This window comes from Aythya marila, assembly GCF_965140915.1.
Source record: "Aythya marila genome assembly, chromosome: 2".
In the NCBI taxonomy this organism is placed as follows: domain Eukaryota; kingdom Metazoa; phylum Chordata; class Aves; order Anseriformes; family Anatidae; genus Aythya; species Aythya marila.
The window spans coordinates 2126852-2270322 of record NC_139043.1 but is presented as its reverse complement, the minus strand read 5'-3'; the positions used below and the strand labels follow the sequence as shown (position 1 = coordinate 2270322).

Sequence of the window (143471 nt, the reverse complement as noted above, 5' to 3'; positions counted from 1 at the left end):
GGGTAAGGACATGGCTCTTCATAGCAGCCTTGCTTGTGTGCAAACGGAAGGTAGCCCTGGCACAGAGATACTGCTGGCTTTTCATCATCACTCATTACGGCCCAGGGGAGAGGCAGTGACGTGGAAGCGCCCCTTGGGCTGAGGAGGGAGAGGGGAAATTGGAGTAAAGCACTCAGAAAAGCACACAGCTTGTCAGCTTATCCAATGACCCTGAAAAGCCAGATAAATGTTGCTCTTCTGTGGGTCTCAGGCTTTCTACCGCTTGCACTTTTACTGGGAATAGTGTTTCTCTCTGTAGCTGATCTCAGCTCAGATGCGGCCCCTCCTGGCTGCATGGATGGAATATGTGGCATGACAAAAGGTGCAAGGTGGGCTTAGGGTGTCCCTGCTCCACCCAGAGGACACCTTACTGCATCCACTCAGGATTTTCATTCCCAGCCTGCATATCCAGTCCGTGCTGAGACAGGGGTTCGGATCCCCAGGGTTTGGCCTCAGTCACGTCTTGAGAAGCAGAATTCATCCTTTGGCTCCATCAGGACAAACACCTTCCTTCCTGTAAGCTAGGCCAATGCCCAGGTTAGCCAGCACATTTCAAACTAGAATCCTGCAAGGACTGATGAGATTTCAGTAAGGAAAAACAGACAAAAAAAAAAAAAAAAAAAAAAACACTAATAATAGTTTTCATAATAGTGGAAGTGGCATGAAGGAAGAATGGAAGGGAGGAAGGAAAAAAATATCGTATCAAGTTTCACTGTCATTTTTTCAGTTGCTTTGGAGTTTTTCAAGTAGAAGTTTTATCTGGGTCAAAAATGTCCCTACAAAAATAAAATAAAAAATAATTTTATTTTTTTTTTTTTAAAAAAAAGGGAAAACAATCAAGTAGTGCCCACCTTAGTTGTGATTTTCTGGAAATTTGTTGAAGAGACCAAATTAATCGAATAATAATAATAATAATAATAGGCTAAAAGTATCCACATAATGTACTTGCACTGGATTTACTAAATTATTTTTCCAGTTGGAGTGACCTCTACAGTGTGGACTTGCCCCTTCAAACAGCTCTGACAGTTGCTGATCTGCTTCCTATGACCATGAGCTTTCATCACATCCAACTTTTTGAAATGGAGAAGTCAAAACTTGCCCTTGCTTTGAGCTGCCTTAATTGTAGCCCTGGTCCTGCCTCAGCAGGGGAGCTGAGACCTCCTTCAGGACCTCTGAAACCAAAGGAAAAGCATCCCTGAGAGCCGGATGGAGTCCTCGATCAATCACACCACACAGGTACATTGAACTGTTGAAAAAAGCTTTTACGAGGTAGAGATAAGCTCCTCTCTTGCTTCCTTTTTGCAGAGTGCTTACATTTTCCATGCATGGCCCAGTGGGAAAAATGACAAGCTGCGGGAGCTACCTGCATGCACCTAGGAAAAACAAACAGGGCCTGGAGATAAGAGAAAGTGGGAGACTAGAGAGATAAGAAAAAGAACTGAACACTCCTCCCTCCTCTTTTCTCCCTCTCCATTTCCTCCCGGGAGCAGCAGGGTTCACAGTGCTCTGCTCTCCAGCCTAGACTTCAAATGTTGGTGATAGGCATGAGTTTTCCTACAAATCTCTGTTAAAGTGAGGTTTTCCATGTCTCCTAAACACATCAGCCTTGGGAGCCTGAATACACATGCTCTTATCCAGTGCTGAAGCTGAGGGCTCACAGGTCTGTAGGCTTCTTGCACAGAAGATGCCACGGGAATTTTGAGCATCGAGAACAGATTTGTGTCTGCCCCGGCTGAGAAAAAAAAAAAAATAAAAAAAATTAGTTGGATATCAGCTTTGGCCCCACTGTCGAGCTGAAGGATGAGGATGCAAAGGGGTGAGTGGATACACCTAGAAAGAGATGAGCATGTGCTACAAGAGGTTGCAAAGGACCTACTACTAGCCACAGCTGCCACAGCTGGGCTTGGAGCCTGGAAGTCTGCCCCAAGCGGCAGTATGCAGCATCCATACTGCTTTGCCTACTTGAAATGTCATCCTGTGCCATTTTCTGTTTTTTTTTTTTTGTTTTTTTTTTTTTGTTTGTTTTTTTTTCTGGTTCCTTCATTTTAAAATTTTAAAATAAAGAAACCCTGTAAGGAAAAGAAGCACAGGAGGTACAGGGGGAGACTTGGCCACCCCCCTTTATAACGGATAGTGTCAGGAGGGCTGGGTTCCAGCTCACACAACAAAATACATAAATCTAGGTGCCTCCATGAAGGCATCTGTGAGTGTTGGGTGTCTGAGCTCCCAGCCAAGACAACGTAGACATCCCTGGTACAACTCAGCCAGGAAATCATGGGTGTGCAGAGCCACTGCAGATGCTCTTAGATATCCAGCTGGCCTCCAGCTCTCTTTTCAGAGGAACACAGAGATGTGCCCCCTCACCCCTCTGTCTTGGTGAGGTATCTGGTGAGACCAGTCTCTGGGGCAGATGTGGACCAAGAGGTGGATGCTGCTGTGGTGATGCAGCCCCATCCCACCCCTCTCTGCAAGGCTGACCATTCTTCCTGGCCCTCAAAGGTGGGTAAGAATTGGTAGGGAGATGACCCAGCCACTTCTACACCTCCAGAAATATTCCATCTGGCTGACTCCAGGCCGGAGTGACGAGTTGTCTTGGCTTTTCCATCATCCAGATCTGCTCGCCCGCCCCTGTTTGAAAACCATGACCTTTGGGACCAGAAAGCGCAATGACAGCAAAATTGGCAAGTCCAGCTGTCTACAGAAGGGAGTGAACTTGGCATCCTTGCATGTCTGGAAACAGAGCTGTTTGTACAGGGGGAGGGGAAGGGAGAGCTTCCATCCATAAGGTCTAAAATCAATCACTCACATTAACGTAGCATGCTACAGAATAATGAGGGTCCTGTTAACAAAGGTGACATAAATAAAACCACGTTAGCTGCTTCACTTCAGAACAATGTATTTTCCCCTAGGACAGAGTTTATGGTCATAGGAATTACTGAAAAGCATTTTCACCTCTGTAAAAGTGTGATTTACTCAGGTTACTAAATATACAGTGGTAAAAATCTGTCAGAATTAGACGTGAATAAAAGGGAAGATGCTTTTATGATCAAAGTGCTGGGGTGAGAATATGGAGATTAGGAAATGTTGCTCTAATACAGATTTTTTTGCTGGATATCAGACTTATATCACTTACTATTTATACTGCCTCATTCCAGATCATGAAGATCCACAAACACAATGATAAAAACATTCTCTTCGCCCCGTCTATAAAACAGGCTTACCAGTTCTACCTTCTTTATGAAGACTGCTTTTTCTGTGGGTCAGGGAACACCTTTATAAGCCACATATCCCAATTCCGTTGTGTGCTGACTGAAAAGATCATTTTAATTCTGGTGATCTTGTTCTAGTTTTCAGAAAAATAAAATAAAAATTATTTCAGTGAAACAAAACATTTGCCTTGAACTGAGTTGCTTCATATAGCTGGTGGTGCAGCCATGGATGCAAAAGGTTTTTCTTAGACATTGAACTACAACTTAGGCTCCGTGGGCTAAGTGCAGTTACCAACAGCACATCTCAGGATCTCGTGATGCTCTGGGATATCTGGGAGGTAGGTGATCTCAAGGCAGAGATGACTTGGGAGAGTACAGTGGTCTCCTGGAACAGCAGCTCCACAGGGTTTCTGCAATGACCCCAAAGCATAAGAAAATGAATTGAGAGCCTGGGTGTGCAACCCTAACGAAGCAGAAGAGGGATTGCCAGCATGAAGCCTCTTATAGCTGGGTGGCTGAAATATTTGCTTTGGCTGTGGAGAACTCCTTTGATTAATCTAAAATCCTGTTATTTTGCTACCAAGGAACAACATCTTATCTCCTGAGTGTGGGTTCTCCCTTATAAAAACTAATACGCTTTGTGTCATGTTTAAATATCCACTGGGAGAGAGAAAGAAAGTTCAACTCAGTCAAAAGATGAAGAATTCAAGCACGTACTGGGGTAGATCCTCTGCAACATGAACCTCTGCCTCCAGTATACCCTCTCCCCTGCCCTGAAGGATGGACAAACTGACATATGTAGTGCTGCTGCATCTCAGCCGAGTGACCTGATGATTTGGGGTGTAGATAAGGTAATTTGGGGCTTGTTTTTGCATATACCGTGCAAGTTTCTTCCTGTCTCCAGCCTCTTAGTCAAAACATTTCACTTTGTAAATGTTCAAATTTTTTTTTTCAACACTTGCTCTTTTTTCTTCTTTCATTTGTTATTTTTTTCCATTTCACACCAAAAAGGTCTGTTGGTTTTGACCCAAGCTGATGTCATGATGTGTTCTGAGCTGTACAAAAATTGTAATCTGGGAAAGGAAAGGGTCAGGAGGAGGGCAAATGAAGCACTCTAAGAAAGCAAATCCAAGACAACTTCTGGACACATAGTGCTGCTCCCAGCCATGCAGGTCTCAGCTTAGGGCCTACAGGAAATATATTACCCCCAGAGAGTAATGTGGGCATGCATTATTTGAGGCCACAGTAAGACACCACTGCAGTTACCAAAACTAGAGCAAAACTGATACCTCTCACAGCATATAATTTGCTTAGAAAGCATTATAAGCCATGGAAGAGTAATGAAGGGATACAGCATTTGACCATTGGTTTTCATGTTTCGCTTCTCAGTGGGACCAAACCTAATCATTCAAGGGGCTTTTGTTTGGACCAGCAGTTTGTTTGGTACCCACTGAGCACTGAGAGCACTCCTGTTTGAGCAGTGCGCTGGTTCCGCTTGTTCCAAGCAATCTTCTCAGTCGTGTCTGTCCCTCATTTCCCTCTCCTGCCCCCGCCACGAAGACATAAGCGCAGCTTTGCAGCATCCAGCACGGTACACAATCAGAGGAGGGTGTTAATAGCTAACAGGCACCATGGAATTAACATTCCCCCTTGCAGATGTATCCCCGCGAAGTTGGCACGGCCGCTGCAGTCTGGAGGAGAGCTGACTAGTGAAGAAGCACATTTTTTTCTCTGCTAATAAGACCCCAAGCCACAATTGAGCAATGGAGCAATTATGTTCTTTAAGATGAAATTCTGACTCATGCAAAGGACTCTTAAAAAATCAGTTATTTTTTTTCTTCCTGAGCTCTGCCAAAAATCCCATGGTGACCTTCTTTATTCTTTCCTGAACATAGTTAAGCGGAATGACAGCTCAAGGTCAAGAACAGAAAACGAAGTGATTTAAAGCTATGTAGAATGAAGTGGTAAGTTTCAAAAGACCACAGATGAATGAAATGGAAGGGAATTTCCTTGTTAAATATGAAACCACAGCCGATCTCTGTTATCAGTGTAGCAGATAAGGGTCACCAAAAGAAAAGAAAAAAAAAAATCCAAATATTTCATCTTTTCCTTAGTAACCTTAACAGATAGGGAGACTGGGAGTAGTATCAAAATTCTGCCTTTAAGCAGTGCTAAATGTTAGTGACATATTGGATTTGGTCCTGAACTTTGAATCTCAACCTTTAAAACTTTTTTCAAACTGCATTGCACAGCCTGATGGACTTGGGACTGGCCAGCTTGGGTCAGAATAGCCATCTGCCTAGCCCAGAGTCCCCTGGAGTGGTTGGGACTAGCATACTGTAGAAGAAAGGGCAAAATGAGCATGTGAGGAGCTAATCAAAGGTCTAGATGACCACACAGATTTTTATTTTGTCAGTCAATTAGCTGAAGATTTACAAGGGATAAATAGGAGCTTCCAGTCCTACCCATTTTATGGTGTTCGAATAAAATTCAGATGCATGGTGGCCCTTCCATCATACTCTGTGGCAACCAAGCCAGGAATACACTCAAGCAACTCAAGTTGCTTGAGTAGGGAAGTGGTCATGGCACCAAGGGATGTGGGCACTTCTACACCAGAGTTCAAGAAGCATTTGGACAACACTGTCAGACATAGGATTGATTTTGGGGTGTTGGACTTGATGATCCTTATGGGTCCCTTCCAGCTTCGGGTATTCTGTGATTCTGTGAACTCCTCTGTCTGCTACTGTACAGAGGAAGCCAGTGTGACTATAGCCAGTGGTACAGGGTACTGGAAAAAAACAAATGTACCACAGCCACAACTCTCTAGTGATTGAATCAAAGAGACAGCAATGCACAGCAAAGCTATTTACTGATATGTCAATGCAGTGGAACAGCCCGTGTGTCATTTTCCCCAACAGCATCTCCTGGATATCCTATTTCTTGAAAGAAACTACAGTCATTGCAGCCTGATGTGAAGTTTGCCAAAGAGATCCAGAATTAATTCATTAGAATTAGGCTTTGGCTAGCCAAGGAATTGCATATATATCCTTATATCCCGTCTTGATTTCAGATCTCGTTGGGACAAGTGAATGATGTAAAGTAAGGTGTTAGCCAAAAGCTGGTTAAAATGGGGAGGAGAGTCTCCATGAGTTAATTACAGAGCCACAATGAGAAATTTGGAGAAAATCATGATAAAAGGAGACTAAAATTGTGTGCAGTCCAGCCACAAAACGGGATCACTAGGAAATTGTTACTGTCTTGAACATACCAGCACAATGAGAGGAGATGGTCCAATCTGCTACCATGAAAAATATTTTGAGTGTGGCTTGTAGATGATGGTTTTGTGCACAAAGTCACATCTGGGTCTAACGTTTGGCACGGGCTGTCTGAGAGACTTTAGAAAATGCAACAAAATATGGAAGAGGTATAGCAGGTAGTTAAACAACTCCTGTATATCAGGACTGGATACCTCTCATTTAGGAAGTGCTACTGGAGTTTACCTTTTGTTATTGGGAACTTAGGGCTATGTGTGAACAGAAATGGATCTCATCTTTAGAGGAAGAGTCACAGGTTTGGCAGGTAGAAAGTCTATCATCATGAAATGAATATGTACTTTATAGCTGGGAGTAATGATGTGCTTGGAATGAGCCACTAATGAAGGCCAGCTGACAGAAGCCAAGAAGGAAACCCCATGCAATGTGCACAGCTTTCAGCTGCAGAAGAACCTACATGAGACCCTCACTCTTGCTAGGTAGGGCAAACCAGGTCATGTTTAATTCTTGGTTACATTAAATTCATTCATTGTTTTCTCTTGGAAGGATCAGGCAAGAGTTAAGCTCTGGGTGCTGCAGCCTGATTTTGAAAGGGATAAAGTACAAGGCAAAAAGCGTCAATGCTCTACATCAGAGTTTGATAAGGTGCTGCCAAACAGGAGCTTGAGCAGACGTCTTCTCCTGGAGCTCACAAGGCAGCAAGCGGCCAGGAACAAAATAAAACTAGGGCAGCCACACACTGACAGAATGGTGTACCAGGGAGGAAGGGCTTTTGTCCTGGCAATACTCAAACATCACAGCATAATACCCCCAAACCTAAATAATAATATTATGTAGAGTTTGATGACCTAGCGAATTCTCATATAGGAGAGACAGAAAGAAATTTAGATAGCTGATCAAAAGCCTGAGGACACCATCCAGCAGAATGAAATCTGTAGCAGAGTGGAAATGAGGTCTACCCTAGTGGAGGTGGTCTAAAGAGGGATGGGAAGGCTGGTCTGGAGCTCAGCCCACTTGAAATCATGCAGTGCTGACAGAATATGCATCCCTGCCCTCTGGGGCCAAAAAGGATATGGATGATAAATAAGAATGATGACAAACAAGCTTACACACAAGATTTTTGGGCTGGAATAGGACCAACTTACGGAAAGGTTTCTATTAAACACATGTATAGGATGGGATTGGACTACATGAAGGAAACTGTTCTGGCCTGTGATCCCAAGGAATGATATGATGAATATTTCAGCACTTTTTAGAAGTGGATCCAAAGATTAGTGGTGTTGATGGGATTGTCTCCTTAGAACATTGTAGCTTTTCTTCAAAACAACTTCATCTGCAGGAAGTTCTTAGTTGCTGGATGTCCATGCAGGGAAGCTGCTGTTAATAGCTAGGGGTTCTGGTGGGTGAGACTTAAAAAGTGTATCAGAATTATATGGGACCAATAAAATTCTTACATGCAGCAAATGGCTACTTTGCAGCTTTTAACATGTTCCGCAGCCTACTCAAGATTCTCTCACTTTCCTAGTGTTTATTTTTTCAATCACTATTTTGAGGCTGCCAGAAAGGAAGAAAAAAAAAATAAGTAAAGATGGAGAAAGAGAAAAGAATATTAATAGAATGAAAACTACTAAAAATATTAGCAGGTGTTTACAATCAATCAGTGCCTAAACCTCCCAAGTTGCTTCTGCAAATTGCTTGAGTTTCTTTATTGGGCAATTTTGTGGGGTGCAGATCTTTGGAGTGATGGAGTTACATGACTGGAATGATTTTGGCTTAGGAGCTTTTTTTGAAACAATTTGTTTTTGTAGGATTGGACATTTTCACTGTCTGCAAGCAGTACATTTGTCTATGTTTTGTGCTCAGTTGGAAGACTTACTTTTGTTGAGCAATAAAAGCCTGTTTTCCTATGGTAAAACCTCTCTGATTTCAAGAGGAACAATAATCTGCAATTACAAACCTGCTTCCAAGAAACTACAATCAGTTCTTCACCAACCAGAAGAGTACGTGGGATTTCAGAACTGCGAACGGATTTAGGAGATAGTCACAGAACTCTTGCAAATCTAGCTGCACCAGTTTTAAAAGCTATTTCATCTATTTGTGAATTATATACCCGTCCAGTTATTGGTGCAAACTACCATGCCTGACAGCTTGAACTAAGTCAACTAACTTTGCATTGAAGCAGATTTAAGCATGCTCAGCTGGTCTATTTCCTATCTGGCAGGTTGTCAAACCATTCTGGCTACATTTACATGAGCATGTCCTTCATGCGTCAATGCATCATAATGCCTAAGGTTTGGACATCTTGGCTCAGGGTAGGATGCAGAGCCCTGATTTAGGCATCCATAATCTCTAGGAAGTGCCTGGGCAGAGCAGTTCTGGATTGGGTCCTCAAACAACAAGACGCTGGGTGCAGAGTGGCAGGAGCTGTTTGGAAATTCCAACATTTTGACTTTTCTTTTTTTCCTAATCTGAGAAAGGAAATACAAAACATCTACTGAAAACTGCAGAAAAATACTCTGAGAAAAACTTTAACTCCTGAATGTCAAACTGATAAAAAAGTGAAATTTTTTGAGCAATGGAAAAGTAATATTTTTGGTTTGTTGAAACCAAAATATATTGCTTCAAAACACCTAATCAAATAAAACATTTCCCTTCTAAGTAAGATTTTGACTGAAAATATCATCAGTTTGCAGTTTTAAGTCAAAAAAGAAAAAAAAAAAAGTTTAAAAATGTATATTCCTTTCAATTTTCTCCAACAGAAAATACATTTAAGAGAAATACCAAAGCTGCCCTTTTCTATATAGCATTGCTATTTTGATGAAAATGTATTTTAAATTAGGAGCATTTTTCCTTAGATAGACATCAGCCCATCCTACTGACTGTTTAGGTGTTCAGGTGAACAGATTGTTCTGAACACGTTGCTTGCCCCTTTTTACAACAGATCTGATGCAGTTATGGCAATTTCTCATTGCCTAAAGAGTTGTTATGTAGTTCAGGGATAAACATAGGGGCAAGAATAAACAAGAAGCCATGATTTTTCTGAATCTTTCTCCTTGTTTTGCTTTGTAAGCCATACGCAGCTCAAGGCAATCACTGCTGCAACATTGCTATACATACTATCGAACAGTATTGTTATTTGCATTGCTGCTGCACTTTAAAGCAGTAAGAGGGAGAGAAGCAGTTGTGGCAAGAGCTGAAGTATACCAGGAGTGTCTGCAGGCCTGAGAATTGCATTTGGCCAGAGGGCAATGAGAGACCAAAACATTCTGCAAGTATCCTACTTCTCCATCCCTGAGACAACCACAGGTCTAAGTGAGAGATGAGGAGAACAGCCACCACAAATTGCCTGCCATTCTGGGGTCTGTAGTGGTACAACACAAAGAGAGGGAAAAAAAAATAAGAAGAGGGGTAGAAAATCACCTTTTCTTGGGTAGAAAATCACCTGACCCAACTCTACCCAATTAGCACATCCTTAAAAGCAGAATTCCTCCTAAATGGACTGTGAACAAGACTTCCAGTCTAAATTAAGGTTCTAATCATGCAAATCCTCCCACAGTGGATGACTCTAAGGCTTATGCTGAAGTCTGCACATGGCAGTGCACTTGTGTGGATGGTGTCTTCCACAGGCGGCAGCCTCCATTGGTGCAGGGCCACCTGCTCCACCGTGGTCTCCTCCACGGGCAGCAGCGTGGAACCCTGCTCCACCGTGGTACTCCATGGGCTGCAGGGGGACATCCTGCTTCACCATGGTCCTCACCACAGGCCGCAGGGGACTTCTGCTCCGGCACCTGGAGCACCTCTCCCCCTCCTTCTACACTGACCTTGGCACCTGCAAGGCTTTTTCTCACTCCCGGCTGCTGTCTGGCGCAGCGTTTTTTTCCCTGTCTTAAATATGCTCTCACAGAGGTGCAAAACAACATTGCTTATTGGCTCAGATCTGGAAAACAATGGGGCCCTTCCCAAACATGGGGCAGCTTCTAGATCTTTCTCACAGAAACCACCCCTATGGCTCCCTGCTACCAAAACCTTGCCACGTAAACCCACTACATGTGGGTCACAGAAGGGACTCAGACCTGCATTCAGTAGATGAAATGAATCACACTCCAGTTGTTGGCTGCAGATATTTAATTCTGCAGACAGTCAATGCAGAGCTGGTGAATCCCACACCAGTTTGAGAGATCTGCCCTGACAGGTGTTGAAACGACACGAAGGAGCCCCAGATTTCCTTTGCCCTGCTTGTTTTGAAGGGTTTGTTGCTAAACCAAAGGACAATTCAGTGTCCCAAATGTAGCATTAGTCTCATAACTATTGTCTCCTCAGGGGACAGTCCAGTTCAGGTCCTGGCACGGGGAAGTTGACCTGCCTTCTGGGAAAACTTTTCTTCCACTGTGGCTTATAGAGTCCTGAATTCGGTAGACACATGTATCTTCTCTTGATTAGCCCCTACACCACTTCTCCAAAGCCTTTCCACTCCTCCCAAGGTGGATAAGCACTTCTCAGGGTAAGTCAGGCTTGTGAAATGCAACCCAAAGGGAGAGGAAGCAGACAGGGCTGGGAGCCGCATTATGTTGAAACCCATGGAGGAACAGTCGTATGGCCCCACCCAATGCCAGCCATTCTCCTATATCCTTAGGGCTGCATGTTTTCCACATGCTGTTCAATTTATTATTTGCTAGTTCCAAGTATAGCAAATTCACAGAGTGAGAAAAATCTCATTTTGAGTTGGTTTTGGCTTCTCTCTTGCAGTTGGACTCGTTTGGAACAAGGTCTTTGTGCTTTATTGCAGCAAATGCCCACGGGTTATTATTTCAGAGCCATGAGGGAAAGGAGTCCAAGTAGAGGGGGGCACTGGGCTGAAGGGGAGGCAGGAGGAAAAGCACAATGCTTCTGAAATCCATCATTTTTCACCTTGTCATAAAAGCAAATGGCAGAGACAACCTGAGCTAATAAACACCCATTGAGAATGGGGTGATTTTTTCCTCTCTCTTTGGTTGTTTGTTTTGTTTTGTTTTGTTTTCACCTCTTTTTAAATGCATGTAAATCATAGAAAAAAATATATTTCTATTCACACTTGTAAGGAAATATCTTGGGCCAAATTACTTAAAAAACAACAACAACAACAAAATTAAAAGAAGAAGAAGGTTGGTGAAAATTGTGTGTAGGGGCTGGCTAGACACACAGGTATAGATATTTGTCCTTTCACACAAGGTGCTGCACAGGCACTATTCAGCTTATTTATGGAGATGCCAACGTAGAGGTAGATCGGAACCAATATCAAAATATTGGTTAAATCAATAGGACACCATTCTCTCAGTACGCACAACAATTCCTCTGAGTACAATGTGTCTCCATCCCAATCAGCTCTCTTTCTTTGGCTGTTTTCTCTATGTCAGTATTAAGGATTGAGACCATGCATGTCAATGAACTATTTCCTGATAATTTAGAAAATGTTTTTATGCACAGTTTTATTAAATGTATCTTTGTCAAAACACAAAATTTAAGTTCTGCCAGTTATGCCCCAATTAGGCAGAAGGTGGGAGTGATCTTTGAAGGCAGAAATGGTTACAAGAGCCAATGTATAGTCAATGGTGAGAAATAATTACTCTGTCACAGCCTAAGACCTAGAAGAAAGATCATAGTTACAGATCTAACTTTACATGTCTTCGTGTGTCTTTACATATTTTACAGTACCACCCTACTCAGTCGTGTTCAGGTCATTCAGAAAGTATTTTCTGAAACTAAAGTATTAATTTTGTGGAAAACTATTTTCAATGAAATTTTATTTTATTTTGTGTGTGTGTGTGTTTTCTGTTGAAACATTGAAAATAATAAATCTTTTTCCACTCAACGTTGCCTTTTCTTCTTTAGTCTGGAAAGAAATAACACTAGAGAGTCAGCATCAAACTTCTGCCACTATAATAAAAGAGTTATTTCTTGGAAAGAAAATTATTTTTAAAATTTCTACTGAAAATATAAAAACAAATTCAACAAAATGAGGGGGAAAAATATAAAAATATGAAAAGAATATTAATTTATCTCAACAATTTTCATCAAAAATACCACTTTTGGCCTACTCAGTTCTACATTAATTTCGATCAAGAGAGGCAACCAGAGATAAAATTTGAGCAAATATGGCTCTAATCAATATTGTCCTGATGAAAAGCATTGTCAGTATGTGTAAAATCATATATTTTCTTGAACTGGAGAAGTTTTTAAGGAAAAAATGAAAACTATCTCCATACACAGACAGAAAAGTGTGTGTGTCTCCTTGCTCCAGCTTTACCCAGGTCATCAGTGCCTGTGATCTGCTCTAGCTCTGTCCCATGGCAATACCAAGGGTGGGATTTACATGATGAGTTGTGGACTTCACTTCATCCAGTAGCAACCATATAAACAAGGTCAGATGAATCATGCCCTGAAAGTTCCTATTCTTCCTCATCAGCTCTAAAGGGACCCCTGAGTGATGATTTCTGTAGTGTTGGCTGAGATGAATGGGAGACGAGGGGCTGAGGCGAACGCAACCAACAGCCATATGGTTGCCTGTAATGTACTGAGAACAGATGGATCAGCGAGCGATTTACAGATGTAATAATGCTATATGATCCCCACGCCATAATGAAGTAATATTATCCCCAGTTTGCAGATGAGGAAATTGAAGCACAGAGAAGTGTAGAGCCCAGTCCAATTTCTGGCGAAGCCAAATTATTTGTCTGTCATTACCCATGACGAGGAAAATCTGAAATACAACACAGGCCTGTTGAGCCTTGTCCTGGTATAGGGAATCCCAGCCATGAGCTGCACTGTTATTCGTGGGATCCAGAGCTGACGTGGAAAGTCTCATATGCGATGCCTGCTGCATCACAGCAAATCTCTTAGCACACCCTTCCAGCTCTGGTTTTGCTGCAGCTTTGAGGAGGGCTGCCAGTTCACTCCTGTCTTCCTGCCTGTGGGTCTGGCTTCATTCTTTTGGGAAAGCCCAGAAAGCTAAACAGTGAAAGGGTAAAGAATGTTTCTGCCACTAAAAGTCACATCGCTGGCTGTTCTGGGAGTCCTTTGGTTTGTAACTTTTCTTGATTTGTTTTGGTGGTGGAGCCAATGCTTCCCAATTTCTGCGCCAGTTGGGTGCATTGCACTTGTCCCCAGGTAAGGAGGGACCCATCGCAAGGGGCCTCTAGAAATGGTTATTTTGCTGCAGCTGGCACTGCCACAACGATTCACTCAGCTGTTTCTGTTCACCAAGGGCAAATGGGGAAGCAGCAGGTCTGGGTTGGGTGAAGTGGTGGCTGCTCGCAGCCATCAACTTTCCCAAGGGCTTCACAGGTCATTTTCTTGTGCTGGTCCACGTAGTTGGAAACCTGAAGGAGGGACTGTGGCATCAGCAAGCCCGATGCAAGCTGAACACAAAATGCTCCCACCTCCAGAAGGATCCATCCAGCCCACAGTTTGTTACAATGCTCCTGAGAAATAGGGTTGTTGAAGTTGAGGTGAAAGCTGGATGAATTGTCCTGGGTGGCCCCAGACAGCTTGTGGGATGAGCATCTTATTGCAGGACATGGACAGTCCATTTGGGGATAAAATGTGAACCTGATGTGAACAGATACCCAAAGTAGGGTTGTGATGCCAAGCTGCATTCCCAGTGAGCTCAGCACTGAGGAGCAGCGTAAAGGACTCCCACCCAGTAAAATATGGGCTGATGCGTGGAGGCCACCCTCCACCAGAGCAAGACGATGCTTTCAGCACCTTTTGCTCTGAGACTAAACTACCACAGCCCTGTGGCACTAAACACTGAAACATTATAAGTGAACTGGCCCAAATAGAAAACATTTGGGTGGACTAACTGGGCACCGGCTCATTTCTTGTCTTGTCTGGCCTCTGGAAGTTGGGAGAGAAGCGACTGAGAGGAAGACCAAGCTCTATCCCACGGGTCTCAGCTTGTTTTGTGCTGATGCCATGCATGCAATGACCCAGGTTAGGAAACACATAACTTGGGTCAGCATAGCATGTCTGGAGCAGCTAGCCACTGGGGATATGCTGATGGCAACTGGACCCACTGTTAGCTCCATGCTAGCTCCATGTGTTAGCTCCATGGCCTGACTTTGCTGCTCACTGTGAGATCTGTGCTGTCAAGCTGCCTTGTTCCATCACTGCTCAAGCCAGCTGATACACATTTCCAGTCCACATGCCTGCAAGGTGGGGTGTGGGTCGATGTTACTCCAAATCTGGTGTAAATTGCTGGCTCCTGCGGGCAGCAACAGTCCCCTTTCTCCTTTTCCAGCTGTGTGGTTTTGACACCCTCACAACACTTGTGCTGCCACATGGTAAATCAGCATAATGGGTGGCTGGGGTAGAAAAATGAGGAGGTTCACATGGGATCAGTTCTTCGATCCCATTCTCCTTGGGGCAGTGCAATGAGCTCCAGCGCAAGGCGGAGAGAGGGAGCGCGTGGCTGGGGATGCAGGGAGGAGGCAGCCTGTGTTCCCACCATGGCCAGATGAGGTGTGACCTGAAACCTCAGGTTTCATGATGGTTTAAGTGGTCTAAGCCTATGGGGATGCTTCTTCACTCCCTCTCAATGCTAGCAACTTCTCCATGCTAGCACTAACGCTCAGGTGGCCGCAGGATGTGCAGGATCTTGATGGGGAAGGAAGATATTCTTTTTTTTTTTTTTTTCCACTTGCTGAGGTTGTAGCCAGGTCAGCTCCTCAGCTGGCTCCACCCCGGTGCCTGAGAGCTGCAGAAGAAGACCAACTATTTTATGGGCAGCATAGATTCAGTGCCTTGAACCCTCTCATCAAATGGCCCCCCAAAACACAGGCTGGTTGGGTTGCAGATAAGCAGATTAGGGAAGCAGAGCAGACTGGCACAGCGAACCAGCTGCTGAAGGACAGTCAGAGCGTTTTTGTGGCTTCAGCTGGGCCGAAAGAGATGCTGAAAGGAGCAAAGGGAGGAAACAGGTGGGTTTGTAGCCCGTCTGCCGTGTGCAGGCAGCTTTGCTCTGCAGGGACTGCTTGGGACAGCAGGTCTGCTTGAGGGCAGCAGGTGATGCACAGGAGCACAGGACCATAGGTGCCAAAGAGGTACCAACATTTATCCAGCCCACCTCCTCCAGCACCTCCTGCCCCCTGCTGAACAGGATGCCAGACTGCCTGGGGAGTGGCCTCCCTTTGATTCAAGCTGAGCTAGGTTAGGTTAGAGTTTGCCTTTTTTTTATTTTTTTTATTTTATTTTTTTTTTTTTTTTGGCTATTCAGACAAAAATAATGATATTCTCATCTGTTTAGCTCCAACATTATTATGGGCTTTTCAATGGATTCCATATTGCGCCCTCAGTTATAACATTAAACCAGCCAGCTCCAAACCACAAAGATGATTGAAACATTCTGGCTCAGCTGCATGCTCCAGCTCACGTCAAGCCAAGTTACTTTAAATACATCAAAATTCATGGGATGCATAAAGAATGCAGGTCAAACACAGCCACAGAGATCTGTGGTTGATAGGAGTGGCATCTGGAGAATGCCACAGGGGGAGATAATATCCCTTGTTTCTTTGAGAATTTAAAATAAAATAAAATAAAATAGAAGGGGATGTGAGGAGACAGACCTTAGTACATATAATAGATCTGGATTTAGTCCAGGTTACCTGGAAGAACCTGGGCAAACATAGATTTGTCTCCAAAGTTTACCTGGCTAAAATATGATGAGGATACAACCTCCAAGATGATGCCTGAAGACCCTCAATGTCCAGCAATGTCTGAAAGACAGGAGCAAAAGAGTCTACAGAGCTGCAGGTGTCCATGAACCACATGGACCTACAGGCCTAGGAACTTTGAAATTACAGACTATGCAGGCTACAGTATGAGACCACAGGACACATTTTCTGAATCACTACTTTTTGTTTCAAATTCCCCCGTCTGAAAGCTGTTACTGAAATATATCTATTTTCCTTAAAAGAAAAACCCCAAACAACCAGTGTTATGAAAGTGCTTCTTAAAATACTATAAGAAATATGGCGTTGTGTTTCATCACTGTTGAACATGTCAGCTTTGGGTGAGAGAGATCCTGAAACCTCTGACAAGAGCACTAAAACTCAAATGCCACCACATTTTTGGAAAATCATTCAAATTAGGGATTTTTATTTTTACTTATATGACATGTTCTGATGCTGCAGCTGTACATTTTAATTTCAGGTCACATACCTGACTATCAAGATAAAACTAAATAAAATGATAGGGATAGTCATGTATTAGTTATGTTAAAAAAACTGAATTGGCTGTTTTTGTGTCCTGCTGAGCTCTCTGCCATTCTTTCCACGACTTGCTCTATTTTAATGTTTATTCTGATCAAGCTGAGTGTATACAATCCTTTGTAGCTTTGCTGGACTCATTCAAGGCATCAGAAGTGATTTTTTGGCCAGTACAAACAATAGTAATGGTGAGCTTCAACCCATTTGATGTGGTTTTAATATTTCAGTAAATCCATAGATTTTTATTTTTTTAACAAGAGCGAGAAATTTAAAAGTGAGTGTAAATGTATATTGCATTTGCAATAATAGCTGGGAATTAGTCTGAGCATATTACATCAGCCTGAAATATTAATTTTTCAGAATTCTGGGCTCCCTTTTGACTTTAAGGCCAAGTCCTTGAAACGCCGCCTGCGCTGAAGGTCGATTAGATCTGGCTCCCTTAGGAGACCTTTGCAACATCTATCAGTGACTCTGAGCAACTCTGCTTTAGTGCAAAAGCCTGATCCCACACTATTTAGATGCCAAGGATCTCATTATCCCACCTGAGATCTAGGTTTAGGTAGGCTGTTTGCAGTTTGTAGGGAGAGAGTCATGTTCAGAAGCCAACCCTTCCCTCTGCAGGACAGCCAGAATTCCCCTCTGGAGGTCCTAATCTCTATCCACTGACTACACAGGAACCCTAAAGTGACCACAGCCACCACAGAGCTCTCTTGATTAAGTGCCTGCATCGAGGTGGGAGGACCCTAGGTCCATGGTCCAGCCATTTGCAACACTGAGGATCTTTCCCCTTACTGCATAGCCCAGCACAGAGCAAACCTTTGGCCAGGGGATAGACAGAGCATTTTTACTAAGAGCAGGAATTAATGCCCCTGAGGATGGAGGTTTCAGAAAGCGATGCTGAAGTGCCATCAGCCATTCCTTTCACCTTTTGCACTTTGTCACCCTTGGCTCCCTGTTCTTTGCTCTTGGCCTCCCGTCTCCCCCATCCCGCCCAGCTGCAGCCCACGGTTATGAAGCTATGGAAGAGAGCTGGTATGGAAATTATTTTCTCATGTACCTGGAGACCAGCATAATTTCATATTAGAAGCTAAAATTAAAATCCTATTATAATAAAAGTAACCGGACTCCCGGGGGGACAACATACCAAACATTAGCCGAAAACACCTTCCTGAGCATGCAAAGAAAATCATAAGGGAGAATGGCATCTGTTACTAACATCTGAGTGCAAATTCTTTCCACCTGCTACGGGCAGAAAGTCAAAACCCCTTCATTTGCTGCAGAGTGCTTGAGCTGCCCGTCCAAAGGACGCTGTAAACTTCATTAAGTGGCTTTTCCACTGCAGCCTGTGTGGATGCTGTTTCAGGCCCTGCCATCAGCCCGGGCTGAGGAGGCACCTGGGGATGCTGCCCCAGCTGACCAGCCTGCATTTCCCGGCTAGCATGGAGGATGATGGAATGCTCTCATTTCCTGAGCAGAAACCACAGCGGTTTGTGTTTCTGTAGATATGTAGGAGCAGGCTAGAAAATCACTTACTGGGGCAACTGCAGTTATGAGAGGGAGAGAGCTTGATGCAAAAGAGAACATAGCCTTTGGTTAACACCAGCAAGCTAAGAATATAAATACGACAGTAAATCATAATACGGAGATCCTATCATGTCCCATGTCAACCATGGGCCTTAAAGCCAATTCTGAAAGTCACTAAGAATAGCTAAATGTGATGTGCAGGGAAGCTGAGGTGTGCAGTGATGGCCATGCATTGCCCAGCAAGGCTGCAAATAGAACCTAAATCTCTGAAGTCCTCCAGAAACATTTCCAAATGCAGAAATCAAGAAAGAAGGGCAAGTCCAGGTCTCTCAGTCTTACACAGTGTGTACTTATGCAGGGAACAGCTCTGCAGGACAAGTCCTTCAACACCGCTGTGCTGGGTCGCCAGGTAATTTCTTTCACGCACTCCATCATTTTTTCCCTTCTCTCTTTTCTCCTATTTAATTCCAAACCTGGGGCAATCTCTTATGCAAATGTATGGCACCCAAAGGAGCCCTGACCTCAGGTGGGGAGCTCAGGTTTCCAGCTCTACTTCTCCTGGATGTGGGAGGTGGTGGGGAGGGAGCGTTCGGGAAGGACTCCTTGCCCTGCTCACGTAACCAGATGTAAAAATGCCATCAATGGTGGCCTTCAGGATCAGGCTGGGCTTAAAAAAGTGACCTGGCAGAATAAATACACAAATTAAAAGTCATCCTTTCTCAGCAGATCTGGTAGCTCATCTCAAAGCAGTATTAGGTGGCTGGCATTAAGCAGGCAAAATATCCCAGGATCCTTCTGAAAAAAAGTTTTTGCATCCCTGCCCCAAATGTTGTTAGAATTTGTCAGCCCACCTACCATGGTGACTAAAACAGTTGGGTGGAAGCAAGGAATTCATTTTTGGGTTTGGCCACTAAACCCCTGTACACTGCTGCACAAGATATTGTACCATCCTGTGCCTTTGTTTCCCCATCTACAATTTATGAAATTATATCTGAAAACCCCATGATTTGACATTTAGGGAAAATGCTATATAAAAGCCAGGCATTGTTATTAAATCTCACCCTTAGTCAGCAAAACACTTAAACATGTGCTTAAGATTTAGGGTATGCTTAAAGTGCACTGGGACTCAAACGCCTGATTAAGTGTCATGCTGAAGCGAGAGGGATTGCTGAGCAGCGGTAACATGCTCCCAGGTCACCCATTGCACTTAATTCTTTTAGGTTAACAAAGTGCAAGCTGGAACACAGCCAGATTTCACTGCTGAGATGCTCTGCAGGGGGGACTGGGCACCGAAGTGCCCACACACATCCTAGACTTGCAGTCCCTGCTGTTCCCCTCAGCAGGAGGTTTTACCACCGAAGCACAGGGCATGTACAACTCCTCCAGCTGCAAATGTCAGGGCTGGCCGCAAAGAGCAAGGAGTGGGCAAGCCTTGCTGGCAGAAAGTCCTCCAAGCTTTAAAGGAGCTACTTATTTGCTCCAGGTTCTCTGAAGGACATTCTCTCCATCCGTTCATTACAGAAAGAGCACAGGACCATGAGCTTCCTAACTGTGAACTGGTCTCAGAGTTATAGAAATGGCAGGAAAATAAATAAATAAAATGATTAATTAATTAACAGGTATCAATGCCCTGACTTGCTTTTATGGTCTTAAAGAAGTTGGTAATGTTCACCATAATGTTCACCAGGGTCTCTGCAACCTCTGTAATTGTACATGGATTAAAAATACAGATTCTCATTTAATCATCAGAAATTAGGACCTGGTATTTGGACCTGGGACATGGTTGCAGTGCTTCATGCACCAGGTGACCCCAGTGACTCGGTGATCTCCAGAGGTCCCTTCCAATCTCAGCTGTTGCATGTGTGATTCTGTGATACTGTAAAGGAAAAATTCAAATTACATGGTATTTGAGATAAAGTTGCTGGATTTGAGAACACAGTGTTCATACAGCCTGCAAAACTTTACAGCTGGATGTTGTAGAAGTCCCTGGTTTATAATATTTTAAAAAATCTCTGTTCTTGCTAAAGATTATTTCTGCAACAGCCTGTATTGGGAGCTGACCTCTTTCATGCTTTATTCAAACAGCATACTGCTTTAATTTATATTTTTATGACTGCATAATAGTAATAGGTCTAGTGTACTTATATAGGAATGTGACTCCCATTGAACAAAATACCTGAGCTCTCCACAACCTTCCAGAGCTTATCTGTCCAGGAAAGGGCAGGCTCTGGCCCTGGTGTCAAAGACTGGGTTTGTTTTGTTTTGTTTTGTTTTGTTTTGTTTTGTTTTGTTTTGTTTTATTTTATTTTATTTTATTTTATTTTATTTTATTTTATTTTATTTTATTTTTAATCCATTCATCTGAACATGGGGTTGGATTCATTTGTTTCAGAGACACAGAGCAGCTCCTCACAGTCTAAGGAAGAGAGGCAACCAGGGTCTGCTCATGCAAATCCATGTGCAGGATTTGACCCCAAAGCATTAAAAAAAAAAAAAGGCCTTTAATGATAAAAGGTGCTACCGGTTAAACTGAAGTGTTTCAGTGCAAATTCACCTTTACACCAAAAAAGCAAGAACCACTTGGATAGCTGAAGAAATGAAAGAAAATGGGGAATTTCTACACAGAAAATCGACCTGCTTTTATAAACGTGTGTCCCTCCAAAGATCCTTGCTGATGTCTGAGGGTGTTGCCAGCGGTGCTCCGCAGGGCTCAGTGCTGGGCCTGTTTTATTTAATATTTCTGTCAGTGACCTGCATGAAGCAATTAAGTGCACCCTCAGAAAGTTTGCAGGTGACACCAAGTTGGGTGGGATCTGGTAGGATCCAGGGGATGAAGGCCCTGCAGAGGGCTCTGGGCAGGGGCCCATTGTATGGCACTCTGCAAGGCCAAGGACCGGGCCCTGCTCTTGGGACACAACAACCCCATGCAGTACAGGCTTGGGGAAGGCCCTGGGGTGCTGTCTGTGAGCCAGCAGCGTGCCCAGGTGGCCAAAAAGGCCAGTGGCATCCTGGCCTGCATCAGGAATAGCATGGCCAGCAGGACCAGGGAGGTGATCGTCCCCCTGTACGTGGTGCTGGTGAGGCTGCACCCCACATTGTGTGTTCAGTTTTGGGCCCTTCACTACCAGAAGGGTACTGAGTTACTCAAGCACGTGCAGGGAAGGGCAACAAAGCTGGCGAAGGGGCTGGAAAATGAGAGTTGTGAGGAGCAGCTGAGGGAACTGGGGTTATTTAGTCTGGAGAAAAGGAGCCTGAGGGGAGACTTCATCACTCTTTACAACCACCAGCTGGGAGGCTGTCGGTCTCTTTTCTCAGGTGACAGTTGATACGATATGAAGAAACAGACTCAAGTTTCACCCAGAGAGGTTTAGATAGGATATTAGGAAGAATTTTTTCATGGAGGGGGTGATCAAGCATTGGAATGGGCTGCCCAGAGAAATGGTGGTGCCCCCATCCCCGGAGGCATTTAAGAGATGTGTGGATGTGACACAGAGGGACATGGTTTGGTGATGGGACTTGGTAGGTCAGGTTGACGATCCAACTTCATGACCTTTAAGGTCTTTTCCAACCTAAATGATTCTGTGGCTCTTTTATTTTCCCATTCTGTTTGGAGAAGGCTGAATGGAAATCAGAGAGATGAGAACAAGGAAGGCAAGGAGACTGTTGAGCATCACTGCTCCCCACCCTGAGGTGGGACAGGAATGGGAGTGGGATACCACACAGGATTTTTAGGGGGTAGATGTGGAAGTGGTGGGCAGCAGTTCTGGCAGACATCTGAGTGAGGCAGGGCAGCCTTTTAGTGCCAGTCTCCATGACACTTTCCCCAGCAACTACAGTGAGGACACACAATGACCATCCACACACCTTGGTTACATTTCTAAGACCAAACAGGAGAAATCCTGGCTACCTACCAGCCTTGAAGGACAGATGAGCTGTACCATAAAGTGATCCTTTCCTGCTGGAATCCCAGTGCAATGGGAACATCTAGTGTCCAAGGGGAAATTCTGCCTCTATGAAATAACTCCTGAGAGTCCAGTGAAATAAAATCTCAGCTTTTCCACAGCTGCATCTGCACAAAACCCAACAGGATCATTGGACCTCTGAACAGTCAAAGCTAGCTCACACAGGAGCAGTGAGTAGTTTTAAGATAAATATTATCACTACTCCTTGGTCACATAAGTATTGTGTTGTTCTTCAATACTCATTTCACAAGACTCCTTTTAATATAAGATCTTTCCTTCAATACAAAATACTACATGGAGCAGAGCAATGCCCGGAAAAATTGCTGCATCATGAGTTGGGGGGTCCTAAGCAAAGAGAATGGGCAATTTTTAAGGACTTTGTTTTGATTTTCCCCGCCTTATTCAAGGAAATACTACACATGTATATAGAGCCTAAAAAAAGTCACAATGGAAAATAACGATCCTTGATTTTTGGTGCAAGATTGTCAAGGATAAAAAAGGGGAATTGTGGATAAGGTGCTGCACTGAGACTTGGACAATGACTTCCTCCAACAACTTCTTAATAGGTCACCTGAGATTAATGCTGTTCATAGGACAGTGACAACCAAAAACTGTGCTGGGTGTTTACAAATGAGCAGGTGATTTTATGTCCCAAAGGTTTACCATTAAGTAACTTACAGACAGGCAAAGGATGAACTGTAACACCCAGTTGACTGCGTGAGAACCAAGGCACAGAACACTTCAATACACATGAAAGATCACACAACAAGTTCCTGATCATACTGTGACTGAATATAAATTTCTGTTAATTATCAAATTTGCACACAGAAGTTCCTCCCTCTCCTGGGAGCAAACAGTTTTCCTTTTCATCACGCTGTTTATGAAGATTAGCTCAACAAAGTAAAAGTGCTGGATGGGAGATGCTCTCTATAAAATGCCCATTTCATGAAGCCACTGTCTGAATGATAAGGGAGAGGGAAGGAGATGAAAATAGTAAGAACAGTAAAGACTGTATTTGCTGTAAACTGTCTATAGGTATGAAAGAGACCAGCTACTTCTCAACAAAATCAGATGTGGGATAGTGCAATATGCCACTGTCTGGGAAACAGGGCTTGAATATTAAACAAAAGAGGAAAAAAAAATCCAGATCTACAATGATTCCTGTACTTCAGAAGAGATCTGAGCAAAATTGTGCCACTGTTATGTTTAAATTGGTAATGACATAGATGGCACTTGAGGTTTGAGTGTACAAACATGTAGCATGTGACTATGGCAGGAGCATGAACTACCGTACCCTACCGTACCCTACCGTACCCTACCCTACCCTACCGTACCCTACCGTACCCTACCCTACCCTAAACTTCCATAGAAAACAAGCTGGGGCAGGTCTGCAACTCCAAGGTAGTTGCCTGTAATTGTTCATCCCATCAAAAGCAAAAGTCAAGAACCATAAATGTCTTCATTTATCACAGGATAATAATAATAATAAAATAAGACAATAGGAGCATCTGACCTGTTGAAAGGTCATGGGGTAACACCAAGGGGATAGGTCCTTGGCTTGCTTTACCACCAGGAGGAAAGGGAAGCTGAGGACAGCAAAATGTGGCATCAAACCTGGGGTCTTATTGTCATTTATTTCCACCCCAGTGCAGCAGTTCACCGGAAAAGATTGGAATTTAGAAAATAGCTAAAAACTGAACTGGATTCAGTTGTCGAGCTGAATATTTGATCTGTATGGAGAAGAAGGAAAAAAAAAAAAAAAAAAGCCTTCTCACCACAATGCCACTTCTAGCAGCCATGAAAGTTTTGACATACAAGGACTATAAATACAAACTCTTTGTTTTGCATTCTGACACAGCACTCATTGCCAAGTAGCCAGAGATCAATTCCACTTCATGTCAGTCTAGCACAACCAAGGAACAGAATGAAACCAGCCCTCTTTGTGGTCTACTGGATGGGATATTACTAAAGACGAAGATGAAGCTTCCTGGTGGCATCTGGTTGGCATTGATTTGCTGTAGTCCTGTGAAGATGACAGATGAAAATATTGGTTTGGCTATGAGTGTCCAGAATGTGGCAGTTTCACATGAACGCTGGCTGCAAAGTCTCTGAAACCACAGTCAGGAGCTGCCTGGTGTTTAACAGAACCTCCTCTGCTCCAGGTTGTGCCCACTGCTTCTTGTCCTGGCACAGGCACGACTGAAAAGAGCCTGGTTATGTGCTGAAGCTCACAGAAAAAAAAAACACATGCTCATTGTCTGAACTAGAAGCAAAATGTTAAGCAGTAAGTGTTTTACAAGCCTATGATAAACATTACATGACGAGAAGCTTCAAGAGCCTCACCATGTATTACAAGATGGTTTTAATCCTCCTTGTGCTTCAGTCTTCAGTAAAATTTGTGTCTTAGTCTTCCTTGCAGGGTGATCCTTAACAAACCTGTTGATGGCTTAAGATTCTTAGCTTTTTTAGGATGGTAAGGAGATGAGAAACGGTGATATTGGCATGTTATAGGTAAGCAACTCGAATACCAAGGGGAAGGACCCTCTTTTTTCAGTTGATATAAAGGGTGCTTACCCAAAGCAGCGAGCATGAACTCTGAAAGAGAGGATTTGAATTAAGACTACTGCCAGCCAACTGCACTGCCAAAAACAAAACCTCGTCACACTGAGGGCAGATCTCCCACCTCAATTTTCCTCCTTTCCGAAGCAGCCTCATCCCACCCAGCACAGATTTCCTTCTCCAGAAATCTCAAGTGCCATTTCCCTTCTCCAGGCTGACATAACCCAGTCCTCCGATGCTCAGCCTTTGCTGCCAGCTCCTGATGAATTCTCAGCCACTGAGAGCAGAGTCTACACCCAAACCTACAACGTCCTTCTCAGAGGCAAGAGCCCAACTGCCCTCCCTGCTCCTTACTGTCTCACCCCCACGAGCATCCTTGTGGTTCGATGCTCAGTCACCAGAAAAGTCAGAGCAGCTCTTGCTCTGTGGGATTTTCTTGAGAAGCTAGCGTGCTGCCTGCTGTAAGGCGATAGTTTACGATACCATCATCCAGTTGGCTGTTTTCAGCCCTTTTTCCCCTCAGCCTGAATGATCCAGGATGTAATTAAAGTCTTAGGAAACGATCAAAAAAAATCACAATCACGCCTGAACTCCGGCTTCTTAATTTTGGTGTTGAATACTTTAACCCCTCTGCTGCCAAAACATAAAAGGGTTAAAATCCGTGGGCTTAAAATTAAACCACTTGACAGAAGCCAGGCTGAACTTTTAAACCATTAAGCAAACACGGTTCCACTTCAAACAGGAGGCAGCTTGAAGCCAGGGCGCTTGTTTTGCCATCGGTGCACGCTGGCTCCCACGCAGCTGGCCCCAGGCGCTGGATTTACCTTGACGAGGCAAAATGCTCACCCGGCGACTGCTCGGGCTCACTGGGCTGGGATGAACGAGAGGATGTCGTGCTGCTGCCACAGGCTGGTGGGCAAAGCAGAGATACCACTGCCCACCACCCTAATAGCTAAATGCAGCCCCTTTCTCTCCCAAATGCTGCCTTCAAGCCCTTTTGCTCCATTTCCTTCTGTGAGGAGCAAACCAGTTGTCTCAAAGCACAAGCTTTGGAAACACAGACAACTACTACAAGGCTTTAGTTCAATTAATTGCCTGAAAAAGCTGCTTACAGCACCCGTCTGAGGACTGCAGGGCACCATGCTTGTTACTGCAGAGCTCCCATGCAGAAATACATTTAAGCTCTGGTTATTTCAGGCCCAATCATCACTGACACAAACAGACACCAGATTAAAACCTGACCCTATGATACAGCATGATCTAGTTCTGCTCTGTGTGAGCTGAAAAGCCTTCACAAGTAAAACCTTTAAGATTAGAATCTCCCCTTATATTGGTCTTATATTATGTCCCTTCATGACAGAGCCCCCACTTTTCACATTATAGTAAAAGACATGCAAAGACCTTATAAATTGTTTATGTAAAAGGCCTAAATTATCTGAAAAGTATGTTTTTAAGCCTCATGTAGGTAACAGTTGCCTCAAAGAGGAATTGAGGAAAACAATCTTGTTTTGCATGCTACCTGCTGCATCTTCCCCACGTAGTGCTGGTCCAGATCTGTGATGCTTTTTGGAAAACATCACTTGGGTTTGGAACTCAGGATTTTCTAAGCACTTTTGGCTATAACAAACAAAATCACCATAGTAAGAGAAGTTTTGACTGGAGAAAATCCTCTATTTGGGAATCCTCACATTGGGATGTATCCAGGCAGTTCCCAGCCCACTAAGACACTAAGAGCTGGAGCAGCTCCTGGGCACCAGTCCCCATGACAGAGCACCAACCACCACGTGCACTGTGCTCACGTTCACCCAATTCATTGTCCAGCTGCTGATGGCTGATAAGTACATTGATAATATTTTGCTTTTTATTTTATTTTTTTTAATAAAAAGAAAACATCCTGTCCTAAAATACAATCCTGTGCGAAGTTTTACAGAGTTCTGTTTCACGGTATGACAAAGGAGAGGACAGAGCATTTGTCATCACTTCTCAGCCAAATGAATTCAAGAGAGACCACTATTACAAGGTATTTAATAAGAAACTACAGAATGGAAGTCCTCCAGGCATGTGAAATTCGGCTAGGCAGTACAGCTCTAGAATGGGGCGCTCCTTACAAACCACATTACAACTTTGTTTTAGCACGGACACAGACTAACACAGAGTACTGAATCAGATGCAAGAGTTAGAGATAGAAACTACAACAATAAAAATATGGCACAAAGAATGATACACTCAACGATGTGTAATTAGCATTTACTTTTGGCAGTCCTGATCCGGACTAATTCAGTGTAGAGACCCACTCCCAGTCAGCACCAGGTTCAGTTAACACAGATTTTGTGAAAAGTGCGTTTGTAACTTCATGATATAGTTGTGTAAACATATGATCCTTTCACAGTAAAACAACAGTGATTTGGGTATCAGAAACAAACAAGAATGAGAACAGACAGTATTTTATTTCACAGTACATAGTGTGTATGTATATATTGACCATATTCAGCAAATAAGTAAAGTGCATGCCAGTAACAACTTGGACTGAAAATGAAGGACTTGCAGTGCAGAAGTACAATTTCCTCAAGTACTAACAAACTAATTTGAAGTAATATAAAGCAAGGTAGAGTAAGGTCTTGAAAACAACACACTGTAATCTACCATATATTTCTTTAAAAGGCTGTGTTACTCTTAAACAGGAAAATTTCACATCAGCTATCAGTGAATAGATAGTTCAAAGCTTTACGAGTTAAAAATATTGCACCAACAGGGTTATGGGTTGTATTTGAAAGCAATACAAGATTTTTTTTTAATACAAAACCATAAAAAAAATAAATTACAACAGCTACTTTGAACAAAGCAGCTGGTCAACAGTAAGACTTGATGAAATGTGCAGTGAACAGCAAGTCTGTCTTTTGGACTAGATGATCCTAGAGGTCTTTTCCAATCTAAATGACTCTATGATTCTATGGTTTGGATTACCTAGAATCCCTCCTACCTTGCATCTGCCAAGTTAGGAAGGGAAAAGGTCTCCATTGTCCTGTAGTCTCAACGGAGCTAACTGTAAACAAAACCTGTTAGAGAACAATTGGCAATATTCCCTTTTATTTTAAATAGACAGGGCTACAAGAAGTCTTGAAATGTTTCATTACCAGTTAATGCAAAGAAATAATAACCACAAGACAGGCAGATGTCCTACCATTGCAAATGTCACAGATGTCTACGGCTCCAGCCATAGGCCCCTCAACCTATGAACCTAGAGTAGATGCACAAAAAACAAATGACACTCCCCACAACACATGAAGTTCCCATTTGGAGAGTCAAACATCTGGGAGATCCCTGGAAAATGAATGTACAGAGAAGCAGGGGTGCAAGAGACCTTCCACCACCCTCCATCAGGGATGTGGCAGCCCAGCTCCCACCAGGTAGTTTAGCACCACGCTAAACAAACACCGTGTTCATGATGCTCTGAGGACAATGCTATTGCCAAAAATATAAAACCACTGTGTGCAAGTGAGAGGTGCACACAGTGCACTCCAAGAGATGTCCCGAATAAATTCATCCATGAAGAAAATCGCTTCCTTCACTCCAGAATCAATTCTTTCCCTAATTGTGTGAGGAAGGGAACAGGGGAAGAATAAAAACAAATAAAAAGGTGCAGATGATCATCAAAGATCAGGAATCCCTTTTTGGGGACACTTATTTTTTATAAGTGACTTAAATTAGGAAAACATTTATCCAACGGGGGGGAAAAATGAGAACTGTTCCTTAAGTTGATGTCTTTACCAATACATGGACATTACCTAAACTTTGCTGACTTCCCAGGACACGGCACAACAGACAGCTGTTGCCACTAAGCCTTCACTATTCTTATAGAATTTCTGGGTACACTAAAAACATGATCAAAACCTATTAAAACTACTTGTTCAGTGAACACAAGGTTTTATCACCATCATTTACTCACCTCAGCATTAACTTGCAAAAAAAAAAAAAAAAACCCTCAGTGACTTGCAGTTGGACATCTGGCCGTTAGTTCAGCTATTAACTATTTTCAAGAAAGACCTTGAGAGAGAATTAATAGGCTGTAATCACCTAAAGTAGTCTCACATGCAGCTCATTTCACTTCTTTGTTACAATAAAAAAAAACTTTCAAAAGCAACAACATAAAAAAAAACGCGTAAAAGTTCATTTTGATGAAATCGCATCCCCTTCTATTTACAGATTTTCTGTAGTAAAGAAGCCACTATAATTGTTTAACCACAATTAAAAGGCTTGGCCTTTTTAATCCTAAAGCAGCCCTCAAACATCATCCGAAGTCTGGAAACATTTTCAGAACTATCTGAAACTCAACATCAACAGGACTGTATTCCAGACCGTATTGCAAACAGCTCCCACACAAAGTCTGTAAAGTAACAGTCTTTAAAAACACAATCCCCTGCTCCCCTCTTCCTCGTGGTACCGTCCCCACCAGCTCCTGGGGGTGCTACGTTAGTTTCTTCATCCTGCGGTTCTGCTTGTCGATGTTCAGTGTCGCTCGGTCCACGGAGGTAGTGATGGAATCGAGAGCTTCGTCCTGCCTCTCCAGCTCTGCTTCTGTCTCCAAGGCGAGGCTCTTCAGCTTCTGCAGTATCTGTTGGGAGAAAAGGCTGAGAGCTTTGAGCGAACGACCAGCCAATTATTTAAGAAGTGTAATAGACAAAAGGCAATTGGTCATTTCTTTGCTCTAAAGGACCACATAATTTGAAGTCATGCCCTGAAGCATGCTGGAGGCATCCCGGATTAAAAGATAGAGTTCTTGCTCTGCTAAGCTGAAGTGAGATGTGTAACAATGCACTGAAGACCAGAAGAACCAAACCTGAAAAGTTAGGGTTTTATGGGAAAATCAGAAACAAAAATCAGTGTAAAGGTCAGCTTCCTGGCTGTTCTGTTATTATCTCCTTGGCAGGTCTCCTTCTAAAGCAGGAGCTTGTCCTAAGATGCTGCACACCCCGAGAGTATGATGTGGACACAGAGCACAGCTGTTACAATGCCAGAAATGAATCACACGGCGAAAGGAGTAGCAAGATTAGGCAGAAATGAGGTAAAAGAACATAAAAATTTGTTTAACTACAGGGAAGTAGTAAAGTTGTACTACTAACACAATAATACAGAAGGGAAAAAATGAGACTTAGGCAACCAAGCAAGTCATTTTCAAGGGACTAACGAGTGGTGCTGTATGAGTGGATGTCAAGAAGGTTAAATTAGCTCTGGCTGTACCCAAAATCATAGAATAGTTTGGGCTGGAAGGGACCTTTGAAGTACAACCTCCCACCAGCCCAGGCTGCCCCAGCCCCACCCAGCCTGGCCTTGGGCACTGCCAGGGATGGGGCACCCACAGCTCCTGGGGACAGCCAGGGCCTCACCACCCTTGTAATAACCACCCCCAGCCTGCCAGCTGCACTTCTTTTGGTGCAGCCCAGGATACAGTTGGCTTTCTGGGCTGTGAACATGCCCTGCCAGCTCATACCCAATCTTTCATCCACCAGCACTTCCAAGTCCTCCTCCACAGAGCTGCTCCCAATCCATCCATCCCCCTATGTACTGATGTTTGGGATCGCCCTGACCCAGGTGTGTCCATCCAGCCAAATCCTTATCCACTGAATGGTCAAACAAAGACCATGGTCAAGATAAAGATGTTTTGGACCTTGTCAAAGGTCTAACACAAGCCCAGGTAGATGGTATCTGTTGCTTTTCCCTCGTCTGCTGATGCAGTCACTCCACCACAGAATTTTTCAGGCAGGATTTGCCCTTGGTCAAGCCTTGCAGGCTGTATAAAGTCACCTCCTTGTCTTCCATATGCTTTAACATTGCTTCCAGGAGGAGCTGTTCCATGATCTTCCCAGGCACAGAGACGAGGCTTGCTGGTCTGTGGTTCCCCAGGTTCTCCTTTCTGCCCCTTTTAAAAATTGAAGTGATGTTTCCCTTTTCCCAGTCACTAGGGACTTCCCCTGACTGCCAGAACTTTTCAAATAGGCTGGAGAAAGGTGGTTTTTTTTTGTATTGCAGCGATCTAAGGCATGAGTTATATCACTGCTTTTTCTTCCCTCTTGTGGCTACTCCCTTAATCCTGGTAGCAGGAACTGAGAGCACCTGCTAAGCAGGCAAGTCTCCGCTGCCTTCCTTCAAATGCATCAGGGGGAGATCTGGAAAGCAGAGCTACATCACGTTATAACAGCTGGAAACGCAGCCTCGCAGTTCCTTCAGATCTTAATGTGGCTGTCTCTGCTGGCCTACATGATCTGCTTCCTTTAGCATCCACACAGGGGTCCATGAGGATATCTTCATGCTGCCTGGTCAACGTGAGCAGTTCATCCCATCAACTGCAGTAATAATCTCAATTATCACTCAAGTACCAACAAATTCTCCCAGCACTAGCAGTCTACACCATCAGCTGCTGTGATGCATAAGCATCTATGTAACAACACTGAAGGTACCAGAACTAGAGTCCGTGGAGTTCACAGAAATACATGTTTTTTGCTAAAATAGGGAAAAGAAATTGTCCTCCACACACCCATTTATTTTACTTTTTTTTTTTTTTTTTTGGCGTAACAACTGGCAAACTGTTTTCTTGGTTTTCGTAGAATCACAGAACAGTTTTTCTTCTACAATATATATCACAGAACAGTTTATTCTCCTACAATACGTATCAGTCCACAGAAAGCTGCTATGAAACATCATCAGCCCCATTTCCACGTGTGGGACTGAACTCCACTGCAATCCCACCGTTTGCAGCTGGGTCAGAGAAAAGCAGCGAGGAGCACTGTATCTAATGGGAACGGCAGGGGAATTTTATGCAGACAGACTTCTTTGACTGGAGCTGGACGTCAGCCACCGTAGTGAGATTTATCTTGTAAAATATCTCTCGGCTCCTTCCATAAATCACAAGTGGCCAGAAATACGGCTGTGTGAATAACTGCTTTTGCAATTTGGCTGCCAAAGCAGAAATACAAAGCAAACCATGGATCAAGCCTAATCTACCTATTTCTGTTCTTACCAAAACTACAAGTGAAGAAAACACTGTTTCTGTCCCAAATGAAACACTTCGGGTTCTTTCGCTGTAACGGTGAAACTTGTTGCTGAAGTGTTACTTGTCACTGAATTCCCCCAACTGGAGGTAACAGATGCGTGTGGGATACGCACCAGAAAGAAAAATGACGTGATCAGATCCATCCTGTGCGTGAGCCAGGAAACAGGGCTGAGATAAGGTCCTGCCTCTCCTGAGGAAGTGCGTTTACTGCTTGGAATTGGGAAGAGCTCTAAGTCCTCCCTTCAAGCTGCTTCTGCAAGCTATATATATAAATACATAAAAGAAAGTGCTACAAGGAATGAATCCTACCAAGCAACACGGACAGCAGCCTTGCTTTCACTGTGTCACAGCATAACAAAGACTGGAAGAGAGCTCTGGGGTCCTCCTGGTCCACTTCCCTGGCTCAGAGCAGAGCCAGCTCCGATGCTCAGCCGACAGAAAGGACTACAGGTTGCAATCTCCACTCGAAAAAATACTTTAAATCTCTGTGTTGCTTTAAGAAGGAGAGATTTTGCTCCTCCAGCATACCCTTCATCATTTGCAGAGTGGCAGGTTCAGCTGTCCTAAGCAACATCCTCACCCACACCACCTTATTTTGTGAAATCTGTTGAGTGCAGAAGATAAGTGCAGAAGATAAGTGCACGTAGCTTCCTCCAAGACACCTACACAGCAAGGGGGGGCTGCCACAACAGGGTGCTGGAAAGGACACTGCCCCTTCCCACCTCTCCAAGAGGCACTCCATTCATTTCTGAGTCAATGTTGTGCCACAAATGGCTCAGGTTTGCCATGAAAAAGTTTCTTTTTAGTTGCAAACCAGATGACTTTTGATAAACTTTGCATTTGTTTGAGCTGACTTCACGTTGAAAATACAGAAAAAGACACAATTGTTGAGAAGAGAAAAGGAAACGGGTAAGGTGCTTTTCCAGCAGAGCCCACAGAGCTTGCTGGGAAGAGTTACTGGAATCTGAAACATGGCCAAAGCTGGTCACTGCTTTTGCAAGGCAAAATGTTGGTGAGATGTCCAGTTATCACTGCTCCAGTCCTGCCAGCTGCTCAGAGCTGCAGCACCTTCCGTGCCAGCCCACACTTTGGACCATGAACCAAGACACGAAATCTCCATGTGAAACCCTTTATCTGTTACACAGAGCAGGTATGAGCCCATCAAAGACCCATTTTAAAGGCACATTTTGCCAGGCACTGGTCAGCCTCACGCTAACACAGCCTGGAATTTATGCCACCAGATTATGATTTGGAAAGTCTGATTTAGTGCCCTGGCTATGCCCAAGATTTTCTGACCAACTTCAGGCAAGTTCCTGAATATTCCCCAGCTTTTTCCCCTTTAAAGCGCTGCACTTGTGTTCCTTGTCTCTTCAGGACCTTAACAAATAAGGCTGTAAAACAGAAATGTGTCAAATGTTCAACCACAGCAGATTTAGGCTTCTCTGGGACAATAGGTGTCCATCCACGCTATATAATCCCAAAATTCTTGTACAGACTGCGGGGACCTGGTAATGCATTACAACTGAGATTGTGACTCCTCTGCTCTGTTTCATTAATCTATCTGCTTAAGGAGAGGTTAGAGTAATGCCCAGTTCTCCCTCCTTTGGCTGTAGTAGGATCTGAGATGCCCAGCTCAGCTGGAAACAAGTGCAGTGCAGACACAGCTGGAACAACAGCAGAGGACCCCAAGCCCCATGAACCTCCTCAGTACTTAACCCTATTATTTACCCCTTTACCAGATCACCTGAAGACCTAGACCCAAGGCACCAAGCCCAGTAAAGCAGAAATTGTACCCCAGAGGTCTTACAATGGAGACCTGACTTTGGTTTGGGTCCTGAGATGCCATTGTAATAATGCAATTTTTAATCTCAAGCTTGTAAAATAATCACCTCCATATACTGAGTATCCAGTGGTAAAAATAAAATAAGGAAAGTGTGAAAATGCAGAAAATATTGCCAATTGTAGTTTGAACTCCCTGAAATCCTCCAATAGTTTGCTTCAGTTGGCCTGTGCAAAGGAGATGAGGTTTGAATGCTAGAGCAGAGCACATGTAACCAGAAAAGGCTCGTGGATGCAGCCTTCCAGGACAAATTTACCTGTTCTTAGGAAACAACAAACTGTCCTTTGCAGTATTCTGAACTGTGGTGCGAACAGGCTCTGAGGTGGATGATTTAAGGCGTTGCTTCATCCGCGTGCTGAACATATTTCAGGAGAGTGAGAAAGGGGACAGTACCTAGGAAATCCCAACTCATAGTCCCCTGATAAACTCAAACCCACATTAGGGACTGAGTGATCAGCACTGAAACGATAAAAGGGTCGTCCACCTGTAGACAGGCTGTGGACCAGCAGGGAGCAGCACCACCTTACACCACCACAGCATAAGCCTGTAGAGGAGATTTGGTGAAGTTAATGCCACAAGTGTAACTTACCCTAATAAAAATGTAAGGATTTACACTGCTTTAGCACTCCTCCTGTTTGGGTAGCTTCTGTTTGCTGTCATCAGTGCTTGCCTGTAGCTCTGCAAAGCTTACATGTTTTTTCTGCCTGGTCGAGGGCTGCATTTGGTGTGTGAATAACCAAGCTCTACACCAGCCACAGCAAAAGTGCTTCTTGCTGCTCTAGGAAAAGGTGGTCTTTTGTAGCACAAAACTAGGAGCTGCAAATGCTGGAATGGGTAAGTCTGACAGGACAAGAGGTCTCGTCTCTCTGAAGGGCACGACAGTAGACAGATTTTACAGCATCAGCTCCTAGGGAAGCACGAAAGGGTCGCTACTTCCTTATTTATTGTTACCTGCTTTTCCCATTATTTCTTCTTGTACTGATGCATAATTTTTTAAAAATTTAGAGGAAAAAATGTTGGTGGCACTAGCACACCAGCAGCCTTGTCTAGAAAAAAAAAAAAGTCCAAGCAGCTGTGACAAACTCAGTTTCCCAGGCTTTATTACCACCATTTATTTTGCTATCACAAAATATTTAAGTTACACACAAGCAAATACAGAGCATGAGCTGTGAGGACCGCACTTCTTTCCCCACATTGCGCCTTCAAAAAACAAAATCCAGGGCACAATCATTACACATGTCTGTTAAGATCAGCCGCCCGGTGCTTGCTATTGGCCATGGAACAAGGCCATGCTATGAGCAAATTTGGTATTTAGCACTTGGAGCGAACGGTTCCTCAACAAAACGCTTTTTCTCTGACCTAACGGTTGTGATTTCCTGAGATGATGGCACGATAAAAGGGTAAATAAACACTGAATGTAGCAAGAGATGGAAATGGAACCTTCTAGACCTGAGGAGACATCGGGGAAGCACCGGGATGTGTTTTTTTTCCCCCCAGATGTTGTGGAATTAACGACTTTAACGCTATCTCTGTCTTCATGGCATGTGTGATGTGCAGACACAGTAAATATCAGGGCAACGGCTCTTTGGCAGGAGCCCGTGAGGAAATTAGAAAGCACTGGTTTGGCAAAACAATTTCAAATCCAGCGAGCAGAACTACTCCCCCTCCTCGACCACAGCCCTTAAGCTAATATTATCCCACCCCCTCCCACACCCAGTGCCATTATGTCAGCCGCAGCGAGGCGGTAGGCAGAGGCTCAGCCAGAGACCACAGGAACTCCATAGGCTTCTTCCTCCACCTCTTATAGCACAGTTAGGGATGGAGTTTGTGGCAGTGTGAGCTCTGCTTTTAACAGAAACAGCCCTTCACCGTGTCCTGGCGACGTCTTTTACTCAGGCACGGAGTCACAACTGCAGGCTGTTCAGGGCATCCAGCTTTAACAGAAGGAATTTGGTATAATTCAACAATTCCTGTTGCAAAACAGCTATTATAATCACAGCAAGTGCTTTTCTTTTAAAGGAGAAGAGAGGAGTCAACACTTAATCTGCTCATCACAAACTCCCCCAGCTTAAAAGTTCTACTTGTCTTATAAGTAGTAATGAGGGGAACAGAGCCGAGCTTTGGGGGTTTTGTGCTTTTGTTTTGGTCATTGGGTGGGTTTTGTTTTTCTCTTTTTTAAACAAATGTTCACACTACTGACAATCAGGGAATAAAAGGTCATAAACAGTCCTCGAGAAATGAAACTGCTCAGAAAAACACTGCAGTCAAACACAAGGACTTCCAACAGCCTTAGTTCATTCACAAGGAGTGATGCCACAAGTGGCATGGTTTTCAGTGCACATTAATGCTTTGCATTTATAATATTTCCCCCCTTTGATCTCTAAATGCTTTCCATAAGTAATTAATCATCATCCTGCTCATACTCAGCACAGGAACTGAGCTGGAAGCAGCTGCAACAAAGACAAGCCCCTGCCGCAGGCTGAGATGATGATGCATCCTGTTTATTGATAAGCCATGTTTTTGGGGAGAAAAAAAAAGGGTCTAAGCAGCAAGCTACACCTCAGCAAGGAGCACCCTATAACCTAAATCACAACTGACTTTGTAAGGCCACGCAGACGGAAACATGACAAAGTTCCCATTTCTGTGCCCTGCTTTACTGATGGACTTCACCTGCTTCCAGCTACAGCTAGATTTGGTGTGGCAAATTTAACTTAAAATAAAGCCTTGATATGAACTTAGATAACCATTAAATGTGTTGCTCAGATGTAGTTTCAAGACCTCTGCTTCTCTGACTGCAGGTGGTACGACACCTGAAGGCCTTTGTGGTATTTATTTATCACGATGCTGCCCCTGAACCTCACTAGGACACATCCCCAGCCTCAGCACCTTTCAAATCCACGTTTACCAGCAGGCACCCACCCCTTTGATCCCACATCCTTCCACTTTCTTCTCCTCTAAACCTCCCCACAGAGTTATTTGAGCTCCAGAGCAGTGAGAAAAAGCAGTGTTTGGAGAACTCCTGGGAACAGCTGGAGAAAAACACCAGCCTGTATGGGATGAGAGGCTTCGCTCCCCGTTCACATCACTTGTTGGAGGATGCTGAGCTCCCCTGTCCTACGTTTCCTCTGATTCTCTTGTCACAGCCAACTGCTTTGATATTATCAAGAACTGACCACGGCTGTTTGCTGTTCAGCTGTTCCCAAATGGCTCCGGGGAAGCAATTCCTAGAAAGCCTTTTTTTTGTTGTTGTTATTATTATAAGATATAACAAACTGTGGCTCTTCAAAAGTATTACGTGACCGATAACCCTTAATGCAGCATTCAGCTTTTTTGGGTCTGGCTGCAAATCAAGATTTATAGTGGTGAAAAGCTGACATTTAAGAGAGGAACAACAAGCCCTTCTGAATACTTAATAGCTGTACACAGCAATGTATGCATGAATGACAGATTGATGATATTTGTACAACTACGATTAAAAAATACTCCTCCCTAAGATCCTCCAAAAGGTCAACGCTGCTTCAGAAAGTGCTGATTTTTTTTTTGATAAAACGACAGATTGTGGTGATAAGCTCTTTAACTGCTCTCCCTTCTCATCTTTTAAAGTGTTAAAAGCCCATTCTGATTTTGAAAAGGTGCAAATTAGATGTTTCACTCAAAAGACCTTGCTTCCTTAAACAAAATATAACCAAGTTTCAGTCTACAATGGTACATTTACATGGTTATTTCTAGTAAGGAAAAGAAACAGCAGTTTAATACATATTAGTGCATGTACTCTAAAATTATTAATGACTGCAATGATGATTAAAAAGGTCTGATTCTCAGGGAACAGGTGCTCAGTAATTACTGGAAAAAAATCAGGCCAACTCATAGGCTGTTAATTTGGCATTCAGAATCTCTCCCCACCCTTCCCAACCCACAAGTTTACCCCAAATCATTAACTGGTTTAAAAAATTCTTGGCTTGGTGAGGTATAAATAAATACCAGAATTGTCTCTTGGGCTCTAGTCAATCCTGAAGTGTTTTGTTTTAAGTAACACTGGCCATCTAACACTGCTTCTAGTCCACCATCCAGCATGGAATTTCTGCAGAAATCCCATTTTTCTGACGTTAAACCCTCACTTACCCAAATATATTTTTGGTTACTGTTCATAAATATACTTTTCGTGCAAGGAGTTTTATTTTCGAGTCACTTAATTCACTGCTATGTGCTTGTGACTCTCAAATGCACTCAGCTGACAACGTGCTGTGGTCTAATTCCCAACTACAACATAAAAGAAGGGGTCTGGAAAGCTGCAGGCTTGGCTAAGAGGCAACAGACTTCACAGAGACTTCACGTGATGCTATGATCAAACTACAGATGGAGTATCAACGAGAATTAGATGTTAAGGAAAAAAATAATTAAGAATAAAGTTTAACCTTCAACCACTTGTGATGTGTCTGTGATCACAAGTAAACCTGCTGTAACCAAAAATCTAACACCACGTTCCTTTGCTTTTTCAGTTAGTTCTTGTTTCAGATCAAGCATGTCCTACAAAGAGGAATTCCACACAAAATAGGCTCTGAACATCAGTTACGAAAGAAATTCCTTAAAGAGCCATTTAGAGGCATAATATCACACTAGATTACTTTAAAGCAGATTCTAGCAGAAGCTCCAACTTATTTCCCCTTCTCTGCTGGACTGCACACTTGTTTCTTAACTACAGGTTCTCTCCAGGCATTTATAAAACACTGCTCAGGCTTGTGGGTGAAATAGAAACAGAACCACTGCTTCTTACTAAAAGGAGGAAAACAGAATAGGGGAAACATGGAAAAATATATAAAAAAATTATCTAATTGTTAAGCTTCTTACTCTCCAGGTAAAGCAGGTGAAATGTTAGGATATCCCCAGATTATAGCCCTATTATTTAATATATGTTGCTAATAATCCCCAATTTGTCCAAAATAGTTCAAAAAAAAAAAATGGAAAGTTATCAGTGTATTTTAAGCAAAGGCTTGACGGGCTTTTTTCTTTTAAGTTTAGCCAGACGTGTTTGGTTTTGTTTGTTTTTAAGGACTGCGACTACATTTCTGATGAAGTAAGAACACGCATGTCAGCGAGGACAAGGAGGGAGAGAAACAACTCTTGTGGAAATTTCTCAGCTTATACCTGTTTAAGCTCTTTCGCCTCTTCCTGGGAAACCTTCTCATGTTTCTGCAGCTGAACCTGGTCGTTGTCTGTCCCTTCTCTGCCTCCCACCGGCGAGCTGGGCTGCACCACTCCTCCTAAGAGTCCCGTGGCTGCAAGAGAAATTCCCATGGTCAAAGACTGCCATCTCCTGTAGCAGCAAGGAGGAGCACTGGGATCGAAGAGGTTGACCTACACTTTGCTACACAGCACTTTGTAAGAGAAAAAGAGTGCTCAGAAAAGCCAGGTTGAGCCTTGAAATCCTGCTAGAAAGGGTTTGAGCCGTTTTGTGCAGTGCCAAACTGGAGGTGACCACACTGCTGAGAAACTTTTGAAGGCAGCACCTGGGGAATGGGCTCACGTGGGGTGTGGGTTTGCATCTGCACTGACAGCAAGCAGCAAGGTCCTCCCAGTCAGATAAATAAGTAATCTCCCCCAGTACCTCTTCTTCCCCTTAACCTTTTTTAATTAAAGACATTAAAAGTGATGGATCGCAGACAGAGCCCAAGAATGAAGTCAGTGAACCCCCAAAACAGCAGGGTGACCCCAGCCAAGCACAATCCCTGGTATATGTAACCTGCCCCCTGCCCTTTATTTAAAGCAGCAGCTCTTATTGCAGTATCTGATACTACCCTGCTGCAAGGCAAGGTTGTTATTTCTGCTGCAGCTGGGTGCTAAAAACCCAAGACACACATCTCAGCTCCTCGAGGCGCTGCAAACCTCTCCAAAGCGCTCCCACTTCAGGAGGCACCGAGAAGGAAGGAGGCGAATGCTACTGCTGCCACCTGCCAGCAGCCAGGGCAGGACACTGATGGCAGCTCTTGGGGACAGAAAAGCAACTCTTGGGGACAGAAAGCACATCAGAGGCCAGAGCTCATTGCCACATCGAAGGGCTGGTGCCCAGGTGGCTGGCAGCAAACCCTCATCTGCTTGGGGCAGCGTTGCCTCTCCATGAAAACTGAGACAAAACTGAACCCAGAGCAGCAAACCTGAAATCCCTCTTAAGTAGTTACTGCAAACTGGTAATCCCCGGAATTATTCGGTTATCAGGCTGAGAGTCGCTGGACTCAGACACCATCGGGGTTTAAGACAAGCAAGGCATTCACTGCACTAGTGGTACAGCGAAGGGCTGAGATCCAGGCACTGCAAAACGCTGCTTAGGGTGAATTCCTGCCGTGATACCCCTCAAATGGGAAAATGGGGAGTGGGTGACAAACATTCCCGTGAAGGCAAACTGCCAGACAAGATTCTTCATGTTTCTTATCAGCCAAGTGTCATTGTACACTAATTATTTAATTAAAACCACGGAATCTGTCCGTTTCACCCCCATTCATCTCCCTGAGGATGAGAATGGGAGGGGGACACAACACAAGTACACAGACAGAACTAGACAGGGGCAGGGGATCTGGCATTTCTCAGCAATTTTCTAGCAAAAAATAATTTAATAAGAGGCAGAAACATTTAAAACACTATTCTGTTTAGCTTTGTTACGCCCAGTTGGACTGCAGGACCCACTGCCTCCACGGGAGGATGAGAAACTACAAAACCTCTGAACAAAGTGCAGGGCAAAATCTGCAGCCTTGGAAGGGATAAAAAGCTGCGAATACCAATCTCCAGCTATAGGATTAAGACAGCACTGCCCGAGGTTGTTATGCTGCTAACACACTGTAGGATTTCTTGCACCTTTTAATCTAGGGGAGCTGTTATCAGCCGTTATTGGCTAGGAAAGTGCTGGACTTAATCCAGCACAGAAGAGCCTCTGTTAAAAAACAAACCTTGCTGCCCTGTCTTCAGCATTTAAACACTCCATGCAGCTTGGTCCAAAAATAAAGAAAGTCAGAAAACACATGCAAAGCAACTAAAAATAGTCTGAGATAATCTAGTGTGTATAAAACGCCTTGCAAATTCCCCTTCTATGTGAAATCAAGCCTGAACTCTTGGGAACAAGAGTTTTGTTGCACTTTTTTTATATAAATGGGCAATACACACAACTTGAAGACAGGACTCATATGAACAGCCAGGATCCAGATGAGACTACGACAGTCGTGGAAACGTCCACGTCTCTGTGCTGCCAAGAGCAGAGAAGGTTTTGAGCCAGTTTGGTGAGCCAGAGGTAGCTCTGCTGCAAGGACACATCTCCTGCAAGGCTCTGAATCAACAGGAGCTATCTGAGAACACACATTTTACGTGTGCACAGAGGCAGGCATGCATAAGACAGAGCCTTTTCTCCCCCTAAGCTTCTAGCAAAAAGAAAAGTTAGAAAAAAAATCAGTATTTTCACACTGTAAGCAACAACAGAAAAAAAAAAAAAAAGCAGAGGGTAAAAGCCAGTCCTTGACTGCCATCTTGCGACAGCACACAGGCAGCAGCAGTCTCCAGGGGAGGAACAAACAAGGGTTTTGGTGGAGCTGCAGAAGTCAGGATTTCCATAGCCTCCAGTTTTCTTTCCTGACGTTTCCAAATTAAACAGTCCACATGCAGGTGGGGGTAGGAGAGCAATATCCTTGAGTCACTGACTCAGATGCAAACAGAGCAGAGCAGCGGGGAAATTAAGCACAGTAGGGCTGTATAACCAATTATTTTATGTAACCAGCCTTAAGACCATCAGGAACTGAACACCAATTTGCTGGAATAACTCCGTGCTGAAGAAACCAGCAGGTTGTTTTTCCTCTAAGTTGTTGTGCTGACATTTTAGTGCCAAATGCCCAGAGACTGACTTCCTTAAAAATTAACAAGCTTTTCCAAGCTATGGCCCTTGAAACTCAACGAGAAGAAAACATTATCCTCCCTCCTGAAATCCAGTTTCAGCTTTGTGCATAGAATGAGCTTCATCTATTGTTTTACTGTATCATTTTTCTACTCTTTAACATACTGGGAATAAATCCATCCACTGATTTCCTCTTTGGTCACTGACAATTAGGGGGAAAAAAAAGGATTCAGGCACGTTAATGGAAATAAATTCCTAATAGACAGCTCTCCAAGTGAATCCAGGTTTGGATTACAAAAATGAACAAAAACCACAGCCCTGCCCAGAATTTTAAAAGCATTAGGAGCTGTAAGGATTTTCATTCCTATTGTTGTGAAGGGCTTTCAGTCCCTGTGGTGTTTTTTCAAAACCACTAAACTATGCACTCACCTCATCTGAAATCTAAAAATCTCCTAAATCCAAGCACCTGAAGGTCTCGAATAAAAATTCCATTTTTCATTAAGTGAAAGTTAACCTGACGGTTACCTCAATGCGTTATTTAAAAGCTTGCTGAACTGCACGTCTGTTTTAAGCTTTCTACGCTTAACTGAACGATGGGTTTTACATGAGATGCTTCCAGCTAAAAGCTGCCAAAGGAGAAAGAGCAGTGAGGGAGGACTCGGAAGCGTGCAGTCAGATGAGAGTGAATTCCTGATGGCCCTTCCCACAGAGTGGTACAGTTCTGTACTGGTGACCACTGGAAAAAAGGACACAGGGTAAAACACAGGAGAAAACTCTCCTTACAAACACCGTATCCTATTGTGAAGTCAAAACCCACTTGGAAACTTTGGGGAAAGACATTTCTGCTTATGGATAGCTCGTTTTGTGTGTCACATACCTGCTTGCCAAATGGAGGTGCCCAAATCTACCTGAGGAGACTTCCTGGCACCAACAAATCCTAGGGCATCCTCCAAAAACTGTATCTTCTTGCTGAACTGCATCTCCAAGATGGGGATCGCTTCTGGCATCTTTGCAGAGAGGAGCCTGTACGAGGTGTCAGGCTTCCCAATAAACCTCTGACGGACGCTGATTTCATACGGCGTGTGAACTTTGATATCGTCCACGTCCTTTGACTCAAACCGGTGAATGACCTGAGCATTGCAGTCACTGATTTCCAGGCCAGAAGTGAAGAGCGTGAGTTTTCCTGGCTTGATATTCGAGTCTGTTCTGTGGGTGATAATAACTGGAATTCTAATTATGATTCCTTCCTGGTTCTTTGAATCGGAAACTGTGGCAGTTTCCTTTGGCTTGGCTTCCAATGGTGCTTTCCAGAGCTTGCTGCTAAATGGCCACCAAGAAGGAGACTCAAGCTCCGTCAACAACCTAGTGGAGAGAAGAGAGAGTTAGAAAGGAGAGAACCCATCAGAAGGTCGTGCTGCCCCACCAGCTCAAAGCAAGTTACAGCAGATTAAAGATTTAATACTGATTCCAGCCCTCCACTGCTTCTCAATCCTTTACACAGCTCACCAGGATCCAACCATTTAAAAAATCATCTTTCTTTCATTTGCTAACACGTTGGAAAGCGGTCCCAGAATCTCACCATTCGGATGCAAACAATCTGACTTCTCAGTAGGTTTATTCATGCCAATTTACCACCCTTTGTTCTTCAGCTACCACTGCCTTGTAGCTCAGCGTTTCCACTCTTGAGCATCGCTACTGCTGCCTTTTTCTGCTCCTCCCTAGCTCAGCCCCATAGGCTAAGGCCACTTTTTGCTTTGCCCTCATTCCCATTGCAGTTAAAACAGGATGGTTCACACAGACATGCCCAGCATGGTCAACAGCTGCAGGTAAGAAGAAAAACGCCTGTGGTTTGTGTACAGCTAGAAGCAAGAGTCAAGCAGATGCTGGATATGATCCTCCTGTTGTATTTTCTATCCACAGAGCCTCTCGCCTTTTTTGGGGTCCTTTCTCAAGGACCAACATCACAGATCTCACCGGGTGTAAGCCTCACACGTAGTCTTTCCACTGAAAATGATTGGGAATGAGTGGAAAGGTGGTGAATTCGCTTTGATTTCCCACGTGCTGTGCTGTCTACTTGTCAGCATCCCTCTCCACCTCTCAGCAAAAGTTAGAGTCAGCATCTACAACACTCAGCTCCTGCCCCTCACCTTCTAATGAGGCCAACTGTGTGTAATAATGCACTGAATGAAACACTCTCACCTTATTGATGTTAAAGAAGACTATTTACAAACAAAGCCTAGAAAAACCAGCCTTATCAAACCTAAATACAAAGTATTTTTGCTTCCCTACTATTCTGGAGAGCCAGCTGTATTTAATTTGCTTCAAGTTCACTCTACAAAGGTACTGCCTGATAAAATATGCATCGCAGCAGGTTTGCTCTCAAGATACTTTTTGTAATGATTTATTTTCCAGGAGAGAATCAGCGTATTTCTGCAGAAGACTTTGCGATTTTAAAATCCTGTTTAATTTGGCTGTAAACACAGTCTAATCTGAAAAAGGAAGCTCTAACCGAACGCTTTGTTTACGAGCCATCAAAGCCACGCACCGGCTTCAGAACAGACCTTCTTAAAGAAAGCCAGCTGCTGGGAAAAGCAGAAAAAAGTCACACTGGGAGTAAACCACCGAATTCACAGACAACGGAGGCAGGATGAATTGTTCCAAGAGCACACTCCCAGCTACAGCCGGACCTCAGATATTTAGGAGATAGCAAGCGAGATGAGTAATGAGTCTGGGAGCCTCTGCTGCCCTCTGACACCGCTGTGACACTCCTTTAAAAAAAGAAAGAAGACAAACCAAACGAGACATAACCAAGCTCTACAATAACAGATTCTGAATGGACAACGGTATCACAGATTTAGGGCTGAATCCTGAAATTATAAGGTTCAACTGAAGTTCAGCATAGAGAAGAAGTGAAAAAACCTCTAAGCTCTGCTAGCACACAGCATCTTCCAAATTAAGAGCCACGCTTCAACTCACCTGTTGTACCTAAAGAGCAACAACTGACCTGGTATCACTCCCACAAAGTGGGTTTTCTGTCCTCTTGGAGTACAAAAGAGTTACGGCAATGTACTTCAGGGCAACGACAGCTCATGCCTGTGTCTTAACGTGTGAAAAGTCATTAAATCCCTAACACAGTACGGGTTCACTTCATCATGAAAAGCATGTGCCTTCACTTACTGAAAAGCAGCTGCAATGTGACAAACCTAAAGCTCTGTTTACACTGTGGTAGCTTATTCCTGACAGGTTTCTAGCCCTAATTTTTAAACACTTTTCTCCCTTCACCCTCCCCTCTTTCCCAAGGGGCTGACATCCTGGCTGTGCAACGTCTGATTTACAGTCGAGATTTTTCAGTTGTGCAGCCCTAACAAAAGCTCCAGCCAAGTTCTCTGCCCTTCCACGGAGGAGTCACCCCTCTGTATCAACAAACTATACCATCAGTCCTCACACACAAATGCAAGTTTGCAACCAGAGCACCTTGCCCTCTGATAGCAATATATTTAAAAGGAGCCAGTAAATCTGATTTTTTGTTTATTTTGGGGTTTTGAACATCTGCTAGCATGTCAGACTCAGCCCTGCTTATCTGCACATGGTTCCACTGAAAGCAGCTGTATATACCCAGGCATATACAAGAACAGAATTCATAATCTAAAAAAGCCCACATGTACAGGCAAGATAAAGTTAATCAAAAACCTTTAAACGTATGAAAATAGATAGAGGAGCCTGGTTCTTTTTAGAAGAGACACCACCACCACGCTGCTGTTGCTCACAACCCTGAATTAACACACCAAAGTTTGGTCCCTCTGCTCACCAGTCTGCCTGTACAAGATCTGCTGCACACGCCAAACAGTCCTGAATTACATTATCCATGTAATTATTTCTCAGCAAGTTTCTAAAGTAAGCAAGAATTGGAGACAAGAGACATCAGCATATTTAACTATGTTAATAGGCTGAATTAACCAACATGCAACAATTAAACGGGCTTTGTCAGTGCTCCTCTCCATCTTCTACACCATTAGGAAAAAAAAACTCTGTGCACAAACTGCGTTAGAAACAGGAGCTAGAACCCCTTGAAAAGCAGACAGCAAGCAAAACAGTTTGCCTAGCAGCTCCTGGAACGTGTTTCAGTCTGTGAGCAGACTGGCTAATAAACTCTGTATACTACAAATAAAATCTCAGCTAACATTTGGTCAAGGTCTTTATTTTTTTTCCATTTAAAAATCAAAGCATCTAGCTCTTCAGATCCACCAGGACAAATAATACCTCCCAGTGCATCCTAACCCCAAACAAAACCCTCTTCCAAGAACAATGAGCAGGTATTTATTTTCCTGCTCATTGTTTATTGCTGCAGAACTTTAAAAGCTACTGCTGAAGCTTTCTGTTATCTTGGCTTTTCATTAAAGGGCACAGAGAGCATCACCACAATCACTGTGAAATCCACACTTTCTTTCAGACATGATAGCCTTCTAAAAACAGATGCTTCTTCCAACAAGAACTAGTCCGAGCTTTATTGTGCTTGTTTCTTTCTGCAGGTGTCAAGAGCTTCCACAAAGACACGTGTAGCTACCTATCTTCAAACATAACACTGCTGCTCTTAACCTGGCTCTTTTGGACTGCTATTGACTCCAATTTGCAACATACAAGATAAAAAAGGAGAGCAATTCACTTTGAATAGGAATCATTAAAGTCAAAATAACACCCTGATTGTGATGCCAACCACTTACCATCCACAATGAGTTCTGAGACAGCTAAAGATACACATCTCAAACGCTTTCCAGATCAACTTCTGCTGTCTAAAAGAATCATTTAAGCCAGTGCTCTCAAAAATCAGTCCCTGTGTGTCTAATTGAGATAGCCACAAACAGCCTGCTGTTGTCCTACCCACCCTGACTCTCCAGGTCTCTTATCAGCACACTCTGCAATTTATTCGGTGTTACAAAGCACAGTCCCTTTGGCCCCTCAAAAACCTATTTTTGACCACCTAGACCTAAAGAAATAAAGTATTCTATGCAATGTTAAAAGCAGTACAATTTTACAATGCACAGAAGAAGGCACTGCTTCTCCAGCTCTTTTCCTGAATATATCTGCAGCACAGACCCAATCCTCGCTTCTGGGCAGCAAATTCTTGTGAAATGGGCAAATAACAAAGCCCTGAACCACACACAGTTTTGTATGTTAAAAGCAGCCTCAGAAGCTGACTTGTATGAATAGAAGTAGTTGTAAAAAGCTACCTAAAATAAAGAATATTTTGGGGTTGTCTTCTGATAACTAAAAAACTGTTTCCGAGTCAGCAGCTCACCTGCTGCATTCAGTATTTCCTTTGAAAAGAGACAGAAAAGCAGAGCTGTGGTTGTGTTTGCTGTGAAGCAGCGAAGCAGGCTGGTCCACGACTGGCAAAATGAACCAAACTTTGAATATTTTTCATTTATGCACGTTGTTTTAGGGCATTAATAAAAATGGGAATTCCATAACACGTCTTTTAGTAAGGCATTAATTTGTACCCTTCCCCTAACTAGTTGTGTGTTCTCTCAAAACTTCCAGGTTGTTCATCATCTCTACCATTTCTGCCAATTGTAGGTGAAACTCAGAAGGGCTTGAAAAGTTATCTAGGGACAGAGGACAGGTACATACACACACAAAAAATCCCCAGTGAGAAAAAAATGTCTCTGTATCCATCTCTCCTGTACAACAATAACTATATCCATGGAGACCATCATTGCCTTGAACTTTCACTGCAATTTAACAGTTCAGTTTCCTGAAGACTTTTCTGTGGATCTCTCATGAGTTCTAGGCACACAATCCCACAACTACTGCTTAGCTCAGATGTCACAGTACTGTACCTGTCTGCCACATCCATATCCCCTTCGATCTTGTTGAGCCCCCTCATGATGTTATCGAACTGCTCGCCCTGGTAATGCAGCACTTTGGCAGTGTCCTCCAGCCGTTTCTGTGACCCTGTCAATAATCCCGTCAGCTCCTTCCCCTTCGTCGTCTGCAAAGCTGCTGCTTCTGCCCCCGCAGCACCTTGGCTGGACAGCAACTGCTCCCTCCAGAAGTGCTCGAGGATGTTGAACACCACATTCCTGCTCGGCTGCAGGGAACTGAACCAGTGCTTGGTGTTCTTCTCCAGGATGGTCAGAGAGCTGAAGATTAAATTTGAAGACTCCTTTTTGATCTCGCTGATGCTGGAAAGGTGGAAGTTGACCAACAGCTCCCCGGTCTTGTCAGCTGTGAATTTGATCGCAACAGGAGTCAGCGAGAGCCTGCCAGAGACCCATTGTTTGTTGGTGTCCAAGTAGTAGGAACAAGGCCAGCTATGGATATTTATGTCTTCGTTCATCAGCTCGCCGTTCAGAGCCTCCTCCACAAGAGCAACGCTTTCAAAGCCAGGAGAAACTAGAGTGAGAGAGGAAAAAAATAAATATAAGCAAGAATCCTTAACAACAGGCAGTATTTTCACTGTATCCTTCTAGATACGCACACAAGAAGGATTTGAAAATACCTGCAGGTACTTTACAAGATTTGGTTACCATTTGAGTGTTTCCCTCAGAAAAACTCATCCTGCCTGAACAGGGCTGTCAGTACTGCTGTCCCCTCCACAGCAGTGCTGCCTCCCCTTCTTACAAGGCTCTCATCATGGTTTAGTGCACGATATACAACAGCACCTACTTCAACTGCCCGTTGGTTAAGAAAGTCCAGAGGGTACCAAAACACAAGGCCACCAGCACATATCCAAACCACACACACCCATGAAACCACTGCTCCTTCCCCTTCAAGATAGGGACATCCAGGTATATAAAAAACACCCAGGATGTCCATCCCGCAGATTCAACAGCACAAGTGAAACGACAAATCATCACTGACCAGACGTCATGATCATTAAGGAGCAGAAATACCCAGTGATGCTGCTGGGAAAGCCCTGACAGACCCAAAGGGGAGCTGGGATGAAAAAGATGCCACATAGGTATTGGAATACAAGGTATCCAAGCACACAGTTTGCTCACCAGCATCTGGGATTCCAGCAGAAACACACGGAGCCATCACATTCCCAAGGCCTGACCTGCTTACTCCAGAACAATCTCAAGTTTGGAAAGGCAAATCCAACAAGCAAGGCAAATCCAAAGGCAAATCCCACTCCCAAAGCCATTTCTTACACCCAAAGGGCCAGTCTGTGTCCCGCAGTACCTCCTCTGTAGTGTGAGAGTTCAGCAGGAGCATTACAGACCAATTACCTTCCACAACTTAACTCCTTGTGAGCAGCCGCTACATAATTAGTGATTTAATTACTCGTTTACTCATCATCTCCAAGACCTTTGATGTATTACAGCATAATTTACAGATGAGTGCCGGAGCATTATCACAAGGTGCTCAGCTACCTGTATGGCACAATGAATGAAATTTAGATCTCTACCACAAAAGCCCTGTCAAATTGATATTAAGACTCATTACACCTTCTGATTTTGTTATGATCTAATCCCCTTAATATGATCTAATCCCCTTAAAAAGGGGGAAAGAATCCTAATGCAACCAAAAACTAACAGACTTTTTTCTCAGGTAGTACTGCTATGAGCTCCCACAGCACACACTTGAAATCTGCTCTCATTTTTAGATTGTTGCCTCCTTAATAACCCTTAAGTAGAGCTTCCTGACTCTAAGCCCAGTTCCAGTTTAAGATTTTGCTATTACTGAGGTAGGGTTTACTCACTGCACACCATAATCCACAAAATCTTTCCTTTTCAAACCTTATTTCCATTGCAATGAGTTTCACCAAGGCATATGGGAAAAAAACAAAACAAAAAAAAAAAAAACACAACACTATTCAGACAAATTTACAACGAAAATGCTCGATCTGTTCAGGACTAATAAAGCTACAATCCTAGCAAGTGACAAGACTTCTTGCTGTGATGTGAGCCAAACAGTGAGATAAAGTCCACAGAAAATTGATTTAGAAAAGTAGCTACAGACAGAAAGCAGTGACAAGCTTTAGGAAATTCAGTTTTATATTGATCATTTACTGAATGGCTCTTTAATTTGGAGGAAAAACTAAAAGCTCTGCCCTTAAATCCTTCCATCTAGGAAAGGAAAGTAACTCCTCTAATGCAGTGAGGTTTGATCGAACAGTTCTCGTAAAGAGCTTTTCTTTCCCTCCAAGACTGGGTTTTGTGAGCAGCCAATGATCATAATTTCTATTTAAAGATCATTCTTTCTGCAACACAGAGCAACAACATTAAAGTCATTCACAAAGAAACAGAAAAGAAAAATACCTGAATGATCAGCCAAACGTGACTACAAAGAACCACGCATCAGGAGCAGGGCTCCAGAACAGCCATAAACTGCACTGGAAAAAACTTAAGCTACATTAGTATTGAAATCAGCACCAGGTAAAACTAAATCATGGAGTTAGAGCTTTGTTAATTAGGAACTACAAATCCAGAGATTTAGGAACTACAAATCTAGAGCGTTTAACTGCTTGAAGCTGCCTAGGTTTCAACACTGATGTTTTCCTTCTACAAAAACACTTTCAGAGATATTATCATCTCCCTTGCTCACATTACACACTCAAAGGTTTTAAATTGCCATCCATTTAGCATGTTTTAAGGCGTGTATACAGAGTATTTGAGATGCATATACAGTCACACAGATTATTGGAGTGCTTTCTCTCAGAACTTCCAGGAACAGTGACACGATAGCAAACAAAAAATAAATCAAAACAAACATCTCGTATTACAACTCCTCATACCCTACACATACTGCAAAGGTACTGAAGGAGCTCCTATCAGACCCAGGGGAAAACAAACAAAAAATCAGCAGCAATCAAGAGCGCATCATGTTCAGGATCAACCCTGACACCACCCCAACCTACCCCAGCAGCATGCAACTGTTTGCTACTTACACCTTTTTTCAGGAAAATCTCCTAAGTAGCAGCATGCTGCTCACAAGCTGTTTCCCTGAGGTGTTATTTTATAAATAATGCCGAAACGTTGACACTGAAAGATTACAAGTTCTGCAGAGGATCACAAGGGAAACCTGGAAGCGAACACAGGTTGCTCAATGCTGGGACAAGCACAGAGGAACAAAATGTCATCTGAAAAACAACTCCCAGACCTTGCTGCCCATACCAGCCACCTAAAATAAGGCACAAACATACTATGGAGGCAAGGAAAATGGTAAACAAGCAAGCAACCCTTAAACTTCTGTAAAATCTCAGCCTAGAGCCTCTTTTCACAGGCTAAGGGTTCCCAAACCGCCCTGTACAGACAGCATTTCTCTCGAGCCTGCTCATTACCACAAATAGACGTAGAAATATCAGCAACCGATGCAGTCCCACAACCGTGCCATACTAACAGCCTTTTTACCCATACCACAGGCTCCTTACCTCTATCTGTAGACACAGAACTCTCGGGCAGCTTCACGGGAGCTGCTATCTGTACAGAACCGTCCATTCCTACATAGATTTTTTTTCCCCCTGTGTATTTCTCTTCAACGTCCAGGAGAGCAGGTGAAAACAAAAATGAAGCTGAAGCAAAAATCCTGCTATGCCCGTTACCAGATAACACCAAAAAAAAACAGCAGCCTATAATCAACAGAGGAGGTATGATTACCCCTGGATCTAAGAGTAAAAAAGCTGTCTCAGCCCAGGGGAAGAAACGAAGCAGTCACTTGACCTGTGGAGTTATATGTGTGCACGCCCTGGGTCATATGGCTTTTGACTCACCTGAGAGCTCACGGGCTTGGCCTGACAGTCAGCTTCTTTCTTAGCCCGAGGGCAAAATGCCCAAGCAAGAACCCATTTGGTAATCAAGCCCCTTCACTGTTCCAGCATGTTTTTCCCCTGATATAATGGTTTAACTAGCACTGGATCTGCACAACCTGCGCCCCCAAGACAAAAACATTTAAACATGTACTTCACTTACGCAATGTAAGAATGCTTTTATTCAGTAACAAAAACACAGACATCAATGGTACAGAATGCAGCTACTGTTTAAGAGCTTTCAACAGCGCACTATAATTTAACACAAAGCTTCAAGGAGCCTGCTTTTAACACCAGTAAAATCCCTCAAGTGTTGAACACAAGGAAATGGTCACGGGCACCTGAATTTAGCTGGAAAAAGGCATCAAATCTGTGCTTTACCTGTGACATCCACACTGTGTCTTCTGTTTATCTGATGGGTAGTAGCCTGTGATCATGTTTTCTGAACGACTGAAAAAATATATTGTTATCCTACTGTTTTTGTAGCTCCACTGTCCTGAACCTATATTAGGGAAACTTCTCTTCGGTCTCTACTAGTAGCATCCTCCCTTTTATGAGGAACACTTGTCCTCTGCTTAGCTTCCCTCTTATTAGCTTAACTTCCCTCTGATTAGCTTGTACAGCACCTACACAGAAGACACCTCAATATACTTGAGCTGTGCACTGAAAAGCACTGTTAAATACACCAGCTTCATCTCTGATGTGAACTGTGAATTCACTGCTGAACCCTAAATAGCTCCACTACTGTCCTTCAAAATCAAGATTTTTTTTCCCCCCACATTTTCTAAATGTGAAATTCAGCATTATGCTGCTCCCCGTTTCTATTCCTTCTAAAATAGGTCTAGAAACTCCTTAGCGACAAGACACGGTATTCATGGTTCTGGAAACACACTGAAAAAAAAAGCCTCAGGTGGAATAAAATACACGTTCCAGTGTTCCCACCCAGAAAAGTAACAATGAACAGAGGTAAGCAAGTCACTTATATTACCATGAAAATGACTCAGATGGCAGAAAACAAACAAATGGCTTTAAATTACTCATAAATACATTCAGGAACAGGTTCATAAGGGTTATTGCGCTTGAACTGCTTGCTGTGTGTGCAGTGGAATAGGAGGAGCCACCTGAAGTGATTTCTCAATTAATTCCTTCATTTTGCCCACATTTTGGTCCACAATACAGATAACACAAGCAGTCTCACCCAGCCTGGGCTCCCCAACATCAACAAACAATTCATGTTCTGCTCTACTCTGCCAACCAGCTTTTTTGGGAGGAGACAACACAACATTTGTCTCCTTGACGCAGCAGCACAACAGCCAGCGAGAACCAGGCTTAGCAGCAAAGAAACGTGGATTATATTTCTGACAGTGTCACCACAACATCGTGCACATTCTTTAACCAACACATCTCAGTGGCTGGTTTCATAAAGACAGTGACTCACCCTCTCTTGTGAGGTGCTTTGAGAACACCTAATGAAACGTAAGCATTACTAATTGCCCCAGCATTACTAATTGCCCAGCTGCGAGGAGATGCTATATACGTTGTGAGACAGCACTGCCAGCTCACCCCTCCACAAGGTGGCTGCCTCAGAGCCTACAAAACTCAGAGATTCCCCTCACCTGCACTTGCAGATTACCTGCAAAACATTACTGCACTTGTTTCTAACACACATCACTTCTTCTCTGTCTTCCTTCCTGGAGGAGGCTTCCATAGGGTCAGCATCTTTGATGGTTTATTCCCACATGGCACCATCTGGCAAACCATGAGTTCTAACAGCCCTGTGAGCCCAACAACCCTCATAAGAAAAACATTTATAAGATGCATCCAGCAGCGGCTCCTGACCCACCAGACTCCTAACTGATTCTCCAAGTGATGCCACAAGACACAGTACTTCCAAGTGACCCTCCAAGAAATGCAACGGGCAAAGATTGGTGGCAGCTCTGTGCTACCTGAGATGCATCTCCTCCTGCCTCAAGAGACCAACAGACCCCTACTGAGAAGGGGCATCCACACCGAGGGACTCATCCACATCAATACTTCCATCCAGAAGGACATTCTGATTGCACATAATTTCTAATAAAAAGGGGATCTCTGAAGAAGCCCCAAGCCCCCCCCAAACCCTCCCACATCTGTTTAACTCCAGGACGGCTTCAGTTCACTCCCTTTAACACACACCAGCCCCTACACCCCCCAGATTAACACCCACCAGCTTTCTCTTCAATCCCAACCCTCCCTTGCCCTCTCCAACCCAAAACACAACTGCACCTCCACTTCCCAAGCCTGGCTCCCCCTGGGGTCCCCGCCCCACGTGTGGCAAACCCTCCTCTGCCCCCCCCAAATTTGTCCCTTCTCCTTCCCCACTGCTACCCCAAAGGCTCACCCCATGCTGGCATCCCCCCCTTTCCAAATAACCCCCAGCATAAATCCCCCTTTTCCCCTCCTCACCCCAAACCCAATGCCATCACCTCCTACCCCTATCCCCCCCCAAGCACCCCCTGCTGTCCCTAACCCCCCTGCAGCCCACCCCCGACCCCATAGCACCCCACTTCCTCCCCTGCTGTTACCTCAGCCATGCTCAGCCCCCCCCCCATAGCGCCAGGACCACCTCTGCCCCCTCCAAGCACCCCAAAACACCTCCCAAAAACAGCTCCCGTCCCTCACCTCCACCCCACCACCAACCCCCTGCAACCTTTACCCTCTCCCCAGCCTGCATCTCCCCTCCCAGCCGCCTCCTTCCCCAAATTTCCGCGAAATATCCCCAAATCTCCCCCAACCCCCCGGGAGCCCCCCCGCAGCACCCCCTCCTCGCCCCGCACCCACCTCCCTCCCTCCCGGCCCCGCAGCGCCGCTCCGCGCCTGCGCCCTCCGCCCGCTGCCATTGGCTGAGCGCAGCGCCCCCTCCTCACGCTCCCCCCCGGCGCCGCTGCCCGAACTCGGGCGTTCCGGGAGGCGGCGCGGGGAGGTTCCGCCTCCCGCCGCCGTGAAGCCCCGCCGTGAAGCCCCGAGGGAGGCACCGGTGAGTAGCAGCGGCCTCCCGGTGTCCCTTCGGCTCCCTCGGGACCCATCCGCCTCACGGACGGGCCGCGAACCTTACAGGGGGGCGATGTGTGCGTCGCCCTATGGCGTCCGGGTGCTCCCTGTGGAGCTGAGGGGGGGGGCTCAAAATGGCGGCGCCAAGATGGCGGCCGCGCCTCTCCCTCATCCCCCAGCTCTCCCCCGGCTCCCTGCTCCCCTTTAGCGCCCTGCTGTCCCTCAGTCCCCTCGGTATCCTCTCTCCCGAAGCCTTTTTCCGTACCGTGCCGGTTCTCCCCGCCCTGGGCGCGGCCACCCCGCTTTTATTCCCCGCTCCCCGCCGTCTCTTCGCTTCCTTTCGCCTCTGGGAGCTCCCCGGCCCGCTGAGGAGGGGCTGAGGAGGGTGGGGGGGGGGTTGCCGCATTTCGGATCCTCCCTTTTCACAAAGGAGCCCCCCCTTCCAACAGTCTGCAGCTGTCTGCTGTGGTCCTGAGTGTTTGGGGGTGGTTTGCTGCCCCCCACACAATAAATTGTGTACAAGGGACCCCCGCTGAAGTTAATTCTGCTCTTTTAGGACGGAGCCAGCCCTCGCCGACTGCCCCCAGAGAGCGGGGTTGCCCAGGCAAGAACGTGACAGGAACACAGCATCTTTGCCACATAACATCAGGAACCCCCCAGCGTTACACGTTACAAAGCATGGAAGATCCTAATTAGCCTGGTGTGCCCTTGCACAACACCCCGATTTACCTCTCAGCGTTCATATTTTCCTGTGAGTTTTCACAGACTTCGAGGATCGAGGCATGTAACGGGGGAGCATCTGGTCCGTGCTGCCTTGGCCAAGCCAGGAAGAGCCTCCAGCCTGCATGGACAGGGCAACATTTGCCTGCTCCACTGCCTTTTTCCGTGACTACAGCAGCTCGTCTCAGAGCGCATTCTGCCTCCCCGCGGGACACGTTGACTTTATTGATAAAGTAGAATCGTTCACGTACTCAGACTTCTTCCGCGATTACCTGATTCCCAACCATCCCTGTGTTTTCTCAGCAAAATTCACCGATGGCTGGGGCAGCAGGAGAAACTGGGTTACGTGGGATGGAAAGCCTGATTTTGATTACCTGCTGCAGAAGTTTGGTAAGTCATGGTGTTTTTAATACCTAATTGAAACATATGCTAAATGGCACCATACTTTGTTTTATTTGTCTAGAAATTGAACCACTAGCCAAACTGAAGCAATTCTCCAGACTTTTTACTAAGTTAATGCATCTGTTTTCTATACGTATTCATACTTTTCGTTGCAGTCAGATTTCCAATCTTGAATTTGTGTCCTTAATGAAGCAAAATAAAAAGTGCTGTATAATTTAACTGAACCATTTTATATACTTGCTTGACTATAACCACAAGAGCAGCCTGACACTTAATGAGTAGGGATAGGCAAGGAGAAAATATTTGCAGTGAAAAATCTCAGAGCTAAACTTTAGACTGTAAATTAATAGTGTATTTAATAAGTATCAATTCCCAATGTAGTTTGTTAAAAAGGAACTGCAGCCCATATTAAGTAAATAATTTCTGTTTTGAAGCATGTTTGTTTGCCTAGAATGGCGGTGTCAGGAGTGAGAGCTGGGCACATGATTGTTGCTTTATGGATTTGGACTGTTCTTAGCATGGTAGTGCCCAGACATTAGAGGCGGCTGCAGTGGATAAGGTTAAAGGAGTTCAGTTTCAGCACCAGTTACTCTGTTCCCACGTGAGCTCAAAGAGTTTATATTTCAGGAGATGCTATAGTACCTGTTGCCAACTGTGATGTCAAGGAGTACAATTCGAACCCAAAGGAGCAGCTCCCCTTCAAGGAGTACATAAATTACTGGAAAGAGTACATTAAAAATGACTACCGCTCATCCCGAGGGTGCCTTTACCTGAAGGACTGGCACCTGAGCAGGTAAGAGAGCACTGTACAACCCCCTGCATGCCACGCGCAGCAGGGAGCTGCTGTGAAGCCTTAATGCTTGTCCTTTTCATGCTTGAGAGTTTAAATGTTGCCAGTGCTGTTTGTTAGCACCTGCCCACTGAAATATCAGTCCTGTTCATGGTGTACAATGTGCAGTGAGATTCTTAAACAGCTCACTGTGTCCTGAAGAGGCTTCCAGTCTTGAGCACTTGCTTTTTCATCTGTGTTTTACATGACTGTGGGAACCAGGTGACTGTAACATTTGGCTTTCATTGAACTGTTATTTCTAAAAAGAAGGGAGACATTTCTAATGGTGCTTAATTCAGTGAGCATTTTCTCCTTTTTCATATGAGCTATGATCCTTTAGTATCCATTTTCTTTACTAACTTTCCCAGTCATTAAAGTAGACTTCAACTTGTGCAGGCTTTCTTTCTTCAGCCTGCTGCTTGGGAGATGTTTGAATTGTCTATTCAACCACATCTGGCTGGGACTTGTATGTCTTTTCACCCAAACCTCTTCTTCCTTAAATGTATCCAGCTTCTAATCCAGCCTTCTTGTTTTCAGTTCTTGTTTTCACTTTTGAATGTACCAGTGACTTATAACACAGGAAATTAGTCAGTCTCTACCTCTGCCTTTGTTTGCTTTCACAGACATCAGTCCTGTGGTTTGCTGCAGAAAGCCTGCACTTGTGGCCTCGATAGGAAAGGGGCAGTATATACTGTGGGAAGAGGCCACACATTTGTCAAATCCCACAGCCTGGCTTCCCTCCTAACCCTTACACCCCCAATCTGTCATTCAGTTGGATAACTGGCTTTGATGGCATCTCAGCTAAAATGAAAGTGTTTATTAGGAACTGTCTTTGCCATGATGAGGAGAAGTCTCCAAAATAATAGTCAAGCTTCACAGCTTTCCTGGGAGACAGAAGAACACAGTTGCATGCATTTTGAATGCAACTTGGAGTTGTAAATGGTACAAAGGAGATGGAAGCAAGGTATTAATGGCCTGCTAGATTGGTCTCTGCTTCTAGGCTTGGGGAACTGAGGTAGAAGGAATAACACTGTATTTTTCTGAGACCCATGTCCCACACTTTGTCTTTTTAAGAGCTTTCCCAGAGCAAGATGTTTATACAACACCCGTGTATTTCTCATCTGACTGGCTGAATGAGTACTGGGATGCCATAGCTGTGGATGACTACCGGTTTGTCTACATGGGACCTAAAGGTTCATGGTAAGACAGCTTGGCTTCTGTCATTTTTACATATATTTTTTTAAGATTTATGGGGGATTTTTAAGACTTACAGGGATTATCACATCGTATTTCAGGATATCGTGCACTTTCAGGCAGTGCAGCAGTGAATCCAGCAATCTTGTTTCTTGAGCAGCTGATTTTTTTCTGGATGTGAAGATTCCTGATGCAGTCAGCTGAGGTCCTTTTGCCCTGTAAAAAGTCCTGAATAGTTTACACAGAATCTGTAAGGAGTGTCAGCAGGTTTATGAAAGGTTTTAGAGAAGAAAAGACATAGGGGACCATCAACCTCTTGTGATTTGCAGAGCCAACAGAAGCCTCAGAGGGGCGCTGATGGGTTGGTCAGATATTTTGCAGGTGGCAAATTAAGTTGAGCCTTGGTGATAAATTTGCATTTAGAGTATTCTCAGCAGTTCATGTCACACAATCTCCTGCTGTTGAAGAACTTATAGGACAGATTAACAATTAACTGATAAAGAAACAAAGAGGATATAAAATGCTGCAATACTGTGCAGATACAATGGTCTCTGAATACTAAAATAGAAGTAAATGAAGAGGCTGACAGGTTGGGATCAGGTTTGCATAGTAAAGGTTGCCTTCTGTGTGCTTGACTCATGTAGACATGAATTCCTTGTACATATTTTAGTTACTGTCTTTACTCAAGCCTCTGATTTGCCCCACAGGACTCCATTCCACGCTGATGTCTTCCGTTCCTATAGCTGGTCAGCCAATATATGCGGGAGGAAGAAATGGCTGCTCTACCCACCAGGTCAGGAGGACTACCTGAAAGATCGCCACGGCAACTTGCCCTTCGATGTCACTGCGCCTGGTCTTCAGGACAAGAGTGTTTACCCTCGCTACAACCAAAGCCAACCCCCTGTAGAAATCGTGCAGGAAGCAGGGGAGATAGTCTTCATCCCCAGTGGATGGCACCATCAAGTTTACAACCTGGTAAGATAACTGATGCCAACCTTTTAATGACACAGAGAGATAAACAGTAGGCTTGAATTGGATCAAACTTTTATTGCCATGGCATTTTGTGGATGCTAAAAGTCTAACTGGACTAGAAAAAAGTTTAGAGAGAGAAACTTTTTTAGAAAAAGTTTAGGTAGAGATTAATAACGATTTAACCTCTTCCTTCAGGAGGATACCATCTCCATTAACCACAACTGGGTGAACGGCTGCAACGTAGCTATAATGTGGTGCTTCCTGCAGGATGAATTAGCAGCTGTCCAGCGGGAAATCAATGAGTGGAAGGACCCTATGGATGATTGGCACTTACAATGTCAGGTATAACAACACGTTTCTGGCTGGCTGACTCAGGGGTCACATATTTTGGGGTTTTATGGTGCTACCTTATTAGAGCTCTAAGACACACAGGTCCTTAAGCTCCTACCTGGAATTAGTACATGATTCTTAAGGAGGTAGGAACTTGTGATGACTTCCTTTCTCAGGAAGTTAAATATTACTTTAGGAAGATAGGGAAAGGCTTGTGTCAGTGCATATTTGCTTTGTCAAGGAGGTTAGGATGTTGTCTGAAAAACTAATGCTTCAACTGTTCTTCAGCTATGGGGTTAGCATTGGGATCAATCCTTTATGTAGTATTTACTTTCTCTTTTGTAACATAAGTGCTTTTTCATTTAAACAGCAGAACTTAGAGACTGTCACACAGGAAAACTGGTTTGAATATCATTCGTAATCGAACAGCGAATCCAGAACAAGTAAAATTAAACTGAAGGTGGCAGGAGGCTTGTATGTTTGCAAATATGATGCTTTCAGAAGGCAAAATTAATGAACAGTGTTGTATCCTGTATGTTCCCAAAATCTTAAGTGTGAAGCAGGTGTAAAATTTATTTCTGGAGGTTGATAATACTGCTTGATTGATACCCTCCAATAATAGTTTCAAAAATCACAGGCATTTAGTAGCTAGAACAAACTGTGTGTTGTTTTTTTTGGGGGGGGCTAATGCAGTTTCAAATCAGTTAAGAAATTTTAGTGCCATCAGGAAACCGCAAAAAAAAAAAGTTACTCATGATTCTGGGTAGATAAGCCTGTAATTCTTACTGTAAACAGAAGAGTTCCTTCCATTTCAGTGCTGGTTTTTGTTTTGTTTTTCCCCATAGCTGATCATGAAATCTTGTACGGGTATAGACTACAAGGAGTTCTACAACTTCCTCAAAGTTATTGCAGAGAATAGGATTTCTATCTTGGAAAATGGCCTGGATGACGAAGCTTCAGCAAAAAACACTCCAAAAGCTGCCATTTCCACCTTGGGCATGCTCCATGCAGTGTTTGATTTAAAGAGGACTGTGAAGGTGTTAACATCATTGAGTGCTAATGAAGATTTCAAGAAACTAGACCTGACATCACTTTCTCCACCTCCGGAGGCACTGCTCCACCACTTGAAAGCAGCAATAGATACAGCGCTACTCTAACTTCCTATTTATTCAGTTCTTTGTAAAATGAACCTTTTGCGAAATGGGTGTTTGTAGAAGAATGACTCCTCCCTGTGTAACAGCTGTTGCAGTTTTAGTACAAAGAGCCTTAATATAGAGTGGGGAGAGAGTACATTCACGAGCTGACTGAGTACTTTTTAAACTGACAGCAGTTAAGTATCTAGAATAACTAGGAAAAAAAAAAGATCTTGGGAAAAAAAATCATGTTATTATTGTGGAGTCTGATAAATTGAGCCCTGCTGGTAGAGGAACAGAAATTGTGGAGCAAGCTTCAGTCTGGCAGGGCTAAACACTGGAGCTGCAGTGGTCTGCACTATATTCCCTCTGCTTCTGAAAGCACAGCATACTGAGAACTAACCTGTGCTGAAGACTCCAGCAGTTAAGCTCTGCTTTGAATGGTCACAGTGAAATTATTTTAAGACCAGTCCTGCCTCCAGGTGTGACTTGGGCTTTTTAATGTTAGAGGACCCTTGTTAGCTCCCCTTGAAGCCAGAGCTGGTTCCCCAGCTGCAGCCTGGCTGTGGAAGAGCTGACTGTACTAGTTTCTTATACAGGGGTGTCTCTCTGAAGCTGAAAGCCTCAGGTAGAACCAGCCTTCGTTCTGCTGCAGGGCCTGCAGGACTAATTTTAACATACCAGGAAGATGTCCTGCTAGCAAATCTACCACTAATAATTTAACCATGCGATCCACCCAAGCTCAAAAGAAGCTTGAATGTACTCTCTCATTTCTACACACTATTTCAAGGCACAGTATTTCATCAAGTAGAGACTTGATTAATCAGGGAAGCTAGCAAGTAGCCTCGTATTATCTCCTAAAAAAAAAAAAAAAAAAGCCATGCTTTTAACACTCAGATAGCACTACTGCATGGTTACAGAGCACAATTTGCAACCTGAATGCTACCCTCAGGCTAAAGAACATTTCCAGTGAAGCATCCCTCTTGCTTTTACTGGTTGGCAAGAAAGCCTAGAAGCACAAATGGCTGCACACTGTTACCTTAGTTGCCTCTTTAGGGCTCACTTGAATTCCTGGTCAAGAACTTCCTGAATTTTTAAACAGAGTTGACCAGTAAAAGCAACTAATAAGCTTATGTTTAGACAGTGCAATAGTAGGAGTCATCAATAGGCTGAAAAATCTCAATGTTTTCTAGATAATCCTGTGAAGTTTGTACATGCATGCATTCTGCATGTGCTATTTTGTAGTAGAAGTCAAGCATTTTGAGTAGGAAATGGTACCTGAGAAGAAAATCAATACCTAGAGCATGGAAGAACACAGTATGGAGAAAATACTTTTTTGTTGTTTTTAAACAGCTGTGACTACATCTCTGTGATTCATTCTTCTGGCAGGGTATTTCTTTGGACTGAAAAAGTGCCAGTTCTAAGCAACTCTGAAATTAAAAGTTCACAGCTGCCACTTATGCTTGTTTACATTCTCAAATGTAGGCAGCTGGAGGTTTTCTTCCTTACAAGAATAAGGTGAGGTTTCAGAGAGACAAGAAACAATGCTTTCAAGGTGATAATCAGGGTGCTGGTAGGAAAGCACGTTTGGTTTTGTATTCCCCAGTCTCACTGCATGCTGTGTAACTGGTATTGGCACCAATCACTTTATAAAATTGCAGTGAATTCCATGGGTGCTTAAAGGGCTTGCTTAGGTGAATAATACTTTTCATTTCATGTCAATGCAAGTCTAGCTTTTACACTGAGAACCCAGTATCTCCGCCTACCCAGGATCAGTTTAGGTACTGCTGTCCAGCAGACTTCATCCACATTTCTGCAGGGATAAGTAGCACAAAAGTTGGCTTTATTGGCTCAGTCTCTTACAGTTATATTAGGAATTTTGTATTTCAAATTATTCCATTCCCATAGAAGTGAGCAAGCAAGCCATGTATTTTCTAAAGTTAAAGGAAATTCTCACAAGAGTCTGAAAACAGCAACAGGGTTGAAATAAATATACAAACCTGGAATCTCTCTTAAAAATTAAACAGCTTTATTTATTTAAATACAGTTACTGTAAAACATACATTAGGATACTCTCATACCAATATATTAACTATTGTAACCAGTGTACTATTTATTAAAGCATAATACATATGACAAACAGGAAGAAACAGTCTGCTGAGTTTTGTTTTCCTGAAGTCACAGACTTGAACAATTTAAAAGTCAAACTATAAAAAAAAAAACAGCAGGTTAAAATCTAGTTCAAAAGAGCTTTTGCTCTAATATGCACACATTAGTATTTTCATCTGATAGCAACAGCATACCAAATATCCATTTGCCTTTTTTAAAGGCAGAATAAAAACCAGCCCCATTTTAATCTGATTTGTACCCCTCACTGGTGTCAGTGGGTGGTCCGTCAGCACAAGGCTGTGCACCTCGGAAAAAAATCAGTGTTTTTGCAGCTTTGTCAGCGCAGAAGGCCGTGTGTTTTTGTGTATTTTCGCCCCAGAATTTGAGACCTGTCACCTTTCTATTGGGCACACACAAACCCCTGCGGAATTACAAAGCAGCACCAGCATGTTCAAGGTGCAAGTGTCACATCCCTGAGATCTGATAGGAGTCTGCAGAGTATAAATACAAATTATACAAGTATCTTAAGGAAGTTAGTCAATAGCAGCTTTACAGTGCAATGAAGAGGTACTGAGTTTGGCATAGGGAAGAAGAGGAACAGAAATATCTTAGGGATACAGGAAAAGCCACCTCACTCAGGGTACAAGTTGTTTAGGAGTGCAGAGACGTCTCTCTTGACTGTGCCACATTTCTACCACCCAGAAATAGTCCCACCAAAATGCCTCTCCAGGCTTCATTTGACCACTTTCTATAAAACGACCTCTTCTCCCTTATGTCAGTTCACCAGTGCAAAACAAACACAGCAACTGAGAGAACAGTTTAAAAAAGGGTTTTGGGGGAAAGAGGCAGATTGCCATTTTCAGGAAAGCGAAATAAATCTATAGGGCAAAAAGAAACCTTGACCGCTTTCCACAGAGATTCCCCAACACAAGCTGAGGTTGTGTATCGAAGGCTTCCAGCCCACAGCCATCTGTGTGTCTGCGCTTTGCTGTCGTAGCTACTCTAAGAGAAAAGCCAACAAGAAAGCCTCTGAAAAATAACCATCCTTCCCTTCCTGCAGGCAGCTGGAGCAGCAGTGACTCGATGGCTTCTTCGTCCAACAGTGCTTGGTCAACAAAACGTGGTAGGGAGGAGGCTCCCTTCTGGTCCTGGGGCTCAGGAGCTGGGGCTCAGGTGGCAGTTCTCTCTCTGGTGGAGTCTCATCCTCTGTATGTGCTCGTAGCAAGACTGGGCAAAGAACAAAGCAACCCATTAGGGAAAAGTTTAGGAACTTCGGAGCCAAATTTTGGTCTCCAGTACACAGAGTGAAGTTGGATTACCACCCTAAGCTAGACAAAAGATTAAATCTGCATGTTGTAAGTTAATGATAAAAGTATTTTGACTAGAAGGAAAAGAACCTGTGCTAGGCATATGAGCAGCCCTCTAAAATTGTACAAGGGTTGTGAGCATCAGTGTCTCCACCAAAAAAAAGGATTTCCTATAGCTTCTTGAAACAGTCGCTGATAATAAAATTTCCTCACCTCCAGTGCTGTTAGCAGGAAGTCATACAGTCCTCCTTGATTAGTGGGGTCCATCAAGTCTCTGATCAGATGGATCTCAGCTCCCAGGTGCTGGATTCTAGGGAAAAAAGAAAAGCTACAACTGGAACAAAGCCCTGGGTACCAGCATTTCTGGGCACATGTTTGAAATCAGATTATGTAGAGAGGGAGGCACAGGTCTGGAAATCCATTGCTGATTCCCTGTGCATCACCCCAATTTTCAGGAGGCTGAGTCCTTGAAGCATCCTGCATGACAGGATGTCAGTGAGAATGCTCAGCCTCTCTGATTCCACTCTTCTATCACCTACAGACAAGAAAGATGCCTGGCAATACAAATCTATATCACACAACGGTAGCAAAAATACATAACAATAACATTTAAAAACAAACAAACAAACAAAAAAAACTTCTGGATTTCAAGACTCAGCCCCAAGTTTAAACATTTCACTTTTTTTTTTTTTTTTTTTTTTTTTTTTTAAACATTTACAATCATTCCTATACAGGAGAAGTCCAATTACCAGGTGGTCAGTATTCAAGACCTTCCTAGTCTCCAAACTGAACCACAGTGCCTCATCGAGAACAGAAAATTGAAGAGATTTCTCAACAGGTTATGAGGGCAGAGCAAGCGAGACACCAACCAGGAGTCAACCCTAAGCTTTTCACCCTCAAAACAGAACACAAAGTAATCCACCAGCCTTTCAGCAGCTCTTGCAAACCTCTTGAAAAAGATCCAGATAGGACTAGTGTCTGCTGGAAGGGCAGCAAGGTGAACACAACATCTTTATTGCACATCTGCACTGCACTGGAGTTGATTTAAAACCTGTTGTCTTCTGATTTTTCCTCCACATCTCTCTCAATCCATGAATGCATCAACAATTGACCTTCAAAGACCACATATTCCTGTTTTCTATGATAATCTGGGATGCCAGTCAGACTGCATTTCTCATGACAACCCTGAACCACCCTCTTGGATAAGAGACAGCCAGTCCCCAACCATGTTAGGTCATGGCCAACACCATCAGGCCACAGTTGGAAGACCATAGCATGCAGAAACCCAAATACAGCTCAGGAAAAAAACACATTAATACACAACTCGTTTTTCTAATTAAAACTATTGGACCTGGAATTATGCCTGACTGAGGTAGCACACAACCATGGGACTGGGAAGTGAAAAGGTGCCACTTACTTAGCTCGCGACACAACGTACATCAGCAGGGGCAAGAGGTCGTCCATGGGGAGCTTGTAGTCTGTCTCCACCACCCGGGACACGGTGCTCTCGATCTCCTCGTACGTCTTCTGGAGGATCAGAAGCTTTTCACGGGGATCCACTGTGGTGCTGTCAGTGTGAAAACAGCTGGGTCAAAGATGCTACCACTACACGGGTCAAGAGATAAAGCAGTGGCACTTCAAAAATAAAAGACTTAGAGCAGACCTTCACACTACAAAAAAAGTCTGTCAATCATCTTAAATGGCAACACCAAAAGGCAGTCAACAAGGCAGTGCCAGGAGGCATCACCAAGGTGTAATGAACTCCAGGTGGACCTTGAGCCTCCCCAGGTCCTGAGCACCATAATGCCAACCTCTCATTTTAGGTAGGACTAACCTGAGTCACAGTCCCTCAAATAAAATTTAAGCAGCATGGAACAAATCACTTTGGGCAGCTCTACCAAGGAAGTGTTCTCGTAGGGTAATAATACAGTTGTCACATCTATAAAGTTGGTTTTCCTGCCCATCACATCCTACAAAGGCACTCACCTGCACTGCCTTCCCCAGACAGAGGTCACAGTGACTTCCCAAGGGGTCTCTCACCAGGGCTAGTATACTAAAGGATCTGAGGACTCCACCTGATACAGCTCTCAACACTTCTCTGCACTGTTTTATCTCCCTTCCCACATCCTCTAAGCCAAAAAAATCAAGCAGAGCTTCTAAAATTGAACTCCACTTTGCTAACATTAACATCTTGGGACACCACACTGCCTGGATATCCGTCACCTAGCTCCATCCATGCATCCAGAGCAATGGGTTTCTGTTACTGAGAGGGTTGTGAGGCATTGGAATGGCCTGTCCAGGGAAGTGGTGGAGTCACCATCCCTGGAGGTCTTTAAAAGACATTTAGATGTTGAACTTAGCTATATGGTTTAGTGGAGGATTTGTTAGTGTTAGGTCAAAGGTTGGACTTGATGATCTTGAGGTTTCTTCCAAACTAGACAATTCTGTGATTCTGGGTTATATCATGACCTGGCAGTCACAGACAGGCCCAATTTGCGAGGCATATTCACATGAGCAAACTCAATTTCAAAGCTAGATTTTACGGAGGAATTTTTTCTCAGCAAAATTATATGGAGATATTTTCCAGGCGAGGATTGCATTTAAACACTTTAGATATTGTCTTGACACTTCTGGAGGGAAAGAAAATTTCTACAAAAGATACGTTATAGATTCAGCTGAACAAACGTCAAATAGTTTTTCTTTAAACAACCTTGCAGGCTGAACCACATATGCTTTTGTAAGCAGGTGTGTTGTTATGGCACCTCCCAGAATAAGGAAAATCCCCATCAGCTCTGACTGTTAAGGCTGGTGACTTACATCAGCTTCTGCAAGCACTCTGTGGCAGACAGGAAACACTTGTCTTTGATGAGGGACCGCCTCTGAAAAGGAGACAAAGAGTTGTGCCTCTGGGTGAGCATCTCCTCAAGAGCCACCCCATGGCTCCTCAGTGCTGGGCACAAAACTAGTGTATTTTTTGCCCACTGAGGGCAAAATAAAACTCCTGTAGACAGTGCTGCACTGTTTAGATTGGAACTGTAGACATCCAAGTGTGTTCAAACTTAGATGTCTTTGAAAAGACACAGAGCAGAGCAAATATTCCCACCCAGAAATACTGATATGCAGTAGTTACAGGCCATAACTAATCATCACATGTCATTTAGGATTTCTGAGTGCAGTGCGGGGTCTCTGGGCTCACTCAGGTGAAGCTCAATTGTTGGCCAACATGTTGGCCCTTTGCCACCCCAATAACACACCAAAGGTAGCTCTTAGGGCCAGCTCTTACCTGGTTCGTGGTCAAGGTGAGATCTTTCAGAGGCCAAAGGTGTCTGAAAGGAGATGACAGAAAAAAAAGGTTTAGAAGGCAGATGTCCATGTCTTAACTCCACCCTAAGTCAGTCTTGACTGTTCATATCTCTTCGCTCAAGGTGATGCAGAAGTCACAGTGGTGCACGAGGCTGAGTTCTCTACTCTTATTACATGGCTATGGGAGAAAAAATAGGTCGGTCATTGACCTGAAATTAGGGTTTGTTTCACCAACAGATGCTCCTGTAATAATCCATGGAGAGATTTGGCACTTTCAGGTGAAAATCTTCTCCCTGGGTCTAGACTGAATCACATTGGGACACTGGGTGTCTTGCTACACCACTTAGACCATTGAGCAGCAGATGACACAGTTTTAGAAAACCTCACATGTCTCTTGAGTCTGAGTCATTAAGTCATTAGTCTTCACATAACGTTTCCAAAGATGGATTTCACTGAAGAAACGGGTGAAGATGTCTGTTTCCGCAGCCTTTCCCCTGTCTCGAGACTGTGTGCCCATGCAGCAGGTACCATTTGGTGGTCTACACTCCTTTCTGAGGCATATCTGTAAATTATATCCTATTGTTTCCAAGTTGGAGGAAACCATTTATTTGGTGAGTTAGAAATGAAGAGTTTTGCTAAAGTAAAATTAGCACAGCTAATAGCAGCTTTCCACTAGTCAACGTTGTCCTTCCAGACAGCAGTGCAGGCACTCCATGACGGGACTTCCTCCAGCAGGCTAGGGAAGACTTCAATGCTACAGCTAATGATGGAACAAGGGACCAACATGGTCTAATTCCGTCCCCCCCAATGCCATCAAACCTTCCCTGGCTGCCAGCTTCCCAGCTGATATCAGAGTATATCCTGAGATGAAAAAAAGCCACTTACTTCTGTACGTCCAGAAACTCTAGCAGCTTGATGTCAGGAAACAGACTTAGGTCCACAATCCCTTGACAGTAGAGGTCATCTTCTCTTTCATGGTAGAGCATGTAGAGCATGAAAAGCTCAGGGTAGAAGCAGGGCAAGATCAATGGCAGGACCACACTGTAAGCCTTCTGGTCACTACAGCAGAGACAAGCACAGCTGAGTCCTGTTGGGACTTAGGTCCCCCCAAAATATTCCTAACATCCTATTCTAGGAACATTATGTCTTCTGCCTTCTCTGCCATGTTTCCTGCAGCACACTCCCTGTTTCCAAGCCCGCCTTTTTCCCCAGTGATGGTATGGAAGGCTCCTGCAGCTAATGTGAAGCATGTGGTGGTGCTGGGACTGCTGTCCTGCACACAACCAGCCCAAAAGCTGGTGTGGGTTATCTTACAGGGCTGCATCCCACCTGCCTCCAACTCCCCACACCTTTATTCTGCTACAGAACATGATTAGAAGAAGCTGCTGCTCTGCTACAAGCAAAAATACTGAAAACTCTGAACTCTTAAAAAAAAAAGTGTGAGATGTAAACCTGTGTCAAATGGACAAATGCAATCACTTTAGCATTTAATGCATTTTAGAAAACACCTCTAGGTTTAAGCAGCCTGAAGTTAAACAGCCAGTGGTGACACCTACCTTGTCTCTCCATCCACACACTTAGCAGGCATCTGGCCTTTCTGTTCCAGTGCCAGATGGAGCAAACCCCTAGAAGAGAAGCAGAGCTAAGTTTTATTTCTCTGAAGGCATGTTTTGTATTGTAGGCATCCTGGTTTGTTCTACATTGAAATCCCTGATTAATAGAGCTTCATAGAATGATCTCTGGCTCCAGGAGCTGTTCTCTATCAACAAACCAAGCCTCACAGTTTGAGGGCATTCTCCATTACTAGCAGCAGATGCCAGAAATGAACGAGTGCTTCACAATATCTGTATGCCTTCTGAAAATTAGGGCAATCAATCCAAAGATTCTAACTGTGGTCTTCATTGAGCACCAGCTCCTTGTATTCTCACTTAAGAAACATGAGGTTTCAGGACCTTTCACACCAGCCAATTCTTTAAACTATCTATGAACGTTCGAGGATGCTCTACTCTGAAAAAGTAGCTTGGGTTTGTCTTGGTATTTCTAAGCCAGACTGCTTAATGCTGAAAAGGGCTAAGGAGAGGTTGCTTGTTTTTGGCACAGAAGCATCGGTCTAGGAGACATAGCTAGAGGGACACTGGCTAAGCTCCCCACACTACACCAGAAAGGTCTTGAGATACAAAGCAAGCTTTCCAAGCACCAAGCTCAGAAGCTCATGTGAAGCTTCACACGAACCAATGCTTAGGTTGGCAGCCCTGTTGTGCTGCTCACAAACACAGCTCAGATCCCTACACTTCGCCCTCTTTCACAACACAGAGGCACAGCAGATGAAGTGAATCAAGTCTGACTCATTCCCATCAGCTGTGCTGGTGTTTTCAGACTGCTCCAGGAGGGAGAACTCTTCGTGGCAGGGCTGACAGCCTTCCTCAAGTACACAAGGCTGATAACAACAAAGCTTTAATCCAGCCTCCTCATTTTAAGGCAATATCTTCCCCAAGTGCAGTTAGAGGCAGAGCTCCCCACCTTTGCCTACTGTGGCAATTCTTATATCTCCTGCTAAACAGATATTCAAGCAGCAACAGGACCCCAATCACGCCTTTGATCCCATCCTTATGTACCCATGGGCACAACCACCTGGCTGAACAACCTCTGTTTGGAGTTCCTACCCGCTCCAGCCCAGCCTCAGCAATGCACTCACACTGCACATTGCCTCCAGTTGAGTTAAGTCATGCTAAGCTTAAATTCTTTTTCATTCAGTTATCAATATTGAACACCATTGTTGCATGCTTTGATATACTTTGCTGCTCTTATTATTTAATGACGTTTCTCGCTCATATTTGTACTTGTATAAATCAAGTACATCATGGGTAAGAGCTCACTGAGCGGCTGTATCTCACTGAGATTTAGCCACATTAAAGCCAAACCCTTTGGGTCATGTCCTGAACAATGGACATGACATACTTCCTAGGTCCATAAGAACTTAGTTACTACAAATACCTCTATCCAACACTGTTTTGAATCAAGTCTACCCCCTCCCCAAAAAAAAAAAAAAAAAAAAAAAAGTGTGAAATAAAGCAGCATTGACATGAAAGAATTATCCCAACAGTCTTCTTAACAGACCCATTGGAAAGGCGTCAGATTTCTTTACTTACTGGTAAAACTCCCATATTTTTTTCGCATAGTACTTGACTTCCTCTTGTGCCATAGTCAGCAAGTGTCTGTTGGCACCAATCCCAGAATATGTTGCCTGAAAAGCTATTGTCAAGGCCTTCAGCAGCTTTCCCAGTGGATGCAGAGAAGACTTCAACGCCTGCATGATAAAGGAAAATTAAGTTTTACAAGTCCGCCTTTGCCATGAGCACAGGAGAACACTTAAAGGCAATCCAACCTTCTCTTGTCAGCAGAGGAGAACAAGCCTAGAGGTAATCACCTATAATTTTGGTCTATTTTAACTGCCAAGAGCCCGTTCTCCTCCCATTGTCAGAAAGAAATGTGCTTAGTAGAACTTGCTGCTCTGATGATCTTTGCTGTGATAAGCAAGAGAGAGCAAAGGATGCTCCAGGGTAAGGCTGAGTGCAAAACAACTTTGAGTGCATGGAAGTTGATTAATCATTTCCAGCAGCTGGTTATTCCCTGACACAGCTTGAGAACCGAGAGTAAAGCATTATCAGCAATTTCCTGGCCTGTATAGCTGTACACAATATATCAAAAAGGCATGCAAGAAAGCCTTCCTCTTCACAAAGATATTCACACATTTTAGACAAGACTTTTGAAGTCATTGGCTGTATTGTATGTGCTAACAGAAAGCAAGTTTCTGTGACCTTTGTTCATGTCTGATGGACAGACATAGCTCACTGGGATTTTAAACCTTACCTTCTCTAAATAACGCTGTAGTGACTCCAGTTCCTGGTGGTGGACAAGCTCTTCAAGAATATCTTCTATTTTCCAGGAGACATCCTCAGTCCCCCTAGAAAATTAAGAGGTGAGAATGAAAAGCCACATAGGAAAGCTTTGGGATAAATCCCAGTTGGTCTTGCAGGTGGATACCAAGGAGGCAGTAAGACTATTAGAACAAAGGAATTCTGCTCTACCCTTTTATATGGAAATGCACCACCTTATAGCATCTGCAGTCACCTAAAACTCATCACCTTCAGGTCCCCTCACAGCCAGCCTGAGTTGCATCCTGCACACGCTCATCTGATCTTTTTGAGACATTTTCTTCAGGGAAAATGAGTTCAGCCTGAATCTGCTGACAATGTCAGGTAGGTCTGCTTTATCTAGCAGAGGAGCCAGCGATGACTGGCCCACATGCAGATGTCTACATTTAATCACATGAAACCCACCCGAATTTTCATACAGGGGAATCAGCCTCACGAGCACAATAATACAGACAGACTTAAAAGTCATCCTCGTCCAAGAAAGAGATAGTGTCATGGACAAGAAAAATGGGATAATTCTTGGGTTCGTAGCTTAAATGCAAGGCAGACTCAATGTAAGTTGAATGGTTTACTCAAACATAAACCACTCTCCTCTCTACACAGATGGGCTCCTCAGTTGCCACAAGGGCACACGATATTCCTACCTGTGGCAGAAGAGGTACTCCTGAGATTTCCGCAGCTCTTTGCTTGTTTGTATGTGGAACCCTGTAAAAGACTCTTCTGTTTCTTCTTTGCAGCCGGAATGGATGAACTCCAGGAACTGGTCGTAGATTCCCTTCCACCTCTTCTCTACTGGGAATTCCTTGAGGCCCAGCTGACTGCACAACAAGAATGACATTAGGCTTCTATACACCCCTCCGTATATATATTTCAGACTTCACTTTCAAACACGGGAAGTTCTTCATAATCAGATATCAACATACGAACTATGGAAGCAGAGAAGTCAGTAGTGCCTAGCTGGTGAGTCAGAAAAAGCAACTCAAGTCTATTTGCCTGGGAATGAGATACTTTGGGTCAAGAAAAACTAATTCCCCATGCATGGAATGCCAATAGTCTTAGACTTTGCTGATGAATTGATCACAGGTTTTCTGTTCCACTTATGGATATTTCTGAAGATAGAAAGACTATTTCATTCAACTGAAAGCCTGCAGAAAAGACAGATAGCAAGGAGACAGTTGAGCGACCACCACCAGCAGTTATTGATGTCTGAAAAGCACAAGAAATAGGAGGTGTTTCTGCAATATAAAAGCTCTGCTGGACTGCAAGTGCTTTGAGGAGAACAGATGAACAATTTGAACTGGATTTTGCAAGAAGAATTTGCCTCAGAGGACAGGTAGCTCTTTTTCCACAGGGACTCCCTCATTTAGGTTAAAAGCCAGCCAGGCTGGCAGCCAGAGCATCCCTCTGTGGGGCTCAGGCCCAAGGATAAGAGTCTGTTCTGAAGGATGTGGCCTGATAGCTTCAGCTCAATTGCTCCTGTCCTGCACTGGCACCACTGCCTGCATGCTCTGATCCTGGCTCCACACCTTCCTCCCCATAGAGCACAACCCAACCTGAGCCCTTCTGAGCTTCACGTGCTATGCTTCATTCCTTGATTTTTGGTAGCTTTCCTCTCTCTAAAATATCAATTAGTAATATTTGGATAGCAGCACAGAGGGTCAAGAAAGGAGCAAGTGATATATTTCAGCAACCCAGCCTTGTCTGTGTAGCTTCAGACCCGTGTGTATACACAGAAAGGCATGCATACACACATGAAAAAATTACTCAAAACATTCAGCTTCCAAAACTCTCTCCAGCTTGAGGATGGGAGCACCTCTGGGTGGCCAGTGGCAGGACAGGAGAAGAACATCTGGTTTCTGCTTCCCTTTAATTAAGATTAAAGGACAAGCTCGGCTCTCCTTTCTTCCTTCTCCCCTTGTATAAACACTAGTTTTCAGACCAGCTCTTTTAGGCAAGGATTGCCTTCATCCCTGAAGGGACTGGTCCAGTACTCTTCCAGGTATTGTCAAAACACAAATCACAACCCAAGAAGTAGGCTGGTTTTGCTCACGTTTTGGTTATCCTCTCATCCGGCTGTTCGTTCGATGTATTCAGGATGCCTTGTGTCTGCAGGCCTTGCCCTGATTTGTTAGTAAAGGTTCCCTCCAGGATGAAACCATTGGCAAATGACAGCTTTCCCTGCAACAGAGAAATACAGGGTTATTCTGCCAAGATCTCATTAGCGAGAGGAAACAAGCTGGACCGAGATCTCAAATTCTCTTTTCGGCAGAGCCAGCTCCTGAAATGGTGACTATGAACAACTTTCAGCACTGAAGTGCACATTTGCAGCATCCAAAACAATAGCATCATTAAGGTAGTGATCATTGGAGACAATACATCTCTGCTGTCGAGTGACATGTAGAATTTTGGAGGGTGAAGACATCACTGAGTAAGACTCTTGCATTGTATTTTACAACAAGTAGCCAATATCTTTTTTTACATTATAAAATTAAAACACATGAAACTGTAATTTCTCCTCTATTTTTCCTCTAGTTATTAAAACCACAAACAAGTTTGGCCTCATGGGTAGAGGGAAACATATGATATTCATCACAAAAGCTTTCAAAACGCTCTCTGCTACCAAGAAAAACCTTAAATTCTCTGGGGCAAATACAGGAGAAGACAGGCAGTAGCTTTATTCAAACTTAAAAGGTTTTAATTAAACAAAATCCAAAGTTAAACAATATCGTAATTAATCTGGCTTCCAATGCAAGACTGAAATCCTTACTGCTCATAGCAGGAAGCATTCTGTCTTGAGATAATGAGCACATTTTTCTAAACTAACCACCAAACTAAACATTAATTTTGGAGGGAGCTGCATCTAAAAACTAGGAGCTGCTTCTGCAAATTCACCCCCAACACCTCTGGCTGAAGAAGATTATGACACAAGCACTTCCTCTCATGACAAGTCAGTAAATGACAGGGCTAATTTGCAATTGCTACCCTCACCGAGTATCTATTTTGACATCAGCTCAGTCTGATTTGACCACACACATCCCGTCAAACTTGCCACGTGTTTCTGTAACAAGCCAGAGGACTAGTTTTCCCTGCAACAGGGCACTTGATGAGCACTTTAACCAGATATTTCACTTAAAGATTAACTGAAAAATGCCGAACATGTCAGTGCACTAGCCAGATTGTAAAATTAAGCTTCCAAGATCCTTCAGCTATGTTAACATGTGGGTTATGCTAGCAGAGCACTGGTACTGCAGCTCTGTTTTCTTCATGCATCATTTCCTGTGCTCCCAAGCCACTACAAAGGCAAAAACATTTGTTCTAAGAATACAGGAACATCCTAGCTGCAGCTGTGAAGTGCAGCCAAATATCTCCCACAAACAACAGCAACAACAACAAAAAAGTAAAAAACACAACAAAGCCTTGTGTAAAAAGAAAAAAACAAAACAACTAAAGCCTTCGTCCTCCTGCCTCTTGAAATCTCTTAGCTGCAGCCTCCCTTCTGTGAATGAAAAAGATAACAAGAAGAGGCAGGGAATAATAGGAAAATGTTATTTTTTGGAGGGATGGGGTATGGGACTTTGAAGAATTTATTGGCTTTTTAGAAAGCAAGCAACCATATGGAAAGGTAGAGATGAAGTACATGCTCACCTTTCCAACAAAGGTTAGGTCTTCTGTGAAGTTTCCTTCGTAGACTGAGTCATCTTCCAAGAGCAGAATCCCAGAACCCTTCATTTGAAAAGCACAAGCAATGAATTCATGACACTAACTCCCCTCCTTATTCCAGTTCATCTAGAAAAAGCCACTGGCTCAGACTATTTATGGGCTGCAGGTTCCAAATACCTTTATGAAAGCCCAACATATCATCTGAAATACTCAAGAGGAAAGCAAGGAGGTGTTTTAGAGACAGCCCATTAGGCATCCCAGCATGGAGGAGACATACATGGTAGTCAGGTGGTTTTAACTGACAGTAATATTACATTTATTTCCTTAGAACAAGGAAGAAATAGCAGCTTCCTACTCTATGAGTGGTCACCTAGAGCTGTGATATGGATCAAATTCATGACCCTCCTGATCCTATGACCTCCTGGTGACTGTAGCCAATTGTGTCATTCTTTGTAAGAGAAAAGAGGAAGACAGCTGCCGTGGAGAATTAGATTTGTCCCTTGCTTTGCAGTCAATGGGGCTTTAATGAGCTGTTCCTAAGCACTTATGAAATGACTCTTTCCATTACTTCCCAACTCCCAAGACTGCTTACAGTAGCACACATTTCAGAGGAAGAGCACCAAAATGCAGAACAGACACAGAATAATTTATGCCAGTGGGGTAAGATTCTTCTCACTGGGGCTTGGCCCAAGGTTTGAGCCCAAAGGTTTATACATACCCCTACCAGCCAGAAAATGTGGTCACTTTTAGAGTTGTAACACATTTTCCACTGGAACGGTTTTCTTGATGGAAAGTGCCCTTTTTTGGCAAAAATAAAAGGTTTCCACGGGAAGCTTCTTGGCCATACCAATTTTCCACTAGGAAAACTGAAGTGATTGCTCCCACCCGGAAGCCTTCTGAAGTTAAAGGAGCCTTTGGCAGCTGGCAGACCAAAAGACAGCTTTATTTTGGTTCCCTGCAGATGGAACTGTTATGGAAAGCCCTTCCAACAGAGTTTCCATGCTAAACATTTTGTCCTAATTCGGTGTGAGGGGAGGGGGTTGTTTGTTTTTTTAAGTGCGTATTTTTCATGAGAAGAAATGCTTTTATTTCCCAGCCAGCTCTCCTATGCCAGTCCCTTTTGCTTTCTACAGCAACATCTAAATTTTCAATGAACTGGAAAGACAGCTGAGCATAGGTAAGCTCACATTGGCAAGGTAAAGACTTGATGATATTCAAGACAGGCATAGCATTGCATATACTAGCACAGCACTTCATGTGAGTTCTGTTCTATACTTGTGACCTGATGATCAACTGAACAGCAAAGCTTACAAAGTGTCTTAGCATTAGCAAGGAGAAAAGAGTCTCCCACATAGTTCCTACCTGTACCTTGTGAAGGTGGTAAGAAATGGAAGATTTCGTCTAGGCTTTGTTCTTCAAAAATGTTATTGTGGTAAAATATTAAGGGTTAATTTTTCTTGCCTTCTATTTTCCCTCAGAAATTAATTATGAAGGGCAATCTTAATCTTGTCCTTGATGGGGGAATTCCATGTCCCACCAACACCTAGAGTCCACTGAAAATGGATACTTACCACCATTTTGTCAGCATGAAATGTCCTTTGATAGCAGACACCCGACTGGGTGACTACAATGCCTTGTCCATGTTTGTGATCATCGAGCCATGTCCCTATGTATCTCTCCCCTCTAGAATGCAATAGAAAACATTTTTTTTTCTTCTATTTCACTACATTTTAGTCAATCTGATATATCACCTACTGAGGCTACGTTTACCTGATATAGTGCTCCATATAGCATAAAAGCCAGACTTACTGCACAAACCCAACTCTGCAATTCTGTAGGAGTTCAGGCCTTATAGCAGAGGCTGAACACGTTACTCCTTCCCAATTCCCCCTGTCAGAACATGAGGCTTTCCCCGTGCCAATAGAGGGGGAAAACTCTCAGGCACCTACAGCCATTGCTGATCTATACACCACCTTTACCTGTCTTTGTCTTCCCAAACTCCGTATCCATTCTTCTTGTCATTTTCCCACTGTCCCGTGTATTTAAATGGATGCTCAGCTGAGTGGTTCTCCAGTATCCCAAACCCTTGACGCACATTGTCTTTGAAGTAGCCTTTGTAGACCATATCGTTCCCATATCTGTACGGAGGGATACAGAGAAAATCTGTAGATTCTGTGCCTATTTGATAGCTCCTATTGGAGCAGCAAGACAGAAAAGTGAGTACATTGGGCACTTCTGCCTGCTAAATATTGCACATATTTGACAGTTAACTCTGGAACTTCTAGTTGTTCACTATTAGGAACATCCATGATGCAAGCTAATCACTTAACAGATAGCTTTCAACATAATCTGAGCACACAACACTTAGGGTTTGCAGTTGTCCTCTGAGAGGCTACTCAGCGCTTGACCTCTTGCCAACCAGATCCCAGTGACAACAGGTTAATCCAGGGTGGGAGTAGGTCAGATCAAGCAGGAAGACAGATCTGACTTCACCTTTCTTTGCCCACCCCTTCTGCTGCTGTTTCTGGCCTTCTAAATTGAAGGGGGATGGAAGGTAAGGCTGGGACACTGCCATATGCCCACAATAGGGTGCTTTACAGGCCAGAATCCATCCAGCTAAATTCCTAGAGCAACACTTTGAGAGACAGTTGTGCAAATGACTATTCCCAGAAGCATCTGGCCCTTCTCTTCCTAAATTAAGCTCTGGGCTTAAGCTCAGAATTTGAGTGAGCAAGAGAAGCAAACTGGGGGAAGCAGTCCACTTCAGGATAATGGTTATGATTCCCAGACCAACAATCCAATCCACCATTAAGGAAACTGCTCTACATAAGGTTTAGGTCAGACAGCATGGCCAGCTGAGAGAGTGCTGTGTGCTTCTCCAAGCCTGTCCAGGGCTGATGGCACACCATGCACTCTCTACTCTCAACCACAAGCACAAATATCCAACAACATCCTTACGAAAAGGACACAGAGTAGTTACAATGGTTATAGCTTGTTGTGAAGCTACATGTATAACCATCTTTAACTAGAGTCCATCTTTGGGTTTTACTTACTCACAGATTCCATAGCCTCTCATCTTGCCCTCATACCAGTGGCATTTGTAGCAGTCATACCGGTCTTCAGATCGGCGAGGGACAAGGCATATTCCAAACCTACAGGGTGCATATGGTGGAGGTCAGCACGACAACAAGACTCAGTTGTATTGGATAAGATTTAAAAACTAAGGGCCTGCTGAAGTGGTTAAAATGTCTGGGGCCAGTTTTACTTCTGACATTAATGAAATGTTTTCTTAACCCAACACTAAGTATTTGAGACATTTTAAAATATAGCCTATTCTGAAAATCATTTAGAAATATGAAATCTAAAAGTCTTATTTTTCTCATTTGTTGAGAATAATGTTTAAATTTCATACTATGTTTTCTTTCCCTCTGAAAAGAAAAAAAATCTGATTTAAGAGATATTTTTAAAAGATATCCAAAAAAGATTTTTCAAGGTATTTTATATGAAAGAATTCACCTAGATTTAGAGATCAAAGGTGAGATTCATCCAATCAAATGGACATGTCTGCATCTGAACAGGTCATCTGCACACACTCCCTTTTTTGTAGTCACTGGCAATCCACTCACTAAGTTACAACTCACTGAGCCTAATACAGGGGACCAGAATAGGTCAAATAAATTGGGCTCTAACAGTGAATAGAGCCCCTAGGCAAGATAACCAGCATCTCCATACCTCTAAGAGGAACTATTCCTTAGCTTAGTTTGAAAGCAAAAAGCGTCTTAGGATTTTTTTTTTAAGGCTTACCCATGCTCCAAGCCTTCTTTGAAATCTCCAACGTGGTTCCGTCCATCACGCCACTTAACTGTCCCCCTGCAATTTGAAGGGAGTGTTACACAACTAAGATCACCAGCGATGTACACAGTTGCAACAGAAGTTATCAATAGCCTAGAGACTGCTAACATCAGAATGTTTCCTCAGGGGACAAGGAGAGGGAGAGTTCTCTGGGCACCTCTGGGATCTTGGATTGCATCGAAGGGTTTGATACCGTAAGGTTTTCATGTCCTGGAATGAGCTGGAAGAATCTTTTTTCCAAATTCTTTTATCTCAAAATCATTTTGTAGAGTTGCTGGGTCATTCATTTATGACAGTGTACATGATTCTTTTTTAATTGAAGCAGAGCACATGATTAAGCCAGCTGAAGCTCCAGCAGGGCACATCCCTGTAGACAAGTTAATGACACCACAGCCCAGAAATTAATTCATTCTACCAGGCACAATGAAAACAAAAGAGATGAGTACTGGCCTAAAGGGATTGTATCTTTCCATCTGTTTTGTGCTGGGGTTGTAGAAATGATTACACAAGGTAACAATGCAACGATGAGACTGGAACTGTCACAGTTATTATTATACTGGTCAAATTATTGCACAACCTTTCCCAGCTGTGAATGAATTTCCTCCCTCTTCCTCTCCCACTCCACCCACACCCACTCACTGTTTTAACTCTTGCAACAGCCCAGACACAGCCAGTTCGCTACATGTCCCCAACCAAAGACAGTGCAAGTTGGTGCAGTACCAAAACCCTGACGTGTTGTCTTGACTTTCACCAAGGTTGTTTTCAACACCTACACGTGACAGACTCTTTTTTGGGTTTTAAGATACAGGGAAGTGGTCAGATCCAATTAAGTGGATTTAAAATACATTTCCTTTTGCTTTGCTAATTTGAATGGAAGCAAAATAGAGCAAAACAAACAGAACACCAGCTCCAGTCATGGGAATGGTTCAAGCAGGACTGTTTCTTTCCTCCACTTCAAGGCATCAGGAGTACTGGGACAAAAAGGCAAAGAGCTGGACAAGCCATCACAGCCAGATTTGCTCTTCTGTAACCCTGTATTAGTATCAAGTAATATAGGAGACCAGTTTTAGAGGTGGGAATGACAGCAAGCAACTGAAAGCCCAAGTTTTATAAGCGCCAGAAGTCACTTAGTTCTGCCATGAGTTCTTTGGGATGCCTCAATCAAGTCACTTAATCTGAAGCAACAGAGGTAACTTCTTCATCACATTTCTTCCAACCTGAAGATAGGAGAAGTCAAAGAGTAACAAGCAGTGCTTGTCCCTCTGTGTCTGCACAGAGTGGTTTTCTAATCTCATTTTCTAATTTCATTGGGATAACTGCTGGGGAAGGTGGCGATGATGTGAAGGACTGCCTCAAACACAACCTTACTCTAAACGCCTATTTAACGATGTTCCGAAGCAAGGCACAAGCTCTTCCACAGAAAATTCAGTGTCAAGCTTTTGTTTCTGGGTATTGCGATTATTTTAAGGTTCTTTCAAACCAAGTCTTGGCACCCTTTTTGCTTCAATAGAAACAAACCACATATAAAAGTTGTATAAAACTCAGGACGTATAAAAATCCCATAGCAACTTTTTTTGTGTCTGACAAAGTTGGTCGTGTTTGAATTTTCTTCACAAAAACATAGTCTGTGCTCTATCCTTTATCAAATAGATTTTGATTGGGACTGTTTAACTTTTCTTTTATAAATTGTTCCCTTTTGGCATAGCTAATTCTTAAATTTGGGTTGGGTTTAGTGAACAGTTCTCATGTACCCAAGAAATGCATTTAAGCATCTTTTGTATTTAATGAATTAAAAAAAAAAAAAAAAAAGTCTCTGATAATTGTTCAGTTGTTAAAATACATTTTGATAGCATGGGAGAAAATGCCTCGCTTCTCACATGCAAATTTTTTTGTTTTATTTTATTTTCCTTATCACAACGGTGAGATTTTATGCCTCAGGCAGAGATCCTGATAATAAGCACTGGCTCAACTCTGAGCCCTAATTACTGGCATAATTCAGTGCAGTGCCTCCAACGTGATCACTGCCACATTAAGGACAGCCTCTAAAATTTACTGCATAAACCAGTATCATTAGCAAGATATCTGCAACATGTAGATCATGTGGCAGGACTCATACTTTGACCAAGCCCTGAAAGCAAGCAACTACATCACAACTGCCCCCAAATCTGTCCTCAACACCAGGTTTCCCTATGGAAACAAGTGAGGCAGGAGCCAGAGAAGCCAGCACATCCCAGGAGATCACCAGCCCCCAATCTGTGGTCCAGACCTTTGGCATGGGATGCACAACTCCATATCCACAGCCATCTATACATCCTCCAGTGCATCCACTGGATCCAGGCAGCACTATGTCAAGACATCAGGCCATCCTTGCATATTCCTGCTCAGGAAGAGGGCAGAAAAGGCTCCTTACTTGCCATGAGGCTTTCCCCAGTGCCACTCGCCCTCGTAGGATGCGCTTTTGAACTTGCTCTCCAGCCTGAAGACGTAGGTGAAGAAGCGGCAGGACGGGGGCTCGGTGCCTTCTCCAGTCTTACCCCACAAGGGGAAATCTCGCTTCCCGTTCAAAGCCTGGCGGATGGCTTGGTTCAGCTTCCACTGCCAAACAGCCTGGGAAGAGAGGAAGAGGAGAGCTGAAGGTACAAGCGGAGAAAGCCAAATTGTCCACAGCAAGAGATACTCCAGGATAAGCAGGAAAAAGCCATGGGGCTCCCAAAAATTGTGTGATGTTCTGAGCTGGTGAGTTATGGCTCACATGTTCTGTTCCCAGCTCCACTTCCAGCACCCAGACCTCTAATATCTGCTGCTGAGTATCTGAGCCACCTCAGGAAGATATTGGTTCCATGAAGAGAAAGTTATGCTACTTATTATTATGTTGAAACTAATCAAAAAAAAAAAAAAAAAAAAAAAAGAGAGAGAGAGAGGAGAAATCACACAAAGGGTTTTGTCTGCATTTAAGCAGCTGCAGAGCCCACTAATCTGTCTTCTGATCAGGAGGCATAAATCCTGATGCTTACTGATATGTCAGCTTCCGCTCAGTATCAAACATTTTGCTCCCACTATGGAGCTGTCATCCCTTCTATGCCATTTCCCTATTTCAAGGCTGCTCACACAATATTTTCAGGTGAAACAGAAAGGCCCTGACCGCTGCTAACCTTCATCTGTGGGTCTTTGGCAGAGAGAAAGAATGTTTCTTCTGGGGTTATAATGCGGAGTCCATACCTGCAAAACAAAAGACATTTCAGAGACTCTGAAAAAAATGTTTCTCAGTCAACTCTTTTTTTTTTTCTCTTTTTTTTTTTTTTCTCTTTTTTTTTTTCTCCAGAAGCTAATGTCACTTTGACAGCCAATTTTTTCCTTCTAGAGAAGTACTCAACTGTCAAGTCATCTTTGTTCTCTAGGTCTGCTACCCAAATCATTTTATTACTGATTTCAAGATGTCATCAAACACAAGCAATGCAAGCCCAAGCTGCTGTGATCCCAACTGAGAAGTGCTGCAATCATTTGCCCGTAGCCCAGAACCAACCCCACTAGGGAGAAAGGAACTGAGACAGAGTTTTGAACTATTATCTCAGTTCCACAATCAAGTAATTAAGTTGAAAACTTCCCCCCACACCTCCAAGAGGAGATTTTTTACTTACAGTCCTGGAGTTGATTTCTCCCTGCAGTTTTCATCTACCCACACAAGCTTCAGATCAAAGCTCTGAAAGCTGTTTCCCTGGAATAAAAGGGAGAAGATGTTATGTTGATGTAAACCCCTACACTTTGCCCTTGCTGTGTTAATCCATTGAACAGCAGAGCAAGATAGGCAGCACAGTAAATTCCCTCCTTCATAGTTCATGTATCTATCTCATACTATGATGATGGATCTCAGAGACTGAAAAAATGTAGGAGAAGGAAAAACATTCTCAGTTTATCACTTTAAAGTAGCGGTCCATAAATCCACAGCTCTACCACTGACAGAAACAGACCTTTTGTTTCAAGACACCTTTTAGAATGTATTCATCTCTAGTAGAGTTTCTTCCCTATTGAATGGAAATGCTCCCAAATCATCCCTGACACAACGCATGCTCTAATTCTGCTTATCTAGGATCTGGACTCAATGACACAGCCACAGAGTGGCCTATGAGGACATTTAAAGAGTTACCACTTTAATCAAGAATGCAACAAAAATAAGAAATAGTTGAAAAAATAGCTAAAGACTGTGTTTAAATATTACATGCCCCTTCACTGTCTAAAGTCTGGGTACCTACATTACAGCCTTGGTCTGTAAGGATGTAGTTGAACCAGGTTGGGTACTGGCACCATGGAGTTCACCATGAGCTAATCACTGATGTATCTACCAGATTTGGGGAAAAAATGAAGGATGGGATTCCCAACACCAGAGCTCTCATCAGCATCCCAAGATAACCAGTTCAATCCCAGTTCAGTTATGTCTCCACATGCCCCAGTAACAGTCACAGCAGCAGATGAGACGCAGTGGGTGGAAACCGTTGGCTGAACAGAGATGTCTACAATGTAGATATCTCCCCGTCAGACGGTTACCCTGGGCTCTCATCCCAGGGGCCAATGGAGTTGAGGGCATGATTCAACTCATCCCAGTTTTGGCACCTAAAACAGGCCAGAAGAACCGCACCCAGGCAGCGCGTGCTCCTCTCCCCTGACTGCAAAGGGAGCCTGGGGGGATTTGATCACAGCAAGATCACTGCAGAGCTAAGAAACCTGCTACGTAGAGCTGAACAAGATAATCACTACTCCATTTCCTGAGGCCTAGGCCCTGGCAGCCAAGCTGCCCGGCATTATCACAAGGGCCCGTGTTTGAAGGAGGCTGTGGGATGTATCAGCTCACACGGCAGTCATGTGTTTAGGCACCTGGGGCACTGGCACATCACTAAAGGGAAAGCAGAGTGAGGTGCGTGTGAGGAGAGCCAGACTAGATTACAGGTGCAGTCAGTAAGATCAAGCCAAGCTGGACTTTGTTAACATACCGCAGAACAACTTTGAACAAGTGCTGTGTGCTCATCCGTGGCTGTAGACACTCCCTGACTGCTCCACACCCTGGCCCCAAATCCCTGAAAAAGCTCCAAGAATACCTATAGCTTCTGCACATATGCCACTAGCAGAGTCAGCCACAGAACTTGGTATTTAGTCCTATATTGGTATTTAGTCAAGTATTTGAAGTGTGAGAGTTTTGACCCATCAGGACTCCTTTGAATGAGCAAGGACAAAAATCAACAGATCTAGACACAGGCATGAGCTTGGGTTATTATAAAGGTGTCTGTGGTGGTTAGATAGTACACAATTACTGTAAAAATAGATATGTGGATATTTCTCTATTCCTACACCACTAAGCTTTCTTCTCTTATTCTCCACTGCAAACCACAGGTGCATGGATCCAAGATAAGGTTTTCAACATAGCCAAGCTCTGCTGCACTTTCAACATTACAAGAACATTAATTTTAGTGTCATTTATCTCTGCGGCCCTTCCAATCCCCCTGAAAGGCTGGAAAATTTACCTGAATTAAGACAAGGACATCATCAAAGAGCAAGATCCTGTCTGATCGATTTGTGCTGGCAGAGATGGGAAGATTTCTGCTATCCTCCAGCAGCCTCCTTTCAGGAACACACAGCATATCCTGCAAAAAGCACCACAAAGGTCAAGGTTGTGGAACAAGAGCATCAGGGAACACCAAAGTTAGAAGAGGACATCCAACTCAAGCCAACAGTTCCTGCAGAGGCCAAATACCTCTTGGCACAAGCTGGCAGTGACAGCAGAACTGGACACAGTGTTCAACTTCTAAAGCAGTGAGCGGTCATAATGTTTCTTCAAGGTTTCCACATTGCCCTGCTGGTTTCCAAGTGAAGCCCCAGATGCCTGATCCATATGAAATTTTCTCCATGGATAAGCAGACCTCCCAAGGAGCCCCTTGCCAATATACACAATGTATCTGTGACTCACTGTGAATTTGTAGCCCAAGGATTTCCACAAGGTCTTGGTAAAACAAGCTTCATCCAGGACTTGGCTGATGAAGGACTCCAGCTTCACATATTCCTTGACAGCGCTGGTAACTACGTCCTTTTCAGAGCCCTGATAAAGGAAGGCAGGACTCGATCAATGCTTCAGGCATGGGTATGCAGGGCATCTACTCTTGGGGCTACAGCTACCCAAAACCCTCAGCAGCTCCGAATTCGAAGGACTAATGAAGGTTAATCCTCCAAACCCTCCCAGCTCTAACATTATCCCTGCCGCCAGCAGAAGTGTGCAGCCTTAGGTCAGTTAGTTGACCCTTGCAGCTCCTCTCTATGACGAGTAGTTCGGACTATGCTAGAGGATCCTCTCTTCATTGCTTTGGGACCTTCAGGTGGACTGTGCTCCACCAGTGCTGGTTAGCACCACTTTGGCTGTCCACTGGAAAACATTTTCCTTCCAGCCTGCTTTGAATTCCCTCCCACCACCACAAAGCCCCTCAAGTTCTCCATAAGTTGTTAACATGAGCCAGATAAGTAACATCACACAAAAGCCCCTACCTCTTTGAGAACCTCGTTCAGCTTGGTGAGGAGCATTATATATTGCTCTATGTGGTCCCGGATCGGTTTGTGAAGGACAGTGTATAAGGCCAGTGACATGGAGGTCTCAGAGGTGAAGTCCGTGAGGAATTGTTTCAGTACTGTCTTGTGGTGCTTCCAGGCTTCGCTGCAAGGTGACAAATTAAGAAAGGCTCAGCAACCAGTCCTTCTACAAACTGCTGCTACTCTGCTTTCCAAGCACTACAAGCTACCTCACTCCCAGAAAAGATATTAAAAGATTTCAAAGAGCAGGAGATAATATAGTGCAAATGTTTGCACACCAAACACACCAAAATAGGACAATGAGGAAAAAAGCTTCATTTGTTCCGTCTCTGGCCCAGCTGCTCTTGCAAATAAAAATCACACCCACAGATGCATGGAATATGGCATAACTTCCATGATGGTTTGTGCACTGAATGACTCAGATATAGTGATTATAAATCCTCTCATGCCCTGCTCTCATGCTTTCATTTGCTGTTTTCCATGAGACTCTGACAATATCCGGAACCAGCAGTGGAAATTCCCTGCCAGGTTCCCACAAAATCCTCAGGTCCCACTCCTTTCCTGAACTCCCAGATTTATTGGATTCCTCTTTCCCAAATGTCTGAGTTGTGCCTACTACAAAAGGAGATGGAGGGAGATCAGCAGGGGAAACCTTTCAGCAGCTGCTCTGGTCAGTTCAGAGGAGAGTCAGCTACACCACAACACAGAGATGCAAGGTGCAGTGCTGCTCATGCTTGTTTAGTGTCTTAACCCATACAGTATCTCTGTGTTTCTATCAGCCTTTTAAATATGCATTTTTCACTGACCTTTTGCTCTTTGTGGCGTGTTCGAAGCCATGGACTACAACATAGTTGGCAAAAGTGACGAAATATCTGTTGACAAGAAAAAACACACACGCACGAACATGAGTTGAGTTAAAGATGCATGTTAGCTATGAGGTTTAAATGACAGAAGGAATAAGATCATTTGAAAATGTGTCAGGTCCACATTTTCAAGGGAGGCAAAGACACAGCTACTGCACCTCCCACCTTCGGCTTGCATCCTTTTTGTCCTCAGTGGCTTAAATTTCTCATTGACTTTTCACTAGCAGTGTCTTAGGAGCTTTAAGTCTTCCCAGCTTTTAGCACAAGCATAAGTTGTGCAAAAATTCCTGGAAAGCCAATCTACAAAGGCTGACTGTAAGAGATCAACTTCAGATGTATGAATTTCTGCTGCTCGAAGTAAATCTATCAGGCCTACATTACTGGTGGCAAATTCAAGTCAAAGCGTCCATGTCAATGTATCTGAACTCACACTAGAGGGAGATCGAGCTGTATTTTGTCAGCAAATACCATGTTTTCTTCCAGTAGTGGTTTCAGATAAATCAGATATTCTGTTCAGTCTAATTATCATTGATTACATTTTCAGTATTTACTACTGATTTTCAGAACCCTAAGCAGGGGCTTTGTTTACTCCTATATCACTGCAGGAAGGATGAGACATTAAGTTTGCACAGAGTGAGTCAGCAGCGGTGGGTAGGAACCAGCATTTTTTTTTTTTTTTTTTTTTTTTTTAGGACATCCAACAAAAACAGTTAATTTCAAAATGAGAGGAAAAGAGATCTTCAGATAAGTTCCTCCTTTTCACCGGCTGAAACCTCAACACAAGTTTTCATCTCTTTTGTGCCTTTTTAAGACAAACCAATTCTAATTCACTGAATCAGGCTCCAAACGAACATACTCAGCGCCAAAGCCTGTTCACATAAAGGCAAAGTTTGTAGTGCATCACTTCCCAAAATGATGCTGTCAAAGTGAAAACAAAACAAAAAATAGTCCTTCCTCCTCCCTCCATCTGCGTACCCATATACAAAACCAAGACTACTAGATGAACAACTATCTCCAAGAGCCAGAATGTCCATCTCCCAGTCCTGTGTGGGTGCCAAACCACCCAGATGGTACCAGCCCATCTAAGAAGAGCTTGGCAGTATTTGAGATGAACGAAGGACCAAACATCATCTGATCTTTACGTCACCTCAGGTGCCCATAGCCTGTTTGTCATGGTAGGACATCAACACACAGGTTACACACACTCCAGTGGCTTTGGCAAACATTTACTTTGCATTGCAGACAGATGGGGAGCAGACATGTAATTAATTGTAGGAACAGCTATGGGGCAGTATGTTTTTCATATCATGCTACATCCATCATTTGCTATCATATCCCTTGCCAAAACCAAATAAACATGTCACAAACAGGTAATATGAACTGTGTCTGGTGACATCTCTCTTTCCTCATCCCCCCATCAGTCCTTTAAACCTTCTCAGGTAAACCTTCCTATTCCTGTGACAACTCAGCCTTTGCTCTCAGAAGTCCCCCAGGCACAGGTTTTCCTATTGGTCTTCTTCCCATTTGTAACATGAATTTAAAAAAAATAATACAATATATGTACTCGCAAGACAAATCCTACCTCTTAAAAGCCAAATCAAATACAAGCCAATATAAAAAAGACTACTTATTAGATGTTCTGCAAAGATACTGAATACAGTCCCTTCTCTGACCTGATGACTGAACACTAATGAACACAATCGAGCATATTAAATGCATCCCTTTTGCACTAACTTACCATGGCTGGCAGAGGTAGTTGATAAATTCAGTACCTTATTCTTACTCCAGAATACTTCTGTACTTACTGGATGTAGAGGCTTAGAAACAGGTCTCCTTTCCAGACAATGTAAATATCCTGGATGCAGAATGACTCCGAAGTGCTGCATTTTTGCTTCACTATCCGGTAATTCTCCTCCGTGAGGTTCCAGAGAGCTTGAAACCGATCATTCAGGAGCAGGAAGAGCTTAAAGTTCTCCTTTCCTTTCTGGTCACTAGGCTCTTTAAGGCAGAAAGAGGGAAAAAAAGGCCATCAAAAAGCCTTAAATCCAGGGAATCTTGTGCCCACATTGCCCACACCAAGTAATCAGCCCAATTTGTCAGTGTGAAGTACATATATTCGTATAGGAAAATAATTCCAATGAGGAAGGTGATGATGATTATTTAGGGTTGGGCCCTTGTCAGTAATTGCACGGGTTATCCATTCTGAGGCTGTCTCCTCTCCATTCTTGTGGGGCATGTGGTCACAACAGCCTGCAGGGCTCAGACACGAGCATCGGAGGAAAATTGGGGGAGTTTTTGCCCCTAGCCCAAAGGTCTGCTCCCAGTCTCCTCGGAGGACAGACCAAAAAGGAAAGATGGCATAGGAGGGAAACAGCCTAGGGGCCTAATCCAGTCTCACCACTTTTGGCCAGACAAGCTTGTGAATATTTATGTATTTGTTATTTCAGTGAAGCTGCTCTGATTTACTGCCAGCTTAGAACCTGCACCCGCAAGTTTCACCTTCAAAGATGGGCATGAGCAGAGACCAAGAGCAGAGAGGCAGAACGGGCACAGTTCAGGGGTCATACATATGCAAGAAGCATTCTGGATTTCCATGTGTCATGCTGGAAAAAAAGCCTTGGAAATTATACTGCTCAGAAATTGGATTAACCTCTAAAACCAACAGGAATCACAGTCCTCGCCTTGCATGAAAGGTTGCCCCCAGCAAGCCCTCAGCCATCAGGTTTCAGGTATAACTCCCTTCATAGGTGTGCCAGTGACCCAAGGGAAGATCTAGAGGCAAAGAACTAATCTTCTCCAACCTACCTGCCTGGAGCAGAGGCTTGAAGATGAGGGCATCTATCCGTGCCAGGCACGCCGAGAAGTTTTCTTCCGCATGGAGCAACGATGCAGTAGCTTCAGCTGCACACATGTCCTGGATACAACACAAAAGGCACACGTGAAGTCCCTGCAAGGCTATCCATCTACTGATGGCTTCGGTGCTCGTTGCAAACATTGAGCCTTCCCTGCTCTCAGCAGCATTCACACGCAGATGTAATTGCTGTCCTCAAAAAGCATTTACAAATATTAGAAGAGGAAACAGAAACCCGACAGCTCAAGAGAGATGAGGTGGTGTCACAGAAGACCACTGAGACTACAACCCATTTCCCTGATGCCCCAGCTGAAGAATTTCTCATATCAACCACGATGCTTCTCCATGTGGCCGAGATGACCCTAAACTTCTCGGTGTGTGTTAATCTTGCTTAGTGCCAGATTCAGTCTCCCAAAGGGAAATCCCTGAGGTCGCACAAAAGATGAAGCAGAGCATCTCTTCCCGTCTCTCACCAGTTTTCTGCCTGCATGCCTCAGCTTGCACCTTTTGGCATCGTAAGCTATCATACGGAGCTGCAAAGCCCTGCCAGCCATTGCAAAGCATCCAGCCCTCTGGAGGAACAGAAGTCTGGTGTTACTCCTTCCTGAGCAGGACACTGCACTGCTGGTCGTATGTCACAACTCCAGTGTCAACAGGGACAGCTTGCCTAAAGTGGAAGTGGGCAGCACTTCAACTGAAGTGCTGAGAAAAAAAGAAAAAAAAAGAAAAAAAAAAAATCAACAAACCCATGTGAGCACACTCCAGTAGCTTCGGCAGCTTCCTCCTTCCTAGCCTCACCTCCCAAAAGAAATGTATCAGAGGAAGTGCGTACCAGCCAGCTAATAGCACGTCATGAGAGACTAATCTGGAAAAAGCCCAGGTGGTGAAAATACTATGGGCGGAGACAGCTGATACTAACCGAGAGAAATAACACACAACTCAGACTCATTCAGCTTTGTGAAGCAAAACAGCAAAATGAAGGGACTGCGTATGGTCTGTCCACTTTTATCCTTGGCCTGGCTGGAGTGCAGGCTCAAAGGCTAGACCCAAAACAGCAAGGAAATGAGTGTTGGCATCATGCTGCGAAGATTGCTAAATTGGTGGCAGACTTTGGCACAGTTCTGAGGTGTGCCAACTAGCACAGTCCCAGACAATGCTCAGACATGGCCAAGGGACCATTTGAAACAGGCAGCTTGCACGTAGCCACGCAGGTTGGGGAGGTGAGGAGATCTCAGCTACTCATAGGTTATGCTGTAACCACTTGGCTATGGAGCCAGACCTAATTTATTTACTGATAGAGATGTAACTAGCATATTTGCACTGTCCCCAGCAAGAGTTAAACTCAGGCTGTCTGCTGGCAGGATACTCTAAGGCATCCTAAGCCTCTACCCTGATTTCTGTAGATAGCAGACAAGACTCATTCTCCTCGTGTTGAGATGTCCAGAAGTCAGACGTCTAAGCCTAAGCCTACTATTTACACTTCATGGGAAGAAATACCTTGAATATCTCATCACGGGCTATAAAAATTTCCCCGGGTGACTAAGTTAGGTGGGAGTGTCTCATTTTCTAAGCTTCTTGGAGGCTGGGTTCATTGCTACACAAGCATTTGAGCTCTCTAAACTCACCAAACCCTGTTCAGGAGCTCCCTTTCCTTGTCATCCCAGAGCTGGGGGTGATACAGCACCATAGAATAAGGGACATTTTGTAATTTAGATGGTTAAGTGGCTTGGTTTTAAGTGGTTGCTCAGGTCCAAACACAGCTACATACTACATAGATGAACAACAGTATTTTCTCCTTCGTAAATACTGCCTCTTAAATTTCATTTGTCTGAAAAATGGGATGCATTAAAAAATTCCATAATCTTATTAGTGTGCAAGTTTTCATATATCAAGCTCCCCGTGACCGTAAGGCTATTTTTTGCAGCAACATTGCTGAATCGTCCCAGAGGAAAGCTCTGTGCATGCAACCAGGTCAAAACGCTGGAATCCAGGCTCCTCCTCACCCCTCCCAGAGAGAGCAACTGAACCAGGAAAAAAAACAAAACAAAGCAGCAGCCAGACAGCCCTCACCCCACAGCACCAGGAGGACAGGGCAGATAGTAAAGTTTATTTTCCACCACCGCTAATCACCCTGTCTTGTAGACACAAAGATAAAGTTGTTTCTCAAAGGTACTCGAGAGCGTTCAAGCTTGTTGTGAATTTCTAAGTGTGAGTAGCTTGCTTAATCAGGGAAAAAGAATCAGGTTGGATAAGTGACAGCATTGCGCTTTCAAATGCTTCATCAGAACAGTAGGCAAGCAGTGGGGGTGGTAGGATCACTTAGTAGGATCACTGAGTAACTGTCTGGTGGGTTTTCATATTTTTTATGCCTGACTGCTTTCTCTCTCTCTTTTCTTTTTTTTTTTTTTTTTTTTTTTTTTTTGGTGTGGGGAAGAGGGGGAGAGGGAGGGAAGATAACTGTTGTAGGAGGAGCTTGTTCTCTATCTGGTCCTTTAGTTCTGCAAGAAAAGATTTTAATCTGGGCTGAACAAAAAGAATGGGTGGTAGATGACAGCCTCAGAAAGACTTTCCCAAACTCTTCTCGTATCAAAATGGGCAAAGAAAAAAACCCAACCACCACATACAGGTGGCTTAATGCAAGCTGCATGTCTCAAAGCAAGGGTGCAGATACCCACGGCTTTGCTCCACCAGCCAGGATAGCCCATGGCCAGGGGGCTGAGGAGCACAGGCGCAACACCAAAGGAACATCACTGCCCCAACCTAAGGCTAATCTGGTTATTTCTGTACTGAAAGGACCGGGGAAGTCCTAGCAGGTGTCTGGGACACCTACTGGTCTGGATGCAGCATTGCTCCTTCCAACCATGAGCTGCTCCTCCCAGCCTACCTGCAAATCCCATGGCCGATCACCCATGAAGTCCTGAGCTCAGACTTTATTGGGACATCCCCAAAGCATCCCTGTGATGCAGTACATGGGCTGAGAAACCCCAACAACAGCAGCACTGTACAGACACCCAGTGTACCTGACTGTACTGGCACCAGTCAGGTTTCAAAACAGCCCTTCTGGCACCACAAAAAGACCTAAGTTGCCACATCCCCTCACCCAATAAGGTAAGCACAAGTCTCAGACATCACTTCCAGGCTTTCCCCATCAGCTCTGTAAAACAGCACTTGCACACGTATTCCAGCTCAGTCAGACAGAGGGGATTTTAAGCTCGTCACCTTGTGAACAAAACCAACGTTGACTCAGCCACAGGGTGCAAAGGAAACAATCAGGACGGTCTGGGGTATTCAGAGGTCACACTGCATGTCTGCACGCCTGAAAACTGAACAAGTGCAGCGGTGCTGGGTGTTGGGACCCGGCTGTCACACTGTCTTCTTCCTTCCCCCTGCCTGGGTTTTTGTAATTCTGTGTTCAAGGAGGGGCAGGGCAAGCTTGAGCAGAGCTTCGGTGAAGCTCATTCAGGAGGTTTTATTCTGATCTTCATGCATGGCTCTGCTGTTGGTGGGGTCTCCAGGTCTACACAGTCAGTGCACCCCTCAGCCAGAACTGCAGGTTATGCGTCCCTAAGGAAGGGTCTGCCTGCTGTGCACAGCATGACAGCTGCTGGTTTTACATGAAGAAGTCAGAAAGTCTCCAGATAGGATGGAGATCCCCAAAAGTCTCTGTAGGGCCTGCTAGGCAAAACTCAGCCACCCGCCTGCTTCAGGCTCCCACGAGGAATGGTGAGATCTCTAGGAAAACATTTTCCAGAATAGAAAAATTTCTGTTCCCTCTGCCTAAATGAAGGTACAGGAAAGTCATGTCTGCAGTCAGAGAAGGAACACAAGCAGCAGTATTCACTCAGAAACAAGAAAGGCCTTGAGAAACATCATCTGTGGGAGTCGCTGGACCTCTGAGGCCTGTCATGTTCTTGGCCTGTCTGCCATGCATGATGACGGGGGCAGAACAAAGGGCGATGGAGAAGCTAATGGGTGCATAAGCAGTTCCCAAGCATCCAACAGACTGAGCAGCCTGGATCATCTGGAGGAGCATTTGTCCTCAGCAGTGTCTGTCCAAAACTGTACATTGCAACAGCAAAGCACATCTCTTGAGGAGCCACAACAGGAAGTTACACCCAGTTGGAGGAAATTGGTGGAACGGTTAGGAAACCAAGCAAAAAGACATTTTGGTGAACTGCTGAGCTTCGTTTTCAGCTTTGTGGGGTCTGTTGCTCTGAAGCAGCTGTTCCACCATGAAAAAAGCCTGGAAAGCCCCTTAATGTGAGACATGGCACAAAGTGTGTCCTGGAAACACATCCAGCCAGACAATCCAATCATCTCCTCCTCAGTAAGGAAAAAAAATGGATCTTCATACAGGGACTGTTCATTTTCCATCTTCCTCTTGTGAATCCCCTTCTACATTAAAGTTAATCTTATCAGTCTATAAAAACAGTCCATAAAAACAAAGACTTCTCAGGAGAAACATGGCAAGAGCAATGCCAGATTTAGGGAGCACTCAGGGCACTATAATACTGACCTGCCTGGGATGTAAAAGCCATGACCACATTTGCTGTAGTCCCTCCCAGTGAACTCTTCTCTTTCCCTGCATCAGCCTTCCTAAGGGACATTGCACCACTGAAGCCCTTTCAATCTCCTCCGTCTTTGCAGTTCCTGATCTTTCTACTACCAACAGCCTCAGAAATAAGGCCTGTCTCATGCTTTGTCACATCCACTCCTCAAACAGGACAAGTTTTCCCTTTCTTGTCCTTTGAGAGGCAGTCAAGTTATGGCCATGTAGCTCAAGATGTACCATCATGCTACAGAGCACGTCCAGGGATAAAGCTGCAGTAATTCAAGCTGTAGTCTAGAAGCATATAAAAGCAACCTAAAGTGAAGACAACAGGTACTAAAGATATTTCTCCATCAGAGTAAACCCTATACTCTTGTCCAGATATCACCTTTCAGTCTGTACTTTCTCTCATGCTGGTAATGGTGTTACTTGTCAGTAAAGCTACTAAATCCCTCTGAGGATGCAATGAGCACTTAAACTTAGACTGGTAAATGCCCTTCCATTTAGCAGCAGATTGCAGCCTGAAGCACCTGAAAGCAAAAAGCTTGCTGGGACTTTCAAACCTTCAAAGTCTTCTAGGAGCCCAGGACACACAATTCCTTTCCCATTGTTAACAACTCACTTTTCCTTTGCATGATAATTATACTTTTCCAGAGTACTTCTTTTTTTTTTTTTTTTTCAGTGTATAGCTCTACAGGATGCACATCACAGAGTAGAATACCATAGAGTTCTGCACAAAATCTGCCAGTGAGTTTGTCACATTGAGTTATTACAGATCAACGCTTTCTGTCACATCACAGTGATGCTTTGCGATAAGTACAGGGACCTTAAACTGAAATGAACATAGACCTATGTATGTTTCCTCCTTTCATTTGGCTCAATGCCTGTGTCACCATGAGCAGAAAAAAAATATATTTTTGAAGGGGAAAAAATGGATTATCATAAGGGTTCATCTTAATGTAAGGAGAATGAAGGAAAACTTTGTTTGAACTTGGACCTATCCTTATGTGCCAGATGAGTTTTTAGCCTAAATCAGTTCCCCAGCTTTATTTAATGTAACAGCATATAAACATGCCCACAAGCAGAATGGGATATCCTCTTTCATTAGCAGCGTCAGCTCAGAGTCCATAAATTCAGGAGCTCCTTGGGCCATGGGAGGAAACTCTGGTGTCCCGTGCTGAGACATTGCTCCTCTTTCAATCCTAACCTTTTCTACTTTTCTCTAAGGACCAAGTTCCTCATGCAGCTAATTATATTTCCAAACGACATCTCCCCTCACGTGTCACGCTCCAGCTGAGTCTGCATTCAGGCCAGCACAAAGACCATTTTGTCGTGTGGAAAAACAGTTCCAAGCTTTGTTTAACCAACACCAACACTCTGGAGTGAATGCTCCCGTTCAGACTGTCTTGTCAAGCCCCAGGATGAATTAGCAACCAACTTACTGGAGCCACCTCATAGCCACCAAAAACAGACAATGTACAAGAAATAATTGGGAATAAATAGGGCAGAAAGACAATACAGCCCCAAATCCCAGGACAGCCCTTAGCATTGAAAGGAGGGGGAGAACAAAAGAGGTAGTAGTTATTTAGATTAGACTTTAGCTCAGAATACAGGGAATGTGCAGATGCCAGCAGAAGCTTGAGTGCGAAGGAACTAGAGGGTCTGGTTCAAACTTTTCTTAACCAGGCAAAATTGTTGAGCAGAATAACCATAAGAAAAGGTAGGCACGGTTCATGACATCATTTGAAAACACAAGAAAAGGAACAGACCCATCAAGACTCTCCCCAAGGACGAGACCCTCAAGTTAGTGGTCCAGGTTGCCACAGAGCTAGACCACACAAGATACGTTAGGACCACAGCACAACCTCCTCTGCCCTCAAACGATGGGGCCAGCTCAGGATAACCAGCAGGATGTCCAACCTCACTTACCACCTCTAATTAAACTGTGGAACTCACTGCCACAAGAGTCTGTTGTTGCTACAAGTGTCTTATACGTGCATTCAAAAGCAGCTGGACAAGTCCATGGAGGAAAAATCAATTAAAAGCTAATAAAAACAAAGACATCAGCTCCAGCCCAGGAAGTCCCTGAGGAGGTAAGCACATACGGAGGAAGTATTACCACAGCCCTTTCCAGTTTTTTGTGTTGTTCTCCAGACACGATGTTCTGCTCTATCTGGGGTGAGGTAGCCTGACTTGATACTGCTGATTTTATGCACCAGCCATAAAACCATTTGTTGGTCCACTACATGGTAGGACCTCAGGGAATAAGAGATGAAACAATGCAAGGTAGTAAAAACACAGACTAAGTTAAAATTTCAGCAGATTTAGGATAACAGCGTGCAGCCAGGAGCTTAAGTCAAACAATGTATCAGTACTCTCTGCAGAAATGTTAGTAATTCATTTTTCAGCCCAAGCAGAAGGCTTTTCTGTTTGTTTTGTTTTTTCTTCTCCTCTTTGGACTTTTGTCTTTGCCCATCTTCAAAACAGGAAAAAGAGGAGGCCATGAGTGAGCGTGCTTCTCTCTCTTTTTTTTTTTTTTTCCCAAAAACAGGGAACGCAAAACCCCCTTAAAAAAAAAACACATTAACATACCCAACTTTATTTTTTCCCTTTCTTCCCCAAACCTGAACTGGGAGTTCATGTCTCTCCCTTAGAGAGCTCACTCCCCATACCAATAAAAACAAACAGAAAACTATAGTTGACCTCAAAAAGACAAAACCCATCTGCCCTTGCTGGCTATCCAAGGGCTGAGCTACCCACCTCAGACCCCCTTTTTAATCAACATAGATAGGAGTCACACAAGAAGTTCAATTTTATTCAGCCTAAGTGAGATGAAGGGACCTTTGGGCATGCCTGGTCTGTTCACTAGCTACAGAATTAAACAGTTAGTTCCAATAGGACATTTTACGCGTTGGCAGCTAAGGCTAGATCACTCTCACCACAATTAGAGGATATCACTTAACTGCTGTAAATAGTGAGGCAAGTATGATAAGGCATACAGGTGAGATGTTTATTTAGTGGTTTAATCCCTTATGATCCTGTACTTCCCGTTATCATTATCGTTTGCAAGCAGCATTCGCAAGTGGAAGCAGAGCTATTCTGACCCTGCAACTGATATGCAACACAAAATGACTTGGAGGTGTTAAATGAAACTCCAAGCCAGATGTGACCTAGCTGCAGGTTGTCTAGGGGCACCTAAGGAAAGGAGATCATGAAAAAAGAGTGAACTCAATAATTGACCATTGGAACAAGAATATTATAGGAAATTTTGTACAATTTTGTGTCACAGCTTTGGGAACAGGAGCTCCTTTTTACTTGGCCCTATACTCCCCACATGCCAACTCTGCTTTTCAAAAGCCAATGGGCCTCAAAAAGCAAGAGAAATGACACAGGTGCTACACATCTGACTTTCAGAATATGTTAGCATCTATATCAAAGCAGTTCTGAGTCAGACTCAGAGCATGAGCTGGAATTACAGCCTTTAAAACAACCCAGAGGCACAAAGGATATCACAGCAGTGTCCCTTGGGACAATGGGAGAGCTGACGGGACAATTGCTTCATGGACGAGATGGAGCTCAATGTACAGTAACACCACCACCCTGCTCCATCCCCTCCACTCAGGACCTCCAGAAATTAAGTAGGACGAGAGAAGCTTTCATTTCCTCTGTGCTAAAAGATGGGACCATCACAAAATTGTTACAGCAGTCACCTGTGAGATAGCTGACTTCACCAGATATTCACAATGGAGGGTCCAGATCCATCCTAGGGCTGCCCTCTCCCCTCCCATCTCAGACACATTTCGTAGAGTATTCTGAGTTGGAAGGGACCCATAAGGATCATCGAGTCCATTTGCTTATGCTCGAGGCATAATACTCAAAAGATATCGAGGTGTCACAATGAAATGCCACTTTCAGGGCCTCCCAGATCTGCCCTAGCAAGTAGCCCAAGGAAAGCCTGAAGACACAAAGCCTTTAGCACGGCATCCCCGATACATGCCAGAAACAGGGCAGGGCTGAAGCCCGTACAAAGGAAGAGGAAAAAAAAAGACTTGCCTGGATTAGTGTCATCCCTGCACTCAGTCGTTCTCTGTTCTCTGTTTGGATTCCTTAAGCTGTCTCCCGGCCAGGAACATTTACACCAAGCCCGACTGAGCAGCTGCCAAATTTTTCCTCCTCCTGTCTCTAGAGCTCAAGGCCTTTACCAAAGAGTCAGTGCAGTAGGAAGTTCCCAGTGCTTAATCAAAGCCTTCAGGTGCTCTTGGAGGACAAATTACAAGCCAGTGAAGGCAGGACAGACCTGCACAGAGTCACCAGCACTCCCTAACCTCTGATCATCATTCCAAGACGCCACAGCTCACTGAGGCGCTTTGAGTGCCAAAGCCCAGGTCTTTTGATGACCTGAAGAGCTGGTCAGAAGTCCTGGCAAAACTGTTTCACAATAAAATTCCTGTTTGTTGAGCCCCGAGTGCTTTGCATGAGCCTCTTCCAATTGAACAAGAATGTAAACAATGCCCGGCCAGGTCAGGACAGGGGCCCAGCTCGTCTGGCAGTAAGAGCAACAAACGTGAGCTTGGCCTTTTTCTGAGGTCCATTCCCCTTGTATTCCCCAAATAACCAGCTGTTGAATTAAGGATCTTCAAAGGGTGCAAACCCTACTGGTCCCTAGTATCTGCTTATGGACCCAAATTGATCTTATCCCTCTAAAATGTGCTTACATATTTTGCCTCCAAAAGGCCCTACTAAATTGAAAGCAAGGTCTTGACAGACAATTTTGCCTATTTTCCTCACAAATCCTCAAAAATCTTGTCTTGCAGCTCATTGAGAGTTGAAGTCATTGCAGTAATGACAAAAATGAAGTCGAGGAAGCAGCTGCAAGGTTGAGGAAGCTTCCAGGCCATAGGAAATTTCCACGGACAAAGAGACACAGCTTTGGTTCAGGTCCAAATTAAACCAAGTTATAGCTTAAAAACAACAATCCCTCCCATGAACTGCAGCTCCTCCTCTTCTGGCTCTAAACACCTAGTTGTTTGGTCCTTTTAAAAAACCTGAAGTGTTATCATTCCCCTATAATTGGGCCTTTGACCCAGACTTTTCACTTAACACCTAAACCACCTGCAAGCTTTCGACTGCTTCCCTCCCTTGCAGAAACCCAGGCGAGCTTATCAGCCTCTCTCGCCGTGACTAATTAGCTGGGTATTGGTTTCTTTACTCTGCCAGGCAAGCTGTGCAAACCCAGCGTGAACGCTCTATTTCCAGCCTTGCTTCATCAGGCTCACATTGCCAGCGGAGGCTGCCTGCTCACCTGACACAGGTGGAAAATCCCTCCCTAAAATCAGGAGGGAGCCCCAACACAGGGGACAGGACAGCTGCCTGCAGGACAGGGACCCCACATGCATGTGCTATTCCAGCATCTCTTTCTTGAGGATGCAAGATGAGAGCAATAAGAGGATTTTATGGCGCAGGATCATCCTAGGAATTAAATACTTAAAGATGTTGCACTTCCTTTAAGCCAATGTGGACAGATGAAGCACGGCGTGCATGCACGTGCATTTTGCACTCCAGGAAAATGCACTCCACACCTGTGTTGACCTGCACAGGTATGATTTCTGCTTTCAGAAAATACTCCCAAGCTTTACACTGCTTCAGGAGTTTTATCCACAAGACATCACTGTCAGCAGTCCCCTTCAGCCTGCTACAGCTGATCTCACACCCTTCCTATGCTACACGCGAAACTGAGCCTCGGGATTAATGGGAACACAACCGACCAACGAACACGGGTCGCGAAACCCAAAAATAACCAGCGCGTAGAGCAACGTACCTCACATAAGGCGGCCAATTACAACTCCCCTGTGCTAAGTGCTACGGCAGCAGCTCCTCCAAGCTCTTGAGTCCTGAAATACCCACAGCTCCCGGAGCTGCCGCTCTCCCCTCCCACCGCTCCCTCCCACGTCCAGCCGTCTCCTCTGCTGAAACACAAATCTGGGCCTGTTCATTAACTGAGACACCCACAGGGCCCGGAGAGACAGTTACGAAACCCGCGTAAATGGGGTTTCTACAGCAATTACTTGTTATTCACTCTTTTTCTTAAAGAAAAAAAAAAAAAAAAAAAAAAAAAAAAAAGATTGAGAGATATGCTCTTGCGGCACGTGTTGAAAGAAAAGTTAAAAACACAGGAAATTGCAATTGAAAACAACAGTATATATATATATATGTATATATATATATTATTTTCTGTGTGGAGTGGCAGTGCTCGGCTTTGATCCCTTTTCACCTACAATGCATTTCCATAGCTGTTTGCTGGGTGAAGCTTCTCTGCGTTTCTCCTCGTTCTGCCGGTCTCTCTCCTCTCACAACTTCTGCACTTGCTGGAGCCCACAGAAGGCAGGCGGAAGCCCTGGGAAACGGGACGTTTCCTGCCATTCAGAGCCTGCTGCTGACAGCGTGTGACAGGCTGCATGTGATGCATGTGGTGCATGCAGCCTGTCCTCTGCTACCCCTCAGCCAGCAGCAATAATTTCCCCCTTCATTTATTAAGCAAAAAATAAATATTAAAAAAAAAAAAAAAAAAAAAAAAAAAACAACAACAAAAACAAATAACTGAGTGTCCTGACTAGCCCACCTATAGGAGCTCTCCTACAGCACACTCCCCCTATGTTTTTCCAATCGATCCACAATTAGCAAATCCCCACAAATGTTTTGTCAAAGACGTTTTGGCAAAGCTGCAGCCCCCGCCACATACTCACTCTGTGCACCAGGAAAAATTAAGTCCGCAGCCCTGCGCCCTCCCCTTCTGCTTCAGAGCACGAACAAAGCCCCATTCTTCCCCAGGCCCTCAGACATCTTCCGACTCAGCGGCTCGCCTCCTCCCTGGCTACATGACCTCAAGGACTTCTCCAAGCTTGTGGCACTCACTGCGGGCAGAGGGATGAGGACAAGTCGGCTTCATAGAGTGAGAATGCGCAGGGTGGAGCAGGGGACAAGAGGTGCCTTGATCACCTTTTGTTCAGAGAGGTTCTTCTATGGTGTTGGCTTCCTTCCTGCTTTCCCAGACTCCCGGGTCTTTTTTGGATGGGATGTGCCCATAACTCACCGTCTAAATTAGACTGCACAACAGGGGCAGGCAGAGCAATAAGCCCCATATGAAGCAGGGAATGATACATACCAGGGAAGGATGCGGCCAAGGGAATGGAAAGGATGAGTGAGCAATGACCTCAGCACCAGGCTCCTACCTGCTCTACGAGCTGAGACAGCAGAGAGCTGGTGACCAAGGCTCCAGCACCATGACAGACCTTTCCCTGCCAGTCCAAGGTTGGGAATGAAATCAGATTTCCCACATCCTGAGGAAGTGCTCACCCACCAGGTGGGCACCTCGCCATTCAAGACCGCTTGAGCCCCAAGTCTTTCCAAGGTCTTTCCACAGGTGCTTGAGACCAGGAGGATTTTCCAGCCTCCAGATCCTGTATGAATGAAGATTTCTCCCTGATGGTGCTTACGATCATGCCTGCCCTCCAAAGAGGGTTTCAGAGACGGCATTGCTGAGCACTTTCTCACCAAGCACACAGACTGGAGACCCCCAGAACCCCAGCAGCACTGTGTGAAAAGCCCAGGAGCTGTGCTCCATGCCAGGACAATGGAGAGCCCACTGCATGGCTAAGACCTTCAGGTTCAACCCATTGAGTTCATTTAGACCTGTCAAGCTGAGCTTCACAACTTGGTCAGGTGCGTCTTGAATTCATGTTTTTTTTGGTGCTTTTGACTCTAGCTTGGTAACGCTAGAAACTGCTGACAGAGGGGTATGACAATTTGCTTTTGGACATCTCTTTCTTTTGCTCACATTTCCTATGAGGATCCTGTTTCTAGCCATTCAACTAGTTTCCCTGAAATGCACAGAGCTGGCAAAAATGTCACATTCAGTCTGAGACCTGCAGGCTGGTTCTCAGCTCTAACCCCATAGGACTGCAGCAGAGGCCCCAAGCTCTGACATTTGCCTCTCTCCACTTCAGCTCTGAGACATCCTCCCTGGGTGTGGAAAAGGCAAGTTGTCATCTGTGCAGTCCACAGATCTGTTTTTAACTTTTTAAAAAATAAAAGGTAGACTTAAGAGACCTTCGCTTGGGGAAAAATAAAAATAAAAATAAAAATCAGGGACACATAGAAAGCCGGAGCTTTCTCATTTTGACAAAAGGAGTACACACCTGGAGTTCTGTGCAGCCTCTTCTACCAACAATTTTTATTAAATAAAACCAGTGGCTTTCCACAGAAGCCTTTAAAAATCTTCCCCATCAGGTCTAGTTCCATTATCTGACCAGATTGTTATTAATGAAATTGTCTCTGGCTATCAGCAGCCGCAGATCTCAAATACAAAGCGCGTGCTATCATTTCCAGTGGGAGCGTTGGAGATGCCACCAGCATTCCTTTGTCTCCAGCCAGCAGCGACAGCTGCTTCAGGCGTTATATTTTGCTCCTCTGCTTGACCACAGTTCTAAATCTTTGTTTCTTGCACTCACAGGCATCACTCTGGGGAGTGCTGATTAAAGCCAGGCTTAAAACCATCTCTAGGAATGAGACCAAACATCACTCAAGGGATCAGGGGAGAGAGTTGCAGTGCAGTAGCACCAAGTGTGCCATCTCCGAGAGATCCAGGTCTACCCTTAAATAGATCATAGGGTTACAGAATCATTTAGGTTGGAAGAGACCTCTAAGATTATCTAAGCTGGCATTCAGCTATCTGTGGCAATTTGCACAGATAATTAATTGCACTTGTGGCAATTAAAATACAGAACTGGCTTTGATCAATAAAACTAAGAGAAGTTCACCTTGCGCCTTGTGTTTGGGTTTTTAACCGTGGAAATGGGCTTTTTCAACAAATCTCCCCCCAGCTTACAACTGCTGAGAAAAAACCTCTCCTGTCCTTCAAATAATGCCTCCTTGAAACGAGTGGCATTTTCCATCGAGGAGGGGTTTTGTTGTCACTGTCGTTTTGGTTTGGTTTTAAGCAAAGCCTATTTATAGCCCCTGTTCCTCTACAGAAACTGGGCACATTCCCGAGTTCTGGGGCTGTGATGCTGAGTCAGCGCTGCTGGCCAGCACATCTTTCTATCACCACGGCAATACCAGCCCATGTTACAAGAACCAACCATGCTGGAAATAGCTGCCTTATGACTCACCCTGTTAACAAGAATATCCTTGACTCTGCCAGCTCCGATACAGGGTTACTGAAGCATGCCCCAGAGCAGCAGCAAGGAGTCTGCAGCCTCCAGTTCTCACAGTGGCACTCAGCTCCTGCTTACCCTTGGGCAAAGGCTGCTTTAAGATGTGAAAAAACATTTTTCCCCCCAAATGAAAGATAGATTCCCCTAGTATAAGTCTCAGCATCAAGCAGTTTACCTCTCCTTCCAAAAAGCTGTTTTAGAAAAAAATCAGCAGTTTTGACCACTTCCCAATGCATCCTAAGAGTTGCAGATGAACGTTAACATCAAAGCAAGAAGAGTTGAGAGATTAAAGATGTAATACAAGCCTCAGATGGCACCAGGCCTGTATTCCCAGCCAGCACCAACTCGATGTGTCTGTCGCCTTGCTGCAGGCATGCCCTGGGACCGTCTGAGGCTTTGGCAGGGACAAAGGCAGTCGTAGCTGCTGGGACCGCATTGGATCTGCTCTACCTTAGTCAGATCTGACACAACACCCACCCCAACAAGGAGCAACGAGCTGCATTTTGCTAATTCACTCACCCAGGAGACTGATGTAGAGCTGGATTTCAGACACACGCATGTACTCTCACTCCTGTGCCTTGCAAGCCCAGAAACATGGTATTTGTGCACGCTGTTGAGAAACTACACGTGGAAACAGTAGCTAGATGTGTGTAATTATTTATATCTCATGCAAAAGGACTTTCACAACCTTCTTGATTATCAAACTTGTCCCGGTTCTTTTCACTGAGTCAACACAAGTTTTTTTTTTTTTCCCCTAAAGGGTGAGAGAGGTATGCAAGGCAGGAGTGGTTAGAAAACAAGGTACAGAACTGGGATCGACAATAAGTACAGACATGTTTTCTACATCTGAGCAACGATTCACTAGCAACCCAGTACAACAATCAAACACTTTTAGAAGTTTTCTAGCTTGCACAAGGAGTGCTTTGCTTGCACGTGGGAATTCAGGTAACACGCAGTCACATGTGGGCATCTGTATTCATGTTTACTCGAGATGGAGCCGACCATCAGAGGAGACCACGGACGTACTCGAAGACAAGACTGGCCAGGAGCACGACCAGCACAGAACAAGCATAAGAAGAAAAGACACAAACATTAAAAAAATAATAATCATATATTCCACACTGAGATCTTTCCTCGGGTAGAAAAGCCCCATGAAGAGTTATGGGGCTAACTCTTTCTACAACTTCCAGTCTCATTGTTTGCTGGATGGGGCTCAGGTTCAGACTAAATGTGACGGTGTTGGTCTCACACAGGCTCTCAGCTTGGAGAGTCAAGAGAATTGATCCCTGGAAGTATACCTGATCTACACATTTCAGTTTAAGTTGAACTGCCTTCACCAACTTGGTTCTTTTTAGGGTAAGAAAGAGCTGGAAGGGGGGGGGGGGAATAAAAGGAGCATAATCAGCATAATGGAATAAACATTGATCTTGACTGAAGGACCAAAAAGTGTCCAAGAATAACATGCATTAGCCTCCTTGTGCCTGTTAGTCAAGCTGTACCAGTTCCTTACCCCATTGGACAAACTCCACCTGCAGCAAGGTGGTGCTGGAACTGTTCAGCAGCTGGTCCCGAGCTGCACCAACTGATCCCATTTCCCTCCATCCCACACGGGGTAGAAGATGAGCCTGCGAAGGCAGGACAACCAGATGGCCTCGGTGGCAATGGTTACCACGTCAAGGTGCACCTCCCTCCATGAGACCTGTGGTACCTGCCTCATTGGGGCCCATCAGGATGCCTGTATCTGGCCAAAAAGTCAGGCTGCTGCATTGTTCTCAGGACCTTGGGATGCCCAGATGGTTTGCAGACACTTTGGGAAGACCAGGGGCACCTCAGCAGTTGCACCAAGCTCCTCATCATATCCAAGACAAGCTCAAGTGCACTTGAGACACCATACCACATGAAGTTATGTGACTAATGTGCTTACCGGTCATTAAAGCAATTCTAATTCTCACTCCACAGAACAAAAGAGATCAGAAATTCCTGTCCATAGAGCAGCTACCTTCTAAAGTGCCAGCTGGCCAGGCTGAGAGGCACGAGAACTCTATTTGATGGTTACTTTTCTATAAAAACAAACACAGAAACAATGAAGACTTATTTAAACAAACCCATGATGCCCACTTACTTACAGGAATAAAATGTGACTTGCAATTCAAAACTATTTGTTGCTCTGTAGTAGCTTGTCCAGCCAAAGGCTTTGCTACAGAGGAAAACAAACACTGGCCTCTGGCAGTCAGCCTGTTACATAGGAGCTGACATACATGCAGGAAGCCAGAAAACAGGAAAACTGGCCAAAAGAGGCCTACATTCCTATGGCATCACCACCAAGCTGTCATCTTTCAGCTCAAAACTGCTACTTTTGGGCAAAGGTAGCTGAAACTGGGAGCCTTTCAGTGGCTGGATGGTGAGCTTTCAGAAAACTGTACAGCACTAAAAAAGTGTTGCATTGCTCTTCCATGGTAGCAGAATGACTATAACCCTTCAGGTTTTTAAAATAAGATGGAATTTGTCTGAATTGGAGCAGAGAAGTGGCGCCAGTGAGGTAAGCAAGCACATTTCATGAGTTCTTTGGGGCTGCAGCCCTTTTGGGGACTCCATTGCTTGGCCATAGAGGAGGATGGTGACTTCTACCAGGGCTCCCCCAAATGCTCTCAGCTCAGTGTCACAAGCCCAGTTGCAACGCTGGGACCTTCCTCCCACTCCTGGGCAAGCTCTGTCACATGCAGGCCGTCGGTGGATCAGAGGAACCCAATATCCAGAGGCGGCTGGCACGTGGGGACACGAAAGAGGAGCAAGGGTACACGGGTACACGAGAGCCTCACTGAAGGAGGGTGTAGAGCAGAAATCAATTACATTTTCTTTCCCAATGCACGAGATGTTTCTGACTCATGGCCAAGACCCACGCTTATCACCCTGCTGGGTTTTATCTGTACCACCTGACAAAGCCACCCTCTCATTTGGGAGGGTTAGGAAGGGCTTATCCTGCCTGCAGACACAGGCAGCATAAGAGCAGATGACAAGGGGTAGCCAGCACAAGAGCAAATCAGAAGAGCAAAGCAAGACTTGGCCCACTCATTCCCCCACTCCTATCCCTCCCGGTTCCCCAAACCCTCATGGGACAGCAGCACAGACCAGACCCATCAGCAACCCACCTTTGCAGTAAAAGCAATGACTCACTACAAAACCACCCCAAGAGGCAGAGCAGACCAGGAGCAGGTGGCCTTTCTTCTGTGGCCTTCTCCTTGCCTTGGAGCAACCTTTCCATACCACTAAGATGGCCACATTTGTCTTCTCCCTTCAGTGCCTCAATGGGGATAGCACAGTCCTGTCTCACTGGGCTGGAAACCACCTACAACTTCATGGCACATCACCCACAGAAGTCCAACAGACAGATACACAGTGCTGAGGAAACAAAGACACCTTGTCTAACAGCATGGTGGTGAATCGTACCAGTAAGCCCTGATCCTGCCGTACACGCCCGGATGACTTTGTGAATATTTGTCTCTGTGCAGCAACAAAATTGGTAATGTTCCTGTTTTACAGAGGCAGAAATGGCAGGATTTTCTGAATTCAGCTTCCTTAAACTGTCCTGTCTTAAATGTGGATGCATCTTCTCCCAACCCTATGAAATACTCTAACACCAAACCCTGAAGAAAGACACTGAACATCAACCTGCTTCCAAAGCTGTAATCACCTGACCTTCATCACAGCACAGAGCCAAATATTTAACAACAGGACCACAGCATCCCACAAGACCACCTCGGCAGCATCTCCCACCTCCAAGCGTCACCTGAGCAAAAAGCCCCACCGGCTTACCATGGGTTGAGCCGTCAGCCAGGACACACAGCCATGTGGGTGGAAAGCCGATCCGGGTGATGAAAACTGCCTGCTCTAACTTTTCAGCTGCTTTATTTACTCATTTTAAGAGGAAAGGAAAAAAAAAAAAAATCAAGGAAGTAATGTTCCTCTCCCAAGGTGCACCGCAAAACATTCTTGGTAGACATGGAAACCCCTGGAGGGCTGCCAGCCCTTGGCAAGCCTCCACATTAACATTTCAGCAAGCAACTCAACACTGGGATGGCTTTTTAGGGCATTTAAAGGGAAATGGCAGCCAGGGGCGGGCAACACGATTGCTGCTCCCCGTTGGCAGGCGCTGGGGCTGCTCCTCTGTTTGCCTTCGGCTCCGTGGGGAAGTTTGTCACGTTTCTGCCGTACACAGGGCAGGCAAGTTGTGGCAGAGCTGGGTGAAAATGAATACAGCCTCCTCGTTTCTCCTACAAGAGAGGTTCCCTAGATGCAGCCTGCAGGGACACAGGATGATCCTCATATACCTAAAGGGAGGCTGCAAGGATGAAAACATCTTCCTGTGCTCTGGGGATTAAGTGGCAGCAAAAAGTATTTAAGAAGATCTATTCCTCCCCTGCCCCAGGGCTGCCTCTTCTTTGTTTAGGGTTGGGTTGGAGAGTGATGGGGAGCTGGGAGCCTGGTCTGTTCTCCCTGGAAGTCTCCGGACACAGAGCGTGGAGAACATGAAACCTCATTGCAAGGAGAGCAGATAAAGCTTGGGAGTGATTGCTTGGGGGCACAGGGGCTCTGGGGGTGGTTGGACAGGAAAGGAGACCCTCCACCTTCCCCCAAATCCCTTCCTCCCACTTATTCAGGGATATTCTGTGTGCATGTTCAGAAGTTTCCCACTGGACAATCCATCAGATTTCCATCAGCAGTGCCTGTGAACAACATCACAGCGTGTACGTGAGCGTGAGCACTCTGCCAGACCTTCTCACAAAGCACGCTCGTGTTAGAAAGCTCTTTTAAGAAATCCCAGGTATGTGGCCAAGATCTATACTGATAAAGCCAAAGAGAAGGAAGGGGATTTACTGCCCTGCTCCCTGCTGTCAGGTTTGGAGCATTTCCAGACCTCAAGTCTCCTGTGGCTCTTCATCCACTTGTCCATCAGCCCAAACGTGGGCAGCCAGTGGGATAAGCCCCAGGGGATAAAGGAGAAGATGAGGCAGGCAGGAACCATATCTCCATCCCCTTTCGGTGCTTTGACCCTCAGAGTTTTGGCTACAAAAGCTGAGCAAACGCATACAATTCAGGGCTGATATATTCTCCAAAACACCTCTGTGCACCACCACCAGCATCCCAGCAACTGGCAAGCTGGCACGTCTAACAAGATCCACGTCTCATTTATTTCCCAGGAGGATACAGAAGACAGGCTATAAATAGGAAGCTGATGAGTTTAACAGCACCTGCGGTTTTGCAAGGAGACTGGTGGTCATCCTGCAATCGGTGAGCACGTAAGAGGACGTGTAGTCTGGGCTCTGATTAACCTTATCCAGTGAGGGGTCACTGTTGGTAAAGATATACATGGGAAAAGACAGCTATTTGCCATCTCTGCAAAGCCCACTTCCTCACTGTTGCTAAATTCAGAAGTTTTGCAACACTTTTGCTCTCTACAAAACATCATTGAGGGATTAGGTCACCAAACTGAAAGTAAATGCTTGCATAGGAGTTTCCTTGCCTTCCCTATCATGAATGAAGATAAAAATTAAAAAATAAAGTAAAAAAATTAATAAACTCAAAGAGATAGATCAATATGAAATCTTATCATTTAAAATCCCAGTGGAAGATTCTGCTCTGACCTGTTCAAGGTGTTTTCAAATTATCCCAAAGAAAAAAAGTTGAAACAAAGTTATAAAGTGCTGACAAGTTTGGAGTCTGCAAAAATCTGCCTTTTTTTTTTTTTCTTCCTGAAAACTAAAGGAGGCATTCAAATTCAGTGATCCATATATAGAATAAGAAATATGAAGTCTGGAAAAACATGATTTTTTTTGTTCTATTTTCACATAGCTCTTGGTACTTTTTTTATTAAAAAAAAATAAAATAATAATAATAATAATAATAATAAAAGCCCTACACCTCTTGACAACCTACGAATAAAAGGGTAGGTGCAGCGTTGAACTCCCAGCCCATGGGCAAGGCACTGATAATAATCTAGAGCCTGGAAACAGCACCCCAGAGGCTTCAGAGGATTGTACTGTGTTTGACCCACGGCCCAGCAGCTGCATTCCCAGACTCCTCTTCAGTTTTTTTTTAAGACCATTTTTTTCTAAAGGGAAACAGTCCCACATGCAGCAGAGCTGGCAGCATGGTGTGCCATGGATTTGTGCCCCCTGGTTGCGTTTCCTGGTATCTGGAAAGATGTGGGTACAAACCAAAGGTCCCTGGGGCTTGGACAGGGGTAACAGCTCTGCCCCCATACCTTCCTTCCTCCCTTCATGGGAACTATAACCAACATAACATTTTACCCAATAGCACACTTGAAAATGCAATACATTGAAATTCAGCATCTCCTTGAACCTTGGCCAGTTTCAGCTGAATTAAAACAGCAAAAACAAGCTGTAAAAGCCCGGAGGAGGGAAGACAGGGCAGAGGAAGGGAGAGAGGGGAGGAAAACTGTCTTGTCCAGAAACCCCATTTCCCCATGAACACAAGCTGAAAAAATAAAAATAAAATATAAAAATATAAAAATATATATATAAAATAAATAAATAAAACCAGCTCAGGAACCACTGCTGGGGATCCCAGAGCCCCAAGCAGGATTTTCAGGGGGTAAGGGAGGACCAAGCTGTACAACTTCTGAGACAGATGCACAATTTTCCGCCTCGATGCTGCCACCATCTGTTGTCTGCTGACCAGACCTCACAGGACAGCATTCTGCTTCACCTTTCTACCAGACCCTATCCTTACACAGATTTTCCAGGCATGAAATATCATCTCATGAACCAGAAGCCAGCAGAAGCAGTCACCATGTGAACCTGCATAAAGGCAGCAGAGGACCTAATGCTGCTTTTCCTCCAGCACAGTGGATGCGTTGGCTTAATTCCATATTCCTCCAATCTTCACCATCTGATCAGCAGGCAGGCCTTAAATTTGGTCTGCCTATTTGAGCTTATAAAATATTAATTTGCCACATAGCTATTTCTCCTGGAATTGCACTTAGTTCTCTAAAAGTGCTAGAGGGCAGTAGCAGAAGTGACTAGATCCTCACAGATCCTCATTGCTTATTTTCTGACCTAAAATCTCAGGCTTCTCCCAGCACAGAATACGACAAATAATATGAATACTTTGAGTATGGGAGAATACAGTTAACTCAGCCATCCCAAAATACAAGAAGACAGGATGGATACAAGGCCTTGTGTGGCTGGATCATGACAGTTCAATAGCAAACAAGTCCAGATCTTTATTTCTTTAAGAGTTCTTGGCAATGAGACATCAATACTTTATGTTTCCTATAGCAATGGAGAATGGAGAGAGATTTCTAAACAATTTTATGATTCCTGTTGGTTCTCTGGTAACTGGGCTCAGAGCCAGACCTTTGAAAACAACTCTCCTAATACTTTGAAATGAAAAAGCTTCCTAGTCCCAACACTGAATGTTTCCTCTGAAATAAGAAAGCCGTAGCTGAAAAGTTCATCAGCATGCGCTCAGCACCTTCACTGGGACTTGATCTGTAAGATTACTGTATTTTTAATCCAGCAAAGCAGGTATTTTAACCCATTTTGTCCAAACGCTCTCCTCCTCGCCTTCTTTTTTGGTCGGTGGCTCTGCTGCTCTTCCCAGTTGCCTTTCACTCCCTCAAGACCTGAAGGCCAGATGAAGTTGCAAACAGCAGCAACACATCCCCGAGATCCTTCAGGGATGAACGATGCTTTTAAATCCTGAGACACCAAGAGCTCATCTCCAGTAACACCGGGCTCTGCTAGCACAGGGCAGCTGCGGTGCTGCTGATGCATCAGCTTGGCTTACAGCCCTTTTTCATTAGGGGAAGAGACTGCTCTCAACAGGCAGGGAGGGAGAACAAGAGCAGGAGAGCTGGAATCAGTCAGACAGAAGAAAAAAAAAAAAAAAAAGAAAAAAAGCCAGGGTCTTAATGAATAAATAGCTTCCCTCTTGTTGGAGCAGCTCTGAGCACTGCTTGGCTCCCTGCATCCCCCCTGCACAAAGCCCCAGCAGAGAAGCAGCAGAGCACCCTGTAAGCGACACCAGCCTAATTAATTAATTAATGACTCCCGGCTCTGTGGCTGCTGGGCTGGGAAGGAAGGCAGCAAAGAAGGGTCGGGACAGCACGTGACGGCTTCTAGTAAATGCTGAACGCTGCTGAGAGCTGGCTCGGTTATTCATCACCTCTCCTGCTTTGGGCTACAACAGCACCAGGGAGAGAAGATGGTGTGGGATCCACCCCTGAAGCATCCTTTCTCCTGGATGAAGCCTTCTTCCCTCTTCTTGTCATGCTCCAGAGCTGCCGTGGCACAGCTAATCGAGGTAAGGAACAGCCTGCTTTATGGATCAGGGGGCTTAGGGGTGTTCAGAAATCCTGTTTTTTTCCATGCAGGTTACCCAGGGAGGGTATGTGGGGCAGAAAGCAGGGAATTTAAGGTGGCTCCAAGGACTTAGAGGCTCCTTCGGGTGATATTTGTTGCTATCTGCAGGCCCAGCCTATAAAGAAAGTGCTTTTAAAATGCCAGCAGTTGATGACGATCACAGATGGCACTTAACTGCTCCTTTAATCCCCAAAGAGAACTTGAGAGAGCACAAAAAGTCCCACCACAGCATCTTCTAGCCCAATACTGCCTGTCCAACAAGTGGCCCACATCAGGGGCCCAGGGACAGAGGAGGATCAGGATTATCCCAGCTGATTCTGTCCATGGATCCTGTACAGGGATAAGTGGCTGGGCTGCATTTTTCTTCCTCCGTCTTCCCTCATTTCACCTAGCTCGGAGAAAACGTTCCTTTTGGAGGTGATGCTCCCCACCCACCGCTGCCCTGGCAGCAGTAACAACTTCATTGCTGGCATTTTCAGAAGCAAGTCCCGTCCAGAAGGCGGCCCCCTGAAACTACAGCTGCCAAAAATTGAGCAGCCCAACCATTTTCAACTTCTTTATCACTTTTCTAAACTAAGGAAGCCTGAACCATGTTGGAAGCAGCCACTGCATTGGTCTGAGGTCAGAACCCCGGTGCTATGCTGCTGATGAGCAGCATGTTCATACAGCAGGGCTTGCTTTGCTCATGTTTCTGGTTGTTTCAACTAAAACTTGCAGCTGTGCTGTGTCTGTGCTAAGTGCTCTAATAGGCTAGCAAAAGAACATCTTGTTTCAAGCAGTTTAAGAGTTGCATCCTTGGCTGCCCTGCCCCTCACCTGGCCTTACATCATGTCAGGTCTGATCTCTGTCGCCCTTGGTCTGCAGATTTTAGCAGTTTGTCTCCAACGCAGAGGCAACAAGAACCTTGCTGAGTTCTTATCCCCAGCCTACAACCCAGGTTCTGCCTCATCTTTCCAGATGTCTCAAATTTACTTAATACAGCATTTCAGTACTGATGGGTCTATCAACCCATCTGACCATGGTATAACATCCCCAGCAAGCCAAACAGGAGCCCATAAGCTCCTCTGCAAATGCACGCACACCCTGATGTAGACATTTTCCTGAGCTGCTCAGCCTATAGCAGCTCTCAAGGTGACTGACCAGGCAGAACTTTCTCTTACAGAGCACATTTAATAAGGCATGCTTCGCTGAAGCCAGATCAGTGTGCAGACTCAGCTTCTACCTCACCAGGAAGACTTAAAAAATAAAAAAATAAAATAAAATTTTCTTGTCATTTCCAACACCAAGACAGCCACGTGAATAAGCACCCTGACACTTCCAGTTAGAAGACAGATGTTTCAGAGACACACATTTTCCAGGATTTGTCCTCATGCCAAAGCAGAACAAAGATAAATGTCAAAACTAGGAAAGTCGTTATAAAACAGGTGTGATTTTTCTCGTCTGTTTTACTTATAACAGCCTCTCTGAAAATAACATGACTGCATCTTATACTGTGCTGGAGGGAGTAAATCTTGTCTGGAAACTAGAGCTGTACAACAGGTTAATTACCAGGTATCTAAAAAATGAGATTAGATGAACAGCCAGTTGCTGTATTTAAGGCAGATAAATTACAGGCTGCTCCAAAGCTCTGCAAGGACTTTTTTTTTTTCCTTCAAATAATTATACAATGCAGTTATCCCCAGTAATTCAATTTATGCTAAGCCAGTGCATCAGAGCAAACAGAGGGAAGGTCAAAGGGACTGGACATCAAGGCATTTCAGTAAGCAAAAAAACACCCCACAACAAGGAGTAAGGAACCAAGACCATGATCTTGTTTAGCGATGCCCAAGCATTTGAAAATGTGCATACCTGTGCGTATTTTCCACTTGGGAGAGAGAAGGTATCTCTCTCCTCTGAACATGACTGTATTTTATTCTTTTCTTCTTCTCTGCATCAGCTCACCTCTAAGAGGCTTGGAATATGTATGCATTTGGACCCTGAGGTGGGAATAAATAGCAGGTGTTTGGTGTCCAGCACGTGGTTTAGTCAATTTTCCCCTTACTGAGTCAAATTCTGCATCTGCTGTATCTTTAATAAGTTCTTAGTCTCTTGATTGGTGTTTGGAGCTCTGTAGTTAGAAGGTAAAACTAGATCCTAGGCAGTTATGTAAAAGAAACTCTTCAGAAACTCCAGACTAGAAGTTGTTGCTCCTTTTTTCTACCAATATAACAAGAAAAATAAAGATGATTCTGATCCCCCCATTTTCCAGCTTAGACTCCATACAAAAGCTGCAATACAGATTAGATAGCAGGGAAAAAATAAACTACTTTTTCTACTAGTTATGAATATCTTTAGTTTGCATTATACTTAGTGGTATACTGTTGGGCTCGAGGGACAGTAGACCTCATTTGTAGCCTACAAGTGAATGTGATGGATGTGACTCTGTATGCAATAATCTAAAAACACCTGTGTATGATTATAGTTCAAAAGGAGGTAGGTGAAATTACCAAGTGGATTCCTGAGGTTGATTTCCCATGTGAATGCATAGATTTAACCCAACAGCTGACAATAAAATAATAGTTCAGACAGGAAAATAATAGTGCACAAAGACACACACAAGCAACACACACAATGATTTAAGAGATAAGCCTTCACTTTAAGAAGGGCATCTTTAAGGAAGATACAAGCATTTCAGGCCAGCTGGATTCAAAATATTATAGAAAATTACAAAGCTGTTTTCTGAAAAGTTCCTTGTCACGGTCCATCAGAGGAGGTGGGCTGAGAGAGAGGAGGGATGGAAGGCATGCAGGGTGCAAAGTCACTGGACCTTGCCAGACCCCCCAAACACATGAACTTAAGGAAAAAATAGACATGCTCTCAGACCATTCTGATTGTTTGTAGAGGGACTGTACCCATAACTAAATGCATAGTCTCTGTTAAATATTGTACAAAATGCTACAGCTGTGCTAAAGAGGCTGTCCCAGTGCAAGCAAGCCTCATGACCAGGGCAACAGCTACATCTACACTGTAATCTAACAGTAAACACCAGATTTATCAGCTATCACACCTAAATCATTACGGTTGCTCTTCCCCCTCCCCACTATAATACACCATCATATTATACTGTCCCAATACCTGTGAAGCCACAGACTGACATACACACATCACTGTATTTTTGATGCAGTATCTGGACCATGTCAGGGCTCCCCACCACCCAGAAGATCTTGTTGGCCTCTCTGGGTGGGTTTTGCCTACAAGGACACCCATCCTCAGGTAGCCCATGTCTTTCCTGTTACTTAGAAGGGAGTTAGGATGGAGCGTGCCTGTGCATCTGTCTGAAGCACAGTCCCTCATAAACATCTGTGCCCTTTAGATAGGTGCAATCAAACGCAATTAGGACTAAATATTGTTAGTTTTCCCAAGCCCAGCCATGCTGCAGGCAAAGCAGCAACACCAGTCAAGCCTAATTAGAGGAGGCATTAAAAAAAAAAATAATAATAAAAAAAAAAAAAAAGATTGAAAAGTAGCACCTTTTACCATTTTTCCATTTTTCTTTGGTGCTTAGTGAAGCAAATAAAGCTGTCTCCTTTTCCACTGGGGTGGGTACCTTTGCTTGCCCACCCCGCCCCAGTCACCACTGACAGTTTCTCTCTCTTTTCTGAAATGAATCAGAAAAAGTGAATGTGAATATTTTCTAGCTAGGAGAAACAGCGTCAAACCGTTCTGACCTGAAAAGGCAACCTGCCTGGAAATGATTTAGTGTTTTGGGATTTAGTAGATGTTTTACAGCCCTGAGAGCCCAACGTCAGCTTGGATCCAGCTCCTTATGGTGTGGTTTCTGCCTGCTCCCAGCCTGGGAGCTTCCACAATATCTGGGGACAGCAGGCTTGGGGATGGGGCAGTTTTCACCACAAGCAGAATTTGTGACTTCAGAGGTAGGGGAGCCTGCTATGGTGGGTGGAAAAGCAGGAAAGGGGCCAGGGTATTGTCAGCATGGCCCAGCCTTAGCTTAGCCTCAGTTAGATCTGAGCTAATCACTATAGGCTCCACTATTAATTGCTAAAGAGAAATAAATACTAATTTATTCATCATTTCTCAGTAGGATGCCTCAACGAGGTGGGTGGCACTATGTGAGTGCTGCTTTCTCATAGCTATACCAAAACCTTGGAAAAATTAGCTGAGACCTAACTATTTGTACTGCACATTTTTAAGCTCCTAAGTAATGGCAGATGCATATACTTCAGAGGGAGAGATTTAGCCTGAAGTGAAAGACACAAATATACATGTATTTATGTCTATTGGCATCAACAAGTGATGCCAGCTGTTGTGGGATATGTAGCTGACACAGTCAGAGGCTAAGGAGCTATTCCGCTGTCCTGCAAGAGACACCCAAACCAATGGTCTGGCTTTAGGTTAATATTCATACTTGGTGTTGGCTAGAAGTTGGATTCACCAGCAGTCTAATCTTATTTTAAGACACTGTGCTGTATGCTGCCTGTTTTTTATCTGCTGCTCCAGCTAGCGCAGGTCTTCCATCAAAGTAACGTGGAATATTTACCAAGGTCTCCATCATCTCCTTTACGTTTAAGTTCAGGCTACTTAACCAAGCTGGAAGTTTCTTTTTGCTGTAATGTCTTTATACACTCTTTCAGCACAGAACATCCTTGGAGCTTAGTTTACTTGTAATCCTTCATTTACTTGTTTCTGCTCATTTCTTTTTCTTTCTGAAGCCTCACCTTTTTCATATTCCCATAAATAGTGCCCAGATACCTATGTGGTACCAACATCGTGGTGAGGTGTTTGCATAATTTTCTTTTATATTTTCTCATCTACTTGCCCCAAAGCCTCTCCCCGATCATAATAATTACCTGAGCATTTCCTAACACCCTCCTGCACCTAAAGACAAAGCCTGACAGCTCTTGCAGGAGTTTTCTTTACTGCCTCCAGTCTTCTGGAATCTTTAATTCATTGCAGCTGCCTTGTGTAGAAAAAGCAATGCTGTTATCCTTCATACCAAGTATAACCTCTTCATCTGTCCATACATCTTCCAGTTCTGGAATGCACTGGCACAAATTGACCCTCGACAGAGCTGCAAGGACCAGCTTCAGGTTTTTGGTATTCTTTTCTCCTTGGGGCTGTGTAAGAATTGCCCTGCCCCACAGTTTCATTTCTGCTATGTTTCAGCCTCCTTATATCTTTTCCTTTTGTCCCCGATCCAATCACTATTAACTTGACATTTATTGCCAAGCAGGAATCAGTAACTCCAAATCCTGACATTTATTCCCATGCACAAATCAGCACCTCCAAATCTTGACATGTATTGCTAGGCACAAACCAACAGCTCCAATTTCCTGCAGCTACTAAGAATTGCTTTCATTAATATGTTATTCTTCTCCTTGCTGTACATTTATCTTAGCTTTTGTAGATCACTTGTGGGCCAGCATTGCACCTTACAATCAACAGAAACATTTGGACCCCTTCCTTGGTCAGGATGTGTAGTAATGCACTCAGCCCTCAGCTACAAGTCCCTGTGCATGCCCACAGGCAGTTGCTCATCAGATGAGCTTCTATCTGATGATTAATTAAGCTGTGGTAGCCTGATCACTATGCTACAGTAACTTCACTGCATGTTTCTGCCTTGGCATTCTCAACCCTCACTCTACGAACATGAAGAAGAGATGAAGAGCTGCAGTGATTAAACCAAAGCATCTGCATAAATGGCCAGGGCTCAGCAGCAGTCTTGCTTCCTGCCTTTTCCCCTTGCACTCCTGTCTTAAATATTTAACATATTTTCTGCTTTATGTATTGGTTCACATCAAAAGCTTTTGTGAAAGCAAGGAAAGTGGCAGAGATCATCAACCCTGTTTTTTCTTCTCCCCTCCAACACAAATTGTCTCATTGAAAGATGCTGTTCCATGGCCACAGCTCCTTCCAGAAATGGCCATAAGTTGATGGCAAGTGCTTCAGAGCTCTTGATCCACACTGTGATCTTGAGAACATCTTTTAATTGCCCCTGTCTCAGCTAATTTACTTTGCATTGGAAACAGTGCTTTGGCTCTATAAATGTGATGCATTAAGTGCTTTGAGGTCCCCAGAGCAAAAAGACCAATACTGCAAGGCTTGGCAGGCAAAAGCAGCGAGGACCTCTGGTCCCACAGCTCTGTGCTTAATGCTGTCAGTGCAGACTAGCTTCAGTTTCCTGATTCTGATTACAATTACTCTGCTGCATGAGTCTGTCCCATACAGAAGTCACACAGGTAGGCAAACACAACCTATTCTTGATGCTCTTGCTGGAGATGAGCACAGAAGGGAGTAATTAGGACTCAAAGCCTGTGTGTGCTGCAAAAAACTGGAGCCATCACTTCCAATCCGTGGTGCTGAGCATGGGTTCTTGTTCCCTCAGCTTCAGGTCTGCTGTTTGCCTCCTGTCTGTAATTTATGTCCTGCTGAAGATCAGGTTTTAATGCATGAGATGCCCCTTTACTGGTCATGAGGCAGTGAACCAGGTTACACGACCCAGAAAGGGCACTTGTTTTTAAGACCGTCTAGAGAAGTGGCTGGTCAACCTTAAACCCATTCCTTCCAGCCACCTACAGGGCCAAACCTTCAACTCTGCTCCCACCTGGCACAACTCTGGCTGGGCTAAAAGCAACCATGTCCCTGTTTGCCTTCTCTTTTTTCCCTTCTTGATGTGCACTTAAAACCTACACAGATGTTCAGAGTCCCAACAAACCCAACAGTTTCCCTCTTTATATCTGGCTCCCATTCCCAGATGCTCATCAGAGACAAGTCTGGAAGGAAAGATGAATCCTTGGGAGAGCTCAGCTTCTCAAGAGGGCAAAGTCACACTGAGTAGTGCACAGGAAAAAGAGAAAAAAAATCTATGATTTGAGATTCAGATTGAGGCTACCCTAGAGGTTAACCCCAGGATCAGTAGCAAGGAAAACCAGAGACAGCAGGAAATAAACTCAGATTGCTGAGGTCAGCAATCTAAATTTATAAGGTCATTGTTGGTCTAACTTCCAATTAGACAAAATATTCTGAACCTAAATTGTTGCCCTGATTGATCTCCCAGGATTGCTGTTTACTGTGGCTTCTTTGATTTATTTTCAGTGTTACTGAATACTTTGTAAGCAGCATACGGAATCCCTATGGTTGAAAAAGGATTCATTTATTTATTTTTTTTTCAGTGGTGACTGTCACAGATTCCTATTCAACTGTTCCAGACAGGACCACACCACCCTAGTCAGATATCTTTTCTCCCTTCATTTAGCTGTAGCAGTTCTGGGTTTTGAGAGCTGGATGCTCCATGCCCAGCACTAGAGGAGAAGTTTGGCAGTCACAAACTGCAGCGAGGCAAGGCCACGTGGTGCTGAGTGGCTTGGAAGAGCTGAGCTCAGACAGCAACCCTATCCACCACGGATGGGTTCTGAATAGGATCCTCTGGGAGACAAAGCACTCCAGACTCAACGGGAAGCATCCTTCATTAGGAAAAGACTGAATTATGGTTTATGTTGCATAAATAGGCAAGTAATTGGAGAGCAGCCCCAGCTCTCTGGTATCCATTACAGCTGTGTTTTAACAGCACTTTCTTGGGCTGGAAAGGGAAGGGCACTGCAGGGAGTCAGATGTGTGTTTAGAAGGGTTTTTTCTTTTTTTTTTTTTTTTTTCCCTGTTTGGTTTTCAGAAACAAAGTGTTTTCAGCTTATATCAAAAGGCTGTTGCCAACTCAGATCAGATTCTACATTCAGATATAAGCCAATATAGGTGTTTTTGCTAACACCTGTTTCTGAAAGGTCGCTAGCAGGTTTTAACTCTGACTTGCCACAACACAGAACACCATAACAAAGTTCACTGGCAGTGAGCCTCTGATCTTCTTGTGAACCTCTGATCTTCTCAGCCATCAGATAAGAGAATAAATGCTTCTTGCTGATGTGTGTGAACCTAATACATCACCACTACACTGGGACCTCCGGAGTTGGTCTTGACAACCCATCTGATGCAACATTTATCCTCTTAACACACCCATGAAATATCCTTATCCCCGTTTCAGAGGTGGGGAACCAAGGCACAGAAAAACTCAGGACTGGGTCTGCAATGAGACTTATCTATATCATTTGTCAACGCCTAGCTACTATGGAAGCCATCAGGTCCTTGTCCTGTTTCCATCTAAATGGGCATTCAAGAGAGGTTTTCTCCTGCACTCACAGCACAATTCAATTATATTTACACATTTAACACATTCAAGTAACACAAAGGCTCTTAACAAATACAGCTGAGATAACTTCCTTGATGCAAACAGCTGTTTGTTTACTCCTGATGTGTATAATTTATATACTATAAATGTATTTAATATGAAGATCCCTGCTCTTAGCTTTAGTCTCATCTCTTTGGTGCTGCCTGTTTTGTTTAATCTCCCTGTGGTATATTCACCTACCTGCATCAAATCAATCTCTAATACTCCTAGAGCTGTGGGAGTCTGAGCTCTACCAAACTGGAGCCTCTGTTGTCCAGACCAACCTTGTTTGGAACACTTTATGCTTGTATTGCATGAAATCTAACATCTCTGCTTGATGAGGCTAACTTTAAATGGTTAAACCAATGTGCTTGAATCCCCAGCACTTAAATGCAGCTCAAATAGCCATCTAATTCAGCTCTGCTGTTTGTACAATTAAAGCATACGCTGTAGGATTTTCTGCCTGTGCTGCCCTTCAAGGGTCCATCAACCTCTCATTCCCCACTGATAATGCAGTTAGGGCCCTATAGTAGGGATTTAACTAAAGCGTCTTTCCTCAGCTTATAAAAGGGCCCTAGTATCTGCTCCTGTATCAAATTCACATGGCATTTGCCTTCAAAATATCTCAAGGCAAAAATCCTGTTATAAGTGGGGAAGCTGAGGCACCGAGTGATGTTGCAACACAAATCAGAGTGCAAGGTGTGGACACAGGGGCTCAGGAGCAAGGCAGCATCCCACCCCTAGAGGTCCAGCTGCTTGGGACAGCCCAGCAAAGGCTGAGCTCCGTCCTGTAGGAGCTGCTTTAACCCTAAGCTCAAGTGCTAGGTCTCCGCCTGAGCTACAGCCTTGCTTGTGCCCGGCCACGGCTCTGCCCCAGCGCTAGGGTCACATCTGGTGACCAGAGGTCTCTCCTCACCCCAGCCTGCCCTGTTTCAAATAACTTTACATTATTATTATGTTGCTCTTCACAGCTAAGCCTCAAAAAAGCCCTTTAAGACTATAAAAGATCTCCTCCTGACCCAAGGAGCTGAACTTTTTAGGAAAAAAGTGGGACTTGAAAAAGCAAATCTTTTTGCTGTTATTTCCTAACCACAAAAACTGACAACACTTCAGACATTTCAAAACAACAAAAGCTTTAGACAAAACCTCTAGAGAAGTCTCCATTCCCTGAAGATATCTGAATTATTGTAAGGCCAGAGGACCAGGGCTCACCAACTCCTGTTGGTGGCATCTTTCCCCTTGCAAACTTAAGCCATTTTTCTCTTTTTTTTTTCCCCTTCTCTTTCCCAGGCCACCACAGAACCCCCCAAAAAGAAGCCGGACCCTGTCACTTCGGAGACGGTGGTGATCTGGGGGCTGCGCCTCTGGCAGGTGATTGGTATCTTTGCCATCTTTGTCCTGGCAGTCAGTAAGTGGCAATTCTCTGCCTTGCACCCACTGCAGCACCACCCTACCTGGGACCAGGCTCTGAGCCAGCCCGAGGAGGGACACAGAAGGCACGGGCTGAGGCTCTGCGGTGCCTGGCAGCACCGAGGGTATTTTGTTGGCTTCCTCCTCCCCCCAGGAAGGGAGAGGCAGATGAGGTGGTTGAGGGAACCACAGGCCAGCCGCAGCAGCTCCACCCTGTAATGCATTAGCTGGTGGCATCCCAGAACAAAAGAGAAACTGTAGGACTGTGCCACACATGGGACTGTTGTCAGCTGCAGTACCGCATTCAGGCTCAAATACATCTTACAGACATGGTCTTGCCCTGTCGCACAACCCAGATAAGTCATATATGACCTCTTGTGGTGCTGTCCCACATGCTAAGATAAGAAACCCCAAGGGGTCTGTGGTCACAGCCAGACCTAGCATTAGGGTACTTAAATGCTATCCCAGCTGTCCAGACTCCCCATCTGATTTCAGAAGGGTTTTCAATACCTAAATAAGTCCTTTTTGAATCCAGTCATCAGGAAGCCACTGACTCAGACCTGGTGGATGCAGTGGGATCAGGCGCCCTCCTAGCACACTTGAAGGGGCTGTTTGGGTGCAGCTGATTCCCCACCTGAAAGTCTTCATCCACCTTCATCCCCAGGCAGCTCATCCTTGGGGAACAATATTTAAACCATCCTCACTGTGCACTGCTGCCATAAATCTGATTATGAGAATATCATTTAGGGCAGGCCCATAACCCTATTAAGTTCAAAGGAAATATCTTCTGCTCTCTCCTTGAGCCAACTTTAGAATCACACACACACGCAAAATAGATTAATTGGATATAAATAAAAATTGATAGACCCTTTTTGGTTTCCCCATCTTCTTATCCCTCTCTAGTCATTTGCAAAGAGTTTAATTCATTTCCAGCCTCTTTCCAGGAAAGGACACGATCCTGGGCAACCTGCTCTCGTTGGCCCTGCTTGAACAAGGGTTTGGGACTTGGTGGCCTCCAGGGGTCCCATCCAACCTCAGTCTGTGAAATGAAGTTACACTGACTCATGTATAATTCCCTTGAGCCTGCTTTTTGCCCTGTTAGGAACAGACATCCAGAGCCTGTCCCTAGCCCTCAAGGCAAACCCAATCAGCTCAGAGGTTGCCTCAAATCCTTGCCTGCTGCAGGAAGGATGTCACCCAGCCACATGGGCTTAGACACACCTAGATCTTCCAGGCATTTATATATATATTTTTTACTGCCTTCTCCATGTTCTGGCTTATGGGCCTAATAGCTTGTTAAAATTAATTTCATAGGTCTAACATCGAAGCATTATACAGGAGGACAACCTTGAGTGCCTTAGCTTTCTGCATAACTTCTGCTTTCACTCCTCATAAGCAATGAGCACACTCCAAAACAAGGCAGCCACGTGCAAGCTGCCAGCAGGGAATGGGCTTGCTGGGCAATCTCTAAAAGCACAGCAGTGCAGAAAACTAATAGCTAGTACTCCCTGCTAGGTTTTCATTTGCTGCTAGAACTGCTGCTGGTGCTACCTCTAGATGTGGTGCTGATTTAAATCTGATCGCTCTGCGGTGTGTGTGTTGTTTCTGCTGATACGGGGTGAAGTCAGACACTTGCTGTCACAGCCTCCTCTCTGGCTGCTGCAGCAGTCCTTTCCTGAAAGCCTTCCTGTTATGTTCCCATGCAGTTTAAACCAGAGCAACCGTACAACTTAAACCAGCTTTTTCCTCTCTTTTGTTTTCCCCTTATTGCCCCTTCTGGGCTAGCACCACACCCTGCACCTAGTCTCCAGGATAAACACTCCCATATTTTACCTCTTAATCAATGAAGCTTATGCTAATTCCTCACATGCCACAACACCCTTGGCAAACAATCTCAAGAAACTCTACAGGGGAGAGTAAACATAGCCAGGTATTTAATCCTAGTGACTCCATGCACCACCTGAAATAAGCACCAAATTCACAATGCAAGTATGTTTGCAATAGGGTTTATTTATGTGGTTTCCTTTTGTTTAGGTGTGTTACCTTGTCACAAATATTTCACCCAGTAGGTCTGATGACTTCTTTGTTTGTTAGAAATTGGTTTACATATCACAGGGTTATTTAGGGTTACTAAAAACAGAAGAGGCCTCCTAAGTGGTAAGCCATCAGATGGTGCACCACTTACAGTAAAGAAACTCAGTTTTCTTTTGTTACCTAAAAGTCTCTGTAGCAAGAAGCAAAGGCCCCTGTAAATTGAACTGATCTAGTGACAGCCCAGAAGCAAAACTTATTACAGAAAACACTGTACAAAGAATGTTACGGGATAGGTAATTCATGTGTTGATAGCAGTGGATAGTAAGAAGTTAAAATCCTTTTAAGGATCTACATCTAGACAAAAACAGGTTGTGTGTAATTCCGTAAAATACCATCTGCTTTAAGGGTTGAGATCAAGCTAATACACATAGGTAGTTCAGAGAAAAAAAAAAAGAAAAAAAAGTCTGTTACATCAGTCTGCTACAGACATATATTACTAAAGAAGTGGAAAAGTATTTCCTAGGAAATTGGAGGGTTTTGGCTTGCTGAGTCTCAGAGTGACAAAAAGATTAAGTACATGACAACATAGATGGGAGACAGTCTATGGTACTAACTCTTCTAGTACTACTATTCCTCTAGTACAACCTTTTTATTTGAAGAATCCTCTTCTTTCAATGAGCAGAGTGGATCTGAGAACAGCTGTACCAGCTTAAGCTATGTATTCAGACAACTTTATGATAAAAAATAAGCATTATGTGAAGAAAGCAACTATTAACCAAGTCCCTCAGTCCCTCATCCAAATCAAAATGTGATGTGTTCAAATTTAACACCACCAGATTGACCGAATCCCATAGCCAGTTCTCACCAGTTTCTTGTATCTTGCTCCAGCAACATCTTCCTGCTCCTGAGCCTTGCGATCCCCAAAGCAGTGGTGGTTCCCCAGCTTGACCAGCACAGCTCCAAATCCCAAGAGCAGGCACAGGTTTTTCTAGGAGCAAGCTCTTGAAAGTCACGTTGGTATCTGTCCAAAAAGCTAAGTAATATTACTCTTTTCCCATGGGACAAGAGCTAGAAAGGGTTCTAGGTAAATTCCTTTTTTTTTTTCTTCTGGTTGTGGAGACCACAACCCTCTCTCTCATAGCACTAAAAAAGAGAGGCCAGTTTCCAGGCCTTTTCAGGGCCTGGGCATGATCCCATTGGCTTACAACCTGACCTCGTTATCAAAGCTTTAGGGCCTTAAAGGTGTGTCTACTTTATCATTTTAATTTAGAAGAGGAGGTGAACTGAGATGTTTTTGATATCCCTACTTTCCTCACTCTGAGTGGTCATAGAGCACTCATGCTGGATTCCTTTTGGTTGAAATAGAAAGAGAAGACAGTTGATCCTGCAAGACATAGTCCTGAATGTACGTCATAATTCCAAAGGACACCCAGAAGACCAGGCTACAACGTCTGCACAGCCACAATCCCAAAGTGCAACGAGTGTGGGTGCAGGTCCTCCGTGCTCTCCCACCCCCCAAGCCTGCTTCTGGTGGGCAATAGGGCTTGCAAATATAGATATGATCCAGGTGTTGCTTCCAGCTCTTGCTCTTAGCAACTTCCACAAGATGGCGTAATCACATAATAAAAGGCGGGAAAAAAAAAAAAAAAAAAAAAAAAAAAGCCAGATCCAAACCCTTTTTATATTTCCTTATTTAATGAAAAGAAAAAGGCACTTTCTTAGACTGGTAACACACACCACTGAAAAGAGCAGCAGGTCGCTAAGGAGGTCGTCTAACTCACAGCAAGATTTTTAGGGAGTTACAAAGCAAATGGGATGCCTCCTAACTCTACTTATTTGAGACCAGGACAGCCAGAGCATTTGCACACCTGGTAGCAGGAGGCTTTTCTGCCTCTCCTGCAGCAGCTCATAGCCAGCTTTCTTAGATGCTTTAAAAAAGCATCCTTCAGGCTCCTCCTGAGAGACCCATTCCTCTCCATCTTTGCTTCTGTTCTGTGATAGTGTACAGGTCATGGCACAAAAACAAACTAATCAACAAAATCTTTGGGAGTATAGAAGCCCATGGTAGAAAATATAACTTCATAGTATGTGCAGAACATCATTCAGGTGTTGTTGGAAGTATAACCCTCAAGAATATATTTTTCAATCATTGTGCAATTCTTTTTCATCTATTAAAATAACAGGAATGTTAAGGTTTTTTTTTTTGTTTTGTTTTGTTTTTTTTTTTTTGTTTGTTTGTTTGTTGTTTTTTGTTTTTTTTTTCTGTAACTGAAGAATGCTCATGAATGCTTATTTTTAAATTAAGCAGCTCCTCTAGAGGAAAATCTGGAAAGGACAGAAGAAAAAGAAAATCTCTCAGTTACCAGACAGAGCAAGTTAACTCACTGTTGCTCTTCTTTCCCCAGATTTTATCTCAATCATTTTGTCCTTGGTTAAAGAAAACCATCCTCCTTGGATATTTTAATCAGGTAGACAAGGCAGACCATTAGGCTGGGAAATCTCCTGCCAGTGTCCCTTGAAATAAACCCTTATCAGGACTGTCTCTTCACACCTAGCAATGTTCAGCTGCTCTGGATGGCTTCTCTGAGTGCTGGGTGATAAGGAAGGAGGCCCCGGCGAGCAGGAGCACTTGGCAGAGACTGTGGTTGCATCTGGTTCTCTCTTTCTCAGAGAGACCTTGATAAAACAACAGTGGACAACAGAGATGGGATTAGCTATTAGGACTTGATTCACTCAGGAGCTTTGTTATCTAGTTGTTCTATCTGGCATTTCATTTTATTTTTCTGAAGAGCTGTAAATGGGGAACTGAGGCCCAACACTGATAGGATGGAATTGACTCATAATCTCTGAATCTTGCACAGCCAGTTTCATCCACAGAGATCAAAGGCTCTGCACCAAAAGTCCTATACTGGACCTGGGCAGCACCTCACGAGAAAGGGCATGAAGAGGATGGTGGGAGCAGGCACAATACTGTGAAGAGGGAGGAGGTCCCTGTTCCCACCCAGAGTCCAATTTCATCTGTGCCATGCCTGCCCAGTGTAGAAAAATCAACCAGAGGAATTTCAGGTACCCCAGGCAGGAAGACACCCCCTTTAATTATCATTTTGTAAACTAGACGATCTTCAGAGCTCCCTTCCAACCTCGTCCAGTCTGTGATTCTGTGACCGTGCCAGGGAACTGCTGAGCTAACCTGGCGGTGCACATTAGATCATTCTGTGTCCACGAGTGGGGGGGATCTTTAATTAACAGAAGATTATTCAGTGCTGGTGGTTTAGTGGCACTGGAACAGCTCCGGGGACATGGAAATGGGTTTGCTCACTGCACATAGAATGGTTTGGGTTGGAAGAGATCTTATTTCCAATCCCCTTGCCACGGGCAGGGACATCCTACATATAGTCCACAGCAGGTCTAGCACTACTGGAAAATTAATCGTATATGGACTAGGAGTGACAAAGTAGTGGGCTAAAGCAGAAGCTGATTGCAAAACTAGGAGGCTCAGTTCTGATCCCTTTTTCCCTATCTCTGTCCTACCAGAGGCACTTTCCCATTCTCATTCATGCCAGTCAAATGGGAAAACGTAGCCCCGGCCGCAAGCATCAGTAATTTCTCTCTTGACATATAAATTCAGACATGAAAGCTCAAAGAAGCTTGTTTGCTATCAGGGAGGCTCACATTGGACAAATGTGTTCCCAGTAATCAAGTATTATTTAACGAGTACCAACAAAGCTGTTGAACATCTTGAATGCAATTAACCGAGAGCAGTTTAATTTGAAGTGCTAGAGGTTTTATTTACCAACTTGCTGTGGGTGTCGAAGTATAAATGCCAGAAAAAAGATTTACACAATTAAATAACCATTACTTTTTGGATAGCAAAACTGTCCAGATGTTTCCATTAATGTGCAGAATTTGCAGTGAGGCGCAGATAATTTAAGCTGGCTAAGGGATGCTTCACATGGTGCTTTCTGCAAGAGGCTTTAGCCATCTATCTACTAAATGCTGCCTCACTAACAGCCCAGTATGAGAGAAAATCTCATCAGGGTGCATGGAATATTCTGTGCAGAGATGGATGCAAGGGCAAGAATAGCATCCTCAACCACAGAACACGACTTAGGACGAGGGATGGCTCTTGCATGGGACAACAGGTTGACATCTTTGTTGCCCTCAGCCCAAATCGTCGCATGGAAACCTCTTACCACGTGAAAAAATGCCTTATGTTTTAGAACCGTTGTGCATGTGTGCCTATGCTGTAGCCCAAGTCCCCAGACATCATGACGCCAGCATATGTAGCTCAAGCCAAGCACAAAAAAGGAGTGATTAAGAGAAAGTCTTTTACAAAGAAAGGACCATTTCTATGCCGTCCAATGATCAACAAATATTATTTCTTATTGATTATTTTGATAATAAAATCTATTCTTGTTTGTACAGTACTGTTACAAACTTCCATTACCATGCACACAGGCACATGTCTATACGCTCAAGTCTTCTACAAGATTTATTTGTGATCCAAACCAGCTAAAATATTGCAGATGTCATTGCCTGAGGATGGTTTCCCTTAAATGCAAGAGCTGTCAGGTCACATGGAGAAGACTGTGTATGGAGTCTGCAAGGGGAAAGAAGGGTCCTTGGACAACATCAAGACTCCCAAACAGCTTCTCCCCACAGGTGTCCCCACCAGGTGGGATCCTGACCAGCTACCTCATCCTCTCTTCTGCTCTGTGACCTCAGCTGCAATGGGATTGGGAAGTGTAGATTTGTGTCTGAGGACCATGGGGTCACGGATGGGGAATGGGAGGAGAGGCTGCACTGCTGTTCTGCACAGTGCACAAGGCTCAGGTGTGCTGTGCTTGAGATCTGCACCGGACGAGCATCGCTTGTGAATGGCTTTATGGAGCTGAAAATGAAAGGTTAATTTTCTGCCTTCTTGGGCAAAACTCATTTGCCACTTGATTATGCCTTCAAGTTCTGATTCATTATTACTATTGTTATTTCAACAGACAATCATAATTCTAACATCCACTTGCTCTTCAGAATTTCATGCCTAATCCCCCAACCGGGTGCTTTCTCCACCCAGTGCAGAAAACAGGCATAAGCCACCTTCTCATGCAAAATCCAACTAATACAGGTCTAAAGAACAATAAATACTTCACAGATTCCCTGAACAAGGTAAACAACAGCCCACATCCTTGATCCTCAGTTGTTGTAAATGAATGGAGGTAACAGTGATGTTACATTTCAACTATGAATTGAAATCTCTGTATATCCTGTGCACTGTGTATAATGTGTTTCACTGTGTGAAATCTGTGTATATCATTGGCACTACATGAGGTCTAGGGGTATACATGGGTCTGAGATGCAGAGATTAGATCTCAATCTGTTTTTCATCTGCCCAAATTACAAGATTATCTGTGGGTGTTGGGATCCTGGGTTTTATTGCTAGCTCTAGTTTGGCAGAAAAGTCAGGCCCAGCTGATTGACTATGTTTTCCATAAATGCCCAAAAAGAGGTATTTTGCCTTATTAGACAAAGGAATCATCCTTAGATCTTGCCTCACACAGCTGCAGTGCTGGCTCCTCCTTGTGACAGCTCCTCTCCTTGCATGGAGGCAATAGAGAGGGACCAGTCCCACACCTCTCACCCCCTGCAAGGGTAAATCCCATCCCTGATCTAGGTCTTGATGGTGGGGAAAGAAGGTTGGAGAGCGCTCCACCTTAGCCTCAGGAGCTATTGCACCAAGCATGCATGACCCCAAGAAAGACAGAGAAGCATAAGCAATCAGAAGATTTTTAAAATTAGGGCTTATGTAATTAACAGCTCAGAGTACTATCCAAAACATCTAACATGGACTTTTTCTACTAGATTTCACCTCATCCACCCAGAGACACCTTCAGGGTAGGTGTCTAGACTGACCAGATGAGAGAACAAGCAGGAACTGATCTGTTTTAGATGCGTCCCTAAGGATGAGATGACCTGTGCCCTACAGTGCCCTGGGATCTACAGGGATTCTCTACAGAGGTCCTGGTGATGACTAGTTTTTGTGGCCCACACAAAAACTGAGAAATCTAACTAAGACCAAAATTTCCCAAGGAAACACTTGTTTTAATGAAAGGTCCAACCTTAACCCAAATTTTTCAACAGTGAGCTCAAAATAAATACAAAATGGTTGCTGTTAAAGCCATCACCCTTGCAAAGAGACCAGAGAATCAAAAAGGATGTGGAAGGAGCTATGGAGGGAGTTTGATGATTTCATTCAGACAAAATGCCATGAACGCAGGTGGAAGTAAGGATCTATGGTTGGAAGCAAGGAATATAGACCATATCTACAGAATAAACAGACAGTGACTGAATGATGATCAGTAAAACTTAGTAGCTATTGTAGCCAGAGGAAAGCAAAAAGCTAAAGCAGTTCAGGATGATACTTCATCAATGAGATATTTAAATGTATTTGCAGGGGTCAATGACAAGTAAGAAGGCGATTTCACCTCTAACTGCTGTCCAGTCAGGGTGCTTTTGCCTATGCGTTAGAACTTTTTGTGAAAGAATAAATAAATAAATAAAAATGCAAAATAAATAAGTAAAATCCTCACCTCTGTTTGATGCTTGGAGAAAGGTCTTCAAACAAGAATCTCACTGAGCACGGTCTGTTTAGCTTGTTGGAAAGAAGATCAAAAGGCCACTTGATTGCAGCATTGAAGGACTTCAGAAGGAATAAAAGTATTAAAAGTACTTTTAGTCTAGTGGATAGAGCAAGAGCAGGGTCTGGAAATTAAAACCAGGTCAATTCAAATGAGAATTTGAGAAATAAATGTGTCAGGGAAGGTGATTAAGTATTGCCACACTCTCCACCCTTTAACAGCTCTCCCTGGAGTAGGGTGGGATTCAGTCCAACACGAGTTATTTCACTCAGGCATTAATTAAACCTCACAGCTTGTGATGTACAGAGGGGTCAGTTGATGTGACCCTATGGCGTGGACAGACCCTCATTTCCAGACACTGGGGAAAATATCCTGTGCAGAGGTGTAGTTAAGCTTGATGGCTGTGCAAATATTGAAGCAGCCCCTGTCCCTTTCAAAAGTTCTGTCAGCATCTCCTTAGGGCCTTTTGCAGAGGTGGACACATTTAAAAATGCTTTGCATGAAGTCACATTGGCAAAACTGAGTCTGCAGTCTAGCTCTCCTTCTTCATTCACTCCTATTTTTGCCTGCTAGGAAATCAGTACATTAATCCAAGTACTACATTTTCCTTGAAAGAACAGCCACAGAACAGAATAAAATACAAGGTTAAGAAGGATCTTGAAGAGGCACTTAATCCATCCCTAATCCAGACTCCAAGTCTGGCATTTTTGCCATCCATATGTCTGTCTCCCCCCGCTGGAAGAGAACAGATCCCAAATCCCCATTGCCACAACCTGACTCCCAGGCTGAGCCAAGACAGGCTGCACGTACATGCCCTGTAAGCAGCTGAACATCCCTTAGAAGGAAAGCCACTTTCTTCTGGAGCTGAGCCTGGGGAACCTCCTCTCGAGCACCAGAAGCTCAGCAGGAGCTCTGGTAGCAGCAGAGCTCCTTTAAATGAGGTAATTCAGGTACCAGAAGCACTCAGGGTGGGCCAATCCTACAAGCAGCCACCCAAGCATTATTTTTCTTTAAGAGTTCAGTAGCCCTCATGAATTCACATTATCACAATTACCCTGTTAGTAACACTTCTGTGAGTAGCTTGGACTGCCAAAATATGGTAGCTCTTTCCTTAAAGCACCATCTTAGTCATATAGTAAGCAACTCTCTAGCCTTCTCAAAGAGCATTTAAATAAGAGTGCTGCAGTTAAGTTGCCATTGAATACATCTGCATTAATTGCTTTCATTATTAACAATGGAATGGCTGCCTAATTAACTCACCGTAGCACAGGCTACTTTGCTAAACGTTAATTAAATGCTTCATTGGCAGGCTATATTTTTTCAGCTTCAAAGAGAACAAACCTACTGTGTATTACAGCCAATTTCCGACCAATTTATGAAATTGTTCACTTCTCAGTCATAGCTTTGCTAACACGCTAGGCTAGACAGTCTCTGGAAAAGACATTTAATTTACATCTTCCTTAATTCCTGGGAGGATTGAGTTTTGTTGTTGTAGTTTTTGATTTTTGAATTTACTCTCAAGCTAAATTGGAAGGAACTTTGTTTGAGTTGATAACTAAATTCACTTAAGGAAGAGAAAAGAGATAACAGATGAAGTAACTTAGCCATGTGGATGTTTGGTTTAAGACATTAAAGCTTCTTTCAGTCTTTTGTATATGCTGTTAGTTTGTTTAATTATGAAGCAAAATATTTTAGCTTAAGCTAGCAAGAGTGAACGTGCAGTCATCATTTAATGATGACAGGAATCTAATTATTCATGGCAGGAACTATACATTTAACACCTGCTTTGTGCCTGTACATCAGATGATGTTTTAAAATTACAGCTTTTGAGGGCCATTTTTCAGCTCTTCCAAACTGAATAGCAGTAGATATTACAAAGACATTGACCCTTGTCAAATTTAAAGACAACATGGTAAAAGTCGAGAAAGGAACAAGTTTCAGTTTCTCATTATTTCCCCAGTCAGAGTTCTTTAATATTTGTTGAAGAAAGTAAAAATAATAATAATAATAATAAAATACAATATTTATTTTGTCATCATAGATGGCAAAAAGCTGATTCCTTTAAAATAACCATTTCATAAAGGACCACAAAGTGCTCGTTTCCTTCTAGAAAAATTACATTTCTTATGATCAGGATGGTAGAAGCAATGAAAAATAGTTTGATATGTTGTCAGCTTGAACCTTCAGGGTGGAAAGAACATTGTGTGCAGAATCAGACCAGGCTTTTTAATTTAAAATATAATTGTTCCTTCAAAAATAAAAATAAGTGGCTGAATTCAGCCATGTGTGTCAGATAACTGAAAAGGAAGGGGAGGGTGGAGAGATGGGAAAATGATTTTTAGCAGATGAAAAGCAAAGCAATCCACAGCATGTTGCTGCAAAAGAAGAAGCTGATGTTTTAATTTTGCAGTTAATAGAAGATGCCTATTATCATGGTATCACAAGACCATATTGTTAATACAGAAAAGCTGAGAAAAAGGGAGATAATTGAAAATGACTCCACTACATTTTGTGGCACAGGTTGTTTCTTTTACCTTATGTAGTCTGTCATCAAAGAAACCATGAATAATGTCAGTATTTCAAGCCTGGATATTCTTGTGGACCTTCCATAACACTCATGTGGCCCTAATACATTACAGGGAGATTGTTTAAACTCACAGCAGCATCACACTTTAAGGCAACAGTTGACTTAGGCTGCATTTTAGAAGGCTTTGCAACAGCTGAAATGAAAACTGAAATCCTGGAAAGGAAAAGAAGAGCCACAGCATGAAAGAATGAAACTTAATATCATCTGATAGCAGAGCAATTAAAGCTTTTACCTGGGGTATAAGAGAATCAGTAATAAACATTCAAGTCTTGAAGTCAGTCATCTGCCTGCCAGAAGAAAAGCATGGCAACAAATCCTCAAATCTCATCCAACAAACTGGATCTTCCTATTGCTTGATCCTATGGACCCAGAATCAAAAGTGGTCAAGTAATCACTATTCATGATCAGTTTATCACCATTCAGCTGAGTTGCAATTAATATTTCTACACAAATTCCTATCTCAAACAAAATCTTCAAGCTACTTGCATTGCATATATAAACCTCGTGGAGGTTTTATGTGGTTTGTTTTATACGGTAATTCATCCGTCCTGAGAACATGGGCCCATCAGTTAACAGGCTCAGCTGATGCTGTGGTATGTACTAAGCTTTTGTAGGAGGATTTCTTTGATGTCTAACTCACATGGAATGGAGCACAATCCAAATCTTGATCTGTTGTCTTGTGGGAATGGATATTTTTAAACAGCAGTCCTCGTTATCAACAATCCTCACATGGTGGCTAAGTCAGACACAGACAAAGCAGAAGTGATGGGGCAGGTCTGAGGTCGAGCTGGGACACCACATCCATGGGTCTGGGTCCAGGTCAATGGGACACATGGCTTGCCATGGCCATAGCTGCAGCACCACTGCTGTGTACCTCTGGCAAGAACCAGGAATGAGCTCATGAACTTGAAAGTCACTCCCACATGAAGCAGAGGGGAACCTCTCCTGAGGCTTCTTCTAACTCCTCCTTTGAAGGCCATCAAGTGTTTTACTCCTCATGTGGTCCTGAACACAAGCAGCCAAATTCCAGAAAGGTTGTTGTTGGTGTGGTGCTCTCAGGCATGTTCTTAAGGCATGCCCTTAAGGCATGTTCAGCTTCCCAGGTTTCTGTCTACAGAGTTAAATAAATAAATAAATAAATAAGCTTTGCTCTTCCAAGTGGAAATAAACTTGGCACCAGCAAAGGCCCAGGAAATATTATGGCTACATCACCTTCTGGCTCATTTAATGGATAAATTACCAGTGGAGCAAATAACATCTGACTGGTTTGAAGCCTGAAAAACATCCAAGATCTACCAGGCACAACAGAAATGATGCTAACGTGGCTTCAAACTTCTTCTCATACAGAATGAAAATTTCACTCTTACTTCCAAAGGATGAGATTTACCTTTTTTTTGAGGGAGTTTGTATGCCTAAATGTAGATCTCTGGTGACATCTGAGAAGCTTAGGGAACATTGTCTGGCCTCTGGCTCTTGCTTCAGGGGGTCGCTGCTCTCTGTGGCCCTTTGTCAGACTGGTTGCTGCAGGCTCTCTTTGTACTTAATGGGAGAAATGCAGGTGCAGAGGATCATTCATCTGACCTACCTGAAATATATGTCTTAATATGAGATTAATCATTCCATAGAGATATTTCTTTCTATCAGTGAAGAAGGCAGCTTGGGGTAACTGTCTGAGAGCCTAATCTCCATTCTTAGCTTTGGGACATGCAAACCAGAGCAGATGAATTCCACATGGATGGAAAAAGCAAAGAAATCCAACAGGCCATAACTTCCCACTAGCAATGACATGTTCATTCCTGGCATCAGTTTCAGTGTCCTAAGGCTCCTGTACCAAAATCTTATTCACTTGCCTATTCTGTTAAAATACAACATCATTCATTCCAATATTTAGCCCCCTGTGTGGCTTTAGCCTCACACTAAGCATAGCTTACAAGGAGGATGGAGATATAAAACTACTCTGTTACTACTCTGTTATTTTCATGTAATCTTCTTGCTGCAATGGCTGATTGTGAATCATTTCATGCCCCAAGACAGCACACATCCTTGATATCTCAATACAGCACTTCATCATCTCCATTAGAAAATTAAACAGAGAGGCCAGCTCATTACTGTCATGTGGCAACAACGCTTTTTGCCTTTGTAATTGAAAAGAAGTAAATCTGTGAGAGCTACAACAATTCCGAGTCCTTCTCTAAGGGCTAAGTGAACAACTGTGATATTAGCAGGCATCTTCTCTTTGGCTTTCAAGGGCATTGATTCATCTCTTTGTGCTTTATTTGAAAGTTGATATGCTCAATGTTTAACACTCCCCAAGAAATGTGGTGCTAATTTTCCTAGTAATTATTTTTCTTGAGTGTGAGTAGAGGACTTAACAGCTCAGCTGAATTCCAGAATGCTTTCAGGAAAACCATGGATCTTGATTTCAAAGTGGGCAGAGAAAAAAAGCACATACCCCATTCCCCCCAAGTACATTTTTCCCCAGCTTTCTGTCACTGTTTCAATGCATGTCTAGCCTGACCTTGCCCTGAGTCCTTGCCCAGGGGATGTCTGTTTTTTGTTTTTTTTTTTTTGTCTGCTAACATGAAGAAGCCCTCATCATCCCCTGCTTGCAATATCGCTGTGGCCCTTTGGGCAGGTGCACAGTGAAAAATCCTGCTGCCCCAAAAAAACAGACAGACCCAGCCATGTGCTTTCCAGACACAGTTGTTACCCACCTGTGAGCAGCCAGTGTTGTGCTGCCAACAACACCATATGGGTACCTTGCTTTGCTTTTGTCAGACAAGTGCAAGCTCAATTACCCTCAGCTTCTGGCTGACCCTCATGGAAGAACAAGGATAAAAGCATCTGGATTGCTTCCCCAATTACAGATTATTACTATTTCATGTTGTTTTAGGCAATTTCCTACAGCTTCAGGTGTCTCATGCTGCTGTGACATTTAGGTGGCCCAGAGCCTCTGCAGCAGGTTGTTTAAGGGGAGTGATATTTTTGGCAGAAAAGGATAGGGAACGTGCTGCACTTTGCTTGGTGACTTCACACAAGTCTCAACTAAAACCCTAAGAAAGGTGTTTTACTACTGTTCTTTTCTCTTTTGTGATATGATGACATCATGCAAGTCTTGTTCCTGGCTGACATAGTCCTGCTTAGGAGAGGCTGGACAGGCTCAAGAAAAACTTTTAAGGAGAAATATTTACACCAGCAAATGTTCTATGTGCTGACATTGTGCAGGCTCTCTGCAAAAAGGTTTTACTGCTCGTGGATGAGAAATGCTCACACTTGGAACCAAACATGGAGATTATTTCTCTCTCTTCCTTGAATTAACCTCAAAGGTCTGATCCATTGCTCATGGTGATAGAAAAACAGAGGAAGTAGCTGTTGAAATATCCAGAAAGTTGGATGTATGTTCCTTTCTCAGAGCATGGGGGATCTCCAGTTAAGATAAGAGAGAACGTGTAAAACTAATCATACAACGTCTTTCTATGCACAAGTCTCTGCCTGCCTGCAGAACCTGTTTCTTTCTACAGGATAGATAAATGAGATTAAGCATTTAGATAGACTGAAAAGCTGAGTTTTATTGCGCATCCCTTTAAAATAATGCCCAGGAAAAAGTGATTCAAAAGTTCATTCAGACTATGAGATCGTATGTTTTTTCAGTTGCGTTAGGAACCTATGGGTCACCTAATTTTGTGATTACTAGTTTCAAAGCCTCAGTGCCTTTTTTTCTTGATGTTGCTCTTTTATTGTTGTCAGAGGTGACACACAGACGAACCAATGATCTAATCAAGCCTGTGAATTCCTAGTCTAGGCAATCAACCAATAGCTATTTCTTTGTAATTAATTATCTGAATCATGCTTAGATTTACAGATGTAAACTCTGAAATAATGTACATATTTAGCCACATAGGAAAGATATATCTTATTAGGAGTTAAATCATCAGCTGCATCCTTAAGTCATGTAAAGAAGAGAAGCTCATGGAAAGAAGCATAGTGATATAGTAAGAGCATGATTTAGGAGATCTGGATTCAGTTCTTGACTTACCCTAAATGGATTTGGATGAAAGTCGTTAAAGGCATAGACTGAGCTCTTGTTCTGGATCTATTTTGAAGGGTTTACAGCATTCCTATCCTCATTATTTTCTTCAGCTGGTGGTCCATATCCCCAGGACCTGCCTACCACAAAACTGGATGACTAAGATATGGTGTCAGTAATCCCCAGCAATAACATACTGTTGAAGTGTGACAGTACATCTTAATTTCTAATGTCAAAAACAGATAATGAACTCGAGCTGTTGATGTTCTTATATCCTACCACACCTTGAAAAGTCAGATGATATTTCACAAATCTACAGGGTGGTGATGAAAATAAAAGTAATTACTGTGTTGTGCTCAGAAACAGCAGTGGTATATTTGATTTAAGGCAATGTTTCACATTATTTTTGGAGAGAAGGACTTTCTTCGTTTTTTTCCACAACTCAGTTTAAGAGTAATAATTCTTTATTTTCAGGTAACTTAATTGGTAACTGATGGACCCTTCCACAGATGCAAATAGCTCCAGATTCCCACTTGAAGAAACCAACCCATTCTAGACAGAGATCTGCTCATCTAAGCTAAATGCTCTTGCTTCTCTCTTTCCTTTCCCAGTTATTACGCTGTGCTGTATCTTCAAGTGCCGAATTCCCCGGACAAAGAAAGAGATTGAGGCACGATATGCTCAACGGCAAGCAGCCAAGACGTATGCAGACAAACTGGAGACTGTGCCACCACTCAATGAGCTGACAGAGATCCCTGGAGGTACTTCTCATGCCCTCACCTGCACATAAGACCTATCTCTTCTTTTGGGGTTGTTTTCTGTATGCTTAAATGGTAAGGGTTAGACCCTCCCAATGTGTAAATCAGTGTAGCTCCTTGGGCATAACAATGAAGATACCACTGTGACATGGTAAACCTCTCCCATTCACATGCACAATTCTAAACCAACAACATGTGGCAGCAGACATGGTCATTCAGATACAGGGGACGGTTTCTCCGATAGTACAAGTAAGGGTTATTCCTTTGCATCTCATGTTTAAAATTTCCAGATAGTCTCATCCATTTTAAAGGAGAGTTTCTGGGGTGGGTTTTTTTTCAGTAGGAAGAAAAAGTTTTAGAATTTCACAGTGCCCATGATTGGTCTGCCCCATTTGGATGGCCAAGAGTATTTCTGTCATTGGTCTCCTCTCCTCTCACTCACCTTTCCTGATTCTGTGCCCTAGGCTCTACTGAAACTCTCCCAACTCTCTCTGGTCATGTCCAGTCCAGACCTCTCAACTCCCTGCCTGTGGTGAAAGAAGAAGATGAAATGGCCCTACAAGGAAATTAGGGGACTGCCTTCCTGTCTGTCTGTCTGTCTGTGGCTTCTCTTTTCCGTGGCTTCCTCTGAGATCCATCATGCCTTGGACTCTCTGCTTCTCAGTTCCCTTTCTGCATTTCACTCGTTTTCTCAAGAACTTTTAATGAAAGTCTTTATTTATTTATTTGTTTGTTTGTTTGTTCCCTGTTTCTGTGTCTCTATAAGCAATGGGGTCTGTAGCTTCATAAAAACCTGGAGTTTCTTTAACTCACAACATGATGCTTCATTCTATAAAACAGGTGAAAGAGGCAGACAAAATAACTGTGGAAATTTACTCCTACACCAGCAAAATATAGATATATGTTATTAATAGTAAGCTGTTGCACATACCTCAGTATTTCTGATGTGTTCAGCCACTTGACCGTGCCTATACTGTAAGCTAAAGATGGCCAGGCCACTCTCTGGACCTGAACCCAATTGGTGTGAATAAAACCTTGACCATACTGTTAAATTCTCTTAAAATATTTCAAAGTCAGAGGTCATCTAAATGTTTAGTTAATGTTCTCTTACATGTATAAGCAATCATATATAGAAGCACTTACTATTGCATCTTTTGACTTCCTGGTCAAAAGACCAAATTCTGATTCTGTGAGGACCAGCGCTCAGTAGATCCCAGAGAGTGTGAAGGCTCGTTCCTGTAGATAGCAGAAAGCCAAGTTCAGCCATCTGCTACATCTTCTTTTAGGAGGATTTGTAGCATTTAACAGCCTGGCTGTTAAAAATAAAATAAAATAAAATAAAATAAAATAAAATAAAATAAAATAAAATAAAATAAAATAAAATAAAATAAAATAAAATAAAGATGAGAATATCTCAAAGAGACAGAAAGGAGTTAGGGGCAGTAGAATGACAGTTTCACCCCAGAATGTTAATAAATTTTGATCTCCTGTAAGCAGCCTTCACAACACATAAACATGTACATAAACTCTATCCAAAGGCTTGATAGTTTAGTGTGGGTTTAATTGGACCACGGTAAAATGCTGCATCATGAGCTCGTGAATAAATAGCCACAAGAAAGAAGTATATGAGAAGTCATCTGCACCATATAGCTTTTATCCCGTGAAATATAGGAGTACCTCACCACCCTTCAACCTCATGAGAGTCCCAGATCTATGGTCGTGGCATGGTGCAGGGTAGGAATCTAGTGGATAACGTCACTGAGTGGATGCTGATGTTTGGTAACGGCTTCTGAAGATATGTGCTTTGAGTCTCCTGGTCCTCTGTGGGCAGACATAAATCTGACCAGGTTGCCCTGAAGGAACTGGTACTGGGGTGCAATTCAACTGTCCACAAACACATTACCCACATCTATGGAGAAGTCTGCATCAGCATTAGTTATGTAGTTTTTATTCTTTTATCCACAGTGATAAATAAAAAGGATGTGATTCCTTTCAGAGTAAGGGAGGTAAATTGTGCCTTAGAAATGCCTGTATGTCTCCAGTCTTGAGGACCAAAAGGATCTGACTCAACTGTCAGTGCCTAAATGGTAGATGCAAAAGCTGTGTGTGATCAAACCTCCTTCTGAGATTAATGCGAATCCTGTCTTCAGAGAAGTTTCACTTCATGATTTAGACATTATGATGGAAAGTATGCAAACCTTCGGGCTTCATCTCTGTGCTATTATTCTTGTCTGTACAGGGTGTGATGGTCTGCCATGCTGCTCCACTGACATTTGGCAGTCCACCCTGATTTATGTGGTCATGAAATATGATGTATGTACTCACTGACTATTTCTCTACTTACACTGTGACAATCCTCAGTGGATCTGGTCAAGGCCAAACAGACAACCTGAATGATTTTAATTACCAAGTGGCCATTAAATGGTTTAAAGATTTCTGTAAGTGTCAAATGCTATTAATCAAGAATATATTACTATAATACTCTCATTTCTTGGCATTATTTGACTCTATTTCACATTTAATGTGATGGAATATTCTAACTGCCAAATGATTCTCCATGCACTTTTCTGAGTGTTGTATATGGCAAGCCCTTTTTTGGGGGGACATAAAAGAAAAGGAACTTTAGAGTTCAGTGCATAAAATGTTACATAGAACTTAATTTATTTAAGCTCTGTCTCCCAGCATGTGGGAGGGGTACAGGCAGAACTGGGCCCTTGCTGTGAGTGGAGATGTGCTGTCTGGGGCTGTGGCCTGGGAAACCTTCAAGTATTCTGGTCTGAGGCAAATCCAGCTGACTTTTTTGGGAATGCATCTGGATCCTACCACATTTCTCCAGGAAGCAGACAATGTTGGTTTTGTTTGTTTGTTTGTTTGTGTTTGTTTTATTCATTTGTTGGTTGGTTTTCTCTCCTCTTTTTATATAAGATGTCAGGATTTCCCCTGTGGTTATAAGAAAAAATGTTCCATTCCCATCTGTGTGTATAAATGAATTAGCAGTTCCCAAGGTGAAAGGATAAAATTTCAAATTAGTGTTCAGCCTGAAAGAATATTTTAGGCAAAAATAATAAATGCAGATTTGATTCACCCCTGTAATACATTGCTGCAAACTGAAAGCGACACTACAGATCTCCATAGCAGGGAGGTCTGGGGCCAATTAAATGGACAGGAGTCTAATGGTTCCACGTAAGGTTGAGATATCTCACCAAATGATCACCCCTTACCAAATTACCTCCTGAGCCAGCTCACTGTCATCTTTCCTTAGCATGTGACAAAGGTGAAGTGGTATGACTTAGGTGTCAGCTGAAGTAAGCTAAACAGTGACCAGTAATCCTCCATTTCCTCAGGTCACTCCCAGGTCATTCTTATATCTTGGCTGACCTTAATTATTAAGTTATGCCAACGTGGTTACCTATTTACATATCTGAGTCCTACAATAGGGCTTTTCAGAAAAGGAAGCCATGGAAAGTTAACACGTTTTCACCTCATTTTTTCAAAACTTTATACCTGGTTGGTCATGAGCAAAGAAAAAAAAATATCTGTAAGAAATATAAGAAATCTGATCTGTGTTTGAGGGTTGTGTAGCAACTTGAAATGAGAGCTCAGTGCATCAAGCTCTGAGCTTAGAAATACTTTAGAGAAAATTAACCAGTTTTATTAGAAGTAAAAAAAAAAAAAAAGGGGGGGGGGAGAAGGGAAATTATTTTTCTTAGCATCCTTTTTCAGAATAATTTGTCTGCAAGACCCAGTGGGATACTTATGTGTCTTCTCACTTGAAATGTGGGCAGCAAATCCAAGATATTCCTAAGTAAATATATTGGAGAAATAAAGATATTATAAAATTCTTAAAACTGTTATGGATTGTGTGTTAAAACATAACAAAACAGAGTTAATTGCTATATGCCCTTGGAATGTCACTGCTATTAATTACATGGGTGCAGGTAGGAAGCCAGGTCTGGACAGGATACAAGCAAAGCCTACTTGGTAGTCCTGTGCTGGGCAGGTCATCTTCTGCCTGTCTATCTCTGAGAGCAAAGCCCCCCAACAAAATCTCTGCTGTCCACTCTCAGCTTCAGAAGACATACCCCATGCAGGAAATTAAACAAAGAAAACATGAAAAAAAAATCAACAAAACAAAACAAAGAAGAGCAGCAGCAAAAACAACAACAAAGACAAAAAAAAAAAAAAAAAAAAAAAAAAAAAAAAGCAAAGACAGACCAGGGCTGAACTGGATTACATCAGAGAGGTTTCTGTTCCTTTGCCTGGAAGGAGACCACTCCACACTGATGCCATTATTGGGAAATGCCTATGGACTCTCATTATAATGTTCAGGGACCAGTTCTGACCAATGAGAGCTATTTCTTCCAGCAGAGCTGCAGCTCAGCTTTTCAAATCACCAATTCTGCTTTACCCCACTAGTCTGCCTTCTCAAAACAAAGATATGAAAGCTGCTAGCCAGTGAGAAAAACAGCTGTAGGGACAAAGCCCAGTGTTTTTCCTTTGTCTAGGATTTGCCATCAGGGAGCAGGAGTTTTACCCTCTTCTTGGATAGTGTCACCCTACATTAATTGCCTTTCTGTTTTCTTTTTATGTCCTCACATACAGCTCAGGTGGCAGAAGAAAAAAAAGAAGACGTTCCCACCGTATCTGGAAAAGTGGACAAGGCTCAGGGTAAGAAAGAAGGATCCAAAGGCTCCAAGAAGAAAGATGGTGAGAAGGACCAGAAAGAAGGATCCAAGAAAGAAGGGAAAGATGCCAAAAAAAAAGAAGGAGAAAAGGGAGAAAAAGGAGAAAAGGGTGAAAAGGGAGAAAAGGGCAGCAATGACAAGAAACAAGGTGGTGGAAAGAAAGGTGAAAAGGAAGGTGAAGCAGCAAAATCTGGAGGAAGCACCAAAACAAATGGCAAAGCTGGTGGGAATGCCAAAGCCCCAGCAAAGAAGAAGTGACCCCGCTGAAGGTGGTGGTAGCAGTCCTCTAGGGAGGGCACATTCAAACACTTGTGGGGAGCTGATGGTACTTGCCTCCATGCATTCAGGCTGTTGAGTGCCACTAGATGTACGGATTTATTACATTTTGAAGACCAAGTCACTGACTTTTTTGTCCATTAGGGGAAATCTGGCTAGACAGTGGCTTGTAAAAAAAAAAAAAAAAAAAAAAAAAAAAAAGCACTGTGCAGTGCTACGTGAGAACAGCAGCTGGAACCAAATTGCAGCCTGGAGTAAGAAGCAGATATTTGGACAAGCATGGAACCTCACAAAGATTTGCATTCCTTAAACTAAAGGGAGGACATGATTCATTTAAAATATGTTCTTCTTGAAGGACTAAAGGCTTTTGATAAACATTAACTAGCACTCATCTCCTCCTAAATAGAATTTGCACATGGGTGATTTTGGGCATTAAGTAAATTCTGCTTGTTAAAACCCAAAGAATGGGGGTTTTTAAGTCATAGCTCATTTGGTTTCTGAGAGTTGGCTTGGACACATGGGAGAAAGCTTTCCTTCCTTCTCTGATGCCTCTTTCTCTGAACTGCTGAAGGAAATACTTCCTTAGACACAGAACTGCATATTTCCCAGAAGATTTATCAACCTTTTTCTCTTCTCTGATGAAAGACACATAAATCAAGCTGTAGGAGGATGTGCACAGAATAAAGAGATAGACTGCATCTGTGCTGCTGTGGGCAGTGGCTGCCCTCCGTCCATCATCCCTTCCACGAAGGCTGCAGACAACAAGAGCCCGCCGGGATAAAGGGGATGTGAAGTTTTTCGGCATGTAGCAGAAGAAGCTCAGGGTCTCCAGGGAGCAGGGCTGAATGCTTTTATGTCTTCTCTCTCTTCCTGAGCAGTTTTGAAACCAGGCCTTTGGCTACACTTCCACGTGGCTGCTATTTCTCTCACCTCCCGGAGAATTTTCAAGAGTACCTTTAACAGAAGCAGCTTTTCTCCTAGTGTGTCCTGTAAATATCACAGCAATGTATGCCTTAAGATTAATAGCCATGGAATATTTACATGCACAAATACAACACATTCATGCTAATGAGAGAGAGATTTCAAGCTATCTTGATGACTAAATCTCTCCCTGTTGTCTGTTGCCTATGCTGTCTCTGAGTATTTATAGTGGTATATGATGCTACACTGGGGGGTGAGGAGGGAGTTATCTCCAGTTGCTTATAAGGCTCAGGACCTAGGATTTACATTTATATTAATCCAACTATTTTTTATCCACCCTGTGATTTCAATGTACACAGAGAGCTGATCTATCACTGCAAAGACATTCATCCTGCCTTTTGCTTCCCTTCTCTCCTTTCCTACTCACCCCATATTGGTACAAAGGCACCAGAGCTAGTGAAGAGATTGTGTGGGACTCAAGGAGCAAAGTTGTTTACAACCACAAAAATATTTACTAGTAGAGTGAATTGTGGTACTTCACTGACCCCAGGCATTATCTCCATAGAGTATGAAAAATACTTCTGACTCTAGATGCAGAAGTGGTTGGAACCCTAAATCTCCATCCACTGCAATTAAACCCCTGATGAGTGTGAATATGTACATTATTATGTTTAAGTTGCTGAATCTCAGTCCCATCCCTAGTTTTTCAATTGATGAAGATAGGCAAGAAGTGTGGGGATTACAGCTTCCAAGCAGGAGTGGATAAAATGTTTTTAATTCCTTCTTCAATCTGAGAGGCCTCAGATGCCCAGCTTTATGGCTCAGGACTACCACTGGGTTGTAACACCAGGAAAAGGACTTTTATCCACTACTTCAGCTGGAGCAAATGGGAACACAACAGTCATGCGGACATCTGAGGAGGAAGCAATTCTGTAGGAGCCCAGATCTGTAACCCGGTCTGTGTGTACGTGTGTGTGTAATAGCAGATGAGGGAGGTATCAGTTTATATTCCTTAGGTCTTCCCCCCTTTGCCTGGGGAGCTGCAGAGACTCCTAGTGCCAGAGTTGATGAAATCACATTGATTCCAACACAGAGAAACAGGTCAGGTATCAATCATTACATATAAGTCACCTGCTTTCTTCTGGTCTCCCCCTGTGTAATGATTTCTTTAATAGAGTCTGAAAGAGAAAATAAATGGAAAAAGATTTTAAAAACCTGCATGCACACCCTGCATGCACAGGTGGCGGTACCTGGGAACTGCACAAGGTTACATGAGCTCGTATTCTGGCTCACTGTGTATTTTAGGGTCCGAGTGGATGCCTCTACCTTATAAACCCCAATTCACACATCTGAGCATCTGTAGGACAGCATCCAGCTGTGAGCTGGGCAGGAAAGACTACTTCCCTGCTCCACAG

The 143471-nt window shown here is 43.8% G+C and overlaps 4 protein-coding genes across 16 annotated transcripts; 2 read left to right on the top strand and 2 right to left on the bottom strand.

Moving 5' to 3' along the window:
• Window positions 1-26655: 26655 nt before the first annotated feature.
• Window positions 26656-55188, bottom strand: SNAP47 (synaptosome associated protein 47). 8 transcript variants are annotated; one of them, XM_082754142.1, is made up of 7 exons: window positions 51694-51709; window positions 50455-50588; window positions 49826-49899; window positions 47402-47957; window positions 42442-42926; window positions 38840-38970; window positions 29132-29418 (listed from the first exon to the last, which is right to left on the bottom strand). In XM_082754142.1, exons 4-7 carry the CDS (start codon window positions 47899-47901, stop codon window positions 29272-29274), a joined length of 1263 nt encoding a protein of 420 aa, XP_082610268.1. In that variant the 5' UTR covers window positions 47902-47957; window positions 49826-49899; window positions 50455-50588; window positions 51694-51709; the 3' UTR covers window positions 29132-29271. The 8 variants fall into 8 exon arrangements, with proteins under 8 accessions (XP_082610265.1, XP_082610268.1, XP_082610271.1 ...); XM_082754145.1 differs by lacking the exons at window positions 49826-49899; window positions 50455-50588; window positions 51694-51709 and adding an exon at window positions 55069-55188; XM_082754143.1 differs by lacking the exons at window positions 49826-49899; window positions 50455-50588 and having other exon boundaries at window positions 51694-53339.
• On the top strand, window positions 54235-59947 carry JMJD4 (jumonji domain containing 4). 3 transcript variants are annotated; one of them, XM_082754147.1, is made up of 7 exons: window positions 54235-54325; window positions 54896-55449; window positions 56089-56254; window positions 57365-57490; window positions 58192-58459; window positions 58652-58798; window positions 59632-59947. In XM_082754147.1, exons 2-7 carry the CDS (start codon window positions 55185-55187, stop codon window positions 59941-59943), a joined length of 1284 nt encoding a protein of 427 aa, XP_082610273.1. In that variant the 5' UTR covers window positions 54235-54325; window positions 54896-55184; the 3' UTR covers window positions 59944-59947. The 3 variants fall into 3 exon arrangements, with proteins under 3 accessions (XP_082610273.1, XP_082610272.1, XP_082610274.1); XM_082754146.1 differs by lacking the exon at window positions 54235-54325 and adding an exon at window positions 54484-54724; XM_082754148.1 differs by lacking the exon at window positions 54235-54325 and adding an exon at window positions 54496-54573.
• A 3170-nt stretch (window positions 59948-63117) lies between these two features.
• On the bottom strand, window positions 63118-106005 carry ALS2CL (ALS2 C-terminal like). 4 transcript variants are annotated; one of them, XM_082754135.1, is made up of 26 exons: window positions 105941-106005; window positions 88321-88429; window positions 87321-87513; window positions 85459-85524; window positions 84611-84776; window positions 84042-84170; window positions 83599-83718; window positions 81724-81800; window positions 81238-81304; window positions 80496-80692; window positions 78038-78103; window positions 77287-77385; window positions 76213-76371; window positions 75805-75916; window positions 74219-74296; window positions 72624-72751; window positions 71218-71391; window positions 70509-70602; window positions 69788-69945; window positions 68195-68263; window positions 67524-67697; window positions 66619-66661; window positions 66153-66214; window positions 64753-64902; window positions 63549-63645; window positions 63118-63255 (listed from the first exon to the last, which is right to left on the bottom strand). In XM_082754135.1, exons 1-26 carry the CDS (start codon window positions 105941-105943, stop codon window positions 63184-63186), a joined length of 2862 nt encoding a protein of 953 aa, XP_082610261.1. In that variant the 5' UTR covers window positions 105944-106005; the 3' UTR covers window positions 63118-63183. The 4 variants fall into 4 exon arrangements, with proteins under 4 accessions (XP_082610261.1, XP_082610263.1, XP_082610262.1 ...); XM_082754137.1 differs by lacking the exon at window positions 105941-106005 and adding an exon at window positions 103638-103711; XM_082754136.1 differs by lacking the exon at window positions 105941-106005 and adding an exon at window positions 99191-99327.
• A 13323-nt stretch (window positions 106006-119328) lies between these two features.
• TMIE (transmembrane inner ear) lies at window positions 119329-136745 on the top strand (the record flags this gene model as incomplete). The annotated part of the gene is made up of 4 exons (XM_082754354.1): window positions 119329-119472; window positions 120017-120134; window positions 136028-136177; window positions 136639-136745. The coding sequence occupies 4 exons, from the start codon at window positions 119329-119331 to the stop codon at window positions 136743-136745; spliced, it is 519 nt and encodes a 172-aa protein (XP_082610480.1).
• Window positions 136746-143471: the final 6726 nt, after the last annotated feature.

Bases quoted from the DNA above. Each gene is read 5' to 3' on its own strand.
- ALS2CL (XM_082754134.1), bottom strand. From the start codon at position 88,920: ATGGCTGGCAGGGCTTTGCAGCTCCGTATGATAGCTTACGATGCCAAA. The intron at 81,801-83,598 runs GTAAATTTTCCA...CTTTTATTCCAG, and splicing joins ATGTCCTTGTCTTAATTCAG to GGAAACAGCTTTCAGAGCTT. The intron at 69,946-70,508 runs GTAAGGTTTAAA...TTTATCATGCAG, and splicing joins TACAGCGTTATTTAGAGAAG to GCGTTGAAGTCTTCTCTGCA.
- SNAP47 (XM_082754139.1), bottom strand. From the start codon at position 51,004: ATGGACGGTTCTGTACAGATAGCAGCTCCCGTGAAGCTGCCCGAGAGT. The intron at 47,958-50,937 runs GTAAGGAGCCTG...CTCTCACTCTAG, and splicing joins TTCTGTGTCTACAGATAGAG to TTTCTCCTGGCTTTGAAAGC. The intron at 42,927-47,401 runs GTACAGTACTGT...TCTCTCCACTAG, and splicing joins GATATGGATGTGGCAGACAG to GTTGTTGACGGAGCTTGAGT.
- JMJD4 (XM_082754147.1), top strand. From the start codon at position 55,185: ATGGACAGGGCAACATTTGCCTGCTCCACTGCCTTTTTCCGTGACTAC. The intron at 57,491-58,191 runs GTAAGACAGCTT...TTTGCCCCACAG, and splicing joins ATGGGACCTAAAGGTTCATG to GACTCCATTCCACGCTGATG. The intron at 58,460-58,651 runs GTAAGATAACTG...CTCTTCCTTCAG, and splicing joins ACCATCAAGTTTACAACCTG to GAGGATACCATCTCCATTAA.